This window comes from Felis catus (assembly GCF_018350175.1).
Source record: "Felis catus isolate Fca126 chromosome F1 unlocalized genomic scaffold, F.catus_Fca126_mat1.0 chrF1_random_Un_scaffold_34, whole genome shotgun sequence".
In the NCBI taxonomy this organism is placed as follows: Eukaryota; Metazoa; Chordata; class Mammalia; order Carnivora; family Felidae; genus Felis; species Felis catus.
This window is the reverse complement of record NW_025408522.1, coordinates 578046-711550: the sequence shown is the minus strand read 5'-3', so window position 1 is coordinate 711550 and position 133505 is coordinate 578046. Positions and strand designations below refer to the sequence as shown.

General features: G+C 45.7%; 3 long non-coding RNA genes across 5 annotated transcripts; 2 read left to right on the top strand and 1 right to left on the bottom strand.

The window, feature by feature from the left end:
- The first annotated feature begins 61342 nt into the window (after window positions 1–61342).
- Window positions 61343–63725, top strand: LOC123383652. Its single transcript, XR_006593584.1, has 2 exons — window positions 61343–63194; window positions 63417–63725. It is a non-coding gene; the product is annotated as an uncharacterized LOC123383652 (long non-coding RNA).
- An 18578-nt stretch (window positions 63726–82303) lies between these two features.
- LOC123383650 lies at window positions 82304–119681 on the top strand. 3 transcript variants are annotated; one of them, XR_006593580.1, is made up of 6 exons: window positions 82304–82320; window positions 82741–82796; window positions 87499–87535; window positions 95744–95804; window positions 95917–96117; window positions 118370–119681. It is a non-coding gene; the product is annotated as an uncharacterized LOC123383650 (long non-coding RNA). The 3 variants fall into 3 exon arrangements; XR_006593578.1 differs by lacking the exon at window positions 82304–82320 and adding an exon at window positions 92794–92866 and having other exon boundaries at window positions 82354–82796; XR_006593579.1 differs by lacking the exon at window positions 82304–82320 and having other exon boundaries at window positions 82354–82796.
- Window positions 103623–118384, bottom strand: LOC111559251. Its single transcript, XR_006593591.1, has 4 exons — window positions 117614–118384; window positions 116048–116103; window positions 111736–111924; window positions 103623–105247 (listed from the first exon to the last, which is right to left on the bottom strand). It is a non-coding gene; the product is annotated as an uncharacterized LOC111559251 (long non-coding RNA).
- Window positions 119682–133505: the final 13824 nt, after the last annotated feature.

Genomic DNA, 133505 nt, shown 5'->3' with positions numbered 1-133505 from the left:
GGAGGAGTGTGTGAGAATGTAGACATGAATCATTGTGCAGTGTCAGTGACACCTATTCTCTGGGCAAACCCACATGTATCTTTCTCTCTCTGTCTCTCTTGCAGTGAGTCTGTCTCATTTTGTGTGGCTTAGTCTGTGTGTCTCCCGAGAAAACACTCTCAACACACATTCAGAGTCACGATCACGTGACACACACACACACACACACACACACACACACACACACACAGAACCACCCCAGTTCTCATGCCCACAAAAACACACCACACTGGAGGAATACATTATCTTTCTCCTACTGTGGAAGTATCACATAGTTTTTTCACCTGGGACGTAGGTCCTTCCCCCCACTCACAAGCACCAGTCCCCCCAGGCCTCTGGAATTAGGGTCGCTCTCCAGACTGAAGTCAACAACAATGTCCCACCTGCATCACCATCTAAACATTTTTCTCAGCAAGAGACAGTTTCCAGGATACATACCTGTGTCCTGTGCTCCTACGGCCACCTGAATGTTAGGAAAGAAAACACCATCAGGGTGAGATCATGACATACACTATTGGCACAACTCTTCAGTTCCCTTTGCGTCTTTACGATACAAGATGGGACACAGCGGTTGAGTCACAGGCCACAAAAGCAAATGAATAGGATGCCTGTCAGAAGTTGTTTCTCCTGGGGATGTGTCTCTCAGGACCACTGAGGATGCCTACTACAAAATTCTTCACCCAAGCAGGACAGATGGCTGCTGACGGTAAAGATCCTAGGACACTGTTTGTTACCAGGTTTGGCACTGCCAGTGGTCAGTGTCCCCCTGACCAAGGTGACCGTTGGCAAGAGGCAACCACTCACCACTGTCCCCATCCGGGAAAGTAACAGTATCCTCGAAAATGTAGACTGTCATATGTACAACAGAGATTGATTGGAAAGCCTCTAAGAAAGCAATTGTGCTCCTCAGGGAAAGACAGGCAAGCTCACCTCAGCACCATCCTGCTGCCTCGTGTCAGGAAGGGGCCGCCGCTTTTTCAGCTTCGCGACACCTAGGAGGACACAGAATACAAGTCACTGTCTTCTGGGTGCTGCTCAAGAACACCTTCGGGACTGTTCCTTATATGAACATGGGCGAGAGCGTACGGAGGCTTTTGTCAACTGCATGGACGGAATGTTACTGCTGCGCCACGCTCAGCAGTATTCCTGGAAGTGTGCAGTATGCAGAGATTTTTGAGAATGTAGACTTTGGTCATTTTTCAGTGTCAGTGGCACATATCTCGTGGGCAAGCCCACCTCTGTCTCTCTCTCTGTCGCTCGCTCTCTCTCCCCCTCTCTTGAAATGTGTCTGTGTCTTTCTCTATGAGGCTTTTTCTCTGTGTCTCTCAAGAAAACACACACACACGCAGACATACACTGTCACGATCCCGCGACATACACCCACATACAGAACAACCCCCAGACACAACACACACAATTACACCGCACAAAAGATATACAGCATCTTTCTTATACTGTAGAAACATCACCTAGTTTGTCACCTGGGACGTCGGTCTTTGGTCCCCACCCTCGAGCACCAGTCCTCCCAGGACTCTGCATTGTAGACATCGGTCATTGTCCAATGTCAGTGGCCCATATCTCTGGGCAAACCCACATCTCTGTCTCTCTCTCTCCCTCTCTTCCACTGTATCTGTCTCTTTCTGTGTGTGGCTCTGTCTCTCTGTCTCTGAGTCTCTCAAGAAAACACACGCACGCACCCACGCACGCACGCATACACACTCACAATCATGCGACATACAGAGATACAGAACAACCCCAAGACTCATGCACACACAATCACACCGCACAGAAGGAATCCATTGTCTTTCTCATACTATAGAAACATGGACATAGATTTCACCGGGGATGTCGGTCTTTCCCCCCCACACTCCAGCACCAGTCCCCCCAGGACCCTGATATCCGGGTACTCTCCAAACTAAAGACGGCAAGAAAGCCCCACCTACACCTCATCCGAAACATTTTCCTCAACAAGAAACAGTTTCCAGGACACATACCTTCTTCTCGTGCTCCTACGGCTACCTGAATGTTAGAAAAGAAAACACCATCAGGGTGAGATCATGATGTACAGTACGTGTACCATTCTTCGGTTCGCTTGGTGACTTTGGGGTTCAGGATGGGACACAGTGTTTGAGTCAAAGGCCACAAAAGCAAAGATAATATGCCTGTCAGAAGTCGTTTTTCCTGGAGATGTGTCTCTCAAGAACACTGAGGGTGCAGACTACAAAATGGTTCACCCAGAAGGAAAAAGTGCGGCTGCCGAGAAAGATCCTAGGACGCTGTTTATTACCTGGTTTGGCACTGCCAGTGGAAAATGTCCCCCTGACCAAGGGGACAGTTGGCAAGAAACAACCATGGAAATGGACAACATGTTTCTCCCCACAGGGAAAATAACATTATCATCTCAACGGTACATTGTCACAGTTACAACAGATGTTGATTGCAAAGACTCTAAGAAAGCACTTGTGTTCGTCAAGGAAAGACAGGAAGCTCACCTCAGCAACAGCCTGGTGACTCCGGACAGGATGGTGCCGCCGTCTTTCCTCCTCGGGGACACCTAGAAAGACCACAATCCCTGTCAGTACCATGTTGGTGCTGCTCCAGTATACCTCAGGGACTGTTCCTTGATATGAACATGGGCCAGAGGATATTGAGGATTTGGTGACCTGCATGGACTACATGATACTGCTGAGCCGTGCACAGCAGTATACCTTGAGGTGTGCAGTAGGAGGAGTGTGTGAGAATGTAGACATGAATCATTGTGCAGTGTCAGTGACACCTATTCTCTGGGCAAACCCACATGTATCTTTCTCTCTCTGTCTCTCTTGCAGTGAGTCTGTCTCATTTTGTGTGGCTTAGTCTGTGTGTCTCCCGAGAAAACACTCTCAACACACATTCAGAGTCACGATCACGTGACACACACACACACACACACACACACACACACACACACACAGAACCACCCCAGTTCTCATGCCCACAAAAACACACCACACTGGAGGAATACATTATCTTTCTCCTACTGTGGAAGTATCACATAGTTTTTTCACCTGGGACGTAGGTCCTTCCCCCCACTCACAAGCACCAGTCCCCCCAGGCCTCTGGAATTAGGGTCGCTCTCCAGACTGAAGTCAACAACAATGTCCCACCTGCATCACCATCTAAACATTTTTCTCAGCAAGAGACAGTTTCCAGGATACATACCTGTGTCCTGTGCTCCTACGGCCACCTGAATGTTAGGAAAGAAAACACCATCAGGGTGAGATCATGACATACACTATTGGCACAACTCTTCAGTTCCCTTTGCGTCTTTACGATACAAGATGGGACACAGCGGTTGAGTCACAGGCCACAAAAGCAAATGAATAGGATGCCTGTCAGAAGTTGTTTCTCCTGGGGATGTGTCTCTCAGGACCACTGAGGATGCCTACTACAAAATTCTTCACCCAAGCAGGACAGATGGCTGCTGACGGTAAAGATCCTAGGACACTGTTTGTTACCAGGTTTGGCACTGCCAGTGGTCAGTGTCCCCCTGACCAAGGTGACCGTTGGCAAGAGGCAACCACTCACCACTGTCCCCATCCGGGAAAGTAACAGTATCCTCGAAAATGTAGACTGTCATATGTACAACAGAGATTGATTGGAAAGCCTCTAAGAAAGCAATTGTGCTCCTCAGGGAAAGACAGGCAAGCTCACCTCAGCACCATCCTGCTGCCTCGTGTCAGGAAGGGGCCGCCGCTTTTTCAGCTTCGCGACACCTAGGAGGACACAGAATACAAGTCACTGTCTTCTGGGTGCTGCTCAAGAACACCTTCGGGACTGTTCCTTATATGAACATGGGCGAGAGCGTACGGAGGCTTTTGTCAACTGCATGGACGGAATGTTACTGCTGCGCCACGCTCAGCAGTATTCCTGGAAGTGTGCAGTATGCAGAGATTTTTGAGAATGTAGACTTTGGTCATTTTTCAGTGTCAGTGGCACATATCTCGTGGGCAAGCCCACCTCTGTCTCTCTCTCTGTCGCTCGCTCTCTCTCCCCCTCTCTTGAAATGTGTCTGTGTCTTTCTCTATGAGGCTTTTTCTCTGTGTCTCTCAAGAAAACACACACACACGCAGACATACACTGTCACGATCCCGCGACATACACCCACATACAGAACAACCCCCAGACACAACACACACAATTACACCGCACAAAAGATATACAGCATCTTTCTTATACTGTAGAAACATCACCTAGTTTGTCACCTGGGACGTCGGTCTTTGGTCCCCACCCTCGAGCACCAGTCCTCCCAGGACTCTGCATTGTAGACATCGGTCATTGTCCAATGTCAGTGGCCCATATCTCTGGGCAAACCCACATCTCTGTCTCTCTCTCTCCCTCTCTTCCACTGTATCTGTCTCTTTCTGTGTGTGGCTCTGTCTCTCTGTCTCTGAGTCTCTCAAGAAAACACACGCACGCACCCACGCACGCACGCATACACACTCACAATCATGCGACATACAGAGATACAGAACAACCCCAAGACTCATGCACACACAATCACACCGCACAGAAGGAATCCATTGTCTTTCTCATACTATAGAAACATGGACATAGATTTCACCGGGGATGTCGGTCTTTCCCCCCCACACTCCAGCACCAGTCCCCCCAGGACCCTGATATCCGGGTACTCTCCAAACTAAAGACGGCAAGAAAGCCCCACCTACACCTCATCCGAAACATTTTCCTCAACAAGAAACAGTTTCCAGGACACATACCTTCTTCTCGTGCTCCTACGGCTACCTGAATGTTAGAAAAGAAAACACCATCAGGGTGAGATCATGATGTACAGTACGTGTACCATTCTTCGGTTCGCTTGGTGACTTTGGGGTTCAGGATGGGACACAGTGTTTGAGTCAAAGGCCACAAAAGCAAAGATAATATGCCTGTCAGAAGTCGTTTTTCCTGGAGATGTGTCTCTCAAGAACACTGAGGGTGCAGACTACAAAATGGTTCACCCAGAAGGAAAAAGTGCGGCTGCCGAGAAAGATCCTAGGACGCTGTTTATTACCTGGTTTGGCACTGCCAGTGGAAAATGTCCCCCTGACCAAGGGGACAGTTGGCAAGAAACAACCATGGAAATGGACAACATGTTTCTCCCCACAGGGAAAATAACATTATCATCTCAACGGTACATTGTCACAGTTACAACAGATGTTGATTGCAAAGACTCTAAGAAAGCACTTGTGTTCGTCAAGGAAAGACAGGAAGCTCACCTCAGCAACAGCCTGGTGACTCCGGACAGGATGGTGCCGCCGTCTTTCCTCCTCGGGGACACCTAGAAAGACCACAATCCCTGTCAGTACCATGTTGGTGCTGCTCCAGTATACCTCAGGGACTGTTCCTTGATATGAACATGGGCCAGAGGATATTGAGGATTTGGTGACCTGCATGGACTACATGATACTGCTGAGCCGTGCACAGCAGTATACCTTGAGGTGTGCAGTAGGAGGAGTGTGTGAGAATGTAGACATGAATCATTGTGCAGTGTCAGTGACACCTATTCTCTGGGCAAACCCACATGTATCTTTCTCTCTCTGTCTCTCTTGCAGTGAGTCTGTCTCATTTTGTGTGGCTTAGTCTGTGTGTCTCCCGAGAAAACACTCTCAACACACATTCAGAGTCACGATCACGTGACACACACACACACACACACACACACACACACACACACACAGAACCACCCCAGTTCTCATGCCCACAAAAACACACCACACTGGAGGAATACATTATCTTTCTCCTACTGTGGAAGTATCACATAGTTTTTTCACCTGGGACGTAGGTCCTTCCCCCCACTCACAAGCACCAGTCCCCCCAGGCCTCTGGAATTAGGGTCGCTCTCCAGACTGAAGTCAACAACAATGTCCCACCTGCATCACCATCTAAACATTTTTCTCAGCAAGAGACAGTTTCCAGGATACATACCTGTGTCCTGTGCTCCTACGGCCACCTGAATGTTAGGAAAGAAAACACCATCAGGGTGAGATCATGACATACACTATTGGCACAACTCTTCAGTTCCCTTTGCGTCTTTACGATACAAGATGGGACACAGCGGTTGAGTCACAGGCCACAAAAGCAAATGAATAGGATGCCTGTCAGAAGTTGTTTCTCCTGGGGATGTGTCTCTCAGGACCACTGAGGATGCCTACTACAAAATTCTTCACCCAAGCAGGACAGATGGCTGCTGACGGTAAAGATCCTAGGACACTGTTTGTTACCAGGTTTGGCACTGCCAGTGGTCAGTGTCCCCCTGACCAAGGTGACCGTTGGCAAGAGGCAACCACTCACCACTGTCCCCATCCGGGAAAGTAACAGTATCCTCGAAAATGTAGACTGTCATATGTACAACAGAGATTGATTGGAAAGCCTCTAAGAAAGCAATTGTGCTCCTCAGGGAAAGACAGGCAAGCTCACCTCAGCACCATCCTGCTGCCTCGTGTCAGGAAGGGGCCGCCGCTTTTTCAGCTTCGCGACACCTAGGAGGACACAGAATACAAGTCACTGTCTTCTGGGTGCTGCTCAAGAACACCTTCGGGACTGTTCCTTATATGAACATGGGCGAGAGCGTACGGAGGCTTTTGTCAACTGCATGGACGGAATGTTACTGCTGCGCCACGCTCAGCAGTATTCCTGGAAGTGTGCAGTATGCAGAGATTTTTGAGAATGTAGACTTTGGTCATTTTTCAGTGTCAGTGGCACATATCTCGTGGGCAAGCCCACCTCTGTCTCTCTCTCTGTCGCTCGCTCTCTCTCCCCCTCTCTTGAAATGTGTCTGTGTCTTTCTCTATGAGGCTTTTTCTCTGTGTCTCTCAAGAAAACACACACACACGCAGACATACACTGTCACGATCCCGCGACATACACCCACATACAGAACAACCCCCAGACACAACACACACAATTACACCGCACAAAAGATATACAGCATCTTTCTTATACTGTAGAAACATCACCTAGTTTGTCACCTGGGACGTCGGTCTTTGGTCCCCACCCTCGAGCACCAGTCCTCCCAGGACTCTGCATTGTAGACATCGGTCATTGTCCAATGTCAGTGGCCCATATCTCTGGGCAAACCCACATCTCTGTCTCTCTCTCTCCCTCTCTTCCACTGTATCTGTCTCTTTCTGTGTGTGGCTCTGTCTCTCTGTCTCTGAGTCTCTCAAGAAAACACACGCACGCACCCACGCACGCACGCATACACACTCACAATCATGCGACATACAGAGATACAGAACAACCCCAAGACTCATGCACACACAATCACACCGCACAGAAGGAATCCATTGTCTTTCTCATACTATAGAAACATGGACATAGATTTCACCGGGGATGTCGGTCTTTCCCCCCCACACTCCAGCACCAGTCCCCCCAGGACCCTGATATCCGGGTACTCTCCAAACTAAAGACGGCAAGAAAGCCCCACCTACACCTCATCCGAAACATTTTCCTCAACAAGAAACAGTTTCCAGGACACATACCTTCTTCTCGTGCTCCTACGGCTACCTGAATGTTAGAAAAGAAAACACCATCAGGGTGAGATCATGATGTACAGTACGTGTACCATTCTTCGGTTCGCTTGGTGACTTTGGGGTTCAGGATGGGACACAGTGTTTGAGTCAAAGGCCACAAAAGCAAAGATAATATGCCTGTCAGAAGTCGTTTTTCCTGGAGATGTGTCTCTCAAGAACACTGAGGGTGCAGACTACAAAATGGTTCACCCAGAAGGAAAAAGTGCGGCTGCCGAGAAAGATCCTAGGACGCTGTTTATTACCTGGTTTGGCACTGCCAGTGGAAAATGTCCCCCTGACCAAGGGGACAGTTGGCAAGAAACAACCATGGAAATGGACAACATGTTTCTCCCCACAGGGAAAATAACATTATCATCTCAACGGTACATTGTCACAGTTACAACAGATGTTGATTGCAAAGACTCTAAGAAAGCACTTGTGTTCGTCAAGGAAAGACAGGAAGCTCACCTCAGCAACAGCCTGGTGACTCCGGACAGGATGGTGCCGCCGTCTTTCCTCCTCGGGGACACCTAGAAAGACCACAATCCCTGTCAGTACCATGTTGGTGCTGCTCCAGTATACCTCAGGGACTGTTCCTTGATATGAACATGGGCCAGAGGATATTGAGGATTTGGTGACCTGCATGGACTACATGATACTGCTGAGCCGTGCACAGCAGTATACCTTGAGGTGTGCAGTAGGAGGAGTGTGTGAGAATGTAGACATGAATCATTGTGCAGTGTCAGTGACACCTATTCTCTGGGCAAACCCACATGTATCTTTCTCTCTCTGTCTCTCTTGCAGTGAGTCTGTCTCATTTTGTGTGGCTTAGTCTGTGTGTCTCCCGAGAAAACACTCTCAACACACATTCAGAGTCACGATCACGTGACACACACACACACACACACACACACACACACACACACAGAACCACCCCAGTTCTCATGCCCACAAAAACACACCACACTGGAGGAATACATTATCTTTCTCCTACTGTGGAAGTATCACATAGTTTTTTCACCTGGGACGTAGGTCCTTCCCCCCACTCACAAGCACCAGTCCCCCCAGGCCTCTGGAATTAGGGTCGCTCTCCAGACTGAAGTCAACAACAATGTCCCACCTGCATCACCATCTAAACATTTTTCTCAGCAAGAGACAGTTTCCAGGATACATACCTGTGTCCTGTGCTCCTACGGCCACCTGAATGTTAGGAAAGAAAACACCATCAGGGTGAGATCATGACATACACTATTGGCACAACTCTTCAGTTCCCTTTGCGTCTTTACGATACAAGATGGGACACAGCGGTTGAGTCACAGGCCACAAAAGCAAATGAATAGGATGCCTGTCAGAAGTTGTTTCTCCTGGGGATGTGTCTCTCAGGACCACTGAGGATGCCTACTACAAAATTCTTCACCCAAGCAGGACAGATGGCTGCTGACGGTAAAGATCCTAGGACACTGTTTGTTACCAGGTTTGGCACTGCCAGTGGTCAGTGTCCCCCTGACCAAGGTGACCGTTGGCAAGAGGCAACCACTCACCACTGTCCCCATCCGGGAAAGTAACAGTATCCTCGAAAATGTAGACTGTCATATGTACAACAGAGATTGATTGGAAAGCCTCTAAGAAAGCAATTGTGCTCCTCAGGGAAAGACAGGCAAGCTCACCTCAGCACCATCCTGCTGCCTCGTGTCAGGAAGGGGCCGCCGCTTTTTCAGCTTCGCGACACCTAGGAGGACACAGAATACAAGTCACTGTCTTCTGGGTGCTGCTCAAGAACACCTTCGGGACTGTTCCTTATATGAACATGGGCGAGAGCGTACGGAGGCTTTTGTCAACTGCATGGACGGAATGTTACTGCTGCGCCACGCTCAGCAGTATTCCTGGAAGTGTGCAGTATGCAGAGATTTTTGAGAATGTAGACTTTGGTCATTTTTCAGTGTCAGTGGCACATATCTCGTGGGCAAGCCCACCTCTGTCTCTCTCTCTGTCGCTCGCTCTCTCTCCCCCTCTCTTGAAATGTGTCTGTGTCTTTCTCTATGAGGCTTTTTCTCTGTGTCTCTCAAGAAAACACACACACACGCAGACATACACTGTCACGATCCCGCGACATACACCCACATACAGAACAACCCCCAGACACAACACACACAATTACACCGCACAAAAGATATACAGCATCTTTCTTATACTGTAGAAACATCACCTAGTTTGTCACCTGGGACGTCGGTCTTTGGTCCCCACCCTCGAGCACCAGTCCTCCCAGGACTCTGCATTGTAGACATCGGTCATTGTCCAATGTCAGTGGCCCATATCTCTGGGCAAACCCACATCTCTGTCTCTCTCTCTCCCTCTCTTCCACTGTATCTGTCTCTTTCTGTGTGTGGCTCTGTCTCTCTGTCTCTGAGTCTCTCAAGAAAACACACGCACGCACCCACGCACGCACGCATACACACTCACAATCATGCGACATACAGAGATACAGAACAACCCCAAGACTCATGCACACACAATCACACCGCACAGAAGGAATCCATTGTCTTTCTCATACTATAGAAACATGGACATAGATTTCACCGGGGATGTCGGTCTTTCCCCCCCACACTCCAGCACCAGTCCCCCCAGGACCCTGATATCCGGGTACTCTCCAAACTAAAGACGGCAAGAAAGCCCCACCTACACCTCATCCGAAACATTTTCCTCAACAAGAAACAGTTTCCAGGACACATACCTTCTTCTCGTGCTCCTACGGCTACCTGAATGTTAGAAAAGAAAACACCATCAGGGTGAGATCATGATGTACAGTACGTGTACCATTCTTCGGTTCGCTTGGTGACTTTGGGGTTCAGGATGGGACACAGTGTTTGAGTCAAAGGCCACAAAAGCAAAGATAATATGCCTGTCAGAAGTCGTTTTTCCTGGAGATGTGTCTCTCAAGAACACTGAGGGTGCAGACTACAAAATGGTTCACCCAGAAGGAAAAAGTGCGGCTGCCGAGAAAGATCCTAGGACGCTGTTTATTACCTGGTTTGGCACTGCCAGTGGAAAATGTCCCCCTGACCAAGGGGACAGTTGGCAAGAAACAACCATGGAAATGGACAACATGTTTCTCCCCACAGGGAAAATAACATTATCATCTCAACGGTACATTGTCACAGTTACAACAGATGTTGATTGCAAAGACTCTAAGAAAGCACTTGTGTTCGTCAAGGAAAGACAGGAAGCTCACCTCAGCAACAGCCTGGTGACTCCGGACAGGATGGTGCCGCCGTCTTTCCTCCTCGGGGACACCTAGAAAGACCACAATCCCTGTCAGTACCATGTTGGTGCTGCTCCAGTATACCTCAGGGACTGTTCCTTGATATGAACATGGGCCAGAGGATATTGAGGATTTGGTGACCTGCATGGACTACATGATACTGCTGAGCCGTGCACAGCAGTATACCTTGAGGTGTGCAGTAGGAGGAGTGTGTGAGAATGTAGACATGAATCATTGTGCAGTGTCAGTGACACCTATTCTCTGGGCAAACCCACATGTATCTTTCTCTCTCTGTCTCTCTTGCAGTGAGTCTGTCTCATTTTGTGTGGCTTAGTCTGTGTGTCTCCCGAGAAAACACTCTCAACACACATTCAGAGTCACGATCACGTGACACACACACACACACACACACACACACACACACACACACAGAACCACCCCAGTTCTCATGCCCACAAAAACACACCACACTGGAGGAATACATTATCTTTCTCCTACTGTGGAAGTATCACATAGTTTTTTCACCTGGGACGTAGGTCCTTCCCCCCACTCACAAGCACCAGTCCCCCCAGGCCTCTGGAATTAGGGTCGCTCTCCAGACTGAAGTCAACAACAATGTCCCACCTGCATCACCATCTAAACATTTTTCTCAGCAAGAGACAGTTTCCAGGATACATACCTGTGTCCTGTGCTCCTACGGCCACCTGAATGTTAGGAAAGAAAACACCATCAGGGTGAGATCATGACATACACTATTGGCACAACTCTTCAGTTCCCTTTGCGTCTTTACGATACAAGATGGGACACAGCGGTTGAGTCACAGGCCACAAAAGCAAATGAATAGGATGCCTGTCAGAAGTTGTTTCTCCTGGGGATGTGTCTCTCAGGACCACTGAGGATGCCTACTACAAAATTCTTCACCCAAGCAGGACAGATGGCTGCTGACGGTAAAGATCCTAGGACACTGTTTGTTACCAGGTTTGGCACTGCCAGTGGTCAGTGTCCCCCTGACCAAGGTGACCGTTGGCAAGAGGCAACCACTCACCACTGTCCCCATCCGGGAAAGTAACAGTATCCTCGAAAATGTAGACTGTCATATGTACAACAGAGATTGATTGGAAAGCCTCTAAGAAAGCAATTGTGCTCCTCAGGGAAAGACAGGCAAGCTCACCTCAGCACCATCCTGCTGCCTCGTGTCAGGAAGGGGCCGCCGCTTTTTCAGCTTCGCGACACCTAGGAGGACACAGAATACAAGTCACTGTCTTCTGGGTGCTGCTCAAGAACACCTTCGGGACTGTTCCTTATATGAACATGGGCGAGAGCGTACGGAGGCTTTTGTCAACTGCATGGACGGAATGTTACTGCTGCGCCACGCTCAGCAGTATTCCTGGAAGTGTGCAGTATGCAGAGATTTTTGAGAATGTAGACTTTGGTCATTTTTCAGTGTCAGTGGCACATATCTCGTGGGCAAGCCCACCTCTGTCTCTCTCTCTGTCGCTCGCTCTCTCTCCCCCTCTCTTGAAATGTGTCTGTGTCTTTCTCTATGAGGCTTTTTCTCTGTGTCTCTCAAGAAAACACACACACACGCAGACATACACTGTCACGATCCCGCGACATACACCCACATACAGAACAACCCCCAGACACAACACACACAATTACACCGCACAAAAGATATACAGCATCTTTCTTATACTGTAGAAACATCACCTAGTTTGTCACCTGGGACGTCGGTCTTTGGTCCCCACCCTCGAGCACCAGTCCTCCCAGGACTCTGCATTGTAGACATCGGTCATTGTCCAATGTCAGTGGCCCATATCTCTGGGCAAACCCACATCTCTGTCTCTCTCTCTCCCTCTCTTCCACTGTATCTGTCTCTTTCTGTGTGTGGCTCTGTCTCTCTGTCTCTGAGTCTCTCAAGAAAACACACGCACGCACCCACGCACGCACGCATACACACTCACAATCATGCGACATACAGAGATACAGAACAACCCCAAGACTCATGCACACACAATCACACCGCACAGAAGGAATCCATTGTCTTTCTCATACTATAGAAACATGGACATAGATTTCACCGGGGATGTCGGTCTTTCCCCCCCACACTCCAGCACCAGTCCCCCCAGGACCCTGATATCCGGGTACTCTCCAAACTAAAGACGGCAAGAAAGCCCCACCTACACCTCATCCGAAACATTTTCCTCAACAAGAAACAGTTTCCAGGACACATACCTTCTTCTCGTGCTCCTACGGCTACCTGAATGTTAGAAAAGAAAACACCATCAGGGTGAGATCATGATGTACAGTACGTGTACCATTCTTCGGTTCGCTTGGTGACTTTGGGGTTCAGGATGGGACACAGTGTTTGAGTCAAAGGCCACAAAAGCAAAGATAATATGCCTGTCAGAAGTCGTTTTTCCTGGAGATGTGTCTCTCAAGAACACTGAGGGTGCAGACTACAAAATGGTTCACCCAGAAGGAAAAAGTGCGGCTGCCGAGAAAGATCCTAGGACGCTGTTTATTACCTGGTTTGGCACTGCCAGTGGAAAATGTCCCCCTGACCAAGGGGACAGTTGGCAAGAAACAACCATGGAAATGGACAACATGTTTCTCCCCACAGGGAAAATAACATTATCATCTCAACGGTACATTGTCACAGTTACAACAGATGTTGATTGCAAAGACTCTAAGAAAGCACTTGTGTTCGTCAAGGAAAGACAGGAAGCTCACCTCAGCAACAGCCTGGTGACTCCGGACAGGATGGTGCCGCCGTCTTTCCTCCTCGGGGACACCTAGAAAGACCACAATCCCTGTCAGTACCATGTTGGTGCTGCTCCAGTATACCTCAGGGACTGTTCCTTGATATGAACATGGGCCAGAGGATATTGAGGATTTGGTGACCTGCATGGACTACATGATACTGCTGAGCCGTGCACAGCAGTATACCTTGAGGTGTGCAGTAGGAGGAGTGTGTGAGAATGTAGACATGAATCATTGTGCAGTGTCAGTGACACCTATTCTCTGGGCAAACCCACATGTATCTTTCTCTCTCTGTCTCTCTTGCAGTGAGTCTGTCTCATTTTGTGTGGCTTAGTCTGTGTGTCTCCCGAGAAAACACTCTCAACACACATTCAGAGTCACGATCACGTGACACACACACACACACACACACACACACACACACACACAGAACCACCCCAGTTCTCATGCCCACAAAAACACACCACACTGGAGGAATACATTATCTTTCTCCTACTGTGGAAGTATCACATAGTTTTTTCACCTGGGACGTAGGTCCTTCCCCCCACTCACAAGCACCAGTCCCCCCAGGCCTCTGGAATTAGGGTCGCTCTCCAGACTGAAGTCAACAACAATGTCCCACCTGCATCACCATCTAAACATTTTTCTCAGCAAGAGACAGTTTCCAGGATACATACCTGTGTCCTGTGCTCCTACGGCCACCTGAATGTTAGGAAAGAAAACACCATCAGGGTGAGATCATGACATACACTATTGGCACAACTCTTCAGTTCCCTTTGCGTCTTTACGATACAAGATGGGACACAGCGGTTGAGTCACAGGCCACAAAAGCAAATGAATAGGATGCCTGTCAGAAGTTGTTTCTCCTGGGGATGTGTCTCTCAGGACCACTGAGGATGCCTACTACAAAATTCTTCACCCAAGCAGGACAGATGGCTGCTGACGGTAAAGATCCTAGGACACTGTTTGTTACCAGGTTTGGCACTGCCAGTGGTCAGTGTCCCCCTGACCAAGGTGACCGTTGGCAAGAGGCAACCACTCACCACTGTCCCCATCCGGGAAAGTAACAGTATCCTCGAAAATGTAGACTGTCATATGTACAACAGAGATTGATTGGAAAGCCTCTAAGAAAGCAATTGTGCTCCTCAGGGAAAGACAGGCAAGCTCACCTCAGCACCATCCTGCTGCCTCGTGTCAGGAAGGGGCCGCCGCTTTTTCAGCTTCGCGACACCTAGGAGGACACAGAATACAAGTCACTGTCTTCTGGGTGCTGCTCAAGAACACCTTCGGGACTGTTCCTTATATGAACATGGGCGAGAGCGTACGGAGGCTTTTGTCAACTGCATGGACGGAATGTTACTGCTGCGCCACGCTCAGCAGTATTCCTGGAAGTGTGCAGTATGCAGAGATTTTTGAGAATGTAGACTTTGGTCATTTTTCAGTGTCAGTGGCACATATCTCGTGGGCAAGCCCACCTCTGTCTCTCTCTCTGTCGCTCGCTCTCTCTCCCCCTCTCTTGAAATGTGTCTGTGTCTTTCTCTATGAGGCTTTTTCTCTGTGTCTCTCAAGAAAACACACACACACGCAGACATACACTGTCACGATCCCGCGACATACACCCACATACAGAACAACCCCCAGACACAACACACACAATTACACCGCACAAAAGATATACAGCATCTTTCTTATACTGTAGAAACATCACCTAGTTTGTCACCTGGGACGTCGGTCTTTGGTCCCCACCCTCGAGCACCAGTCCTCCCAGGACTCTGCATTGTAGACATCGGTCATTGTCCAATGTCAGTGGCCCATATCTCTGGGCAAACCCACATCTCTGTCTCTCTCTCTCCCTCTCTTCCACTGTATCTGTCTCTTTCTGTGTGTGGCTCTGTCTCTCTGTCTCTGAGTCTCTCAAGAAAACACACGCACGCACCCACGCACGCACGCATACACACTCACAATCATGCGACATACAGAGATACAGAACAACCCCAAGACTCATGCACACACAATCACACCGCACAGAAGGAATCCATTGTCTTTCTCATACTATAGAAACATGGACATAGATTTCACCGGGGATGTCGGTCTTTCCCCCCCACACTCCAGCACCAGTCCCCCCAGGACCCTGATATCCGGGTACTCTCCAAACTAAAGACGGCAAGAAAGCCCCACCTACACCTCATCCGAAACATTTTCCTCAACAAGAAACAGTTTCCAGGACACATACCTTCTTCTCGTGCTCCTACGGCTACCTGAATGTTAGAAAAGAAAACACCATCAGGGTGAGATCATGATGTACAGTACGTGTACCATTCTTCGGTTCGCTTGGTGACTTTGGGGTTCAGGATGGGACACAGTGTTTGAGTCAAAGGCCACAAAAGCAAAGATAATATGCCTGTCAGAAGTCGTTTTTCCTGGAGATGTGTCTCTCAAGAACACTGAGGGTGCAGACTACAAAATGGTTCACCCAGAAGGAAAAAGTGCGGCTGCCGAGAAAGATCCTAGGACGCTGTTTATTACCTGGTTTGGCACTGCCAGTGGAAAATGTCCCCCTGACCAAGGGGACAGTTGGCAAGAAACAACCATGGAAATGGACAACATGTTTCTCCCCACAGGGAAAATAACATTATCATCTCAACGGTACATTGTCACAGTTACAACAGATGTTGATTGCAAAGACTCTAAGAAAGCACTTGTGTTCGTCAAGGAAAGACAGGAAGCTCACCTCAGCAACAGCCTGGTGACTCCGGACAGGATGGTGCCGCCGTCTTTCCTCCTCGGGGACACCTAGAAAGACCACAATCCCTGTCAGTACCATGTTGGTGCTGCTCCAGTATACCTCAGGGACTGTTCCTTGATATGAACATGGGCCAGAGGATATTGAGGATTTGGTGACCTGCATGGACTACATGATACTGCTGAGCCGTGCACAGCAGTATACCTTGAGGTGTGCAGTAGGAGGAGTGTGTGAGAATGTAGACATGAATCATTGTGCAGTGTCAGTGACACCTATTCTCTGGGCAAACCCACATGTATCTTTCTCTCTCTGTCTCTCTTGCAGTGAGTCTGTCTCATTTTGTGTGGCTTAGTCTGTGTGTCTCCCGAGAAAACACTCTCAACACACATTCAGAGTCACGATCACGTGACACACACACACACACACACACACACACACACACACACACAGAACCACCCCAGTTCTCATGCCCACAAAAACACACCACACTGGAGGAATACATTATCTTTCTCCTACTGTGGAAGTATCACATAGTTTTTTCACCTGGGACGTAGGTCCTTCCCCCCACTCACAAGCACCAGTCCCCCCAGGCCTCTGGAATTAGGGTCGCTCTCCAGACTGAAGTCAACAACAATGTCCCACCTGCATCACCATCTAAACATTTTTCTCAGCAAGAGACAGTTTCCAGGATACATACCTGTGTCCTGTGCTCCTACGGCCACCTGAATGTTAGGAAAGAAAACACCATCAGGGTGAGATCATGACATACACTATTGGCACAACTCTTCAGTTCCCTTTGCGTCTTTACGATACAAGATGGGACACAGCGGTTGAGTCACAGGCCACAAAAGCAAATGAATAGGATGCCTGTCAGAAGTTGTTTCTCCTGGGGATGTGTCTCTCAGGACCACTGAGGATGCCTACTACAAAATTCTTCACCCAAGCAGGACAGATGGCTGCTGACGGTAAAGATCCTAGGACACTGTTTGTTACCAGGTTTGGCACTGCCAGTGGTCAGTGTCCCCCTGACCAAGGTGACCGTTGGCAAGAGGCAACCACTCACCACTGTCCCCATCCGGGAAAGTAACAGTATCCTCGAAAATGTAGACTGTCATATGTACAACAGAGATTGATTGGAAAGCCTCTAAGAAAGCAATTGTGCTCCTCAGGGAAAGACAGGCAAGCTCACCTCAGCACCATCCTGCTGCCTCGTGTCAGGAAGGGGCCGCCGCTTTTTCAGCTTCGCGACACCTAGGAGGACACAGAATACAAGTCACTGTCTTCTGGGTGCTGCTCAAGAACACCTTCGGGACTGTTCCTTATATGAACATGGGCGAGAGCGTACGGAGGCTTTTGTCAACTGCATGGACGGAATGTTACTGCTGCGCCACGCTCAGCAGTATTCCTGGAAGTGTGCAGTATGCAGAGATTTTTGAGAATGTAGACTTTGGTCATTTTTCAGTGTCAGTGGCACATATCTCGTGGGCAAGCCCACCTCTGTCTCTCTCTCTGTCGCTCGCTCTCTCTCCCCCTCTCTTGAAATGTGTCTGTGTCTTTCTCTATGAGGCTTTTTCTCTGTGTCTCTCAAGAAAACACACACACACGCAGACATACACTGTCACGATCCCGCGACATACACCCACATACAGAACAACCCCCAGACACAACACACACAATTACACCGCACAAAAGATATACAGCATCTTTCTTATACTGTAGAAACATCACCTAGTTTGTCACCTGGGACGTCGGTCTTTGGTCCCCACCCTCGAGCACCAGTCCTCCCAGGACTCTGCATTGTAGACATCGGTCATTGTCCAATGTCAGTGGCCCATATCTCTGGGCAAACCCACATCTCTGTCTCTCTCTCTCCCTCTCTTCCACTGTATCTGTCTCTTTCTGTGTGTGGCTCTGTCTCTCTGTCTCTGAGTCTCTCAAGAAAACACACGCACGCACCCACGCACGCACGCATACACACTCACAATCATGCGACATACAGAGATACAGAACAACCCCAAGACTCATGCACACACAATCACACCGCACAGAAGGAATCCATTGTCTTTCTCATACTATAGAAACATGGACATAGATTTCACCGGGGATGTCGGTCTTTCCCCCCCACACTCCAGCACCAGTCCCCCCAGGACCCTGATATCCGGGTACTCTCCAAACTAAAGACGGCAAGAAAGCCCCACCTACACCTCATCCGAAACATTTTCCTCAACAAGAAACAGTTTCCAGGACACATACCTTCTTCTCGTGCTCCTACGGCTACCTGAATGTTAGAAAAGAAAACACCATCAGGGTGAGATCATGATGTACAGTACGTGTACCATTCTTCGGTTCGCTTGGTGACTTTGGGGTTCAGGATGGGACACAGTGTTTGAGTCAAAGGCCACAAAAGCAAAGATAATATGCCTGTCAGAAGTCGTTTTTCCTGGAGATGTGTCTCTCAAGAACACTGAGGGTGCAGACTACAAAATGGTTCACCCAGAAGGAAAAAGTGCGGCTGCCGAGAAAGATCCTAGGACGCTGTTTATTACCTGGTTTGGCACTGCCAGTGGAAAATGTCCCCCTGACCAAGGGGACAGTTGGCAAGAAACAACCATGGAAATGGACAACATGTTTCTCCCCACAGGGAAAATAACATTATCATCTCAACGGTACATTGTCACAGTTACAACAGATGTTGATTGCAAAGACTCTAAGAAAGCACTTGTGTTCGTCAAGGAAAGACAGGAAGCTCACCTCAGCAACAGCCTGGTGACTCCGGACAGGATGGTGCCGCCGTCTTTCCTCCTCGGGGACACCTAGAAAGACCACAATCCCTGTCAGTACCATGTTGGTGCTGCTCCAGTATACCTCAGGGACTGTTCCTTGATATGAACATGGGCCAGAGGATATTGAGGATTTGGTGACCTGCATGGACTACATGATACTGCTGAGCCGTGCACAGCAGTATACCTTGAGGTGTGCAGTAGGAGGAGTGTGTGAGAATGTAGACATGAATCATTGTGCAGTGTCAGTGACACCTATTCTCTGGGCAAACCCACATGTATCTTTCTCTCTCTGTCTCTCTTGCAGTGAGTCTGTCTCATTTTGTGTGGCTTAGTCTGTGTGTCTCCCGAGAAAACACTCTCAACACACATTCAGAGTCACGATCACGTGACACACACACACACACACACACACACACACACACACACACAGAACCACCCCAGTTCTCATGCCCACAAAAACACACCACACTGGAGGAATACATTATCTTTCTCCTACTGTGGAAGTATCACATAGTTTTTTCACCTGGGACGTAGGTCCTTCCCCCCACTCACAAGCACCAGTCCCCCCAGGCCTCTGGAATTAGGGTCGCTCTCCAGACTGAAGTCAACAACAATGTCCCACCTGCATCACCATCTAAACATTTTTCTCAGCAAGAGACAGTTTCCAGGATACATACCTGTGTCCTGTGCTCCTACGGCCACCTGAATGTTAGGAAAGAAAACACCATCAGGGTGAGATCATGACATACACTATTGGCACAACTCTTCAGTTCCCTTTGCGTCTTTACGATACAAGATGGGACACAGCGGTTGAGTCACAGGCCACAAAAGCAAATGAATAGGATGCCTGTCAGAAGTTGTTTCTCCTGGGGATGTGTCTCTCAGGACCACTGAGGATGCCTACTACAAAATTCTTCACCCAAGCAGGACAGATGGCTGCTGACGGTAAAGATCCTAGGACACTGTTTGTTACCAGGTTTGGCACTGCCAGTGGTCAGTGTCCCCCTGACCAAGGTGACCGTTGGCAAGAGGCAACCACTCACCACTGTCCCCATCCGGGAAAGTAACAGTATCCTCGAAAATGTAGACTGTCATATGTACAACAGAGATTGATTGGAAAGCCTCTAAGAAAGCAATTGTGCTCCTCAGGGAAAGACAGGCAAGCTCACCTCAGCACCATCCTGCTGCCTCGTGTCAGGAAGGGGCCGCCGCTTTTTCAGCTTCGCGACACCTAGGAGGACACAGAATACAAGTCACTGTCTTCTGGGTGCTGCTCAAGAACACCTTCGGGACTGTTCCTTATATGAACATGGGCGAGAGCGTACGGAGGCTTTTGTCAACTGCATGGACGGAATGTTACTGCTGCGCCACGCTCAGCAGTATTCCTGGAAGTGTGCAGTATGCAGAGATTTTTGAGAATGTAGACTTTGGTCATTTTTCAGTGTCAGTGGCACATATCTCGTGGGCAAGCCCACCTCTGTCTCTCTCTCTGTCGCTCGCTCTCTCTCCCCCTCTCTTGAAATGTGTCTGTGTCTTTCTCTATGAGGCTTTTTCTCTGTGTCTCTCAAGAAAACACACACACACGCAGACATACACTGTCACGATCCCGCGACATACACCCACATACAGAACAACCCCCAGACACAACACACACAATTACACCGCACAAAAGATATACAGCATCTTTCTTATACTGTAGAAACATCACCTAGTTTGTCACCTGGGACGTCGGTCTTTGGTCCCCACCCTCGAGCACCAGTCCTCCCAGGACTCTGCATTGTAGACATCGGTCATTGTCCAATGTCAGTGGCCCATATCTCTGGGCAAACCCACATCTCTGTCTCTCTCTCTCCCTCTCTTCCACTGTATCTGTCTCTTTCTGTGTGTGGCTCTGTCTCTCTGTCTCTGAGTCTCTCAAGAAAACACACGCACGCACCCACGCACGCACGCATACACACTCACAATCATGCGACATACAGAGATACAGAACAACCCCAAGACTCATGCACACACAATCACACCGCACAGAAGGAATCCATTGTCTTTCTCATACTATAGAAACATGGACATAGATTTCACCGGGGATGTCGGTCTTTCCCCCCCACACTCCAGCACCAGTCCCCCCAGGACCCTGATATCCGGGTACTCTCCAAACTAAAGACGGCAAGAAAGCCCCACCTACACCTCATCCGAAACATTTTCCTCAACAAGAAACAGTTTCCAGGACACATACCTTCTTCTCGTGCTCCTACGGCTACCTGAATGTTAGAAAAGAAAACACCATCAGGGTGAGATCATGATGTACAGTACGTGTACCATTCTTCGGTTCGCTTGGTGACTTTGGGGTTCAGGATGGGACACAGTGTTTGAGTCAAAGGCCACAAAAGCAAAGATAATATGCCTGTCAGAAGTCGTTTTTCCTGGAGATGTGTCTCTCAAGAACACTGAGGGTGCAGACTACAAAATGGTTCACCCAGAAGGAAAAAGTGCGGCTGCCGAGAAAGATCCTAGGACGCTGTTTATTACCTGGTTTGGCACTGCCAGTGGAAAATGTCCCCCTGACCAAGGGGACAGTTGGCAAGAAACAACCATGGAAATGGACAACATGTTTCTCCCCACAGGGAAAATAACATTATCATCTCAACGGTACATTGTCACAGTTACAACAGATGTTGATTGCAAAGACTCTAAGAAAGCACTTGTGTTCGTCAAGGAAAGACAGGAAGCTCACCTCAGCAACAGCCTGGTGACTCCGGACAGGATGGTGCCGCCGTCTTTCCTCCTCGGGGACACCTAGAAAGACCACAATCCCTGTCAGTACCATGTTGGTGCTGCTCCAGTATACCTCAGGGACTGTTCCTTGATATGAACATGGGCCAGAGGATATTGAGGATTTGGTGACCTGCATGGACTACATGATACTGCTGAGCCGTGCACAGCAGTATACCTTGAGGTGTGCAGTAGGAGGAGTGTGTGAGAATGTAGACATGAATCATTGTGCAGTGTCAGTGACACCTATTCTCTGGGCAAACCCACATGTATCTTTCTCTCTCTGTCTCTCTTGCAGTGAGTCTGTCTCATTTTGTGTGGCTTAGTCTGTGTGTCTCCCGAGAAAACACTCTCAACACACATTCAGAGTCACGATCACGTGACACACACACACACACACACACACACACACACACACACACAGAACCACCCCAGTTCTCATGCCCACAAAAACACACCACACTGGAGGAATACATTATCTTTCTCCTACTGTGGAAGTATCACATAGTTTTTTCACCTGGGACGTAGGTCCTTCCCCCCACTCACAAGCACCAGTCCCCCCAGGCCTCTGGAATTAGGGTCGCTCTCCAGACTGAAGTCAACAACAATGTCCCACCTGCATCACCATCTAAACATTTTTCTCAGCAAGAGACAGTTTCCAGGATACATACCTGTGTCCTGTGCTCCTACGGCCACCTGAATGTTAGGAAAGAAAACACCATCAGGGTGAGATCATGACATACACTATTGGCACAACTCTTCAGTTCCCTTTGCGTCTTTACGATACAAGATGGGACACAGCGGTTGAGTCACAGGCCACAAAAGCAAATGAATAGGATGCCTGTCAGAAGTTGTTTCTCCTGGGGATGTGTCTCTCAGGACCACTGAGGATGCCTACTACAAAATTCTTCACCCAAGCAGGACAGATGGCTGCTGACGGTAAAGATCCTAGGACACTGTTTGTTACCAGGTTTGGCACTGCCAGTGGTCAGTGTCCCCCTGACCAAGGTGACCGTTGGCAAGAGGCAACCACTCACCACTGTCCCCATCCGGGAAAGTAACAGTATCCTCGAAAATGTAGACTGTCATATGTACAACAGAGATTGATTGGAAAGCCTCTAAGAAAGCAATTGTGCTCCTCAGGGAAAGACAGGCAAGCTCACCTCAGCACCATCCTGCTGCCTCGTGTCAGGAAGGGGCCGCCGCTTTTTCAGCTTCGCGACACCTAGGAGGACACAGAATACAAGTCACTGTCTTCTGGGTGCTGCTCAAGAACACCTTCGGGACTGTTCCTTATATGAACATGGGCGAGAGCGTACGGAGGCTTTTGTCAACTGCATGGACGGAATGTTACTGCTGCGCCACGCTCAGCAGTATTCCTGGAAGTGTGCAGTATGCAGAGATTTTTGAGAATGTAGACTTTGGTCATTTTTCAGTGTCAGTGGCACATATCTCGTGGGCAAGCCCACCTCTGTCTCTCTCTCTGTCGCTCGCTCTCTCTCCCCCTCTCTTGAAATGTGTCTGTGTCTTTCTCTATGAGGCTTTTTCTCTGTGTCTCTCAAGAAAACACACACACACGCAGACATACACTGTCACGATCCCGCGACATACACCCACATACAGAACAACCCCCAGACACAACACACACAATTACACCGCACAAAAGATATACAGCATCTTTCTTATACTGTAGAAACATCACCTAGTTTGTCACCTGGGACGTCGGTCTTTGGTCCCCACCCTCGAGCACCAGTCCTCCCAGGACTCTGCATTGTAGACATCGGTCATTGTCCAATGTCAGTGGCCCATATCTCTGGGCAAACCCACATCTCTGTCTCTCTCTCTCCCTCTCTTCCACTGTATCTGTCTCTTTCTGTGTGTGGCTCTGTCTCTCTGTCTCTGAGTCTCTCAAGAAAACACACGCACGCACCCACGCACGCACGCATACACACTCACAATCATGCGACATACAGAGATACAGAACAACCCCAAGACTCATGCACACACAATCACACCGCACAGAAGGGATCCATTGTCTTTCTCATACTATAGAAACATGGACATAGATTTCACCGGGGATGTCGGTCTTTCCCCCCCACACTCCAGCACCAGTCCCCCCAGGACCCTGATATCCGGGTACTCTCCAAACTAAAGACGGCAAGAAAGCCCCACCTACACCTCATCCGAAACATTTTCCTCAACAAGAAACAGTTTCCAGGACACATACCTTCTTCTCGTGCTCCTACGGCTACCTGAATGTTAGAAAAGAAAACACCATCAGGGTGAGATCATGATGTACAGTACGTGTACCATTCTTCGGTTCGCTTGGTGACTTTGGGGTTCAGGATGGGACACAGTGTTTGAGTCAAAGGCCACAAAAGCAAAGATAATATGCCTGTCAGAAGTCGTTTTTCCTGGAGATGTGTCTCTCAAGAACACTGAGGGTGCAGACTACAAAATGGTTCACCCAGAAGGAAAAAGTGCGGCTGCCGAGAAAGATCCTAGGACGCTGTTTATTACCTGGTTTGGCACTGCCAGTGGAAAATGTCCCCCTGACCAAGGGGACAGTTGGCAAGAAACAACCATGGAAATGGACAACATGTTTCTCCCCACAGGGAAAATAACATTATCATCTCAACGGTACATTGTCACAGTTACAACAGATGTTGATTGCAAAGACTCTAAGAAAGCACTTGTGTTCGTCAAGGAAAGACAGGAAGCTCACCTCAGCAACAGCCTGGTGACTCCGGACAGGATGGTGCCGCCGTCTTTCCTCCTCGGGGACACCTAGAAAGACCACAATCCCTGTCAGTACCATGTTGGTGCTGCTCCAGTATACCTCAGGGACTGTTCCTTGATATGAACATGGGCCAGAGGATATTGAGGATTTGGTGACCTGCATGGACTACATGATACTGCTGAGCCGTGCACAGCAGTATACCTTGAGGTGTGCAGTAGGAGGAGTGTGTGAGAATGTAGACATGAATCATTGTGCAGTGTCAGTGACACCTATTCTCTGGGCAAACCCACATGTATCTTTCTCTCTCTGTCTCTCTTGCAGTGAGTCTGTCTCATTTTGTGTGGCTTAGTCTGTGTGTCTCCCGAGAAAACACTCTCAACACACATTCAGAGTCACGATCACGTGACACACACACACACACACACACACACACACACACACACAGAACCACCCCAGTTCTCATGCCCACAAAAACACACCACACTGGAGGAATACATTATCTTTCTCCTACTGTGGAAGTATCACATAGTTTTTTCACCTGGGACGTAGGTCCTTCCCCCCACTCACAAGCACCAGTCCCCCCAGGCCTCTGGAATTAGGGTCGCTCTCCAGACTGAAGTCAACAACAATGTCCCACCTGCATCACCATCTAAACATTTTTCTCAGCAAGAGACAGTTTCCAGGATACATACCTGTGTCCTGTGCTCCTACGGCCACCTGAATGTTAGGAAAGAAAACACCATCAGGGTGAGATCATGACATACACTATTGGCACAACTCTTCAGTTCCCTTTGCGTCTTTACGATACAAGATGGGACACAGCGGTTGAGTCACAGGCCACAAAAGCAAATGAATAGGATGCCTGTCAGAAGTTGTTTCTCCTGGGGATGTGTCTCTCAGGACCACTGAGGATGCCTACTACAAAATTCTTCACCCAAGCAGGACAGATGGCTGCTGACGGTAAAGATCCTAGGACACTGTTTGTTACCAGGTTTGGCACTGCCAGTGGTCAGTGTCCCCCTGACCAAGGTGACCGTTGGCAAGAGGCAACCACTCACCACTGTCCCCATCCGGGAAAGTAACAGTATCCTCGAAAATGTAGACTGTCATATGTACAACAGAGATTGATTGGAAAGCCTCTAAGAAAGCAATTGTGCTCCTCAGGGAAAGACAGGCAAGCTCACCTCAGCACCATCCTGCTGCCTCGTGTCAGGAAGGGGCCGCCGCTTTTTCAGCTTCGCGACACCTAGGAGGACACAGAATACAAGTCACTGTCTTCTGGGTGCTGCTCAAGAACACCTTCGGGACTGTTCCTTATATGAACATGGGCGAGAGCGTACGGAGGCTTTTGTCAACTGCATGGACGGAATGTTACTGCTGCGCCACGCTCAGCAGTATTCCTGGAAGTGTGCAGTATGCAGAGATTTTTGAGAATGTAGACTTTGGTCATTTTTCAGTGTCAGTGGCACATATCTCGTGGGCAAGCCCACCTCTGTCTCTCTCTCTGTCGCTCGCTCTCTCTCCCCCTCTCTTGAAATGTGTCTGTGTCTTTCTCTATGAGGCTTTTTCTCTGTGTCTCTCAAGAAAACACACACACACGCAGACATACACTGTCACGATCCCGCGACATACACCCACATACAGAACAACCCCCAGACACAACACACACAATTACACCGCACAAAAGATATACAGCATCTTTCTTATACTGTAGAAACATCACCTAGTTTGTCACCTGGGACGTCGGTCTTTGGTCCCCACCCTCGAGCACCAGTCCTCCCAGGACTCTGCATTGTAGACATCGGTCATTGTCCAATGTCAGTGGCCCATATCTCTGGGCAAACCCACATCTCTGTCTCTCTCTCTCCCTCTCTTCCACTGTATCTGTCTCTTTCTGTGTGTGGCTCTGTCTCTCTGTCTCTGAGTCTCTCAAGAAAACACACGCACGCACCCACGCACGCACGCATACACACTCACAATCATGCGACATACAGAGATACAGAACAACCCCAAGACTCATGCACACACAATCACACCGCACAGAAGGAATCCATTGTCTTTCTCATACTATAGAAACATGGACATAGATTTCACCGGGGATGTCGGTCTTTCCCCCCCACACTCCAGCACCAGTCCCCCCAGGACCCTGATATCCGGGTACTCTCCAAACTAAAGACGGCAAGAAAGCCCCACCTACACCTCATCCGAAACATTTTCCTCAACAAGAAACAGTTTCCAGGACACATACCTTCTTCTCGTGCTCCTACGGCTACCTGAATGTTAGAAAAGAAAACACCATCAGGGTGAGATCATGATGTACAGTACGTGTACCATTCTTCGGTTCGCTTGGTGACTTTGGGGTTCAGGATGGGACACAGTGTTTGAGTCAAAGGCCACAAAAGCAAAGATAATATGCCTGTCAGAAGTCGTTTTTCCTGGAGATGTGTCTCTCAAGAACACTGAGGGTGCAGACTACAAAATGGTTCACCCAGAAGGAAAAAGTGCGGCTGCCGAGAAAGATCCTAGGACGCTGTTTATTACCTGGTTTGGCACTGCCAGTGGAAAATGTCCCCCTGACCAAGGGGACAGTTGGCAAGAAACAACCATGGAAATGGACAACATGTTTCTCCCCACAGGGAAAATAACATTATCATCTCAACGGTACATTGTCACAGTTACAACAGATGTTGATTGCAAAGACTCTAAGAAAGCACTTGTGTTCGTCAAGGAAAGACAGGAAGCTCACCTCAGCAACAGCCTGGTGACTCCGGACAGGATGGTGCCGCCGTCTTTCCTCCTCGGGGACACCTAGAAAGACCACAATCCCTGTCAGTACCATGTTGGTGCTGCTCCAGTATACCTCAGGGACTGTTCCTTGATATGAACATGGGCCAGAGGATATTGAGGATTTGGTGACCTGCATGGACTACATGATACTGCTGAGCCGTGCACAGCAGTATACCTTGAGGTGTGCAGTAGGAGGAGTGTGTGAGAATGTAGACATGAATCATTGTGCAGTGTCAGTGACACCTATTCTCTGGGCAAACCCACATGTATCTTTCTCTCTCTGTCTCTCTTGCAGTGAGTCTGTCTCATTTTGTGTGGCTTAGTCTGTGTGTCTCCCGAGAAAACACTCTCAACACACATTCAGAGTCACGATCACGTGACACACACACACACACACACACACACACACACACACACACAGAACCACCCCAGTTCTCATGCCCACAAAAACACACCACACTGGAGGAATACATTATCTTTCTCCTACTGTGGAAGTATCACATAGTTTTTTCACCTGGGACGTAGGTCCTTCCCCCCACTCACAAGCACCAGTCCCCCCAGGCCTCTGGAATTAGGGTCGCTCTCCAGACTGAAGTCAACAACAATGTCCCACCTGCATCACCATCTAAACATTTTTCTCAGCAAGAGACAGTTTCCAGGATACATACCTGTGTCCTGTGCTCCTACGGCCACCTGAATGTTAGGAAAGAAAACACCATCAGGGTGAGATCATGACATACACTATTGGCACAACTCTTCAGTTCCCTTTGCGTCTTTACGATACAAGATGGGACACAGCGGTTGAGTCACAGGCCACAAAAGCAAATGAATAGGATGCCTGTCAGAAGTTGTTTCTCCTGGGGATGTGTCTCTCAGGACCACTGAGGATGCCTACTACAAAATTCTTCACCCAAGCAGGACAGATGGCTGCTGACGGTAAAGATCCTAGGACACTGTTTGTTACCAGGTTTGGCACTGCCAGTGGTCAGTGTCCCCCTGACCAAGGTGACCGTTGGCAAGAGGCAACCACTCACCACTGTCCCCATCCGGGAAAGTAACAGTATCCTCGAAAATGTAGACTGTCATATGTACAACAGAGATTGATTGGAAAGCCTCTAAGAAAGCAATTGTGCTCCTCAGGGAAAGACAGGCAAGCTCACCTCAGCACCATCCTGCTGCCTCGTGTCAGGAAGGGGCCGCCGCTTTTTCAGCTTCGCGACACCTAGGAGGACACAGAATACAAGTCACTGTCTTCTGGGTGCTGCTCAAGAACACCTTCGGGACTGTTCCTTATATGAACATGGGCGAGAGCGTACGGAGGCTTTTGTCAACTGCATGGACGGAATGTTACTGCTGCGCCACGCTCAGCAGTATTCCTGGAAGTGTGCAGTATGCAGAGATTTTTGAGAATGTAGACTTTGGTCATTTTTCAGTGTCAGTGGCACATATCTCGTGGGCAAGCCCACCTCTGTCTCTCTCTCTGTCGCTCGCTCTCTCTCCCCCTCTCTTGAAATGTGTCTGTGTCTTTCTCTATGAGGCTTTTTCTCTGTGTCTCTCAAGAAAACACACACACACGCAGACATACACTGTCACGATCCCGCGACATACACCCACATACAGAACAACCCCCAGACACAACACACACAATTACACCGCACAAAAGATATACAGCATCTTTCTTATACTGTAGAAACATCACCTAGTTTGTCACCTGGGACGTCGGTCTTTGGTCCCCACCCTCGAGCACCAGTCCTCCCAGGACTCTGCATTGTAGACATCGGTCATTGTCCAATGTCAGTGGCCCATATCTCTGGGCAAACCCACATCTCTGTCTCTCTCTCTCCCTCTCTTCCACTGTATCTGTCTCTTTCTGTGTGTGGCTCTGTCTCTCTGTCTCTGAGTCTCTCAAGAAAACACACGCACGCACCCACGCACGCACGCATACACACTCACAATCATGCGACATACAGAGATACAGAACAACCCCAAGACTCATGCACACACAATCACACCGCACAGAAGGAATCCATTGTCTTTCTCATACTATAGAAACATGGACATAGATTTCACCGGGGATGTCGGTCTTTCCCCCCCACACTCCAGCACCAGTCCCCCCAGGACCCTGATATCCGGGTACTCTCCAAACTAAAGACGGCAAGAAAGCCCCACCTACACCTCATCCGAAACATTTTCCTCAACAAGAAACAGTTTCCAGGACACATACCTTCTTCTCGTGCTCCTACGGCTACCTGAATGTTAGAAAAGAAAACACCATCAGGGTGAGATCATGATGTACAGTACGTGTACCATTCTTCGGTTCGCTTGGTGACTTTGGGGTTCAGGATGGGACACAGTGTTTGAGTCAAAGGCCACAAAAGCAAAGATAATATGCCTGTCAGAAGTCGTTTTTCCTGGAGATGTGTCTCTCAAGAACACTGAGGGTGCAGACTACAAAATGGTTCACCCAGAAGGAAAAAGTGCGGCTGCCGAGAAAGATCCTAGGACGCTGTTTATTACCTGGTTTGGCACTGCCAGTGGAAAATGTCCCCCTGACCAAGGGGACAGTTGGCAAGAAACAACCATGGAAATGGACAACATGTTTCTCCCCACAGGGAAAATAACATTATCATCTCAACGGTACATTGTCACAGTTACAACAGATGTTGATTGCAAAGACTCTAAGAAAGCACTTGTGTTCGTCAAGGAAAGACAGGAAGCTCACCTCAGCAACAGCCTGGTGACTCCGGACAGGATGGTGCCGCCGTCTTTCCTCCTCGGGGACACCTAGAAAGACCACAATCCCTGTCAGTACCATGTTGGTGCTGCTCCAGTATACCTCAGGGACTGTTCCTTGATATGAACATGGGCCAGAGGATATTGAGGATTTGGTGACCTGCATGGACTACATGATACTGCTGAGCCGTGCACAGCAGTATACCTTGAGGTGTGCAGTAGGAGGAGTGTGTGAGAATGTAGACATGAATCATTGTGCAGTGTCAGTGACACCTATTCTCTGGGCAAACCCACATGTATCTTTCTCTCTCTGTCTCTCTTGCAGTGAGTCTGTCTCATTTTGTGTGGCTTAGTCTGTGTGTCTCCCGAGAAAACACTCTCAACACACATTCAGAGTCACGATCACGTGACACACACACACACACACACACACACACACACACACACACAGAACCACCCCAGTTCTCATGCCCACAAAAACACACCACACTGGAGGAATACATTATCTTTCTCCTACTGTGGAAGTATCACATAGTTTTTTCACCTGGGACGTAGGTCCTTCCCCCCACTCACAAGCACCAGTCCCCCCAGGCCTCTGGAATTAGGGTCGCTCTCCAGACTGAAGTCAACAACAATGTCCCACCTGCATCACCATCTAAACATTTTTCTCAGCAAGAGACAGTTTCCAGGATACATACCTGTGTCCTGTGCTCCTACGGCCACCTGAATGTTAGGAAAGAAAACACCATCAGGGTGAGATCATGACATACACTATTGGCACAACTCTTCAGTTCCCTTTGCGTCTTTACGATACAAGATGGGACACAGCGGTTGAGTCACAGGCCACAAAAGCAAATGAATAGGATGCCTGTCAGAAGTTGTTTCTCCTGGGGATGTGTCTCTCAGGACCACTGAGGATGCCTACTACAAAATTCTTCACCCAAGCAGGACAGATGGCTGCTGACGGTAAAGATCCTAGGACACTGTTTGTTACCAGGTTTGGCACTGCCAGTGGTCAGTGTCCCCCTGACCAAGGTGACCGTTGGCAAGAGGCAACCACTCACCACTGTCCCCATCCGGGAAAGTAACAGTATCCTCGAAAATGTAGACTGTCATATGTACAACAGAGATTGATTGGAAAGCCTCTAAGAAAGCAATTGTGCTCCTCAGGGAAAGACAGGCAAGCTCACCTCAGCACCATCCTGCTGCCTCGTGTCAGGAAGGGGCCGCCGCTTTTTCAGCTTCGCGACACCTAGGAGGACACAGAATACAAGTCACTGTCTTCTGGGTGCTGCTCAAGAACACCTTCGGGACTGTTCCTTATATGAACATGGGCGAGAGCGTACGGAGGCTTTTGTCAACCGCATGGACGGAATGTTACTGCTGCGCCACGCTCAGCAGTATTCCTGGAAGTGTGCAGTATGCAGAGATTTTTGAGAATGTAGACTTTGGTCATTTTTCAGTGTCAGTGGCACATATCTCGTGGGCAAGCCCACCTCTGTCTCTCTCTCTGTCGCTCGCTCTCTCTCCCCCTCTCTTGAAATGTGTCTGTGTCTTTCTCTATGAGGCTTTTTCTCTGTGTCTCTCAAGAAAACACACACACACGCAGACATACACTGTCACGATCCCGCGACATACACCCACATACAGAACAACCCCCAGACACAACACACACAATTACACCGCACAAAAGATATACAGCATCTTTCTTATACTGTAGAAACATCACCTAGTTTGTCACCTGGGACGTCGGTCTTTGGTCCCCACCCTCGAGCACCAGTCCTCCCAGGACTCTGCATTGTAGACATCGGTCATTGTCCAATGTCAGTGGCCCATATCTCTGGGCAAACCCACATCTCTGTCTCTCTCTCTCCCTCTCTTCCACTGTATCTGTCTCTTTCTGTGTGTGGCTCTGTCTCTCTGTCTCTGAGTCTCTCAAGAAAACACACGCACGCACCCACGCACGCACGCATACACACTCACAATCATGCGACATACAGAGATACAGAACAACCCCAAGACTCATGCACACACAATCACACCGCACAGAAGGGATCCATTGTCTTTCTCATACTATAGAAACATGGACATAGATTTCACCGGGGATGTCGGTCTTTCCCCCCCACACTCCAGCACCAGTCCCCCCAGGACCCTGATATCCGGGTACTCTCCAAACTAAAGACGGCAAGAAAGCCCCACCTACACCTCATCCGAAACATTTTCCTCAACAAGAAACAGTTTCCAGGACACATACCTTCTTCTCGTGCTCCTACGGCTACCTGAATGTTAGAAAAGAAAACACCATCAGGGTGAGATCATGATGTACAGTACGTGTACCATTCTTCGGTTCGCTTGGTGACTTTGGGGTTCAGGATGGGACACAGTGTTTGAGTCAAAGGCCACAAAAGCAAAGATAATATGCCTGTCAGAAGTCGTTTTTCCTGGAGATGTGTCTCTCAAGAACACTGAGGGTGCAGACTACAAAATGGTTCACCCAGAAGGAAAAAGTGCGGCTGCCGAGAAAGATCCTAGGACGCTGTTTATTACCTGGTTTGGCACTGCCAGTGGAAAATGTCCCCCTGACCAAGGGGACAGTTGGCAAGAAACAACCATGGAAATGGACAACATGTTTCTCCCCACAGGGAAAATAACATTATCATCTCAACGGTACATTGTCACAGTTACAACAGATGTTGATTGCAAAGACTCTAAGAAAGCACTTGTGTTCGTCAAGGAAAGACAGGAAGCTCACCTCAGCAACAGCCTGGTGACTCCGGACAGGATGGTGCCGCCGTCTTTCCTCCTCGGGGACACCTAGAAAGACCACAATCCCTGTCAGTACCATGTTGGTGCTGCTCCAGTATACCTCAGGGACTGTTCCTTGATATGAACATGGGCCAGAGGATATTGAGGATTTGGTGACCTGCATGGACTACATGATACTGCTGAGCCGTGCACAGCAGTATACCTTGAGGTGTGCAGTAGGAGGAGTGTGTGAGAATGTAGACATGAATCATTGTGCAGTGTCAGTGACACCTATTCTCTGGGCAAACCCACATGTATCTTTCTCTCTCTGTCTCTCTTGCAGTGAGTCTGTCTCATTTTGTGTGGCTTAGTCTGTGTGTCTCCCGAGAAAACACTCTCAACACACATTCAGAGTCACGATCACGTGACACACACACACACACACACACACACACACACACACACAGAACCACCCCAGTTCTCATGCCCACAAAAACACACCACACTGGAGGAATACATTATCTTTCTCCTACTGTGGAAGTATCACATAGTTTTTTCACCTGGGACGTAGGTCCTTCCCCCCACTCACAAGCACCAGTCCCCCCAGGCCTCTGGAATTAGGGTCGCTCTCCAGACTGAAGTCAACAACAATGTCCCACCTGCATCACCATCTAAACATTTTTCTCAGCAAGAGACAGTTTCCAGGATACATACCTGTGTCCTGTGCTCCTACGGCCACCTGAATGTTAGGAAAGAAAACACCATCAGGGTGAGATCATGACATACACTATTGGCACAACTCTTCAGTTCCCTTTGCGTCTTTACGATACAAGATGGGACACAGCGGTTGAGTCACAGGCCACAAAAGCAAATGAATAGGATGCCTGTCAGAAGTTGTTTCTCCTGGGGATGTGTCTCTCAGGACCACTGAGGATGCCTACTACAAAATTCTTCACCCAAGCAGGACAGATGGCTGCTGACGGTAAAGATCCTAGGACACTGTTTGTTACCAGGTTTGGCACTGCCAGTGGTCAGTGTCCCCCTGACCAAGGTGACCGTTGGCAAGAGGCAACCACTCACCACTGTCCCCATCCGGGAAAGTAACAGTATCCTCGAAAATGTAGACTGTCATATGTACAACAGAGATTGATTGGAAAGCCTCTAAGAAAGCAATTGTGCTCCTCAGGGAAAGACAGGCAAGCTCACCTCAGCACCATCCTGCTGCCTCGTGTCAGGAAGGGGCCGCCGCTTTTTCAGCTTCGCGACACCTAGGAGGACACAGAATACAAGTCACTGTCTTCTGGGTGCTGCTCAAGAACACCTTCGGGACTGTTCCTTATATGAACATGGGCGAGAGCGTACGGAGGCTTTTGTCAACCGCATGGACGGAATGTTACTGCTGCGCCACGCTCAGCAGTATTCCTGGAAGTGTGCAGTATGCAGAGATTTTTGAGAATGTAGACTTTGGTCATTTTTCAGTGTCAGTGGCACATATCTCGTGGGCAAGCCCACCTCTGTCTCTCTCTCTGTCGCTCGCTCTCTCTCCCCCTCTCTTGAAATGTGTCTGTGTCTTTCTCTATGAGGCTTTTTCTCTGTGTCTCTCAAGAAAACACACACACACGCAGACATACACTGTCACGATCCCGCGACATACACCCACATACAGAACAACCCCCAGACACAACACACACAATTACACCGCACAAAAGATATACAGCATCTTTCTTATACTGTAGAAACATCACCTAGTTTGTCACCTGGGACGTCGGTCTTTGGTCCCCACCCTCGAGCACCAGTCCTCCCAGGACTCTGCATTGTAGACATCGGTCATTGTCCAATGTCAGTGGCCCATATCTCTGGGCAAACCCACATCTCTGTCTCTCTCTCTCCCTCTCTTCCACTGTATCTGTCTCTTTCTGTGTGTGGCTCTGTCTCTCTGTCTCTGAGTCTCTCAAGAAAACACACGCACGCACCCACGCACGCACGCATACACACTCACAATCATGCGACATACAGAGATACAGAACAACCCCAAGACTCATGCACACACAATCACACCGCACAGAAGGGATCCATTGTCTTTCTCATACTATAGAAACATGGACATAGATTTCACCGGGGATGTCGGTCTTTCCCCCCCACACTCCAGCACCAGTCCCCCCAGGACCCTGATATCCGGGTACTCTCCAAACTAAAGACGGCAAGAAAGCCCCACCTACACCTCATCCGAAACATTTTCCTCAACAAGAAACAGTTTCCAGGACACATACCTTCTTCTCGTGCTCCTACGGCTACCTGAATGTTAGAAAAGAAAACACCATCAGGGTGAGATCATGATGTACAGTACGTGTACCATTCTTCGGTTCGCTTGGTGACTTTGGGGTTCAGGATGGGACACAGTGTTTGAGTCAAAGGCCACAAAAGCAAAGATAATATGCCTGTCAGAAGTCGTTTTTCCTGGAGATGTGTCTCTCAAGAACACTGAGGGTGCAGACTACAAAATGGTTCACCCAGAAGGAAAAAGTGCGGCTGCCGAGAAAGATCCTAGGACGCTGTTTATTACCTGGTTTGGCACTGCCAGTGGAAAATGTCCCCCTGACCAAGGGGACAGTTGGCAAGAAACAACCATGGAAATGGACAACATGTTTCTCCCCACAGGGAAAATAACATTATCATCTCAACGGTACATTGTCACAGTTACAACAGATGTTGATTGCAAAGACTCTAAGAAAGCACTTGTGTTCGTCAAGGAAAGACAGGAAGCTCACCTCAGCAACAGCCTGGTGACTCCGGACAGGATGGTGCCGCCGTCTTTCCTCCTCGGGGACACCTAGAAAGACCACAATCCCTGTCAGTACCATGTTGGTGCTGCTCCAGTATACCTCAGGGACTGTTCCTTGATATGAACATGGGCCAGAGGATATTGAGGATTTGGTGACCTGCATGGACTACATGATACTGCTGAGCCGTGCACAGCAGTATACCTTGAGGTGTGCAGTAGGAGGAGTGTGTGAGAATGTAGACATGAATCATTGTGCAGTGTCAGTGACACCTATTCTCTGGGCAAACCCACATGTATCTTTCTCTCTCTGTCTCTCTTGCAGTGAGTCTGTCTCATTTTGTGTGGCTTAGTCTGTGTGTCTCCCGAGAAAACACTCTCAACACACATTCAGAGTCACGATCACGTGACACACACACACACACACACACACACACACACACACACAGAACCACCCCAGTTCTCATGCCCACAAAAACACACCACACTGGAGGAATACATTATCTTTCTCCTACTGTGGAAGTATCACATAGTTTTTTCACCTGGGACGTAGGTCCTTCCCCCCACTCACAAGCACCAGTCCCCCCAGGCCTCTGGAATTAGGGTCGCTCTCCAGACTGAAGTCAACAACAATGTCCCACCTGCATCACCATCTAAACATTTTTCTCAGCAAGAGACAGTTTCCAGGATACATACCTGTGTCCTGTGCTCCTACGGCCACCTGAATGTTAGGAAAGAAAACACCATCAGGGTGAGATCATGACATACACTATTGGCACAACTCTTCAGTTCCCTTTGCGTCTTTACGATACAAGATGGGACACAGCGGTTGAGTCACAGGCCACAAAAGCAAATGAATAGGATGCCTGTCAGAAGTTGTTTCTCCTGGGGATGTGTCTCTCAGGACCACTGAGGATGCCTACTACAAAATTCTTCACCCAAGCAGGACAGATGGCTGCTGACGGTAAAGATCCTAGGACACTGTTTGTTACCAGGTTTGGCACTGCCAGTGGTCAGTGTCCCCCTGACCAAGGTGACCGTTGGCAAGAGGCAACCACTCACCACTGTCCCCATCCGGGAAAGTAACAGTATCCTCGAAAATGTAGACTGTCATATGTACAACAGAGATTGATTGGAAAGCCTCTAAGAAAGCAATTGTGCTCCTCAGGGAAAGACAGGCAAGCTCACCTCAGCACCATCCTGCTGCCTCGTGTCAGGAAGGGGCCGCCGCTTTTTCAGCTTCGCGACACCTAGGAGGACACAGAATACAAGTCACTGTCTTCTGGGTGCTGCTCAAGAACACCTTCGGGACTGTTCCTTATATGAACATGGGCGAGAGCGTACGGAGGCTTTTGTCAACCGCATGGACGGAATGTTACTGCTGCGCCACGCTCAGCAGTATTCCTGGAAGTGTGCAGTATGCAGAGATTTTTGAGAATGTAGACTTTGGTCATTTTTCAGTGTCAGTGGCACATATCTCGTGGGCAAGCCCACCTCTGTCTCTCTCTCTGTCGCTCGCTCTCTCTCCCCCTCTCTTGAAATGTGTCTGTGTCTTTCTCTATGAGGCTTTTTCTCTGTGTCTCTCAAGAAAACACACACACACGCAGACATACACTGTCACGATCCCGCGACATACACCCACATACAGAACAACCCCCAGACACAACACACACAATTACACCGCACAAAAGATATACAGCATCTTTCTTATACTGTAGAAACATCACCTAGTTTGTCACCTGGGACGTCGGTCTTTGGTCCCCACCCTCGAGCACCAGTCCTCCCAGGACTCTGCATTGTAGACATCGGTCATTGTCCAATGTCAGTGGCCCATATCTCTGGGCAAACCCACATCTCTGTCTCTCTCTCTCCCTCTCTTCCACTGTATCTGTCTCTTTCTGTGTGTGGCTCTGTCTCTCTGTCTCTGAGTCTCTCAAGAAAACACACGCACGCACCCACGCACGCACGCATACACACTCACAATCATGCGACATACAGAGATACAGAACAACCCCAAGACTCATGCACACACAATCACACCGCACAGAAGGGATCCATTGTCTTTCTCATACTATAGAAACATGGACATAGATTTCACCGGGGATGTCGGTCTTTCCCCCCCACACTCCAGCACCAGTCCCCCCAGGACCCTGATATCCGGGTACTCTCCAAACTAAAGACGGCAAGAAAGCCCCACCTACACCTCATCCGAAACATTTTCCTCAACAAGAAACAGTTTCCAGGACACATACCTTCTTCTCGTGCTCCTACGGCTACCTGAATGTTAGAAAAGAAAACACCATCAGGGTGAGATCATGATGTACAGTACGTGTACCATTCTTCGGTTCGCTTGGTGACTTTGGGGTTCAGGATGGGACACAGTGTTTGAGTCAAAGGCCACAAAAGCAAAGATAATATGCCTGTCAGAAGTCGTTTTTCCTGGAGATGTGTCTCTCAAGAACACTGAGGGTGCAGACTACAAAATGGTTCACCCAGAAGGAAAAAGTGCGGCTGCCGAGAAAGATCCTAGGACGCTGTTTATTACCTGGTTTGGCACTGCCAGTGGAAAATGTCCCCCTGACCAAGGGGACAGTTGGCAAGAAACAACCATGGAAATGGACAACATGTTTCTCCCCACAGGGAAAATAACATTATCATCTCAACGGTACATTGTCACAGTTACAACAGATGTTGATTGCAAAGACTCTAAGAAAGCACTTGTGTTCGTCAAGGAAAGACAGGAAGCTCACCTCAGCAACAGCCTGGTGACTCCGGACAGGATGGTGCCGCCGTCTTTCCTCCTCGGGGACACCTAGAAAGACCACAATCCCTGTCAGTACCATGTTGGTGCTGCTCCAGTATACCTCAGGGACTGTTCCTTGATATGAACATGGGCCAGAGGATATTGAGGATTTGGTGACCTGCATGGACTACATGATACTGCTGAGCCGTGCACAGCAGTATACCTTGAGGTGTGCAGTAGGAGGAGTGTGTGAGAATGTAGACATGAATCATTGTGCAGTGTCAGTGACACCTATTCTCTGGGCAAACCCACATGTATCTTTCTCTCTCTGTCTCTCTTGCAGTGAGTCTGTCTCATTTTGTGTGGCTTAGTCTGTGTGTCTCCCGAGAAAACACTCTCAACACACATTCAGAGTCACGATCACGTGACACACACACACACACACACACACACACACACACACACAGAACCACCCCAGTTCTCATGCCCACAAAAACACACCACACTGGAGGAATACATTATCTTTCTCCTACTGTGGAAGTATCACATAGTTTTTTCACCTGGGACGTAGGTCCTTCCCCCCACTCACAAGCACCAGTCCCCCCAGGCCTCTGGAATTAGGGTCGCTCTCCAGACTGAAGTCAACAACAATGTCCCACCTGCATCACCATCTAAACATTTTTCTCAGCAAGAGACAGTTTCCAGGATACATACCTGTGTCCTGTGCTCCTACGGCCACCTGAATGTTAGGAAAGAAAACACCATCAGGGTGAGATCATGACATACACTATTGGCACAACTCTTCAGTTCCCTTTGCGTCTTTACGATACAAGATGGGACACAGCGGTTGAGTCACAGGCCACAAAAGCAAATGAATAGGATGCCTGTCAGAAGTTGTTTCTCCTGGGGATGTGTCTCTCAGGACCACTGAGGATGCCTACTACAAAATTCTTCACCCAAGCAGGACAGATGGCTGCTGACGGTAAAGATCCTAGGACACTGTTTGTTACCAGGTTTGGCACTGCCAGTGGTCAGTGTCCCCCTGACCAAGGTGACCGTTGGCAAGAGGCAACCACTCACCACTGTCCCCATCCGGGAAAGTAACAGTATCCTCGAAAATGTAGACTGTCATATGTACAACAGAGATTGATTGGAAAGCCTCTAAGAAAGCAATTGTGCTCCTCAGGGAAAGACAGGCAAGCTCACCTCAGCACCATCCTGCTGCCTCGTGTCAGGAAGGGGCCGCCGCTTTTTCAGCTTCGCGACACCTAGGAGGACACAGAATACAAGTCACTGTCTTCTGGGTGCTGCTCAAGAACACCTTCGGGACTGTTCCTTATATGAACATGGGCGAGAGCGTACGGAGGCTTTTGTCAACCGCATGGACGGAATGTTACTGCTGCGCCACGCTCAGCAGTATTCCTGGAAGTGTGCAGTATGCAGAGATTTTTGAGAATGTAGACTTTGGTCATTTTTCAGTGTCAGTGGCACATATCTCGTGGGCAAGCCCACCTCTGTCTCTCTCTCTGTCGCTCGCTCTCTCTCCCCCTCTCTTGAAATGTGTCTGTGTCTTTCTCTATGAGGCTTTTTCTCTGTGTCTCTCAAGAAAACACACACACACGCAGACATACACTGTCACGATCCCGCGACATACACCCACATACAGAACAACCCCCAGACACAACACACACAATTACACCGCACAAAAGATATACAGCATCTTTCTTATACTGTAGAAACATCACCTAGTTTGTCACCTGGGACGTCGGTCTTTGGTCCCCACCCTCGAGCACCAGTCCTCCCAGGACTCTGCATTGTAGACATCGGTCATTGTCCAATGTCAGTGGCCCATATCTCTGGGCAAACCCACATCTCTGTCTCTCTCTCTCCCTCTCTTCCACTGTATCTGTCTCTTTCTGTGTGTGGCTCTGTCTCTCTGTCTCTGAGTCTCTCAAGAAAACACACGCACGCACCCACGCACGCACGCATACACACTCACAATCATGCGACATACAGAGATACAGAACAACCCCAAGACTCATGCACACACAATCACACCGCACAGAAGGGATCCATTGTCTTTCTCATACTATAGAAACATGGACATAGATTTCACCGGGGATGTCGGTCTTTCCCCCCCACACTCCAGCACCAGTCCCCCCAGGACCCTGATATCCGGGTACTCTCCAAACTAAAGACGGCAAGAAAGCCCCACCTACACCTCATCCGAAACATTTTCCTCAACAAGAAACAGTTTCCAGGACACATACCTTCTTCTCGTGCTCCTACGGCTACCTGAATGTTAGAAAAGAAAACACCATCAGGGTGAGATCATGATGTACAGTACGTGTACCATTCTTCGGTTCGCTTGGTGACTTTGGGGTTCAGGATGGGACACAGTGTTTGAGTCAAAGGCCACAAAAGCAAAGATAATATGCCTGTCAGAAGTCGTTTTTCCTGGAGATGTGTCTCTCAAGAACACTGAGGGTGCAGACTACAAAATGGTTCACCCAGAAGGAAAAAGTGCGGCTGCCGAGAAAGATCCTAGGACGCTGTTTATTACCTGGTTTGGCACTGCCAGTGGAAAATGTCCCCCTGACCAAGGGGACAGTTGGCAAGAAACAACCATGGAAATGGACAACATGTTTCTCCCCACAGGGAAAATAACATTATCATCTCAACGGTACATTGTCACAGTTACAACAGATGTTGATTGCAAAGACTCTAAGAAAGCACTTGTGTTCGTCAAGGAAAGACAGGAAGCTCACCTCAGCAACAGCCTGGTGACTCCGGACAGGATGGTGCCGCCGTCTTTCCTCCTCGGGGACACCTAGAAAGACCACAATCCCTGTCAGTACCATGTTGGTGCTGCTCCAGTATACCTCAGGGACTGTTCCTTGATATGAACATGGGCCAGAGGATATTGAGGATTTGGTGACCTGCATGGACTACATGATACTGCTGAGCCGTGCACAGCAGTATACCTTGAGGTGTGCAGTAGGAGGAGTGTGTGAGAATGTAGACATGAATCATTGTGCAGTGTCAGTGACACCTATTCTCTGGGCAAACCCACATGTATCTTTCTCTCTCTGTCTCTCTTGCAGTGAGTCTGTCTCATTTTGTGTGGCTTAGTCTGTGTGTCTCCCGAGAAAACACTCTCAACACACATTCAGAGTCACGATCACGTGACACACACACACACACACACACACACACACACACACACACAGAACCACCCCAGTTCTCATGCCCACAAAAACACACCACACTGGAGGAATACATTATCTTTCTCCTACTGTGGAAGTATCACATAGTTTTTTCACCTGGGACGTAGGTCCTTCCCCCCACTCACAAGCACCAGTCCCCCCAGGCCTCTGGAATTAGGGTCGCTCTCCAGACTGAAGTCAACAACAATGTCCCACCTGCATCACCATCTAAACATTTTTCTCAGCAAGAGACAGTTTCCAGGATACATACCTGTGTCCTGTGCTCCTACGGCCACCTGAATGTTAGGAAAGAAAACACCATCAGGGTGAGATCATGACATACACTATTGGCACAACTCTTCAGTTCCCTTTGCGTCTTTACGATACAAGATGGGACACAGCGGTTGAGTCACAGGCCACAAAAGCAAATGAATAGGATGCCTGTCAGAAGTTGTTTCTCCTGGGGATGTGTCTCTCAGGACCACTGAGGATGCCTACTACAAAATTCTTCACCCAAGCAGGACAGATGGCTGCTGACGGTAAAGATCCTAGGACACTGTTTGTTACCAGGTTTGGCACTGCCAGTGGTCAGTGTCCCCCTGACCAAGGTGACCGTTGGCAAGAGGCAACCACTCACCACTGTCCCCATCCGGGAAAGTAACAGTATCCTCGAAAATGTAGACTGTCATATGTACAACAGAGATTGATTGGAAAGCCTCTAAGAAAGCAATTGTGCTCCTCAGGGAAAGACAGGCAAGCTCACCTCAGCACCATCCTGCTGCCTCGTGTCAGGAAGGGGCCGCCGCTTTTTCAGCTTCGCGACACCTAGGAGGACACAGAATACAAGTCACTGTCTTCTGGGTGCTGCTCAAGAACACCTTCGGGACTGTTCCTTATATGAACATGGGCGAGAGCGTACGGAGGCTTTTGTCAACCGCATGGACGGAATGTTACTGCTGCGCCACGCTCAGCAGTATTCCTGGAAGTGTGCAGTATGCAGAGATTTTTGAGAATGTAGACTTTGGTCATTTTTCAGTGTCAGTGGCACATATCTCGTGGGCAAGCCCACCTCTGTCTCTCTCTCTGTCGCTCGCTCTCTCTCCCCCTCTCTTGAAATGTGTCTGTGTCTTTCTCTATGAGGCTTTTTCTCTGTGTCTCTCAAGAAAACACACACACACGCAGACATACACTGTCACGATCCCGCGACATACACCCACATACAGAACAACCCCCAGACACAACACACACAATTACACCGCACAAAAGATATACAGCATCTTTCTTATACTGTAGAAACATCACCTAGTTTGTCACCTGGGACGTCGGTCTTTGGTCCCCACCCTCGAGCACCAGTCCTCCCAGGACTCTGCATTGTAGACATCGGTCATTGTCCAATGTCAGTGGCCCATATCTCTGGGCAAACCCACATCTCTGTCTCTCTCTCTCCCTCTCTTCCACTGTATCTGTCTCTTTCTGTGTGTGGCTCTGTCTCTCTGTCTCTGAGTCTCTCAAGAAAACACACGCACGCACCCACGCACGCACGCATACACACTCACAATCATGCGACATACAGAGATACAGAACAACCCCAAGACTCATGCACACACAATCACACCGCACAGAAGGGATCCATTGTCTTTCTCATACTATAGAAACATGGACATAGATTTCACCGGGGATGTCGGTCTTTCCCCCCCACACTCCAGCACCAGTCCCCCCAGGACCCTGATATCCGGGTACTCTCCAAACTAAAGACGGCAAGAAAGCCCCACCTACACCTCATCCGAAACATTTTCCTCAACAAGAAACAGTTTCCAGGACACATACCTTCTTCTCGTGCTCCTACGGCTACCTGAATGTTAGAAAAGAAAACACCATCAGGGTGAGATCATGATGTACAGTACGTGTACCATTCTTCGGTTCGCTTGGTGACTTTGGGGTTCAGGATGGGACACAGTGTTTGAGTCAAAGGCCACAAAAGCAAAGATAATATGCCTGTCAGAAGTCGTTTTTCCTGGAGATGTGTCTCTCAAGAACACTGAGGGTGCAGACTACAAAATGGTTCACCCAGAAGGAAAAAGTGCGGCTGCCGAGAAAGATCCTAGGACGCTGTTTATTACCTGGTTTGGCACTGCCAGTGGAAAATGTCCCCCTGACCAAGGGGACAGTTGGCAAGAAACAACCATGGAAATGGACAACATGTTTCTCCCCACAGGGAAAATAACATTATCATCTCAACGGTACATTGTCACAGTTACAACAGATGTTGATTGCAAAGACTCTAAGAAAGCACTTGTGTTCGTCAAGGAAAGACAGGAAGCTCACCTCAGCAACAGCCTGGTGACTCCGGACAGGATGGTGCCGCCGTCTTTCCTCCTCGGGGACACCTAGAAAGACCACAATCCCTGTCAGTACCATGTTGGTGCTGCTCCAGTATACCTCAGGGACTGTTCCTTGATATGAACATGGGCCAGAGGATATTGAGGATTTGGTGACCTGCATGGACTACATGATACTGCTGAGCCGTGCACAGCAGTATACCTTGAGGTGTGCAGTAGGAGGAGTGTGTGAGAATGTAGACATGAATCATTGTGCAGTGTCAGTGACACCTATTCTCTGGGCAAACCCACATGTATCTTTCTCTCTCTGTCTCTCTTGCAGTGAGTCTGTCTCATTTTGTGTGGCTTAGTCTGTGTGTCTCCCGAGAAAACACTCTCAACACACATTCAGAGTCACGATCACGTGACACACACACACACACACACACACACACACACACACACACAGAACCACCCCAGTTCTCATGCCCACAAAAACACACCACACTGGAGGAATACATTATCTTTCTCCTACTGTGGAAGTATCACATAGTTTTTTCACCTGGGACGTAGGTCCTTCCCCCCACTCACAAGCACCAGTCCCCCCAGGCCTCTGGAATTAGGGTCGCTCTCCAGACTGAAGTCAACAACAATGTCCCACCTGCATCACCATCTAAACATTTTTCTCAGCAAGAGACAGTTTCCAGGATACATACCTGTGTCCTGTGCTCCTACGGCCACCTGAATGTTAGGAAAGAAAACACCATCAGGGTGAGATCATGACATACACTATTGGCACAACTCTTCAGTTCCCTTTGCGTCTTTACGATACAAGATGGGACACAGCGGTTGAGTCACAGGCCACAAAAGCAAATGAATAGGATGCCTGTCAGAAGTTGTTTCTCCTGGGGATGTGTCTCTCAGGACCACTGAGGATGCCTACTACAAAATTCTTCACCCAAGCAGGACAGATGGCTGCTGACGGTAAAGATCCTAGGACACTGTTTGTTACCAGGTTTGGCACTGCCAGTGGTCAGTGTCCCCCTGACCAAGGTGACCGTTGGCAAGAGGCAACCACTCACCACTGTCCCCATCCGGGAAAGTAACAGTATCCTCGAAAATGTAGACTGTCATATGTACAACAGAGATTGATTGGAAAGCCTCTAAGAAAGCAATTGTGCTCCTCAGGGAAAGACAGGCAAGCTCACCTCAGCACCATCCTGCTGCCTCGTGTCAGGAAGGGGCCGCCGCTTTTTCAGCTTCGCGACACCTAGGAGGACACAGAATACAAGTCACTGTCTTCTGGGTGCTGCTCAAGAACACCTTCGGGACTGTTCCTTATATGAACATGGGCGAGAGCGTACGGAGGCTTTTGTCAACCGCATGGACGGAATGTTACTGCTGCGCCACGCTCAGCAGTATTCCTGGAAGTGTGCAGTATGCAGAGATTTTTGAGAATGTAGACTTTGGTCATTTTTCAGTGTCAGTGGCACATATCTCGTGGGCAAGCCCACCTCTGTCTCTCTCTCTGTCGCTCGCTCTCTCTCCCCCTCTCTTGAAATGTGTCTGTGTCTTTCTCTATGAGGCTTTTTCTCTGTGTCTCTCAAGAAAACACACACACACGCAGACATACACTGTCACGATCCCGCGACATACACCCACATACAGAACAACCCCCAGACACAACACACACAATTACACCGCACAAAAGATATACAGCATCTTTCTTATACTGTAGAAACATCACCTAGTTTGTCACCTGGGACGTCGGTCTTTGGTCCCCACCCTCGAGCACCAGTCCTCCCAGGACTCTGCATTGTAGACATCGGTCATTGTCCAATGTCAGTGGCCCATATCTCTGGGCAAACCCACATCTCTGTCTCTCTCTCTCCCTCTCTTCCACTGTATCTGTCTCTTTCTGTGTGTGGCTCTGTCTCTCTGTCTCTGAGTCTCTCAAGAAAACACACGCACGCACCCACGCACGCACGCATACACACTCACAATCATGCGACATACAGAGATACAGAACAACCCCAAGACTCATGCACACACAATCACACCGCACAGAAGGAATCCATTGTCTTTCTCATACTATAGAAACATGGACATAGATTTCACCGGGGATGTCGGTCTTTCCCCCCCACACTCCAGCACCAGTCCCCCCAGGACCCTGATATCCGGGTACTCTCCAAACTAAAGACGGCAAGAAAGCCCCACCTACACCTCATCCGAAACATTTTCCTCAACAAGAAACAGTTTCCAGGACACATACCTTCTTCTCGTGCTCCTACGGCTACCTGAATGTTAGAAAAGAAAACACCATCAGGGTGAGATCATGATGTACAGTACGTGTACCATTCTTCGGTTCGCTTGGTGACTTTGGGGTTCAGGATGGGACACAGTGTTTGAGTCAAAGGCCACAAAAGCAAAGATAATATGCCTGTCAGAAGTCGTTTTTCCTGGAGATGTGTCTCTCAAGAACACTGAGGGTGCAGACTACAAAATGGTTCACCCAGAAGGAAAAAGTGCGGCTGCCGAGAAAGATCCTAGGACGCTGTTTATTACCTGGTTTGGCACTGCCAGTGGAAAATGTCCCCCTGACCAAGGGGACAGTTGGCAAGAAACAACCATGGAAATGGACAACATGTTTCTCCCCACAGGGAAAATAACATTATCATCTCAACGGTACATTGTCACAGTTACAACAGATGTTGATTGCAAAGACTCTAAGAAAGCACTTGTGTTCGTCAAGGAAAGACAGGAAGCTCACCTCAGCAACAGCCTGGTGACTCCGGACAGGATGGTGCCGCCGTCTTTCCTCCTCGGGGACACCTAGAAAGACCACAATCCCTGTCAGTACCATGTTGGTGCTGCTCCAGTATACCTCAGGGACTGTTCCTTGATATGAACATGGGCCAGAGGATATTGAGGATTTGGTGACCTGCATGGACTACATGATACTGCTGAGCCGTGCACAGCAGTATACCTTGAGGTGTGCAGTAGGAGGAGTGTGTGAGAATGTAGACATGAATCATTGTGCAGTGTCAGTGACACCTATTCTCTGGGCAAACCCACATGTATCTTTCTCTCTCTGTCTCTCTTGCAGTGAGTCTGTCTCATTTTGTGTGGCTTAGTCTGTGTGTCTCCCGAGAAAACACTCTCAACACACATTCAGAGTCACGATCACGTGACACACACACACACACACACACACACACACACACACACACAGAACCACCCCAGTTCTCATGCCCACAAAAACACACCACACTGGAGGAATACATTATCTTTCTCCTACTGTGGAAGTATCACATAGTTTTTTCACCTGGGACGTAGGTCCTTCCCCCCACTCACAAGCACCAGTCCCCCCAGGCCTCTGGAATTAGGGTCGCTCTCCAGACTGAAGTCAACAACAATGTCCCACCTGCATCACCATCTAAACATTTTTCTCAGCAAGAGACAGTTTCCAGGATACATACCTGTGTCCTGTGCTCCTACGGCCACCTGAATGTTAGGAAAGAAAACACCATCAGGGTGAGATCATGACATACACTATTGGCACAACTCTTCAGTTCCCTTTGCGTCTTTACGATACAAGATGGGACACAGCGGTTGAGTCACAGGCCACAAAAGCAAATGAATAGGATGCCTGTCAGAAGTTGTTTCTCCTGGGGATGTGTCTCTCAGGACCACTGAGGATGCCTACTACAAAATTCTTCACCCAAGCAGGACAGATGGCTGCTGACGGTAAAGATCCTAGGACACTGTTTGTTACCAGGTTTGGCACTGCCAGTGGTCAATGTCCCCCTGACCAAGGTGACCGTTGGCAAGAGGCAACCACTCACCACTGTCCCCATCCGGGAAAGTAACAGTATCCTCGAAAATGTAGACTGTCATATGTACAACAGAGATTGATTGGAAAGCCTCTAAGAAAGCAATTGTGCTCCTCAGGGAAAGACAGGCAAGCTCACCTCAGCACCATCCTGCTGCCTCGTGTCAGGAAGGGGCCGCCGCTTTTTCAGCTTCGCGACACCTAGGAGGACACAGAATACAAGTCACTGTCTTCTGGGTGCTGCTCAAGAACACCTTCGGGACTGTTCCTTATATGAACATGGGCGAGAGCGTACGGAGGCTTTTGTCAACCGCATGGACGGAATGTTACTGCTGCGCCACGCTCAGCAGTATTCCTGGAAGTGTGCAGTATGCAGAGATTTTTGAGAATGTAGACTTTGGTCATTTTTCAGTGTCAGTGGCACATATCTCGTGGGCAAGCCCACCTCTGTCTCTCTCTCTGTCGCTCGCTCTCTCTCCCCCTCTCTTGAAATGTGTCTGTGTCTTTCTCTATGAGGCTTTTTCTCTGTGTCTCTCAAGAAAACACACACACACGCAGACATACACTGTCACGATCCCGCGACATACACCCACATACAGAACAACCCCCAGACACAACACACACAATTACACCGCACAAAAGATATACAGCATCTTTCTTATACTGTAGAAACATCACCTAGTTTGTCACCTGGGACGTCGGTCTTTGGTCCCCACCCTCGAGCACCAGTCCTCCCAGGACTCTGCATTGTAGACATCGGTCATTGTCCAATGTCAGTGGCCCATATCTCTGGGCAAACCCACATCTCTGTCTCTCTCTCTCCCTCTCTTCCACTGTATCTGTCTCTTTCTGTGTGTGGCTCTGTCTCTCTGTCTCTGAGTCTCTCAAGAAAACACACGCACGCACCCACGCACGCACGCATACACACTCACAATCATGCGACATACAGAGATACAGAACAACCCCAAGACTCATGCACACACAATCACACCGCACAGAAGGAATCCATTGTCTTTCTCATACTATAGAAACATGGACATAGATTTCACCGGGGATGTCGGTCTTTCCCCCCCACACTCCAGCACCAGTCCCCCCAGGACCCTGATATCCGGGTACTCTCCAAACTAAAGACGGCAAGAAAGCCCCACCTACACCTCATCCGAAACATTTTCCTCAACAAGAAACAGTTTCCAGGACACATACCTTCTTCTCGTGCTCCTACGGCTACCTGAATGTTAGAAAAGAAAACACCATCAGGGTGAGATCATGATGTACAGTACGTGTACCATTCTTCGGTTCGCTTGGTGACTTTGGGGTTCAGGATGGGACACAGTGTTTGAGTCAAAGGCCACAAAAGCAAAGATAATATGCCTGTCAGAAGTCGTTTTTCCTGGAGATGTGTCTCTCAAGAACACTGAGGGTGCAGACTACAAAATGGTTCACCCAGAAGGAAAAAGTGCGGCTGCCGAGAAAGATCCTAGGACGCTGTTTATTACCTGGTTTGGCACTGCCAGTGGAAAATGTCCCCCTGACCAAGGGGACAGTTGGCAAGAAACAACCATGGAAATGGACAACATGTTTCTCCCCACAGGGAAAATAACATTATCATCTCAACGGTACATTGTCACAGTTACAACAGATGTTGATTGCAAAGACTCTAAGAAAGCACTTGTGTTCGTCAAGGAAAGACAGGAAGCTCACCTCAGCAACAGCCTGGTGACTCCGGACAGGATGGTGCCGCCGTCTTTCCTCCTCGGGGACACCTAGAAAGACCACAATCCCTGTCAGTACCATGTTGGTGCTGCTCCAGTATACCTCAGGGACTGTTCCTTGATATGAACATGGGCCAGAGGATATTGAGGATTTGGTGACCTGCATGGACTACATGATACTGCTGAGCCGTGCACAGCAGTATACCTTGAGGTGTGCAGTAGGAGGAGTGTGTGAGAATGTAGACATGAATCATTGTGCAGTGTCAGTGACACCTATTCTCTGGGCAAACCCACATGTATCTTTCTCTCTCTGTCTCTCTTGCAGTGAGTCTGTCTCATTTTGTGTGGCTTAGTCTGTGTGTCTCCCGAGAAAACACTCTCAACACACATTCAGAGTCACGATCACGTGACACACACACACACACACACACACACACACACACACACACAGAACCACCCCAGTTCTCATGCCCACAAAAACACACCACACTGGAGGAATACATTATCTTTCTCCTACTGTGGAAGTATCACATAGTTTTTTCACCTGGGACGTAGGTCCTTCCCCCCACTCACAAGCACCAGTCCCCCCAGGCCTCTGGAATTAGGGTCGCTCTCCAGACTGAAGTCAACAACAATGCCCCACCTGCATCACCATCTAAACATTTTTCTCAGCAAGAGACAGTTTCCAGGATACATACCTGTGTCCTGTGCTCCTACGGCCACCTGAATGTTAGGAAAGAAAACACCATCAGGGTGAGATCATGACATACACTATTGGCACAACTCTTCAGTTCCCTTTGCGTCTTTACGATACAAGATGGGACACAGCGGTTGAGTCACAGGCCACAAAAGCAAATGAATAGGATGCCTGTCAGAAGTTGTTTCTCCTGGGGATGTGTCTCTCAGGACCACTGAGGATGCCTACTACAAAATTCTTCACCCAAGCAGGACAGATGGCTGCTGACGGTAAAGATCCTAGGACACTGTTTGTTACCAGGTTTGGCACTGCCAGTGGTCAATGTCCCCCTGACCAAGGTGACCGTTGGCAAGAGGCAACCACTCACCACTGTCCCCATCCGGGAAAGTAACAGTATCCTCGAAAATGTAGACTGTCATATGTACAACAGAGATTGATTGGAAAGCCTCTAAGAAAGCAGTTGTGCTCCTCAGGGAAAGACAGGCAAGCTCACCTCAGCACCAGCCTGCTGCCTCGTTTCAGGAAGGGGCCGCCGCTTTTTCAGCTTCGCGACACCTAGGAGGACACAGAATACAAGTCACTGTCTTCTGGGTGCTGCTCAAGAACACCTCCGGGACTGTTCCTTATATGAACATGGGCGAGAGCGTACGGAGGCTTTTGTCCCCTGCATGGACGGAATGTTACTGCTGCGCCACGCTCAGCAGTATTCCTGGAAGTGTGCAGTATGCAGAGATTTTTGAGAATGTAGACTTTGGTCATTTTTCAGTGTCAGTGGCACATATCTCGTGGGCAAGCCCACCTCTGTCTCTCTCTCTGTCGCTCGCTCTCTCTCCCCCTCTCTTGAAATGTGTCTGTGTCTTTCTCTATGAGGCTTTTTCTCTGTGTCTCTCAAGAAAACACACACACACGCAGACATACACTGTCACGATCCCGCGACATACACCCACATACAGAACAACCCCCAGACACAACACACACAATTACACCGCACAAAAGATATACAGCATCTTTCTTATACTGTAGAAACATCACCTAGTTTGTCACCTGGGACGTCGGTCTTTGGTCCCCACCCTCGAGCACCAGTCCTCCCAGGACTCTGCATTGTAGACATCGGTCATTGTCCAATGTCAGTGGCCCATATCTCTGGGCAAACCCACATCTCTGTCTCTCTCTCTCCCTCTCTTCCACTGTATCTGTCTCTTTCTGTGTGTGGCTCTGTCTCTCTGTCTCTGAGTCTCTCAAGAAAACACACGCACGCACCCACGCACGCACGCACGCATACACACTCACAATCATGCGACATACAGAGATACAGAACAACCCCAAGACTCATGCACACACAATCACACCGCACAGAAGGAATCCATTGTCTTTCTCATACTATAGAAACATGGACATAGATTTCACCGGGGATGTCGGTCTTTCCCCCCCACACTCCAGCACCAGTCCCCCCAGGACCCTGATATCCGGGTACTCTCCAGACTGAAGACAGCAAGAATGCCCCACCTACACCTCATCGGAAACATTTTCCTCATCAAGAAACAGTTTCCAGGACACATACCTTCTTCTCGTGCTCCTACGGCCACCTGAATGTTAGAAAAGAAAACACCATCAGGGTGAGATCATGATGTACAGTACGTGTACCATTCTTCGGTTCGCTTGGTGACTTTGGGGTTCAGGATGGGACACAGTGTTTGAGTCAAAGGCCACAAAAGCAAAGATAATATGCCTGTCAGAAGTCGTTTTTCCTGGAGATGTGTCTCTCAAGAACACTGAGGATGCAGACTACAAAATGGTTCACCCAGAAGGAAAAAGTGCGGCTGCCGAGAAAGATCCTAGGACGCTGTTTATTACCAGGTTTTGCACTGCCAGTGGAAAATGTCCCCCTGACCAAGGGGACAGTTGGCAAGAAGCAACCACTCACCCCTCTCCCCATCAGGGATAGTAACAGTATCATCGAATATATACATTGTCATATTTACCACAGAAGCTGATTGAATCATAGCACTTTCGTTTCTCAGGGAAAGACTGGCAAGCTCACCTCAGCAGCAACCTCGTACCTCCTTGCATGATTGGCGCGCAGTGTTTCCTCCTGTCGGACACCTAGAAGGACATAGAATATACCTCAGTATATTGTTGGTGGTGCTCAAGAATAACTCAGGGACTGTTCCTCATATGAACGTTGGCCAGAGCATACAGTTGCTTTGGTTACCTTCATGGACTGAATGGTACTGCTGAGCCACGTCAAGTGTATTTCTTGAAGTGTGCAATATGAGTAGTTTTTTGAGAGTGTAGACATTCGTGTTGTGTAGTGTCAGTGGTACGTGTCTCCTGGGTCAACATACATCTCTCCTCTCTTTCTCACCTGTCTCTCTCTCTCTTATGAGTGTGTCTCATTCTCTTTGTGTGTTTCCCTGTCCCTCAGTTTTTGCTTGTGACACACACACACACACACACACACACACACACACACAGAACAGCACCGTGAATCCATTGTCTTCTCTCACTGTAAACATAGACACAGGCTTTCCCCTCAGAAATCTGTGTTTTCTCCACACCCTCAAGCCTCTGTCCTGCAAGGAACCTGGGTTCAGGGTAGCTTCCACACTGATTCCAGCAGGAATGCCCGATCTTCCTGACCATATTGATTATTTCATCAGTTGGTTAAGTGTCCCTCTCTTGATTTCGACTCAGGTCATGATCTCAAGGTGTCTGGGATCAAATCCCTGACTGGGATTCCACCCCGCTCCCTCAATCAATCAATCAATCAATCAATGACCTTTTAAAAGTTGCGCAACAGAGTATGTAAACTGATGCAGTCAATATGAAAAAACAATATGAAAGTGCTTCAAGACATTTAAAAAAGAAGTACCATTTGATCCAGCAATCCCACTTTGGGCTAACACATCCAAAAGTATTGAAATCTGGTCTTCTGAATGATACCTACACTCCCGTGTTCTGCATTCACAAAAGCTAATATAGCGAAACAACTGAGGGTCCATTGATGAACAAATGCACAAAGACAATGTGGTGTGTCCATACAATGGGTGACTATTCAGCCTTAAAAAGGAAGGAAATCCTGTCATTTGTGACAACATGGATGGCCCTGGGGGACTTGGTGTTAAGCGAAATAAGCCAGACACAGAAAGACAAATACTGCAGGATGACACTTACATGTGGAACCTAAAATAGTCAAATGCATAGGAACAGAGAATAGAATAGGGGCTGGAGGGAGGGGAAAGGGAGGAAATGTTGGTGTTCGGGGCACCAAGTTTCATTTATACAAAAGAAGTCAGTTCTGGAAACCTACCTTGCCACATCGGGCCTGTGATGAACTGCTTGAAAATCAGTAAGAGTGAGTTTGTAGGTTGAGTACCCTTACCACGAAAGAAAAAGAAGAAAAGCTCCAACAGAGATTGTGTGGGCAAATACCTTTTTCTGGGTGAGACAGTATAGAAATCAGAACAATCCAGTCATTGAGAGCATGGGGTTGGTGCCTGTTGGGCTGTGCCTAAGTTCCCTGTACTGCACAATGAAAACTTTCTTAGGGGCTGCTTATTAGTGCTATGGTATGAAGTTGAAAGTGATGGGGCGCCTGGGTGGTGCAGTCGGTTAACCGTCCGACTTCAGCCAGGTCACGATCTCGCGGTCCGGGAGTTCGAGCCCCGCGTCGGGCTCTGGGCTGATGGCTCAGAGCCTGGAGCCTGTTTCCGATTCTGTGTCTCCCTCTCTCTCTGCCCCTCCCCCGTTCATGCTCTGTCTCTCTCTGTCCCAAAAATAAATAAACGTTGAAAAAAAAAAAAAAAAGAAAGTGACTAAATGCAGGAAAAGTCTTCGGAAAAAAATGACCAGTGGTTCAGAAGCAGTGTGTAAGTGTTCAGTCACTAAATGTCTGGAACATTAACCTAAACACTTGGTAGTGGTTGAATCTAGAGTGGGGACTTGGATGTCTACAGGACAAAGGAGGATGGAAGCTTCCTTTTCATCCTGTCCATGGCTAGGATGCTTTACAGCTCATGGGGAAGTCCTGTTACCACCTCCTGGGATCCCCATATCAACCCCGTGGGGCAGAGAGGGCAGGGCCTGTGACCCATATTTTCTGTGAGAGATTAAGTGACTCACCAAGATTCGCTATTCTGAAGAGTGGGAGGTCCAGGATAGGAATGTAGATGTTGCCCGGGGACAGAGATCCCTGAAAATCTGGGACCTTCCCAGGGCACCTGAGATCATGCCTTGAACCCCTGAGCCAGGGGCTCCCCCAGTCTCTTTATCAAGTCTTCCTCCCCAAGGTCTCTGTGGAAGACAGTTGATGCCCTGGAGGAGGTGCCTAAGCTAGGAGAAAAGTACAAATCCTAACTCAGCCTCCCAACACTAGGTTTCAACCCCTGACCCAAGGCACAATGCAGTTACCACGAAGTGAAGCCCTTCTGAAGGAGCAGGGGAAGCCCAACAGTGGCCATCCTCACCCGGCCTCCACACTACCAGGGCTCTCACAAGGAGCCTTCCCCAGTGGCCAGTGGTCTGCTCAGCTCCCAAGCTGACTCCGAAGCCACGACATTCCAAACCAACTGTCATGTGACGGCTCTGCCCAGAATTAGCTTCCCTTCAGTTGACTAAGCCTGGCTGAGCAGCTACTGTGAATTAACTGCGAAATTGGCCCATCGGGCTGGTGCTTTGATGGTGTATTGAGTGTAGGCTGGGACACCTAACGTGGCACTGACTATTGGTCTGTGGAACCATCTGAGCAGCCAGGACTAAGGCCTGGCTGGTGGAGGGCAGGGGCTGTACTGGCTCTGAGTGGGCCCCTTCCCAGTTCCTCCTCCTTCCCCAAAATCTGATCTGTACGGACTCCTCATCCTTCTTGAGACCCTGCAGTGGCAGGGGCCCATGTCCCATCTCCTTTTAGATGGACCCCTCCATACCCACGGCCTGGAGAAGGCTCCTCCCCCTCCACCGCCATGACTCTCCCTAAGGATCACCCGGACCTGCATTGATCTTTCATCTGCTGTTTACTGTTTTGCAGGTGATTATAACCAACCCTTTACTGAGAGACTAGATTCAAATCTAGGCACAGCAGTCTGTGTTGTTTAATCATAAATCCTTTGTTATGAAGCTCATCAAAGATTAACAAATTGTACATAAGGAAAGCCCACCATTGAAAACCAAACAGTATTATTAATTATGTGCTATTTTTCTTCTAGTCTTGCCTTGCGATGCTACCCGGATATATATTCATTAAGCATGTCAGCTATTGGCTTTCATTTACTAGCAAGCAATGGGATAGTTCATTAAGGAGCAAAGGCCCCACTGGAGCATGGGTGAGAGTGTCAAAACAAGGAGGATGGACACCGGGCTAGTAATCAAATGTTTGAGTTCTTATTGGTCACGGCCCCTACAGTGTGTAGTTCTTGGGAATCAAGCTGTTTTTAGGGCTCATGCTGATAATGTTACCGAATATACTACATTATGTCCCTGGATCTTTTTTCCTGAATGAGTCTTCACACACCACATGCAATGGGGCCTGAACTCATCACCCAGGGAGCAAGAGATGCATGCTCCAGCAGCTGAGTAAGGCACCAGCCCGTCATGTTCCCGATTCTTAATCAGATTTGTGCCATGTCCTGAAGAATGACCACACCAGGAAACTGACTGAGCAGGCGCCGACCAGCTCTCTAACTCAGCTGTACAAGGGAGCAGCGATGAGGGTGATGGCACAAGGTTCATTGTGAATTGGTACTTCGAGGCTTCTTTTTCGTTGTCTCACGGGTAGGCTCACAGAACTTCAGCATTACTAGGGCTCACTCCTATTGACAATGCCATCCAACACCTCTAAAGGATCTCCTCAGTCCTTACTGGACTCAGGCCAAGTGCTGAGGAGTAGCTCAGCACTGGCAGAGTTTGACCAGGTTTTCCTAACTTGTGCCTCCAAACTTTCAGAATCTTTGAACTGACCAGAACCATGTAAGATTTCTAGATCTTTTTCATATTAGTGACTACGGCAAGTTCTATCATAATCTGGCTTGAGAGTTTCCCTGGGCTGTGGGACCACAGGGACTACCTCATAATAGTAGATAGCATGTGGGATTTTCCTTGGTCCAGGTGATTCCTGACATACACACACATGCTGGAATTGCTTTGCACAGCCAGTGATCCCATGGCTAAGTAGAAGTTAAAGCATGAGCATTGGGACTACAGGCCTGGGTTCACATCCTGACTCTTAGGAGTTCATGCTCCTGGACACAAGAATCTCTGTGCCTCAGTTTCTCCTCCTGAGAAGTAGGAAGAGTAACAAACCATCACATATGTCTGTGATGGCATTGAATGAATTATTGCATGTAAAGTGTGCGGTGTATGACAAGTGGTCAGAAAGATTCATTAGAGGGTACAGATATTAAGTGAGACCTTACAATTTTGCAAGTTCAGAGGTGGATTCAAACCTGGGACTCTGAGTTCCCAGACCATTGTTCTATGACACACAGCTGCTTTGCTTTGCCTAAAAACTATCATTTTACCTCAACATAATTTAGTTTTGACAGAATCAGAGGCATTAAAAAAAAGGAACACAAAAGAAAAGAAAAAAGAAAAAAAAAGCTGTTGGTGACCCCTGGATCCCACTCTCTGTGGCCTTTGACCAGAAATATTCATGATTGTTCTCCAGAGTGATCCAATGTATACAGTGTAATTCTGGATAACACCCAAAGGATAAAAGTAAATGTGTGTTTGGGGGCCACAAATTGTTGAAACTCTCATATTGTTAGGGTCTCTTTGGACAACTCTTTATGTGAATGAAGGAACACATCTCCCCAAATACTGGACCCACTGCCCCTTTTTGGTATAAAGAGTATAGGGAAAGCATGTTAAAAACAATGATGGATACCTTCCATATCAACCATTCTGGATTCACTCTACATTTCTGTAATGAATAATTTGAATACACACTTTTGGAGTTTTAAAAGATCCTACATTACAATAGACATTGCCGTATGTTTTCTCCTAGGAATACCTAGTGGTGACAAGAAAGGGGTGCAGGATATAGTCCATTTTTCTCAATGGAGAAAAAATATCAAGGGAGCTATCTTGATAGAATAACCTAAACCCAAGAGATAAAACAAAACTATAAAACATATTCATAACTCCGTACGACCAGATAGAGAGAGGAGATTTCAAACCATGGAAAAATATTTTGAGCAACGGCTAACTGTCCAGTTAGTAGCAGACAGTGTTAAGAAGATCTTTATGAACATACCACCGCAGCAACAAATCAGATTGCCCATCTTCGAAGACACTAGGTACAGATCTGAGAACTCACTCACTATCAGAGTTGAACTGCTCAGCTCAGAGACTGGCAGTTGGAAAAAACGGGCATCTGACATCATTTCATCGCCGTGGCAACAGAGCTTTCATGGGGAATGCACGTGCACACCGTCCAACTTCTGCTGTGTGGACAGGTGCATCTCTACAGAGACAGGGGCACCATTGGAGATTAAGTGCTTGTGTTTCAAAAGCTGAATCCTGGTCTCACACGTTGTCATTCTCTGTTTTGAAAATAAATTACATGAAGGGAAATGACCTGACCCCTCCAACACCAATTACAATCACTAGTCAAAATTTCAGGGTGAAGAGGGAAAAAGAGAATATTTTGAGAATAGAGAGAGGTCCTATTTTTTTATTTAAAACACAATCCATACCCATTTCTACCAACCTCAGTCCAAGGACACCTCTAGAATGACGTTCAAATTTTGTTCCAGATGAAATACTAGAAGTAATCGTTATATCTTAAAGTAATTTAGTCAGGTTATAGACCCATTAATTATAAACACAATTTGATGTAGAGTAATTACATAGAAGGCATATTTATTTTCTTAGCAAAGGTGTGGGACAAGGAGTTTACCTTTAGCTCTTCACTGAAACACACATGCCTGTGTTTTTGATAAAAAACTAACAGCTACATTAATTACATGTTTTTTCTCTACCAAATTAGTCTAGAAGTTTAGAATCCGGGATGGTACATATAGAAAAAGTCATAAAATGAAAAATAGTAATTAAAATAATATTTACATTAAGAAAATATAATAAAAAGAAAAATTTCAACTAAAACTAAGGTAAAATTTTCTTGTGTCAATATGGGAAAGGTGAACAGAAATGTTATCGTGTTCTTTTTGAATGGTGGAATCAGACTTCTATTAATTTTATATGTCCTAAATCTTAAGATTTTCTACTCTGCCGTTGTATGTATGTTTTACTCAGAAAAACAATAGGAAAGGTATTAAATTAATATAAATGTTATAAAGGTATACAATTAAGTAATAAAGATATGTATTTACATTGCAAAAAAAAGAAAAAAAAATGTCCAGGGCTTTGAGCTGAGATGCAAGGAGGACCCAGACTTAGCAGGATCCCCCGTTCTGTCTGCATGTACTACCAGGCCTAGACATGAACCCAGGACAAGGGTGACTTTCAGGATTCCAACAGGGCACAATTCTCCACCTTCTAGGTCACTGTTCTCTGATAAAAATTATGCAAAGCACATACATAGTTTTGGCTTTGCCAGTAAACACACTGGAAAAAGGAAAATCAAAAACAGTGAAGCTAATGTGAGTAATATATTTTTGATCCGATACATCCAAAATGTTAAGATTTCCACTGTGACACATGAAACGAGACCACATTTCAAGGGCTCGAGAGCCACTCAGAGCTGGTTGCTACCATAGAGGAGAGTGGAGATAGAGATCATTCACAGCACAGCAATAGAGTGGACGGTACGTTCAGGATCTCCTAGGCTATACTTTAGGAACATAATGAAATAATCCACTTTGTCAGACTGAGTCCTGAGAATCACATCTCCGCCTGGAATCTCCAGACCCAGAGTCAGTGTGTGACAAAACCACATCCGTGTTGCCAGGCATGGATTGGATGGTAGGCACTCAGTAATGGTTTAATCATCTAAATTCTCCATCTTGCTATCTCCTTGGCCATCTCCTTTAAAATGTGAGAAACCAATTAATTTAATGACCGTATAGGAATCCTTGAAACTAACTAAAAGAATTCAGCGCTCCCCTCACCTCCCCTTGAATCCTGGCCTCCAGACTTACATTGGAGTTTCCCTCTCTCACTCACTGTATTCACACCCTCTCAATGCCCCATTAGTCCAATATTACTGTTACTTAATTCAGGTACATACTAGATTATTGTACCTGGAGAGAGTACCTTCCCAGTTCTCTGGGACACATGATATTGGCTTCTGGTGGTCCCCGATCAGGGAGAAATTGGGCCCCCAGGGGACATCTGGCAAATTCTGGATACATTTAAGGTGTCAACAGTGGGGAAGGCACGGCTGGCATTTGGCAGGCTGAGGCCAGGGATGCAGCTAAACATTTTGTAAGGCATCCTGCAGCTCCTCACAAGACTTACCTTGCGCAAAATGTCAACAGAGCCCAGTTTAAGAAACCCTGTCTTAAGCCATGTCTATTAAGTCTCTCTAAGAAAAAGGAGGATTCCTCCCAATCTCTTTGAATCCAATGTTAAAGGGTCGCTATCTATCTATAAGGAATTAGGCACAGACCCCACTGGTGTGAATGCAATAAATATATTCTCATAGTTAGATTTTGTAAAAAGTAATGAGGGCTCGCCTGGCTGGCTCGATCCATGGAGTGTGTGACTCTTGATCTGGGAGTCGTGAAGTTGAGCCCCAAATGGGTGCAGAGATTACTTAAAAGGAAAATTAAAAAAAAATTTTAAGGTTTATTTATTTTTGGGAGACAGAGAGACAGAGTAGGGGAGGGGCAGAGAGAGAGAGGGAGACACAAAATCCAAAGCAGGCTCCAGGCTCTGAGCCAGTCAGCACAGAGCCCAACACACGGCTCAAACTCACGAGGCGCGGGATCATGAGCTGGGCCGAAGTCGGATGCTCAACTGACTGAGCCACCCAGGCGCCCCAAACATAAATTTTTTTTTTTAATTTTTTTTTTCAACGTTTATTTTTGGGACAGAGAGAGACAGAGCATGAACGGGGGAGGGGCAGAGAGAGAGGGAGACACGGAATCGGAAACAGGCTCCAGGCTCTGAGCCATCAACCCAGAGCCTGACGCGGGGCTCGAACTCACAGACCGTGAGATCGTGACCTGGCTGAAGTCAGACGCTCAACCGACTGCGCCACCCAGGCGCCCCGAATTTTTTTAATGTTTACTTGTTTTTGAGAGGCAGACAGACAGACAGAGTGTGAGTGGGGGAGGGGCAGAGAGAGAGGGAGAACACAGAATCCTAAGCAGGCTCCAGGCTCTGAGCTGTCAGCACAGAGCTGATGTGGGGCTTGAACGTGTAAAACAACAAATCATGACCTGAGCCAAAGTCGGATGCTTAACTGACTGAGCTACCCAGGGGCCCTGTTAAAACCTAAAATGTTTTAATGGAATGTAGCAATCATTGTCTCGAGAAGTGTACTCTAAAAGCTCACTCCGTGGACACCATCATTTCTCCCCAGATATTTCTCTCTGTGATTGCAAATATGTATTTTCAAGGATTTGTGAAGCAAACTGGAGTGTGTGCAAAATCACAGGAAATTGGACAACAACGTTTCTGTTTTGAAACTTCTGCTACCGACTGTAACAGAAACGAGACTACTAATGTTACAATAAATCCTATCCTGCATCTTCTATCTAAACCAACATTCACATCAAAACTATTATTGATTAGCCATCTCACAGCATTTCCACCCCTTGGTAATCCTAGTAAAGTGTATGAGGTTTAAATCTGTTGGTGGCTGACAAAGGTGTGAACTCAGAGCATTTATAGTCCATTTAGAACAATGTCTCTCAAAGTCAAAAACAACCACCGCTTCTCAATATTGGCATTGTATGAGTTTCATGTTTGCTTTCCTTTGTTCAGCTCAAGTTTGGAAATGTGTGAAAATGTACAAGAAGCACGAGAATTGAGAAGCACTTGACTTCTGAGGTAGGAAATTAGAAATAATTCTTAGATAATCTTAATATTTCCCCTTCTTGATGTCGTGCCACAATTCAGGTAAGTTTCCTTTGCTTTATTCTTTCTTTTTTTTTTTTTTTTTCAACGTTTATTTATTTTTGGGACAGAGAGAGACAGAGCATGAACGGGGGAGGGGCAGAGAGAGAGGGAGACACAGAATCGGAAACAGGCTCCAGGCTCTGAGCCATCAGCCCAGAGCCTGACGCGGGGCTCGAACTCCCGGACCGCGAGATCGTGACCTGGCTGAAGTCGGACGCTTAACCGACTGCGCCACCCAGGCACCCCAGCTTTATTCTTTACATAGTGTGCACTCGAGTTTTCTCCCTTCCATTATGTTCTGTTGTTTGTATTACTCCTAGATAACCAGGAAAGTGTAGGGAGACATATATTGTCAGGAGACAATATATGGGAAATCTGATGGATTTCAAAGTATTAAGTCATAGATCAATCCAAGAGTCATTATTTGTTGTCTACTTTTCTCCTTGTATTTGATATCCAAAATCAAGACCACAGGCCCAGCTCTCTTCTAAATTTGTGTCATTAAAGAAAATTTAAGACCACACCCTCTATCAGAAGCCCCCGCAAGTTGTCCTGGGAGTGCAAAGTACAAACATCATTTGTCTTGGGACAAAAGGAAAGGTTTCTACAGGTAGGAACAATTGAGGGGACATTGGGTGTAGCGGAGTTTGGCCACACAGTAAGGATGGATCAAAGTTCCCCGGAAAATGGGAAGGCTGAACACGTACCTACGAATTGAAACGGCTACAGTTTTTAATCGTCCTGCGAAGAAGCATGGGGTGAGGCTACCCCTGGTTATCAGGAGACAGAAATGTTTACTGAACGGAGCAACTGCAGGATCAGGTGGGTGTTTGCCTTCCAGTGGGCATTTCAGAAGGTAAGAGTGGATGCCTTAAGCCTGCATGAGGCCAGGGAACAGGGAAGTGCTGCCATCGTCTTTGACATAGCTCCACCTAGCGGCCAGCCGTGTTTACTACCACTCGGTTCACCCAACCTTCTTCGGGTGTCTGCCAAAGTCCCTCAAGAACTACAATCCCTCCGCTTTTCTACAGTTGAAGAATAAAGACCCAAATAAGTGAGACACAACAAAAACTCCTCAAATTTCATCGACAGATCACTAATAAAGATATTTAAAATGCGTGTAATTTACCAATTGTTGTTATGACCTTCCCATATTTTGAAGCTCAAATCTGTTTAAAATATGCTTCGTGGGCTTTGATACACCGATAATCTTATATGTTACTGTGCAGGAAAACGTGATGGCAGTAAGAGATTTCTACTTTCTAGTCACTGAGCGGCAACAAAATCAAAGTGAAGAATTTATCTCCCAGGATTGGAACCAAGCACAGCCAATTTCCATCTCCTCCTCAGCTTGGTACCCCACGGTTCCTCAAAACTAGGTTCTGGGCCCACATGTTTCAAATCGCTGAGCTAACGTGAGTGAGAATTCATATCCTATAGAAGCTAAGTGTATTAAGTAGTAAACCAGAAGGTTTTAATTTTAAACAGTGAGTCAAATTGAAATGGGAATTTTATGACACATTATGTGCTTGACAGATGAAGCATATTTGTGTAAGCAACATAACTATGGAGTATTGTATAGAGAGAGTTCATGTTCATGTCTGGTTTTGTCCACAAGACAAGGAAAACATGGTATTTATTGACCACAGATAATTCTTCACATTTATCAATCCTCACACTCAAAATGTCTGAAACTGCTGTTTCTTTTGAAAGTTCGGTTCCATGTGGAATAAAAACACACGTGGCACCATTTCTGTCATCAGGATATCTCAGTCCTCCCAGAATTAAATTAAAACATAATCGGATGATGAAATAGGTGAGTCCTGGTATGGTAGGGTGGCAAGAGGACCCTTTAACATAAGGAGCCCCTTCTGAATCAATCTCATTTCAGAACTGAGCCCCCTTTGAAAGGAGTTGGAAACCAGAGAAGAATCTCCTAGAGGAGGACTCCACTCTTCTGCAACCTCCTTTTTGCTGGTCAGTGTTCTACAAAAGGCACATGTGAGACAGCAAAGTGCAGGGGACGAATCCTTCTATGAATACAGCAAGTGTTATTGAGGTCACCTCCATCACAAACACAGTGTGTGCCCCTAGGGATACTGTATACGCCTGGGCTCTCTGTTCTAGGAGCTGTGGGTAGGAGTAGATTTTCAGTACCCAGGCTTGAGAGATGACATATTCTTTCTTTTCCCTGAACAGATCATGACTTGGACTGTTGTACGAGATGTTGAATTGAGTTTCTCCCATTGATTGGTTCAACCTCTCAGCTGCTGCTGTGGGTCTGAGCCACGGCCAGGTTGGAGTGGTTCTGCGAGTTGGGAGGATCTCTCAGCCTAGACTGGCAATCGCAGGCAGAAATAGAATGGGACCCACCCATGTCAACTACAGATTGTCTAGTAGCTCTATGGTAAAAAGAAACAAGTCAAAAATCAAATCATTGTAATGGGCAAAATGGTACCACTTCAACGTGTATTTGATTTCAAAAATACATTGTTTTTAAAACCTCAACAAGAAAGTTTCTTCTTCTTTTTTTTTTTTTTTTCTTATTCTGTCCTCAGAATCAGTGTGCATGTCACACTCAGAGCACGGCTCAATTCAGAGGAGCTGAATTCCAGGGGCTCGATTTCCACAGGTGGTTGGTGGCTACAATATTGGACACCCCAGGTCTGGTCTATTTTACCAGCTCAGGTCAAAGATGAATGACCAACTGAGACTTTAATTCTACCTGGCATCTCAAATATGAGAAGATATCAGAAGAGCAGCACCAAGAGTCACTTATGTTTATATTTGTAGTGCGTGGCATTTCCTAGTAGAGGGAGGACACATAGTAGGTACGTGACATGTCTATGCAAGCAAAGAGGATAAAAACCCCACGCAGTCCTGTTCCTTTAGGTCCTTAGGAAACTCTACTATCATGCTCATTTTCCCACAGAGAGTGGGTATGGCTGAAAATTTTAAATAAGGAAGGAGATGTCTCATCTGCCTCAGTTATCTTGAAAAACCCATGCTCCTGGCACAAAAACAGACACATAGACCAATGGAATAGAATAGAAACCCCAGAACTAGACCCACAAACGTATGGCCAACTCATCTTTGACAAAGCAGGAAAGAACATCCAATGGAAAAAAGACAGTCTCTTTAACAAATGGTGCTGGGAGAACTGGACAGCAACATGCAGAAGGTTGAAACTAGACCACTTTCTCACACCATTCACAAAAACAAACTCAAAATGGATAAAGGACCTGAATGTGAGACAGGAAACCATCAAAAGCCTAGAGGAGAAAGCAGGAAAAGACCTCTCTGACCTCAGCCGTAGCAATCTCTTACTCGGCACATCCCCAAAGGCAAGGGAATTAAAAGCAAAAATGAATTACTGGGACCTTAGGAAGATAAAAAGCTTCTGCACTGCAAAAGAAACAACCAACAAAACTAAAAGGCAACCAACGGAATGGGAAAAGATATTTGCAAATGACATATCGGACAAAGGGCTAGTATCCAAAATCTATAAAGAGCTCACCAAACTCCACACCCGAAAAACAAATAACCCAGTGAAGAAATCGGCAGAAAACATGAATAGACACTTGTCTAAAGAGGACATCCGGATGGCCAAGAGGCACATGAAAAGATGCTCAACGTCGCTCCTTATCAGGGAAATACAAATCAAAACCATACACAGATATCACCTCACGCCAGTCGGAGTCGCCAAAATGAACAAATCAGGAGACTATAGATGCTGGAGAGGATGTGGAGAAATGGGAACCCTCTTGCACTGTTGGTGGGAATGCAAATTGGTGCAGCCGCTCTGGAAAACAGTGTGGAGGTTCCTCAGAAAATTAAAAATAGACCTACCCTATGACCCAGCAATAGCACTGCTAGGAATTTACTCAAGGGATACAGGAGTACTGATGCATAGGGGCACTTGTACCCCAATGTTTATAGCAGCACTCTCAACAATAGCCAAATTATGGAAAGAGCCTAAATGTCCATCAACTGATGAATGGGTAAAGAAATTGTGGTTTATATACACAATGGAGTACTACAGGGCAATGAGAAAGAAAGAAATATGGCCCTTTGTAGCAACGTGGATGGAACTGGAGAGTGTGATGCTAAGTGAAATAAGCCATACAGAGAAAGACAGATACCATATGTTTTCACTCTTATGTGGATCCTGAGACTTAACAGAAACCCATGGGGGAGGGGAAGGAAGAAAACAAAAAGAGGTTAGAGTGGGAGAGAGAGCCAAAGCATAAGAGACTCTTAAAAACTGAGAACAAACTGAGGGTTGATGGGGGGTGGGAGGGAGGGAAGGGTGGGTGATGGGTATTGAGGAGGGCACCTTTTGGGCTGAGCACTGGGTGTTGTATGGAAACCATTTTGACAATAAATTTCATATATTGAAAAAATAAATAAATAAATAAATAAATAAAACAAAAAAATAATATTAAATAAATAAATACCATGCAAATTAAAAAGGAAAGAAAGAAAGAAAGAAAAACCCATGTTCCTAAAATGTGGTGATGTCCGCTGCCTCCAGTGTGTCAATTCATGCCAGAAGGAGCCCTGTGAGGATGGTTTGTTGTGCCCATTTTGTCTGTGCTCATTCAGAAAGATAAGATCAAGACAGGTGGTCAGCTGGGGAAGCTGGTGTCCGAGATCGAGGAACTGGAGTGGCCTTGGAGACCTATTCTCATCCTTTTCACAGAAGGATGCTGAAACACCAAGGTGAGGCAACTGTCCTGTCCCAGGTCCTCTGACTCACGTCTGGGGACAGGAGGTAGGAATTGGCCTTGGCTAAGTTAGATGTTGAAACACAAGGTCCAAGCAAGCATAGGTGGCCCTTATAGACCGGATCCTTTCCCATGGGCAAGGAAAGCTTTACTACTCTCCCAGGGGGAAACAGACCAGCTCCTCTCTACACAAAGCTCCAATTGGGGAAGCTAACGAAAAGAATTACAAGAGGAAAAGCCCAAGTCCCACCCTCTGGGCCCTGTGCGGAACAAGAGGTCTAATGATACAGGGTGGTGAGAGTGGTGACCCTGCTCCCCACCCCACATGCAATACAGACTATCATGACCCCTGCACAGTCACAATGGACTGTGAAACTCTCCCCTCTTTTCCTCACTCATAATCCTTCTTCCTAACACCCCATCAAACTTTGCCTACAGCTTTCAATTAAACCACAATCAGTACGCGTCCTATTGAAATCATGAATTATATGTCTTTAGCATATTCCAGCAAGGTAAGGTCACAGAAGACACTGATTTTTAAAATATAATACAAGTTCTATTTCTTATATTTATTTACAAAATTGGAAAGAGACATGTAAGTAACTGGAAAACCTTACTCCTTAACATATTCCAAGCTAGCACTGCATTGAATTTGCTTCAAAATTGTCTGCTCTCTTTGGTTTTTCTGCATATATGACAAATCTGTAGAATCCCAGTCTGAGAAATGGTGCCACAAGGTGACCCAGGGCGTCCAGAGGACTCTGAAGGGTTTGAGGGGATGACTGGCCTTGGGAAACTCCCAGCCCGGACTGGAGGCTGCTGTGGCCCCTATCTAAAGACAGGCTGCTCTATGCCCATGAGGATGCGGAGCTGAGCCCTGGGAACCACCTTACTTGATTCACAGGGAGACCCCCGGCCTCTGTCCTCCTCCCTCTTTGCCTGGGAGCCTGAACTGGGAAAAACCCAGCCTACCCTGCACTATCTCACCTTGTTGAGTGGCTGATGTGCTCGCTGTTTCCCTTGAGAGGGTTGGGCAGCATAGGGTCCTGCAGGACTGAGATGTTGAACCCTCCAGGGACACGTTTCCCAAAGAACACAATGTGACCTGCTCCATGTGGCCCCGCAGGGGCCTCCAGCCCTGTCGTCCAAATGCAGGAGTCAGTGGAGGCAGGAGTCAGTGGCCCAACAAAGTTAGGGCTGGGCAGGGCATGGCTATCTGCGCCCTGGGCTATGTTGTCAGTACACCCTTCACTTGTGGAACGTGGCCATAACCTTCATGTCCTGCTGCAAGGTCACGTGCATTGTGGGCTGCCCCAGCGAGCTCCTGGGCATTCCGGTTCCCTGAAGGGCACTTGTTTGCCTTCTGCACTTCCTCCTGCCTCTCTGCACTCCATTTCCTCCTCCTGTTCCACTCCATGCCCCTTCTTTCCTGACACATTCTCTTTCATCCACGACAGGAGGATTTCTGGAATCAGATTCCTGATGGAATCATTCTTGTTTTAAAATTGTGTGATCTTGGTAGCTGTAAGGCAGAAGACAGTCATGTGATTGCAGAGGCCCCCATCCCCATCTCTGGGGCAGGAGAGCACCAAGACGGGCTCGGCCAGGGCAGACACAGGCTCCCGGGGGGCCCTCCGGCAGAGCGATCCCAGCCCTCCTCATTCCAGCCTGGTGCCCAAGCCACCACACAGGGCTGCTCAGCCCTGGGAACAGGGTGCTGCTGGGAAAGCTGGTGACGGGATGCTGGGGAGATTATATAGACACTGGAGATGCTAGGCCCTCCTGGGCCTGGATGGGACTGGGTCCTTCAGGATGGGAATCATCCAAAGAGGGAGCAGGGAAGAGTCACACAGGAGACTTAAGCGCCAGAAATAGATAGAAAAGAGCCAGAAGTAGGAAGTAAATTATATGCAGATGGCTAGTGTCTGAATCCTAACCCTCCGGATCTGTAAAACAGACTTCTGCGTGCACAAGGGCAGCGACAGTGATGGGGTGGCCGTGGGAAAGAGAGGATGAGGTCAGGGGAGGTGAGAACTCAGGCTGCTGCTTCTGGGATTACATCCCTGACCCCAGATGGCAACTGTGCCCTCACACTACAATCCCCCTGGGGCCCTCTTCCCACCTTTCTCCAATGTGATGAGGAGCAGGTCCAGGGACTCCAGGCCCTTCCTAGTCCTCAGATCCCATGCCTGGGACCAGGAAGCAGCACCTGAGCCACCCCGTCCCTCCAAGAGGCAGTCACTGTCCCTAGGACTTTGTGTGCAATACACTGCCCGCCTCCCAACTTCCCTCTCCAATGACCACCTGGACTCCTTCCTCCCTCCAGATTCCTGTCCATTTCCCGTCTCCTGGTCAGCCTCCACCTTTGTATTTTCCTCCAATATGGGGAGAGTGGAACCCAAGTGTGCATGCCATGGCTATACTGCCACCTTCCCTAACCAATCAATCCATCAACTAATCAATCCAGCCAAATCCAGGGGCACCTTCATGGTTGTGCTGGGCCATTGGAGAAGACAATCCATTCCCCATACCGTGTGGCTGGCCTGTGCCTGCTCTGACCTTAGGTACCTGGGGGACACTGGGCGTTCCCACAGCCCTTTCCTCCACATTAGTCCCAGCCCCTTAGGGACAGTGACCGTGACATTAGAGGTAACATAACTTGCCCAAAGTCCCCCAGTCTATAGGTGAAGCGAGGGGAAAACATCAACAGGTGCAGCCGTAGAAACCCCTGTGCCTGCCAGCCTCTGCCCTGAGCACTGGAAGGAGTGGGCGAGGACCCAGACAGGCACAAGAAAGATCACACGGAGGGCTATAACCGTGGTGTGGGGAGCAGGCCCATTGCTGTGTGGCTGGAGGAGTGGGATCTGACAGGGGCAGGAACCCCAGCCCCACTGCCAAGAGCCTCTTTCCTGGGGCTGTTCACTCCCAGGAGACAGCTCAGCGGGGCCTGGAGACCCAGTGTGTGTGAGGGCCCAGTGGCATTCACACAGGCCTCTAGAAATCCTGCCAACCAGGGAGGGTATCAGCGTGTGTGTGTGGGGGGGGGGGGGGGAGCTGCACAGAGGTCCCTTCCACGTGGAGGCAAGTACAGGATTTATTCGGCTCCAGGGACCCTGGATTTGGGTGAGGAGAGGAGGAGAGAACTTGCTCCAGGGAGCACCTCCCACCTCACTTCTTCAGACGGTCCCAGGAGCACTTGCAGGAGCTGGAGAGGAAACGTTCTCTGCGATGCCCACCCAGGGAGCACCCTTTCACCCAGGGGCAAAGCTGAAGGTAGCCCATACAGGTGCCGCTCCGTGACCTGAAGGTGCAGAGGGAGAGGGTCCCCGGGTCCCCAGCACCCAGCTCACATGGAAGCACTTTGTCTCCGTTTCAAGTGTGCATGCCAGAATATGCCTCATCAGACCACCTCTGTCACAGATCACACCAAATCCGACCCAGTAAACTGCCCCTGCTCAAGTCCCAAGACGTGGGAACCTACCGTAACCAAGGCTTTGATGCTTGGCAGAGGCAGAGCAGAAGAGAGCAGGTCTTAGCGGAAAGAGAGACTTTAAATAACAAAGCAAGAAAAGATTGCGAACAGTACACCCTAAGCCAACAGACATAACAGCTCTTATTCCTACAGCGTTAAAATATGAGAAGGACGCACATTTCCTTTTCTCTCTGATTTCATACCCACCTCCCTCAGTCTCCAAAGCTGCAGGTATAACCTGACAGCTCCCAGAAACCATTTCCTGATACACTTGAGGGCTGTTCCCTACCTAGGGGTTCTTCAACCTTGCTGCTCGAATCATATCTTCAGTGGACAATCCAACCTTTACAGACACAAGCATGAGCAAGCAGCGTACTAGAGAGAGGGTCTCCCCTGTTCCTGCTGCCCCAGCTGAGGCCATGCTGGCCCACCCGGCATCAGCTGTCCTTCCTCTGGGTCCTCAGACCTTCCCTGGGCTCGGTGGAGTCAGCGTCCTTCAAGGAGACATTGACCACCCTTGCAAACCTGCAAATGAGAGAAAGGATCCGCCTTCACCTGGCACTTCCCCAGCTGCACTGGATCGTGATAGCTCTCACCTGGGCACGAACCAACCTGACCTTCCCACTGTGACGGACACATGTTGGGTTAGGTGGGTTCCATGAGCACACCCTGGGCCAGGCTCCGAGCAGCTGCCCAGGAGAGCCGTCTGTCGGGATGGAAATGCTCTGTGTTGTAAACATGCACCTGCTGGGTACCTGAACTGTGGCTAGTGTGATGAGGGATGGAATGTTTAACTTCATTTGCTTTAATTAATTTAAACATGAGCCCGCACGTCTGGCTAGTGGCTTCCCCCCTGGAGAGTGCAGCTGTCGGATCCAAAGATGCAGAAGACGTGACGTGCCTGCCCTGGGGGTGCCTGCAGAGGATTTGCTGGCCTGACACGATCTTCCATTAATAGGTTCTTAGGGCTCATACACATGTGCCAGGCACTCCATGAGTCCCTGGGAACACTCAGAGAGGACGGCCACCCCCCAAGCCCTCGAGGAATCCCAGCCGGGGCCCACTTGTAAGCAGAGTGAAGAGCATCACCCCCCACACCTGTGCTGGATGTAATCAGCGCAGCAGGGTGGGGGGGGGCACCTCACTGTCCTCAGGAAGCCACCCCCCTCTCTCGGATCTGGACCAGAGCCGGGGCAGATACCCAACTTAGTGTGGGGCCCGACAGGCTGGGACAAACTGAGGAGGGACCTTTCCACCCCTGAACTAGATCCCAGCCCAGAGGTTTTACAAGAGGCGCTTCCCAGTGCTGAGCACTGTGTGAGACAAGAGTGAGGGAGATGCTGTCAGTGCCTTTGTAGTGACCACCCAGGGCTAGGGCTCCTGTGCCCACGAGTGGAAGGAAGGGTTAGAACGGATAGGGTTTAGAACCGAGAATTCCAATACCTGTCAGACAAATTCTCCAACTGATGTCCTCAGAGCCAGGGAAAGGTACAGCGAGGACTACCTTAACCCTGGGATCAGCCCCCACCACTTTGCTCAACTCCCTGTGCACTGGAGCCTGGGCCCCTCTCACCTCCTCTGCAACTAGAATGTTCTACAGCTGCCCTGGTCACGTGGGGTGAGATCCCTTTTGTATGAATGTGTTTCCAGCCAAATAACTCTTGGCCAACAGTGTGTAGACAAGGACTGGTTGTCAGGTGACCCCCAGAAGCAGGGGAAGAGTACAAGCTGGTCCCCCCCCCCCCGGCCCCCAGTGGATCAGGCCTGGGAACCTCCTTGTGTCTGGCCTGGCTCTGGTTCCATCCCTGTGATATGTCCTGGGTGGGAGAACAGGAGACCTGACTCCACTGTCTGCCCCTCCCCAGTGTCAATGAAGGAAAGAGTCTGGTAGATGGAGAAGAGGCTGGGACAGGAAGGAAGGCCCTCTCCCCGGGCTTTTAGGACGATGTCCATGTGGTGCTCTCACCCGGCACCCCGGCTCCTCCTGCCTCATCCCTGCTCATAAGTGGTCCCCAGGCAGGGGATGCGTGAGAGACAGTCCATGGGGCTTAGGGCCGAGGGCCTCGTCGCAGTGCCTGGCTCCCCATCCACAGGCTGTGCTATTCCCCGTAATCCATCACCCTCTCTGGCCTCCCTTGTCCCAGAGGCCAATTAGATACCATTAGGGCTCCTTCTCTTAAATTAGGATTGATCCATCTGCCATGGGGTTAAGGAAACAGCCTGCTCAGAGGTGAGATCTATCATTAAATGAAGTGGTTATTGACCCAATAATGGTGATTCTGAAACAGTTTTGTCCACTTAGAATGCTGGGAACCCTTCCTAGCTGGCAGTGGGATTTCCCCCCAAGTTTATTAGCATACAACGAACTGTATACACTCAAAGTGCAGAATTTGATCAAATTTGAAGTACATACAATTGCATGAAACAATGGTGATGGGAGTTTTCACTTAGAAGCTGACATTGTCAGCTGCGTTTTTGGAGGGGACACCAGTCTAGGGAGACACACACACACTCACACCACACTCAGAGCCACACCACCTAGATTCACACAGGGAAGAGCCCACCACCATACACACAAACCCTCACCACCCAAAGGGAGCAAAAGTGCTTGTGAAGAAATGGCCACGGTTCTTTCCCTGTAGTGTCAGCCTCGTTCCCCACATCCCCAGCCCCCGTTCCCAGCAGGCACCCAGAATCGGGGTGGTGCTCCCAATGAAAGCCAGCAGGAAAGCCCCGGGTCTCTCACCACCTAGATCTTTCCCCAGCAAGTGTGGGACTCCATGGAACTTACTATTTTCACTGACTCCCGAGACCACCTGCAATGACAGACAAGCATGAGGATCAGATCGCTCCCATGTGTCCTCTGGGTGACTTTAGAGACCTAGCCGGGAGACCATCCAGTAGAAGCCCCAAAGGCCAGAGTAGAGAACGCTGCTGAAAATTCCTGGATCACGTCCTCTCAAGTCCATGTCGGTTGCCAGTCATGAGATTCTTAGTCCGATGAGGGGGGATTTCTGCTAAGGAAAGCCCTGCCCCCCTCTACCCCCACCCCCTCCCCCCACACACACACAGTCTACGAGCTGGTGCAACCCTTCGCAAACAGCCGCATGAACCAGATGTCACTGGTAGGACTCGACACCCATCCCCAACAAGGAACTGATCAATATCGTCTCTGATGAGCATGCCCACATTTTCACACATGAATTCAACTGAAAGAAAGAAACCTAGAAAGCAGGGTTTGTGTCTCAGACACAGGCAGGTCAGCTCACCGTGGCACTGGACGGGGCCTTGGCCTCGGCCCTGTCCCAGGATGCTGCTCCGCCAGGCCCTCGGGGGGCAGCCAGGAGGACACAGGGTAACTATCACTCAATGGTGGTGCTGCTGTGCTGACGTTGGGGGTTCTGCTTGACATGACACGGGCCCAGCCTGCCTGGCAGCAACGGGTCAACAAGCAAGAACTGAGCTGTTCTGGGCCACCCGTCTCGGTGAAGGAAGGAGGCAAAGGAGAGGGGCGGGAAGGGAGAGAGAGGCAGAGTCCGGGCTGATAACAAAGCGCATATTGAGTTCCTGTTTGTCACTGTCCCCGGCCATTAGGCTCACACAACCCAACGCTTCCAGGGCTTGTGGTGATCCTGTTATTAAATGCCCTAAAGTATCTCCCTGAGTCTTATCTGCTTCGGGCCAGAGGCTGAGGAGTGACCCCAGCACTGACAGGTGTTGACCTACATTGTCCGAGGTGGCCTCACACTTCTCAGAAACTGTGGGCCGACCGGGAGCACAGGGCTTCCTACGTGCATTTCACACTAATGGCCGTGCCAAAGTCAGCTGAATGCACTTGTGGCTGCGGGGGGGCTGCGTGACCGATGAGGCCACCTTGTAAGGCTGGCAGGATCTGGGACCTGGGTGGACTCTGGCGCTCCAGGCATGTTCCCAGATGCCGTAACTCCCTCGCCCCACGTCGAGTGCGCGTGAGGAGTGCAGGTCAGAGTTCAGAGCTGCAGCCACGTGCCTGGGGGCCACCTGGTAGCTCCAGAGCTTGGGCCCTTCATCTCTGCACCTCTGCCCCTCTCTCTGAGGGGCGGGGAGAGAAAGCCAACGCCAGCACAGCTGTGACGAGGGGTGAACAAGACAATGTATGCAAAGCGTGTGGGGCGATGGGGTTCTTTCTGAGAAAAAGGACCCAGCATTGGGACGTGTACATGGGGCATATATCTCCTGGGGAAACACATGCTCTTACCCACAGGCACTGCCCACACCACACGTTCACACCACGCAGACGCACACAGAGACCCTGCCCCTAAAGCCCATACACACAGACCCGCACCGTATAAGGGAGCGTGGCTGTTCCCAGGGACTGGAGCACTGGCCATGGTTCTTATCTGGAAAATCGGTCCTTCCAGAAATGTCCCCTTTCCCAACAGGAAGCTGGAAATAGGGCAACCTTCCAGACTGAAACCAGCAAGAAAGCCCCACCTTTCTTTTCTTGAGGATTTTTCCTCCATAGGTAAATGATTCTAAAACACGTACCATTTTCACGGGGCCTTGAGTCCCCCTGCAATCGCAGAAATGAAAACACAGTGAGAGTCAGGTCATACTGTATTCTGCTTGCATGGGGCTTTTGTTCTCTTGGTGAGTCTAGAAAACCAGATGGGAAAAGGCAGTCGACTCAAGGGAACCCAAAAGCAAGAGTAGAGCAAGTGTACTTATGCCAAAAGGCACCAACTTTTCCTGGACAGTAGGTCTCAGGTCCATTTTGATTGGCAATTATAAAATTCTTTTCCAAGGAAGACAAATGCCAGGATGTTCACTGCTGTCCAGTTTGGAATGGATGCTGTCATTTTTGAGTGCCCTCTTGACTCAGGTATCTGTTGGTAAGAAACTCCCAACTGACACTCTCCCCACCGTGGAAACTGCATATGCCATCCATAATATACACTGTCAGATCATCCTGCGTGAAATCCATCAAACCTGAAATAAACCGCCAAAGCAACATATCAATCTCAGACAAAGACAGGAGACCTTACCCTGGCATTAGATGGAGCCTCTTCGTCTGCTGTGTCATGAGGAATTTCCTCGGTAGGCCCTGGGGGAGATCTAGAACGACGTGCCAGTCACGAGTGGTGCTACTTGGCACTTAGGCAGCTTTGGTCGCCTGGGCACGGAAGGAGGCACGGAAGGAGCCGGTTAGTTAATAACCACGACCAGGGTTTTCCTTGGTGCAAAAGGAAGGCAATGGGAAGAAGCAGAAGAGAAATGAGAAACAGAGCCTTTAGACTTTCCAGTAAAGGCCATCTGAGTCACCGTGAAATGTTCATGATTGCAACGGTATGACATTTTGGAAAGGGCAGATCTGGAGAGACACTAAAAAGACCAGGGGTTTCAAGGAAAGAGGAAGGGGTGAACAGGTGAAACCAGAGGCTCATTAGAGCAGTGAGACTCTTCTGGTTGGTTGGTACCAGATATTCAATATTTTTTCCAAAAAAAGGACATAGAAATTGGGGCACCTGGGTGGCTTAGTTGATTATGAAGCACCCGACTCTTGATTTCGGCTCAGGTCATGACCTCACAGTGCGTGGGTTGGAGCCCTGCGGCAGGCTCTGCACTGACAGCTTGGGATTCTCTCTCCCCCTCTCTCTCTGCCCCTCCCCCACTTGCACGTGTGCACGCTCTCTTTCCAAAATAAATCTTTAAAAAACATAGAAATTTACAACACAAGGAGTGAACATCAATGTCAAGTATACATCAATATTGGTTCACTAATAGTGACAAGTATAGCACAAAACGATTAGGGGTGAGTAACAGAAGAAATAGGATGGGGGGAGAGGATAGGGCATAGGAGAACTTTCTCTGTTATCTGCTCCATTTTTATGTTAATCTGAAGAGCTTTAGTAGTTACAGAATAATTTAATTAATTACATAATTTATTTTTATTAATTAAGAATTACTTTGAAAACACCTGGTTTATTAATTTGAAAATAATCTGCCAGCCCTGTTTCAAGGAGAGATCTAGCTCCACTCATGTTCAGCAGCCAGTGAACGTGCAAACATTAGCTTGAGACATTGTTTCCCATGAAATGTCAACAAGGCTGAGTTGTTAACCCACGTTTACTTCCATGGTCATAGCCTTAAGGTCTGTCTGTTGCAGTCAATGAGAACTTTTCACAGGTGGAATAAAAAAGCAGATGGCGCAGCACCTTACCCTTTTCCATTATACGGGTACACTGAATAAACTTCCATCAGTATTGAATTTGCTTAATGATTGAATTTCCACAGCACCTTCCATTGGTTTGTTTGCGGGGTGCACCCTGGGGTGCGGCAGGATGCTGTTTTTGTTACCCGCTGCTGGGGGTGAGGTGTGTGTCTTCTTAGATGAGGAACACATTGTCTTTCCATATCCATCTCATACCACTCTGGGAAATGCATTCACACAATAAGAGCTAGCGGGCACCTGGCCGGCAGAAGATCACAGCGAAAGTAGTAATGACTTAGTCACAGTTCAAACTTTCCATCTCCTGTGCACCAGCTGATCGTGCGCTCCAGGATCTTGCAGTGTGCACTTAAAAAACCCAGCAGATATGGGTGCCTGGGTGGCTCAGTCGGTCAAGTGTCCTGACTTCAGCTCAGGTCGTGATCTCACAATGCCTAGGTTTGAGCCCCGCGTCAGGCTCTGGGCTGACAGCTCAGAGCCTGGAGCCTGCTTCAGATTCTGTGTCTCCCTCTCTCTCTACCCCTACCCCACTCGTGCCCTGTCTCTCTCTCTCAAAAATAAACCAACATTAAACAAAATTTAATCGATTTTCTCAGAGGCTGAATTTAGTGACATTGAAAGACACACCCCAAGCCAGGCACACAGAGTCCCTACATGAAAACCAATTGTGAACCGGATAGTATTTTCTTCAGGACCATCATCAGCTTCTTCCTGTCTTTTCTCTTCTGCATCTATATTGATTTCTTCCTCTGAACGGTTCTGCAGAGCCCATCCGGCATGGGCGATACAGCTGCCCAGAGACCACAGTCAAGTACGTGAGTGATGGGCAAATGTTTACAGTTCTATAATGTGACCTCCTAAAAAGTCATTCTGAAATTTCCTGATCATCACGAGTGAGGTCACATGCATGATGAAAACGCTGCCATTCCTGTCCCCCCCACCCCCACCAAAGAAGATGTCCTAGCCTGCGACCTCACCCTCCTCCTTTCCTTAGGAAAACTTCCCATTTTGTACAACTCCTCGGAGCATCTCTCTGCTTGCTAGCTGCGATGCTGCCGGATTTGTGGACTGCTTAATACAGTGAATTAGATCTCCTGACGTACTCCATTGGATTTTGTTTTGTTGTTATTTTTTTTAAATTGAGGTAGAGTCGGCATACAGCGTTGTATTAGTTTCAGGTATACGACATAAAGATTCAGCAATCCCGTACATCACACCGTGCTACCCATGAATTTGATTTTGAACATCACCAATCAAGATGCCTACAGATCTTGTGGTCACATGATCTCATGGGAAGGAGGATCCCACGGTGCTGCCTTTGCCAGTGTTTATGTGCAGTGCAGCTGGTTTGAGATGAAGGATACCCCCCAGGACACACACTTCCTCCCAGCATGAGACAGATTCAGAGTCTGAGGCTGTGGGTGAAAGTCATTGCCAGTGAGGAGGGGTGGCCTTGACAAGTACATTACAACCTGGTTGTGTTTCACGAGCCATGGTGTAGCATCTGGAGCCACGTCATGCAAGTCCCGCTATGTGAGAACTCCCTCCGAGAGCTAAGCCTCTTGCTTTAGTTCAGCGGAGTGGGGGGATACAAAGTCCAGAACATTTGGCTCTACGATGGGGGCGGGTGCTCAGGTTGCCCTACTACCAGTCCTCGAGGCGGAGACTTGATCTGCTTGCATCCTGGCAGAAATACCCCCCACTCCTAGCATATGTCATTTTATGGATGTGTTCCGTCTCACACATGTTTCTAGGATGACCTTTCAATAGCACTCGAGACCTAAGAATGTCTTTATGCCGCAATATAATGTGAGGTCCTTTACGCCAATAGCATGCATGCCTAAGGGGTTGCCTCCGTCCTTGGAATCAGGAAGTATTCTAATCCAAAAACGCAGCTGTCATCTGAGAGAGCTGCTCAGAATTCTCTCAGGAACTCCAGCCTGGTGGTGTCTGGGTGGCTCAGTCAGTTAAACATCTGACCGCAGCTCAGGTCATGATCTCATGGTTTGTGGGTTCGAGCCCCGCATCAGGCTCTGTGATGACAGTTTGGAGAGCTCCCTCTCTCTCTCTCAAAATAAATAAATAAACTTAAAAAAAAAAAAGAAACTCGAGTCTGGTGTGGGGGCTTAGTTGCTTACACTAGCATTTGAATCAGAGGGGAGATTTTCCACTGTCCTCTTGGAATGCAAAACTCTTTTTTCCTTATATTTAATTTTGGGAGAGTGCAAGTGGGGGAGGGGCAGAGAGAGATCCTTAGAGGATCTGAGGCAGGCTCCTCGCTGACAGCAGTGAGCTCCATGTGGCGCTTGAACTCAGGAACCACGAGATCATGACCTGAGCCGAAGTCGGACGCTCAACCAACTGAGCCACCCAGGCACCCCCATAACTCTTGAACATTTACTGCATAGGTGGGCTCAGGCAAAGCAACGGGCTCCCAGTTATTATGGGCAATTCAACTGGGCAGAGGATGGGCTTGCCAGTGTTCATCTACGAGCTGGTGGTCGGACGCTCAACTGACTGAGCCACCCAGGCGCCCCTGACTTATAACTCTTATAAACAACCCCAACTGCCACAGAGTTGATCTGATTACATTACCTTTCTGATGACATGCAGGAATCTGCCAGCGTTCTTTCTGGGCAAAAAAAAAAAAAAAACAAAAAGAGAAAAAAGAAAAAAGGAGTGGAGGGCAGTGGGAGAGAAGGTGGTATTTAAGTTGGAAAACTGGGGACACACAGTCAAAAAGCGGTAGACGACTAAATGCAATTTGGATATACAGTTTGTACATATACTGGATCTACACACACATTCGTGCATGAACTTATGTATGTATGGATTTATTTACACCTGAAATGAGAAAACACAATCACACACCAAAATAAACCTAATGGAAGAGGCTGGCAAAATGGAGGGTGAAAAAACTAAGGTGGTTCTTTAAGAAATCAAGAGAGCAGCTAAGCGGCTAAACCACCAAGAAGCCTAATTAAGACAAAAAGAAAGCGCCGAGAATCTGTGCAAAGATAATGAAGAAAGGATCACAGGGAGGGAAAGGATGAGAAGAGGAATAATTAGCAGGCCTCTGCAAAGTGATGGGGAAACCTGGGTAAAAGGGACGGCTGTCTACACCACCTTGCATAAAATCACATCAAGTGCTCCCTCTCTGCTTCCTTCATGTTCCCCTCCCACACCTTGTTCCCACGCCTCTGCTTCTAGGAGAAAGATCACATGCTACACGTTCCTACCCAAATAAACAAAGAGCCACGAAAGAACACACACCCATTTCTGGAGGTGATGAGTATGTTTGGTACCTTCGTTACAGTGATGGTATCACAGGGAGTGCATAGGAGAAAATTCATCAAGATGTATACAATCAATGTGTGCAATTTGTTGTAAAAAGAGGGAGACAGAGAACATAAAGTTAACGCAGCAAATGTTAACAGTTGATGAATCGCAGTTAACAACTGATGAATTCAGTTGATCAATATATCAAGATGCTTTGTGCTGTGCTTGAATTCCTCCGCCCACCACCCCCACAGGTTTCAAATTGTATCAAAATTAAGAGGCCTAGAAGCTGTGGAGAAAGCATTTGTGCATTCCTACTTAGCAAATGCAGGATGTAATCTGTCAACTGAGAGAAGAGGCAGCGCTGAAATAAAAACAAAGTTATTTATTTGGGGTCTCCGAATTGCAGTTTGGGAAAGACACATGTGGGCAGCAACCAAAAGAGTGCCTCTACCCTCCCCACCCCCATCCAGGGAATAAAAGTCAGAGGTTTTTGAAGACAAAAGGGAATGCTTGTATATGTCATTTACTAAGAATTCTGATGACCAAGATTGGTGTTGGTGGCAGGAGAGTAAACTTGGTGACCGTACCTGGTTTCTAAGGCTATCACTAAGCGGGTCTCTCACTATAGCAAGCTGCAGGTGTTTGGGCCGAGTCCCTGGAAGAGATGCAGTTTGGCCCGGTTCCAACATTTGTGGTTCTCCTACCGGTGAGGATGTGCATAAGGCCCATCTCCTTACTGGCCTCTGGCTCCATTGGAAAACCTGCTGACATAAGTGACTATTTCATTTCACCTTTCACAATGTAATAAATATATTGAAGAAGATAATATTGAGAGGCCAAAAGTGAAGCTTGGGCTCATGTCCGTGTTGTGGTGAAAGCAGGCAACCCAAACCCTAAAGCCCTTAATGCAGTGGCTGGCACACAGTAGGTCCTCAATATACGGTTCTAGTATATGGGGGGGGTGTTGGTTACCAAGCAACCATTTCCCATTCTCTGGGCTCCCCGGGGACTCTCACTGGAGATAGTGGGGTGGTGGGATTGTGGCTGAGACTCCCCTTGCCCAGCAAGAAGCAGGCGTAGGTCTCAGGCCAGGCCAGTAGGATGCTCCGTCCTTGGAACGGGAACCTCCAACAGCTGGAGCTCCTTCCGCCTGAGTGGTGGCACCCTAACCACTCTGTCCTTGCCAGGCGACTATTCCCAAGGGTCTGTCTTTCTGGAGCTGCCTTGCTTTCAGCCCAGTCCTCCAGGCCCCCCTTGGACTCGGGGAATGCCCATTATCCTTCCAGCTTTTCTTTTCCCTAGGCTAGTCAAAATCATCTTCTCTGGCTTATGACACCGACACATGGAGACAAGGGACTCTGAATCTCCTCAGCAAGAGGGCTGCTCTGAGCTGTCCCCAGTCCTAGTGACCGGAGGGCTGAAACCCGGGGGGCTCTTGAGGGCAGGATGCAAGTCCTTTAAGCGGACTTCAAAGCCTTAACGGGACCTTGGAAGACTGCCAATCCTTCTTGTTCATGCCACTCCAGCCCCACTGGCCTCCTAGCTCTTTGTCCCACCCAGTGGCACCCTGCTACCTCAGGGCCTTTGCACTTGCTGTTCCCTTTGCCTGGAATGCTCTTCCTCCAGAAATCCCCCAATCTACTCTTCTCTTCTTTGCTCAATGGCATCTCCTCATGGGGCCTCCCTCAAGCACCCTACTTCAAAAATACACCTGTCTCCTTTGCCTACTTCAGTTTTCTCCAGAAACTTCCAACATACCACATCATCTGCCTATTTATTTTTCTGTCTACTCCTACGCCCTGTGAGGGCAGGCTTTTGCCCAACTTGCTCACTTCCGTATCCTCAGTACAGTAACCTGGCCTGCGGCAGGTGTCAATAAACGTTTGTAAACCCGAGTTGCCGTCTGGGTGGACGCGGTCAGGAACCTGCTGGAACGAGCGTTGGTCGCAAAGGGTCTTGGCTGACTCAGTCCTGGCAGACAAGTGCCCTCTTGGGGTCCTGGAAGGATCCCTCTCTGCCACGCTCCCAGTGACCTGCGTGCGGGGGAGGGAGCCACGCAAGGCCTGGCCAATCTGGGTGGAGAGCCACTGTGTCTTGGAAGACTCAATAATAATAATACTGATGATGAGGATGATGGCAGCTTTTATGGTTGCGGGTGTTTTTTCCTAGGTCTCTGTTAAGTGCTTTATATTCACTATCTCGTTAATGTCTGGTATCGTTCCGAAGAGGTGGTCCTATTACATCCATTTGATACATACACATATATTTTAATGTTTGTTTATTTTAGAGACAGACAAAGCACAAGCGGAGTCGGGGTAGAGACAGAGGGAGACAGAACCGGAAACAGGTTCCAGGCTCTCAGCAGTCAGCACAGAGCCCGACGCGGGGCTCGAACCCGCGAACCGTGAGATCATGCCCTGAGCCGAAGTCGGACACTCAACCGACGGAGCCCCCCAGGCGCCCCTATTACATCCATTTTAAAGATGGGAACCCTGAGGCTTGGAGCGTGTCAGTAACAGGCTGCACCGCCTCACGCCACTTCCCTGCAGCCCGGCCAGGAGCTGCTCTGGGAATGAACGCTACATTGCCGCCCTGCCCAAAGGAGGGGGAGTGCGAGCTGGGCCACCGGGGGTGGGAGGCGGGGCTTCCCGCGGAGGCGGGGCTGCCGGTGGTAGGGGCCCAGAGCGTGCGTCGCCCCGAGGACCTTCCCGCCAGGGGCCAGGCTGCGCGGCGGCGGCGGCGGCGGCGGCGGCGGCGGCGGCGGCGGCGGCTCCTCACCGGAAGCGCGGCGGCGGCGGCGGCGGCGGGACTCCTCACCGGAAGCGCGGCGGCGGCGGCGGCGGCGGCACTCCTCACCGGAAGCGCGGCGGCGGCGGCGGTGGCGGCTCCTCACCGGAAGCGCGGCGGCGGCGGCGGCGGCGGCGGCGACGGCGACGGCGGCTCCTCACCGGAAGCGCGGCGGCGGCGGCGGCGGCGGGACTCCTCACCGGAAGCGCGGCGGCAGCGGCGGCGGCGGGACTCCTCACCGGAAGCGCGGCGGCGGCGGCGGCGGCGGCGGCGGCGGCGACGGCGGCTCCTCACCGGAAGCGCGGCGGCGGCGGCGGCGGCGGCGGCTCCTCACCGGAAGCGCGGCTCACCGGAGGCGCGGCCTGACGTAACCGGGCGCTCGGCCCGCCCAACGCGGCTGACGCTGCGCAGCCAGAGAGCAGGCACCGCCGCCGCCTGGGCTTGGAACGCAGCGCGCGCGGCCATGGCCTCCGGCGCCGCAGCTAAGCGGGCGCAGGGCGAGCGGGCGGCGGGACGGCAGCCCCGGCCCCGGCCCCGGCCCCAGCGCTGGGCTGACCGTGTGCCCCCTCGTCTCGTCCCACAGAGGCGGACCCTCGACAGAGGCTGCTGCGCACCGTCAAGAAGGAGGTGGGTGCCGGAGGCGGGGGCGGGGGTCGGGCGCGATCCTGGGGGAGGGGGCTTCCAAAGATCGATCCAAAATCGAGCAGACAGCGTTTGGATCATTAAGGTGCTCATAACAGAATAGAGCTGTCCCTGCGGTTTTTGAAACAGAAAAGTTTCTGTGGTTTTTAAAAATAATTTTCCAAGGAATTCATCTTTATTCATGTCCATTTGTTCACTTCACAAGTAATTCTTAAGTGCCTGTTGGCTACTAAGTGTTATCCTGTTGCTGTAGAATACAAACGTTCCAAAACCAGGCTCTGCACCCCGGGAGTTTGTTGTTACCACTGTCCTTTGTATTATTTACTCTATTTAGTGCTTACCAGGTGCCAGAGTCTCGTAGAGCTTATAATGATCATTGTTATTTTGTATTGGCATTTGTTCCAGTCACCGTAAGTTCCCGGTGAGGAATCCGAGTTTTCAAAGACTGGGTAGAATCTACGGTAAGTGTGCAGAGTGAGTAGTTCGTTTTCCAGGTAGAGAGGCAGAAGGACCAACATTTGTGTGTTTGACAGTGTTTGTAAACTGTCACGATTGCGTGCTTGGCGGAGTACACAGCAGTGCAGAGGCGAAGGTGTCCGCGCGACCTTAGCAGGATTTCTGAGCAGCTGGGTTTTGCTGGTGGAAAACGTGTGCTATGACAGTGGTTGGGAATGGGGTGAGTACCTAGGTAAGACAAGCTTATGGAAGTTTCTTAGTGCTATAGAAAGGAGTAGATCTTACCCGATTGGCCTTGGGAAATTTCTCCGGTAGAATGCTTTTAGCGGCAAAGAATAGGTGACGTCTATCAGTGACTAAAACTGCAGGAACCAGAAATGTTTTGATGGTTCAGTGATGTCATCAGGATGCCAGTCGTCTCTTGTTCAGTTTTGGAGCTGGTGGTATTTTTATTTCTCCTTTCCGGGGTGGCTAATTAGCAAGGGCTCCAGGTATCATATTCTCGCATGGCAACATCCAGTGGGTGGGCAGGACTGCTTTTCTGTAGGTGTTTCTTTTCACGAGGAAGAGGCTTGCAGCAGACTTCCTCTGACATCTTAAAGACTAGGTTAGGTCACACACTCACTGCGCAACGGGTCCCTGGTAAATCAGGTACTGTGATTAGCTTAGAATAATCCTTTCTCTTTTTGAAGCCAGGGTGAGGCCACCTTCTCGGTGTATGGAGACAATAAATATCCAAATAAAGTTGTGATTCTCTAGCAAGAATGAAGACTATGGAATGGCTCTTAGGGAGGGAGCCAGCAGTATTTGATGCAGGGATTTTGGAGAATTTGAAGCAGAAGGCTAATAAGATTAGATTTGAGTTAGGACACTCTGGCTGATGCATAAAATACAGATCACCAAGCCTTTTTCCTAAAGAGCCAGTGAATATTTTAGGTGATGTGGTCTCTCAGCTCTGCCCTTGCAGTGTGAAAGCAGCCATAGCAGTATGTAAGTGAAGACATGGGACTGTGCCCCAAGAAAGCACTGTTTACAGAACCAGATGGCAGGTAGGATTTGGCCTGTGGCCGTAGTTTGCTGAAGCCTCATATGGAGGCTAGGTTATAGGAAACCACATAAAGAGACTGGGAGGCAAAGGAAGCTCCTGTTTTCGTAGCCTAGTATTAGGCCATTGTGAAACTTTCAGCTGTGTAGATTGAAAACGTCAGGGGGTTCAATTTACTCCATTAATTTTTCTTTCTGGGCCTTGTGTCTTTCTCATTTGTTTTGGTTAACTTTTTTTAATCATTTAAGAAATAAGAATAATATTTGGTGCCTTTTTTTTTTCCCTGCGAAAATCATCAGTTAAGAACTCATGTTTGACTAGGGCAGTGGCAGGGGAAAGATAAAGCAGAGACCGAAACAGTATACTTAATACGAATTTGTGATTCCTGAATATAAAAAGTGAGGGGGTGAGAGAGAACTCCCAGAAGATGCAGAGGTTTCCAGGTTGTGTGCAGGCATTTAAATTGGACATGAAGAATGAGTAGGACTTTATCAGATGAACAGAGGAGAGCAGCAGGAATGAGGACACAGTAATTATGACTTTCGATTATCTTGGCAATAACTGCCTTTAATAGGTGAACTATTTTTTAATTTTCTAAGAAATGAAGGAAAGGAAACAAACAAAAAACTATAATCAGTAGTATGTTTTCATACTGGGTCTGATAGTTCTGTTTTTTCTAGAACAATCCCTGTTACTTCTCTTGATTCCTATCTGCCAGAAAAAATGAACAAAGTCCTAGTGTGTGGGAGAAAGTTAACTGATTTTTCATATTTGAGAGGAACTTGTATGTGGTAGAACATAGTGGCAACCACCAGGATTCTCTTTTTTTTGTTTTTTTCTGAGTAAAATAGGATTGTTGCTTGTTTCACGCTTTCTGACATCATGATTTCATCCATTCCTTTTAAACCTTTCTTCAGATGGGTATATAGGAATGTAGGACTTTTCAAGGCAAATACCAAGAAAAAGAGTTTCCAGGAAAGGTATTCTGTGACATAACCTTCTGACTCTAACCACGTGTAAGGCATCAACCCAAATAATAAAAATTTCGTATAACTCAGTTGTGTTGGAGGCACCCTAACGACACCCAGGTTTGATTATTGACTAGAAGAGCTCACAGACCTCAGCATATACTTGTACTCGTGCCTGTGGTTTGGTATGGGGACAGGCTGGAAAGGCCAATCTGCACCGAGCAATATCGTGCATGGGGTGAAGTCCAGAGGAGACCAAGCGCAGGCTTCCAGGAATCCTTTCTCTGTGGAGTTAGCAGGATGTGCTAAATTCCTCCAGCATGAAATTAGGACAGCACAAGTGAAATGTTGTCGGCCAGTACGAGGCTTATGGATACTCAGTGCCCGAGGTTTCATCAAATGCTAACCACATAGCCATCTTCTCCTTAGCATGTCCCCAAATTCCAGGTTTCCAGAAGGAAATCAAGTGTGCGGCCTGAAGCACATTGATTGTACCAGCACTTAGGCAGAGTGAGCGACTCTCAACCAGCTAGGGAATGGTGGGAACCCTCCTGAAATCCAAGATCCAAGGGAACCACCAAGGGCCAGTCATTCAAGTAGGATGTTCTGAAGGTAGCCCTCTTTGGCCCGCTGGATGAAACCTGTTCTGCATAGGAATTATAGCCCTGACTTAATTTTTGGTGCTGTCTTAAGATTTTATTTTACTAGCGAGTAATATGATGGTTACCACGGTACTGGTTTCAGTTTCATCATCCATATGAAGTAGGTATTTGCACAAAAATTACTAGGGCAATATTAGGTCATTATAATCTTTTTTTATGTGGCTAACCTTTCATTATGATTCTTACATATGGTAAATATAATGATTTTCGACTTAAAATTAGAATAAAATCTCTTAATTATATGGAAAACCCAGGTTTGATTCATATAGTGCTGAATCCCCGTTTATAGTTATAACATTTGATCATATTCACCAATTGTTTTCTTGCCTAAGTATACAAATAACTTTTGTATTTTTGCATTTTGCTTTATGTATTTTCATATACTTCCATATGGGAGACAGTCCCCCTACTGTGTTACTTTGATCTCTACCTTAATTTTCAAGGTGACTGTATCATGCGTTAATATACGCTAAGAGAAGCTTCAATGGATACCATGTTTTGTTGTTGGTGTTGTTTTATACGTTTAATAAGCCTTATTTTTACAGAAGTTTTAAGTTCACAGCAAAATATAATAGAAAGTACAGAGAGTCTCCATATACCATAGCCCCGTACACGCATAGCCTCTCCTGTTGTCAACCCCTTGCACGACAGTGGTCTGTTTGTAGTAGTGTATTTTTTTGAGTTCCTTGGTTTAGTTTTGAGCGAGAGAGCATGCATGCGTGTGAGCAGCCAAGGGGCAGAGGGAGAGGGGGGAAAGAATCCTGTGCTGTCAGCACAGAGCCTGATGCAGGACTTGATCCCATGAACTGTGAGATCATGACCTGAGCTCAGATCCAGACTTGGACGCTGAACCAACTGAGCCACCCAGGCACCCTGACAACAGTGGTGCATTTTCTATGGACACGAACTCTTCATTTGGAGGCCAAGTCTCTAATGTGCATTAGTGTTCATCCTTGGTGTTCTACATTCTATGAGTTTTCACAAATGTGTAATGATGTGAATCCACCTTTGTGGTATCGTGTGAAAGAGTTTCACTGCCTTAAAAGTCCTCTGTGCTGTGCCCCTTTATCCCTACACTCACCCCAACCCTTACCTCCATAGCCTTGCTCTTTCCAGAGTGTCATATAGTTAGAATCATACAGTGGATATCTTTGAATGTTTAGAAAGTTAAAATGCCCTGGTAATTGAAGGTCGGCATTCAAGACATTCTTTGCCCTTTGTTTTGTTTTGTTGCTCTTCAGTAGAGGATCTGATGACCTATGCCTTCCATGAAAAAAAGCATGATTTCTCTAGATGTGTGCCACCTAATGGGGAGGGTTGAGAAAAATGACATCATGAACCACTACATAGCACTCACATTGGGAGCATCCTCCTCTGTGATGTGTGGTGGGTGTAGATAGACTCTCTAGCAATGGAAGGAGACAGTCCCAAGAGGTTAGAACTTTATCAAAGTGGAATGCCAAATCCTTCTTACTTACCTTGCCATTGGAAATAAGGTCAGGGAGAGAGTGTTTGCTATGGTGTGGCCATGCTGCAAAGGACAATAGCTATAGAGCACAGTTTGTGAGGGGGTGTTTCGTCCTAAAACTGAACAATCTCTACTGAGGGGCTGGGGAAGTTCTGCCATGTTACAGCAAAATAAACATACTCTCTTTTAACTACTCTAATAGTGGAAGTCCAGAAAAATCGTGCTAGTTTCAGATTGACATTGTCAGCTCTGATAATCATTCTCCTAACGATACCATTTTCCTCCAGTGTCTTAGAGTCGGTCAGTGATGGTCAATGTAAACATCAGTTCACCTGTAGGTGTCAAATTCCGATAAAACCTATTTTTGCTTTTGGTCTTAATAAACAGGAGAAAGTAAGATTTCTTAGTGCTTGAACCCTACCAATCGTATAATTACCATTCAGTGTAGTGTGGTTTCCAGGTGTGGTCCCAAAGGCATACTTTTTAACAAATCATAGCCGTACACTTGTAATTTCCTCTATTTTTCTATTGTTGATTTAACATGTATTTTGCTTTCTTCTCTAGGAGGAGATAAGAATGCTGAGGAAGACTCTATAACCAGGTAGGATTTTTATGGATTTTAAAAATGACATTTGTTGGGGCACCTGGGTGGCTCAGTCGGTTAAGGGTGTGACTCTTGATTTCCACTCAGGTTTGTGAGTTCAAGCCCCATGTCGGGTTTTGCGCTGACAGGCTCCATGGGATATCTTTCCCTCTTTCTGTGTGCACTCACTCTCGAAGTATAAAGGAATGAAATGAAATGAAACGGAAAATGAAAGGACAGGAAATGAAACGAATGAACTGAAAATTATGTGTTTCCTAAGGGAATGCAGAGAGCAAAAGCAGTTGTTGAGTGTTCTACCCTGGACTAGACACTATATCTTATGGGTAACATCTGTTCAGTTATATAGTCATTGCATAGCTTTGCAAAGTAGCTGTGTTATTGTAGCCTACTTTTTATTTCTTTGGCAAATGTGGTTCAGGGAGGTGGATTACTCGCCCCATGATTCCATAGTTAATGGGTAACTGAGGGGTTTTCCCGTCAGCTTGTGTAGTTTCCACATCCATTCTCTGGTTCCTCAGAGCTCTGAGATGAAGATCCGGATCCTAGGGCAGATCAACTCAGAATGTCAAAGGTAAAGATGTCGGAACTCGAATTCAGGGTTTTCTTAAGAACCCAGGTTAGTCCAAGCATTTGCCCTTATATATTTGACCACTAGTGCTAACAAAAGTCATTAGTGCAGTGGTAACTAGTCCCTTGTTTTTGCCATCAGAGATTTTAGGGTGGAAGTCAGCTATGGCCATGGTGTCATGGCTTTTACATAATAAGCAAGATCTTGTCAGGCAGCACCTTAGATGTGGTGATATCTCCTCTTTTGAGCCAAATGATTTTTCTGTAAGGGAAGGATATCTAGTTGTAGACCATGTTACGTTAATTAAATTCAGCCTCTCTTTCGAGGATTTTGCTATATGATTCTCTGTTGCCTAAGTTCCCAGTCTGGTTTCCCTTTGGGCTAGTACCCTTGACTAGTTCTAGGAAGCTTTTTCTTTGTTTGGAGATGTGTTTCCACATGACTTTTATGTACTGTGTTTTTGCCTTTTTACTTTCTTCTCTGGTTTTCTTGGTATTTTTTTTTCCATTAATTTTTCCACTTCAGCTAGCGAAGGAGTCTCCATTTTTCCAGAGGCCAAATCAAAAGCATTTAGAATCTCACGATTTAGGGAACCTCAGAGATTAATTCATCAGAATACCCTCTGGTACTTCAACCTCTGTTTAACCTCCTTGCCCAATGGTTGTTTCCATGGAGAATTTGAAGCTCAAAAGAGATTGAAGTGACCTATTTGGATATGATAAGTGACAGAAATGAGATTTCAATTCGGGTTCTTTTCTTGGTTTCTTTCTTTCCTTTCCTTCTTTGTTTTTTGTCTTCATTGTGCAGGCAAATGTTTTAATAATAGAAAGCTGTAGAGTGGGTCTAATGAATACAATGAAGGAGAGTAAGAATCGAATTAGCAGAGGAGAGCAGGTTTCAAGAAGAACAACACTGAGTTGGATAGGAATAAGAGGTTTAGAAGAGACGTCAGAATATGGGGGTTTATGCCAAGTGAGATAAAGGTGAAAGACAGGAATGAAGGACCCAGGATTTGGGGAGTTGTTTAGAAAGGCATATTCAAGTAGAGTGTTCAAGGGGGTCCTGACCAGGTTTCTGGTTTTGTGTGTGTTGGGTTCATTGAAGGTGCGAGCATACTTCAGATTTTCTGTTGAGAGAGATTAAAAATCATTTGAGCTGCTGGGAAGAGTCTGTTTACAGCAAGTAGAAATATGATATCCCCTACTTCCACCCCAACTGAGGGAGGATGGCTTAGATCCTCTGAAGGAATTGGGGGTGGGGGGTGGAGATTCTGAACAACAGAGATGTATGGCCCAAGGCAAGCTGTCTCCTCACTCCACTCTTTTCCTAAATCTGTGATGCCCTTCCCATGTACCTGTAGGGCTGGGCAGGGGTAGGACTGACTTGTCAAATCAGTTAGGGAGCTTCATCTGGATCGGTGATAACATGCCTGTGTTGAGGTGACTGTGTGGATGACTGAGACTCCCAGTTCGCTTGTTCTCCCATTCTTGTACGAGTCTGTGCCTTCATAGGCTAAAGATTGAAAGGTTGGAGAATGCCACTGAACCATGCCAAAGAGTGATATAGCAGTGGGAGCTCATTGGGAAGAAAATATTCAGGCAGCGTATAGAGAAATAGAGGCACAACTACCAGGACCATTTTGATCACAGTGTCTCTCCCTGAAGGCTTGGAAGGTCTTGCTAGTTATTATGGACCTAAATAAGGCAAGAGCAGTGGAGGAACAAAGTTGGCCTTGGTAAGTTTTTATCTTTTATTCTCTAGTTAGTACTTCCACTCATATCATAGAAACATTTACTTTGGTATATTTACTTAATCGGATGTCTACCTGACACACAATGTAAATGTGATGCAACAACTCTGGATGGTCCACCATGCCCGCCATAAGTGTCGCTTCCATCTGTTAACGTATAATGCTATTACAGTACCACTGACTAGTTTCCCTGTGCTGTACCTTGGAGTCTTGTGATTTATTCATCCTATAACTGGAACCCTGAACTTCCCTCTCCCCATCACTCATTTTGTCCATCCCCCCACCGGCCCTCCCTTCTGCCAACAGTCAATTCTCTGCATTTATGGGTCTGTTTCTGCTTTTTCTCTGTTTGTTCATTTGTTCCCCTTTTTATATTCTACATAGAAGTGAAATCATATAGGATTTGTCTTTCTCTGACTGACTTATTTCACTTAGCCTCCTACGTCAAGGTATATCCATGATGTTGCACATGGCAAGATCTCATTCTGTTTTATAGCTGCATAATATTCCATTTGTGTGTGTGTGTGTGTGTGTGTGTGTGTATGCGTTTGTGTGTGTGTGGTCTGTTCATGTATTGGTAGACACTTGGGTTGCTTCCATATCTTGTCAATTGTAAATAATGCTGTAATAAAGATAGGGGTGCATATATCTTTTCAAATTAGTATTTCCATTTCCCTTGGGTAAATAAATACCCAGTAGTGGAATTCCTGGATCCCATGGTATTTGTATTTTTAATTTGTTGAGGCCCCTCCATACTGGCTTTCACTGTGGCGATACCAATTTACATCCCAACCAGTGCGCAAGGGTTGTTTTTTCTCCACACCCTGAGCAACCCTTGTTGTTTCCTGTGTGTTGAAACTGAGCCATTCTGACAGATGTGAGGTGAGAAGTCATTGTGGTAATGTTTATAGATTTAATTTTCAACCATTTCAGAGAATTCCCTGCCTGTCACCGTTGGTTATGAAAACTCAGACTGGGTCGTTCCTGGAGATTTCACCGGTTAGGAGAGGTCGAGGCAAAATAGAGAACTGAAAGCTTTTGTTAAAACAGGGTCCAAATTTTGAAAGACCTGTACTCTGGAATCCGTAAAATACTGATGAAAGAAATTGAAGGTGACGGAAAGAGAAAGACATCCGATGCTCATAGATGGGAAGAATACATATTTTGAAAGTGCCTACACTACCCAAAGCAATCTACAGATGTCATGCAATCCCTGTCAACGTACCAACAGCATTTGTCACAGAGCTAGACAAACAATCCTAAACATTATATAGAACCACAAAAGACCTTGAATGGCCAAAGCAATATTGCGAAAGAGGAAACCTGGAGGTATCGCAATCTCAGATTTCAAGTTGTATTCCATAGCTGTAGTAATCCAAATAGTATGGTGGGTACTGGCGTGAAAAGTAGCCACATAGCTCAATGGACTAGAACCGAAAACCCAGAAATAAATCCACAACTGTATGGTCAGTTCATCGCCCACAAACAGGAAAGACTATCCAGTGGGGAAAAGACGGTCTCTTCACCAAATGGTGTTGGGAAAAGTGGACAAGCCGCATGCCAAAGAATGAACCTGGACCAATTTCTTTACCATACACACAAATGAACTCAAAAGGAATTAAAGACCTAAGTGTGAGACCTGAAACCATAAAAAATCCTTGAAGAGAGCACAGGCAGTCATTTCTCTGACATTGGCTGTAGCAACATTTTACTAGTTATGTCTCCTGAGCCAGGGGAAATAAAGCAAGAATAAACTATAGGGACTACATCAAGCTACAAAGCTTTTGCACAGGGAAGGAAACCGTCAAAACTAAATGGCAACCTCTGGGATGGGAGGACATATTTGCAAATGTTTTGCAAATCCAGTAAAAGGTTAGTATCCACAATATATAAAAAATTGATACAAGTCAACATCCCCCCCCAAAAAGCCCAATTTAAAAATGAGCAAAAGACATAACCAGACATGTTTCCAAAGACAACATACGGATGGTCAACAGATACATGAAAAGATGCTTCCCCAAAACTACAACGAGATACCACATACCACATCACACCTGTCAGAATGGCTGAACTCCAGGACACAAGAAGCAAGTGTTTGCGAGGATGTAGAGACAAAGGGACCCTCTTGCACTGTTGGTAGAAATGCAAATGGGTGCGGCCCCTGTGGAAAACAGTATGGAGGTTTCTCAAAAAATTAAAACCAGAACTCTCCTATGATCCAGTAATTGCACTACTGGATACTACCCAAAAACTACAAAAACACGAATTCCATGGGACACACGCACCCCTGTGTTTATTGCAGCATTATTTCCAATACCCAGCGCACGGGTCCATTGAGAAATGAGTGAACGAAGAAGAAGTCCTATATGTATGTATGTGTGTGTGTATATGTATACACACACACACACACACACACACACTGGAATATTACTCAACCATGAAACAATGAAATATTGCCATTTGCAATGACCTGGATGGAGCCCAAGAGTAGTATGTTAAGCAAAGTCAGGGAAAGTCAAATACCCTATGATTTTACTCACGTAGCACTTAGGAAACAACAAATGAGCAAAGGGAGAAAAAAAAGTGAGAGACAAACCAAGAAATAGGCTCTTAACTGCATAGAACAAACAGATGGTTCCCAGAGAGGAGCTGAGTGGTGGGAGGGGTGAAAGAGGTGATGGGGATGAAGGAGTGCCTTGTCATGATGAACATGGGGTGAGTATGGAGTTGGTGAATCACTATATTAATAAACTAATATAACATTGGATGTTACTATTACTGGAATGAAAATAAAACTTAATGAAAAAACCAGAGGCCAACTTTTAATTATACCAAGAAACTTCGTTGAATAAACAGATAGCTGACCTTTCACTTAAGTTTTGAAATTTTGTGTTTAAATAAATGAACATGTTTTTGTTGTATATTTTTGCTCGAAAGGCTTTCTGACAAACCTGGTCCTGATGATTCATGGGCTACATCAGCTAGCCAAGACTTAGATTTTGGTACCAAGGTAAAGTACCCTCCTGTGAAACTCACTTTCCTGCTCTGAATTTAGTTTTCTCCCTTGTTTACTCTGAAAATTTAAGAGTAGCTTGTGTATCATCATTTTATGTGTGTCATGGAAAGTTAGCAGGAAAAAAACACTTTACAGATACATGATGCGTTGAATTTTTTGTTTTGTTTTGTTTTACTTTGGTAAATCCTAGAGGTGGAGGCTGAGAAAAGAATGGGCTGGAAAATATATAATGGCCGTCAAATTATATTGGGAAAAGCTTTCCCATCACGGAGGCACTATGACATTTGGTTAAGGATAAGGATTCTTACTGTGATAGTAACTTGACTGATAATACTCATGCCTAAATGAAATCTTATTGGGTCCAAGTATCTATTGTAGGTTGCCCCAACCCCGGGCAAGTTTTATTTTGGTGAGATACAGGATTTTCCTTGGTCTCTATCCTTTGTTCTATATTTAGACTAAAATAATATTAGAAAATGTAGAAATTTAGATGTTTGCATTATTTCTCAACATTTACCTTACAAAGGTGTTCCCCTGTATTTTTAAATAACTCCATGAAGAGTAAGTTAAGATTGTGCATTTCCCTGAAGAATACGTATTTTGCTGAAAAGAGTAGCCCTATGAGCAGAGGCTCTTCATAGCCAAGTTGTCAAATTTCTAATTTCAGAAATCTTTCATATTCTAGCTTTTAAAAATATCCCCTCCTAGTCCTTGTGACAGATTCTAAAATTTAAAGTTTCAGACATCTGATATTTATTTAAATATTCATTTCAAAGCCCGTAAATCATTATAAGCTACTGGAGGTTAGGAAACATACTTGTTTGACTCCTGGAGCTCCTAGAATAAAGTCTTGCTTGGAAGAAGCAATGTCATAGGTTTTTAATGTGAATAAATGAGTAGGGAAATGGAATTCTGTAGAATGGAATTTGAAAAGTAATGAAATAGGCATGATATATCACAATTAAATATGTGAATTTAAAAAGTAAGGCTTCAGCTTATATTCCGTTTTAGTGTTTAATACGTATAAATGCAAATGAATTACATTGAGGAAATCAGGAGTTACATACGAAAGAAGGTTACAGTATATTTTTAGTATCCTCCCATTGTGAGCTTAGAATTGCAGAGAAAAAGTCCTCAGCCTTTGTTTTTTTAACCCCATCCGTGTCCCATTTCATACATCCTTTGAAGGTTCACATTTCTTCCTAGAATTCTCATTCCCAATTCTTTCTCCATAGTGAAAGTTGACGTGTTAGGAACCTTTCTTTTTCTATTCTTTTGTTAGTCTAGTAATAAATTATAGCTTTTAGGAAGTGATAGATGCAAGTAATTGAACAATTTTTTATAGTGAAAAAACTTAAATTCTTTATTACAGTATTTATAACCAGATAACTGTAGAGTGATAAAAGGCAGTATTATCAGGGACATACTGTGAATAGAAGTCTCTGTTTTACGTATAGATTTTATATATATCTTTAAAAGGTTTAAAAGAGACTATTCATAGTATATTCCCAATCCTACTTATGTACCTGTTGAAAAGCGTATGTTGTTTCTACTTACCTTATTTTGCTCACATTTTTCCTTCTCTTCCTTGTCTTAAGCTCATGCTTGATTGATTGGTCATGTCTTAATTTTTTTCCTATTTCCTCTTCTCCCCCCATGCTTTTTAAGGTATTTTTGATGTTTTTGAAGTTTATTTATTTTGGAGCGAGAGAGAGAGACAGAGTGCAAGCAGGGTGGGACAGAGACAGAGGGAGACACAGAATCCAAAGTAGGCTCTAGGCTCCGAGCTGTCAACACAGAGCTCAATGTGGGGCTCAAACCCACAAACTGTGAGATCATGACTCATGAGCTGAAGTTGGACGCTGTACTGACTGAGCTACCTACGTGTTCCCCCCACCATGCTCTTTTTTAATGGTTTACCCCTACCCTAATTTTCCTTGCAGAAAACATTTCTTTAGTGTCTGTTCTTTTAGTGCATCACTTTCTGTCAACTCCATTGTCAACATATTGGTTATGGAATTCTACTGTCTGTGTGTGGTTTTCATCCATGACTCATTGCCCCACAAGGTTTATTATTCTTTTTTCCTCTTTCTTGGAAGGAGCTGAGCTAAATGTTTTTGTAGTGTTTGTATTTCTGTTGGAAAGGGAGGGAAAGAGAGAGAGAAAATGAGCAAGTGCTAGTAGGGAGGGGCAGACAGAGAGGGAAGGAGGGAATCTCAAGCAGGTTCCGCGCTGTCAGCACAGAGCCCTATGTGTGGCTTGAACCCCACTAACCGTGAGTTCATGACTTGAGCTGAAATCAAAAGTTGGTCACTTAACTGACTGAGCCACCCAGGCATCCCAGAAGGAGCTACATTTAAACAGTCATATTTGTCTTTAGTGTTTTGAGAAACAGAAGCCACTTAAACTGTTTGTAATTCCAACTTATCTGCATAAAATACTACTGAAGAGTAAGTTTGTATATTTTCTCTTACAAGAGATAGTTCATGCCAGTCTAAATCATGCAAACATTTCACAATATAACATATTTTAATTTCTTAGTGTTAGTTTTTTCAGCATGCTTTCAATTACCTAGGGTTCAGTGTTTATCTGAGGTTACTCTGGTAAAGTATTTACCCGATATTAATCAGTTACAGGTACGGCGAGTAACATTTTGAGACTACCTATGAGATCTCTTGTAATCCTCACCACATGAGAAAATGGAGACTGGTAATAAATAGTAAACAGCATAAGTGAGATGTGAATCAACATTTGAATGATTCCAAAGCCTGTGTTCCTTGTGTAATGGTGCTCATTTGGTAATGGTGAATATTACAATGATTTTATCGAATTGGATTCTTGTAATCCTTAAAGCTATCAATTCTTTTCTAGAATGTCCCGAAACCACGCGTAGCAAAGCTACTGCATTCTTCTTGGCAATTCGTGAAAAACAGTAAGCTATTGGAAGACTTGTTTTATTCACTAATTCTTGTCCATTCTTGTGTTATTCACTAATTTGAAGTTACAGATGTTTTCATGTCCTCTCTACTTTGTTTTCTACTAAGAGAGCAAAACGTGGCACTGTGAAACCAGAAGGGGGAACGTTATCTGAGGACAACAGTCCTGATTCTGAAAATAAAGATATGGCTGAAACTCTTTCCAAACCACCAGTCAGAGTTTATGGCGTGCCTCTTCCTGTTTTACCATCATCTAAATCTCTTCTGAAACCTTCTCTCAAGATTTTAGCTGTCCTTGGTCTTGCAAAGGTAAGTTGTTTTGTTTTATACTGCCCCCACCCCATACCATCCTCTTGCTCCTTATGATGATGAAAAGAATCTTAGGAAGAAATGGAAGTCCTCAAGATCATAATAGAAATCAGTGTAATGACAACAGAGAGGAAGGTACAGGATTGAAATTTATAAAGTTTGGTGGGAGTAGACACTTCTCGGCTATGCCTTTATGGAAGCAAAGAAGGAGAAGGCAGCTGGAAAGAATAGATAGATGCATATGAAGATGAGGAGGGGCTGAAGGGGAAGAATTCATTTTAGAGGGGCAAGATGAACTTAAAGCATGAAGAGTTGAGAGAAAGTATCATAAAATCACAGCAGCAATAGTGGGATTAAGGCAGAGCAGATGCTCTTTAAATTATAAAATGTGGGAGACAATATTTTAAGTGCAAATTAAGAAAAAAAAAACGGAACCAAAAAAACAAAAAAGTGATTCAACTCTTGTGAATGACGTACAGCTGATTTCTGTGAAGAACTGGAAGAAATTTTTGCCCTTATATTTCAGTTTAATAAAGGTGATATCCTAGATTCGTTTAGCAAAACTTGTGTTTCTAAGGAATGCAAAGTGAAATCTGTTTTAGGCCATACCAGGTTGATTGCGAATTTTCAATTTTTGGCTATTGTCTTTTTTGGGGTTTCTAACGTAACTTACTGTGGTGTGTAATCTTGGTAAATTTTAGGTCTTTTTGAGTAGAAACAGAGGGTAAGCATTCTTTTCATTAAATTAAATTTCTGGTGATGTAAATAAGGTTCTTTATCCGTGAAATGAAAAACTAAATTTGAAGCTGTGACACTGAATTTGTTTTTTGTTTTTTGGCTAATTTATTTATTTTGAGAGAGAGAGCAAACAGGGTAGGGACAGGGAGAGGGGGAGAGACAGAGAGAATCCCAAACAGGCTCTTCATTGTCAGCACAGAGCTCGACGCATAGCTCAGACTCACAAACTGGTTTGCGAGATGATGACCTGAGCCCAAATCAAGATGCTTAACTGCCTGAGCCACCCAGGTGCCACTTATGCTGCCACACTCTGAAAGAAAAAAATATATGTTTTCTGCATTCTGATTTATCTTTTTTTAATTTTCAGTTTTCAACTGTTTATGTATTTTGGGGGAGAGAGAGAGAGAGAGAGAGGTAGAGAGAGAGAGAGAGAGAGAGACAGAGGCAGAGAGAGAGAGAGAGAGAGAGAGAGAGAGGCAGAGAGAGAGAGAGACAGAGACAGAGGCAGAGAGAGAGAGAGAGAGAGAGAGACAGAGGCAGAGAGAGAGAGAGAGAGAGAGAGAGAGAGAGAGAGAGAGAGAGAATCCTAAGCAGGCTCTGTGCTACCAGTGTCAAACCTGACATAGAGCTTGAATAACCTGAGCCAAAATCAAGTTGGACGTTTAACCAGCTGAGTCACCCAGGTGCCACTCTTTTTTTAATAGTATCTGGATAGAATAGACACATACACACATACCAAATGAATGAACTCAACATGTATAAATTTTTGTCTAATATGAACTCTTTGTCATGACAGAATCCTAAGGCAGGAAAGGTTGCCAAGGAGTATGCAAAATTCATTGTAGGAGATGATTTTTACTTTTTTGAAGATTTCTGACAATAGATACATTTTTAAAACAATATTTATTTATTTTTGAGAGAGATGGAGCATGAGCGGGGGAAGGGCAGAGAGAGAGGGAGACACAGAATCTGAAACAGGATTCAGGCTCTGAGCTGTCAGCACAGAGCCTGACAGGCGGGGCTCGAGCTCAGGAACCAGGAGATCATGACCTGAGCCGAAGTCGGATGCTTAGCCGATTGAGTCCCCCAGGCACCCCAAGATATATTTTATATTATTCAGGGGAAACTTTAGTATTCATAGTTGTTCAATTTAGCATGTAAATTCTTTCATGTCTAAAACCGAGAAAACTGAGTTGATTTTTTTTTTTTTAGTCCCTTTCTTCTTTCCTCCTGGGAATGTTTGGTCCTGCTTGATAATCACACATGTATTTGAAGACTTTAAAATCTTCAAATTGGATGATCATAAACATATTAGTTGCTTAATGCTAGATTCCTTCTCGGGTCCTTAACTACCTTCCTATATGGTGTAGGTAGGAAATTAGAGCTCTTCATATGCTGTTCCCAGGGGAATAATAAAACTATATGAAGTTTAAAATCGGTTTTTATATTTTTATTAGACATCGTGGTAGTACTGGAAAATGGCTCAAAATTCTGTAATCCTGTATTTCTCTTCTATACTTTAAATCTTGTCCCTTAAGATTAATTTTTTTATTTGTTTTACAATTGTTTTTAATGTTGATTCTTGAGAGAGAGTGACGGAGCATATGAATTGCAAGCCAACTCCATGCTTCGTGTGGACCTGATGCAGGGCTTGATCCCACGGCCTTGGGATCATGACTCGAGCTGAAACTAAGAGTTGGACGCTCAACTGACTGAGCCACCCAGGCTTCCCAAGAGTAATTTTTAAAATGCAGTATTCTTATAAAATCCTGAATTAGTGTTTCACAGTTAAAACCTTTTATGACTCTTAATGCCATTCATTACAGAAATGAATATTTGTCTATATTAGTAAAAGCATATTTTACATCCTTAAAACTAATGTTGAAATATAGACTTGAAATCTTGAATCTCATGTTTTTTTCCCACTGCTTTTGTGATTGTATTATTTTTACTCCTTAAAAATATTTTTAGTGTTTGTTTATTTTTGAGAGGGAGAAGGGGAGGGGTAGGGAGAGGGGGACAGAGGATCCAAAGCAGGCTCTGTGCTGACAGCAGAGAGGCTGATGTGGGGCTCGAACTCATGAACCAAGAGCTCATGACGTGAGCCAAAGTCGGAGACTTAAGTGACTGAGCCACCCAGGCGCCCCTCCCCTGTTTTCATTATTATTCTTTATTTTTATTATTTGACAATTTAGTGTCCAGTTAGGGAATATATAGTGTGTACAGTGTAGTCTTGGTTTCGGGAGTAGGTTCCCATGATTCATCACTTCTGGATAACCCCAGGGCTCATTCCATCATGTGCCCTCCTCAATGCCCACCATCCCTTTTTTCCACCCCCTTAACTCCCCACCCCCATCAACCCTCAGCTTGTTCTCTGTCTTTTAAGAGTGTCGTATGGTTTGCCTCCCTCTAGGTATTTGTAACTATTTTTTCTTTCCCTTCCCCTATGGTCTTGTGTGAAGTTTTCAAATTCCACACATGAGTGAAAACATACGATATCTTCCTCTTTACCGACTTATTTCACTTAGCATCATACCTTCCAGTTGCTTCCACAGTGTTGCAAAGGCAAGATTCCATTCTTTTTCATGGCCGAGTCGTATTATTCCATTGTAGATAGACCACCACCTCTTCTTTAGCCATTCATCGGTTGATGGACATTTGGGCTCTTTCCATAATTTGGCGATTGTTGATAGAACTGCTATCAACTCTGGGGTACATGTGCCCCTACAAATCAGCACTCCTGTATCCTTTGGATAAATGCCCTCCAGTGCTACTGCTGGGTTGTAGGGTAATTCTATTTTTAATTTTTTGAGGAACCTCCACACTGTTTTCCAGAGTGGCTGCACCAGTTTGCATTGCCACCAACAGTGCAAGACGGTTCCCTTTTCGCCACATCCTCGCCAACGTCTCTTATTTCCGGAGTTGTGAATGTCACCACCACACTCTGACCAATTGAGGTGGTATCCCAGTGGAGTTTGATTTGTATTTCCTGGATGATGCGTGATGTTGAGCATCTTTGCATGTGTCCATTGGCCATCTGGATGTCTCCTTTGGAAAAGTGTCTATTCACGTCCTCTGCCCCTTTCTTTGCTTACTTGGTTTTTGGGTGTTGAGTTTGGCAAGTTCTGTATAGACTTTTTATACTAACCCTTTATGTGATATGCAGTTTGCAAATACATATCTTCTCCCATTCCATCAGTTGCCTTTAAGGTTTGTTGATTGTTGCCTTTGCTGTGTGGCAGCTTTGTATCTTGATGAGGCCCCAAAAGTTCACTTTTTCTTTTATTTCCCTTGCCTTTGGAGACATGTCAAGTAAGTAATTGCTGCAGCCGAGGTCAGAGAGGTGGTTGCCTGTTTTCTCCTCTAGGATTTTGATGGTTTCCCATCTCACGGTTAGCTTTTTCACGCATTGGAGTTTACGTTTGTGTAAGGTGTAAGAAAGTGGTCCAGGTTCACTCTTGTGCATGTTACTGTCCAGTTCTCCCAGCACCATTAGCTAAAGAGACTGTCTTTTTTGCATTGGCTACTCTTTCCTGCTTTGTTGGAGCTTAGTTGGCCACACATGTGTGGGCCCATTTCTGGGTTCTCTGTTCTATTCCATTGGCCTCTGTGTTTGTTTGGAGCTAATACCGTGCGTTTGAGGATTCCAGCTTTGTAGTACAGGCTAAAGTCCGGGATTGTGATGCCTCCCCCACTCTGGTTTTCTTTTTCAACCTTACTTTGGTTGTTCTGGGTCTTTTGTGGTTCTCTCCAAAGTTTAGGATTGTTTGTTCTAGTTCTGTGAAGAATGCTGCTGTTATTTTGATTGGGATTGCATTGAATGTACAGATTGCTTTGGGTAGTATTGACATTTTAACAATGTTTGTTCTTGAAACCCATGAGCATGCAATATTTTCCGGGTTCTTTGTGTCTTCTTCAGTTTCTTTTATAAGTTATCTATAGTTCTCAACATACAGATCTTTTACCTCTTGGTTAGGTTTAATGCTAGGTATTTTATGGTTTGGTGCAATGGTAAATGGGATCCATTCCTTGATATCTCTTTCTAATGCTTCATGATTGGTGTATAGACATGCAACTGGTTTGGGTGCATTGATTTTTTTATCCTGCAGCTTTCCTGAATGCACGTATCAGTTCTAACAGTTTTTTGGTGGAGGCTTTCAGGATGTCCACGTAGAGTATCGTGTCATCTGCAAACTGTGAATGTTTGACCTCTTCTTTGCCAACTTGGATTCCTTTTATTTCATTTTGTTGTGTGATGTCTGATGCTAGGAGTTCCAACATCATGTTAAACAACAGTGGTGAGAGTAGAAATCCCTCCATGTTCCTGATCTCAGGGGAAAAGCTCTCAGTGTTTCTCCATGGAGGAGGCTATTAGCTGTGGGCCGTTCATATGTGGCTTCTAGGGTTTGAAGGTCTATTCCTTCTATCCGACTTTCTTGAGGGTTGTATTAAGAAACGGTGCTGTATTTTGTCAAATGCTTTTTCTGCATCTATTGACAGGATCATATGGTTCTTATCCTTTCTTCTGTTCATGGGATGTGTCATGTTGATTGATTTGTGAATATTGAACCAGCCCTGCTGCCCAGGAATGAATCACACTTGATCCTGGAGAATCATTCTCTTAATATACCGTTGCATTACATTTGCTAGTATCTTGTTGAGAAGAAGAAGAAGGATTAACTCTGCTTTAAATGTCTGGTAGGATTCCCCTGGGAAGCCATCGTGCCCAGGACTCTTATTTGTTGGGAGATTTTTAATAACTGATTGAATGTCTTCACGGGTTATGGGTCTGTTCACGTTTTCTATTTCTTCCTGTTTGGCTTTTGGTAGTGTGTGGGTGTCTAGGAATTTGTCCATGTCTTCCAGGTTGTCCAGGTTGTTGGCATATACTTTTTCATAGTATCTTCGGATTCTTGGTGTATTTCTGTGGTGTTGGTTGTGATCTCTCGTCTTTCATTTGTGATTTTATCTGTTTGGGCCTCTCTTCTTTTTGAGAAGTGTGGCTAGGGGGTTATCAATTTTGTTTATTTAAAAAAAAACATCTCTTAGATTCATTGATGTGTGTAAGCTTGTTTTTGGATTCTATAGGATTTATTTCTGCTATACTCTTTTTTGTTTCTCTTCTTTTGCTGACGTTGGGCTTTCTTTGCTGCTGTGTTTCTAGTTCATTTAGGAGTGAAGTTAGTTTCTGTATTTGGGACCATCCTTGCTTCTGGAGATAGGCCTGGATTGCAATGTATTTTCCTCTAAGGACTGTAATTGCTGCATCCCAAAGGGTTTGGATTGCATGTTTTCATTTTCATTTGCTTCCATATGGTTTTTAATTTCTTCCTTTATCGCCTGATGGACCCATTCTCTCTTGAGTAGGAAGTTCTGTAACCTCCATGCATTTGGAGGCTTTCCAATTTTTTTCTTGTGGTTGATTCCAAGTTTCTGAGCATTGTGATCTGAAAATATGCATGGTATGATCTCAATCCTTTTATATTTGTGGAGGGCTGTTTTGTGACCCTGGATGTGATCTATATTGGAAAATGTTCTATGTGCACTTAAGAAGAATGTGCATTCTACTGCTGTTGGATGAAAAGATCTCAATGTATCGATGTTGATATCCATGTATATAAATGTATATATTAAGGCCAATATATATCTATGTATATCTGAATACATCTGGTCCAATGACACATTGGATCTGTGTTTTCTTACTGATTTTCTGCCTTGACGATCTGCCTGTTGCCATGAGTGGCGTCTTAAAGTCGTCTACAATCGTGGTATTTGTATGTATACATTTATTCATGTTTGTGATTCATCGATCCATATATGTGGGCCTTTCACTTTGGGGACATAAACATTTACAATTGTTAGCTCCTCTTGATGGATAGACCCCTTAATTACGATATAATGCCCTTCTGAATCTGTTACTACAGTGTTTGGTTTAAAATCTAGTCTGTCTGGTGGAAGTATGGTGACTCCAGCTTTCTTTTGACTTCTAGTAGCAGGATAGGTGGTTCCCCATATCTTCACTTTGACTCTGGAGGTGTCCTGGGGTCTAAAATCAGTGTCTTGTTGACAGCATATAGATGGATCTTGTTCTTTGGTTTTGCTTTGTGTTTTATCCATTCAGATTCCCTGTGTCTTTTGATTGGGGCATTGAGTCCATTGACATTCAGAGTGATTAGTTAAAGATAGGGATTCAGTGTCATTGTGTTATCTGAAGGTTTCATGCTTTTGGTGAGGCCTCTGGTCCTTTGTAGTCTCTGCTGCTTTCCACTCACAGAGTCGCCCCTTAGGGTCTCCTGCAGGGCTGGTTTAGTGGTCATGAACTCCATTAGGTTTGTTTGTCTGGGAAAGCCTTTCTCTCTCTTTCTATTCTAAATGACAGCCTTGCTGGGGAAAGGATTCTTCGCTGCATATGTTCCCATTCAGCACATTGACCGTTTCCTACCCCTCCCTTTTGCCCTGCCAAGTTTCATTTGATAGGTCTGCTGCTACCGTTATGTGTCTTCCCTTGTAGATTAAGACCCGTTTGTCCCTAGCTGCTTTCAGAATTTTCTCTTTATCTTTGTATTTTTCCAGTTTCGCTATGACATGTTGTGGTGTTGACCTGGTTTTGTTGATTTGGAAGGGAATTCTCTGTGCTGCCAGGACTTGGATACCTGTTTCCTTCCCCAGATGAGGGAAGTTCTCAGCTATCTTTGTATCTTTTCCTATAACTGGAACCTCACAATAGATATCTTTGTGTCTGCCCACACATTCTAAGATGGGACAGATTAATTTTTGTATTTTCTGTTTATTTGAAACAGAACTTTTCTCATTTGATCTTGAAATTCCCAAAGGATCAAAAGTTGGATGTGAAAAAATTAGACCCCTTTGGTAAAATTGGTCATAACCTTGGGGTAAAGGCCCCTGTTCCTTCTGTGACAGCACAGCCTGATGCCAGAGAAGGCATGGTTGTTGCCCATGTGGTGAAAACATAAAGCAGGAAATGCAGAAAGCTGGACAGTGACACCATATAGGGGGAAAGCGTTACTCACATCCCAACTCTAGAGAAACGTTTCACAGGCCTCTGTTCCCAAAATACTCCAAAGTCCATGTGTTCCTGGGATGAAGAGCAAACACATGCAAGTCCAAGGGGAGGCGACTTCCATGGGGAGCAGTTGTCAGAGATGTGGGACTTTCCTGGAAGGGATTCAGGCAAATTAAACCGTATGGGGCAGTGCTGATCACCCTCAGATGGTGGTTTATGGTCTGGGGAGCAGCAGGTCAGTTGATAACATAAGGAAACCAAGCCCCAGGAGATCCACAGTGAGAAGTCCTGACCTGAAGGGGAGCAGCTGTCCAGTACCAGGAGAGTTCATGGAGCCCAGCTCATCTGGTATCAAGAGAGACCACAGAGCCCAGGTGGTCCTGTACTGGGAGAGCCTACAGAGCCCAGGGTCCTCCCTTTCCCAGCCACCATGTCTGGTCCCAGGCAGATGGCACAGCTCTGCTCCCCTGAGTTCAGAGGGTCCTCATGGCAGGAGGGTGGGGTGCTCCAGGAGGTGGGATCTGAGTTCCAGAATGCTGAGATACAGGCCTGAGGTTAGGACAATCGAAAGTCAAGGGTACAGGGATGCTCACCTAGCTTGTTTTACTAGTGAACCCAGGCTGTGCTATTAGCCTTAGTTTCCACATCTGTGACTGGAGGACATAACTTGGACTTCTTGATGGGTTGTCTGTTGGATTCTCTGAGAGATGAGGTGAAATTATTGCCTGGTGCCTACAAGACATAAAAAGCCACCTGGCAGGTGATTATTAACCTACGTGTGTGAGAGAAAGGAGGTTTTTGTGTTATGTGGTGTTAGGGTTTGGGTCAATATAAAAAAAAAATCCTGGCATCCAGCAGCTGGCTGTTTATGGCAGGCATGAGACACATTGTCTGTTTATCTTAATTTACCTACGGATAAGACAGAGAATGCTACCTCAGAGTTAAGAAGGCAGGTTTCTGTTGCTCGTTAGCTCTGCTCCAGGTGATTTCACCCTGTTGAGGCTGTCTTTAGCCCTCTTTACCTGTATACCTATTCTGGAGCTTCCATCTTCTGAAAGCAGCTTTCTGCTTTTGTACTATGCTGGGGGTGCTTTCGCCCTGTTTACGTAATCTTGGATGCTTTCACTCTGTGTCTTCCTATTCCTGTGTCTTTGTTCTATGCTGGGGTGCTTTTGCCCTGCTTACCTAATCTTGGATGCTTTCATCTTTAGCCTTGTTAACCCATTGGTACAAGCTCAGGGATTCCTATACTCAATTCCCACAGTCCCAGCTTTTTTTTTTTCTTGGTTTTCTCTAGTTTTTTCTTCACAGTCCGTCATGACAAGTTCCTGGTCCTTCTTTTGTTTTTGGGTGGCTTGGCGGGTGACTCTGCAAAGACATAAAAAGAGACACGGTATAAATATTCTGCTTCCCAGAGTTATCCAGAATTTGACATGTGTGCTGGCTGTGAGAAAAGATTTAAGTCATGCCACATTGCCCAAGAATCAGGCCATTCATTTCTAATTTGGTCGTCTGTATATTGTAGCTGTTGGCTCAATGTCACAACCAAATTTCCTGTAATGTTAAAGGAATAGAAAGGAAGAAAAAAACACTGTAAAGGTGTGTCTGGAAAGCATCCCAGGCTTGAGAGTGACTATAAGGAATGTCAGTTATGCAAATATGCTGGTAGTTAGGGTCGCGGGGCAGTTTAGAGTGGAGGAACAAGGCCTTTTTCCAATAAATTCCACTGCAGCTTCAAAAGCTTCAAGGCAGGCCAAAGCTTGTCTATCAATAGAAATTTGGTTTATTAGTTCTTTGGTAGTATTGACCACAAATGTAACGAGGACATGGGCTGTTTGATGCAGGCCGATTCCAGTGACAGTGGCAGAGGTGATAATGCTCACTGCTGCTAAGGTGCCCATGATTAAATGGCCAACAAATCATTTTTGCCTTACAGGTGAATACCAGTGTTTAACAAGCTTGTAAAGTGAGCCTCGTCCTGATGTATGCATATAGGGCTCAGAGCTATTAACAGGAACCCAGGTTGAGACACACTAAGAACTAATAAAGAGGAGAAATTTAATTGGTAGATGTTATATTTATTTACTCAGGACATAAACCCACCCATGGTGGTAGAAATGTTATACTTCTTTTCTTTTTTTTTTTTTTTTTAATTTTTTAACGTTTATTTATTTTTGAGACAGAGAGAGCATGAACGGGGGAGGGTCAGAGAGAGGGAGACACAGAATCAGAAACAGGCTCCAGGCTCCGAGCCATCAGCTCAGAGCCCGACGCGGGGCTCGAACTCACGGACCGCGAGATCGTGACCTGAGCCGAAGTCGGCCGCTCAACCGACTGAGCCACCCAGGCGCCCCAGAAATGTTATACTTATTTTCTGTTGGTTGGGTTTGTAAAGTGGAGGTAAGAAAGAGAATGTAGGGAGAAGGAATGCAAATAGTGGCTCATGCAAGTTGGTCATTGTGCCAGGAGGCCCACGTTTTGTTAATATGTTTATTTATATAAATTTCATCATGGCTAACACTATGAGTGAAGAAGGGAAGACCTAGGTCTCAAAGATTAACAACCAATGTCCTTTATATTTTCTTTATGAGTAGAAATATACAGCCAGACCAACCACTGTCTTTCCAAAAAAATATTATTCTTACTAGATTGGTCGAAGGATATGGTCTTATTCGAATATTTTGTTTCAAGGTGTCCTCTAGAACCTCTGTCATCTAAAGTCCAAGTGACCCAGCGAATATTATGCTCAGTCTTTCCATACCAGGTTGTCAAAGGAATGTTATTCCAGCAGAGATATGAGATATGAGACTTGAGGCTAGAGCAAACTAGCAAATTAGGAGTGTGAGATAAGTTTGTTTTTGAGGTATATCAAAGCTTGTGGCTGAGAAAAATTTTAAATTGTCTGGCCTTGGAGAGGTTTTGGGGTATACATGTAAATGTCAGTTGATTCTTCATTTGAGACAAGCATATAAGTTGCTAAGTTTAGTAACACACCTAAGGAGGTTCTGAAGTAAGCCACCATTGTGGTCTGGGCATATAAATCCAATACCCTTGTTCAGCTTGGAAGGGTGGGTTAAGATTGGATCCTCCCATGATCTCCATGTTATTATTGCTAATAGGTATATCCCCGTCTAGGAGTGTTAAGCTTGTCACATATAGGTGTGTTATGTTGATGAGCATAATCTAAATATTGAGCTTGGCCTGGACAAATGAAGACAAGGAGAAGAATCAGGGTTACCTGTATCGAATTCCTGTCAGTGATTGAGATCATGGTCATCAGATGCAATTCAGAAGTATATCCAATACGATTTTGTTTTAAGAGGATGGTGGCTTGGTTAGACAGACACTTAAGGCTTCCCAATGTTATATCAGGGACAAAGACTTGCATTTGCGAAGTGGCTTCAGGGTGAAGAGTCACTGAAGAGGGTTCTTCCAAAAAGGGGGGCGTGGATGCCCATTGAGACTCATTCTCTGGAAGTCCTGGTCATTTGGAAGATATCATGGTGGTCTCCACCATGCCATGGTACAGCTTTACCAACTAAGAGGGAACCCACAGAAGTCTAAGAAAGAACACAGTCCTAAAAGAACACAAGCATATCCTCAACCCAGGTGGAAGTTTAGTGGGCCCAGTCTGTGTGGGCCCCCCTCCAGGGGTTTTGTATAGCACCATATGATGAGAAGGTTTCTCTGATTTTGAAGAATGTGGCATAGCTGTGGTTAGTCCTTGAGGATTCAGATTTTAAAAGTTAAGAATAATCACAGCCCAAAAAGGAGCTGAGGTGGTTATGCAGACAGCCAAGGTATCCACCCCTTTTCTGACATATATTTGAGCTTATTATGTGCTCATTTTACAATTGCTTCGCCTTATAGATTAAAAGGAATGCATAATTCTAACCAAGCCTTAAGTAAACAACTCAAAAGGGCATGCTATTCTGTTTTTTAAACCCTATTTGTTAAGATCGTGTTTGTTTGTTTATTTATTTATATCTTTAACAAAAATATGTTTTTCATATCTATTTTTACATATCTTACTCTTTTATACATAGAATGACTTTCTTTATTTACATTAGCCTAATTACATTTAGCAGAATTTTAAAGCTTAGAGACCTTAGTCTCTAGTGAAAACTTAGTAGTAACATTTGTGAACTCTGCTATATCAGAAATTTTGTAGGTGGCAGACTTATGAAGCACAAATTATATTTTTAATAGATTTAAGTAACCTTAGTTTTTTTCTTTTTTTTTTTTTTTTGCCATAGAAACCCGTAGCACAAATCTATATTTACTCAGCAATGTTTCAGTATTCTATTTGTTGTAGAAGAGACCTCAATGTCCAATGGATTTAACTTAATTTATCATTTAAATAAAAACTAAAGGGTAAGGATACCAAAGTCCCTGAAGGGCATTTAAACAATTACCCATGAAAAGTATAGATAGACAAAGTTAACCATTGCTTTAAGTTATCCTTTTGCTAACAAATTGGAACACAGATATCATGAGCTAATTTGACCTTCAGTAAACCTTAGTACAATGAATGAATATTTATTATTCAGTTCTGATCATTTAAAACAAATGAGCCCTGGGTGTTGTCTGCAAATCAATTTGTCAATAAATTATATTAAAATAAGTAAAATGCATGTCTATCCTAATTTTATTTCATTTGTGTCCTCTTAAAAGTTTACCATTGTCATTTTTTTCCTGTGAAACCAGTGAGGAAATCTGAAGTGGGTGGTGAAAGTCTAAGGGGGAGATTTTTTGCTCTTTGACAATGTGGAGGTAGTAGGTAATGCTGCCTGAGACACTGAAGAGCCAGATATGCAGACCTCACCCCAGGTGGTGCAGAAATTGTAGGAGGGGGAAGGGAAGGCAGAAAAAGTGAGGTGCCACCAAGTAGCCTGGAGGCAGACAAAGGCACAGAGGGTAGAGAAAGAGTTCTCGTGGTCCCAAAGCCTGTCAGCTCAGATAGATGAGCAGGTACAGATTTTTGTTTTGTTTTCTTTGGTTTTGCACTAGTGGATTAGGCAGTCCATGTCAGGCCAGAGAAGACAGGGACATTCCCCAAAGCAAAAGGAGTTTCAGCGGCTGCTAGGGAATATTCCTTAAAGTCTCCATCCCAAGGTACACTAATCAGAGACAATTGGCTCTATTCATTATAGTCATTGGCCCAGGAAATGAATGAGAGAGAAGCTCCCACATAAAGTTCGATATTGGGAGAAACGGGGAGAGACAGTTAGAGTCCCCTTCAATAGGGATGCCCTGTGTAGAATATGACACACTATTTTAGTGCATTGTTGTTTGACAATTACTCAAAGCTGGGCTAGCTGCCTTAGTTGGGAATAGTGTCCTGGGCCAGAAAGTTGTTCAAAAGACACCAGGATAGCAGCATCAAAGTTATGCATGGCATGAGTCACACAAGCAAGCATATAAAACTCTTGGGCATACACAGCATGGACGGCTGGGGTCAAAATGATTTTCATAAGAGAGCCCCCATCATAGGCAGACATGGAATAAGTGCCACAAATAGGTTCTAAACTGATGATTTTAAAAGGGCTGTGGAGACCATTCAACTGAACTGATTTCTGCAATTCTTTTACTATTTGGCAGAGCAGGACTTCATGGACATATTGCCCATTTTGCCTGACAGTGTGAAATGGCTGGAAGTCACCGGCCTTGTGGGCATCCTTAATGTACTTTTGCATTGGGGTGAGGACTTTATCAGAACTAGTCGGTGAGGTTTCTGGACACTCACTATCTTCTAACCCTTTTGAGTCGGGGGAGGAGTATCTTTTGGCTGTAAAGGCACCAAAGGCACAGGCTGACTATAAAAGCTTAGTTTATTTCCCCTCTCTATTGGGTAATTCTACATCTTCATATACATCGTCTGAACTCAAGGGGACAAGGGCAGAATGGACAAGGGACTGAGTGAGGATTACCTCGGGGTTGAGGGCATTAGCCCCCTCAGAATGTTGAGCTTTTAATGTTTTCTGTACTCTTTCCCAGATATCCAGATCATAAGTTCCTTGTTTGGGGAACCAAGTGCATTGTTGCTTGTTAATCATTTATAACTTAAGGAGTGCTTTCTGATTGAGTACATTGGTGAACCTATCCCAAAGATTGTAAAATATGAATGTTATTATTTCTACTCTGGGGATAGGAAGTCTCCCATAAAAATTCTCTCAAAAGTCCCATGGCAGCAAATCCTAATATAGTTTCACTTTTCTCTGACCTCGTCAGGGAAAGATTGAGGTCTGATGCATTTTTTTGTAGAGATCTTTAGTCCTTCTGCAGAGTTCTGCTGTCCTTGAGTTGTGTCAGCTTCTTCCATGTTCACTTCTAGTCACGTTGACTTCTAGTCACGTCAGGGTCACCGTCTGTCACAGACTTTGAGTTTTCTCTTATTCTAAATTTCCCCTTCTCAGTTTTCTTTCTTTTTTTACTTTCTTTATTTATTTTGAAGAGAGAGAGAGAACCAGTGGGGGTGGGGCAGAGAGAGAGGCAGATAAAGGACACTACGTGGGCTCTGTTTTGACAGCAGAGAGCCCAATGCGAGGCTCAAACCTATAAACCACAAGATCATGATCTGAGGTGAAGTCGAATGCCCAATGCAGTGAGCGCCCCAGACAACCCTAAGTTTTCTCTCACTAAATAATCAGCATTACTTTAGGATACAATTACTTCTTTTTTCCTCAAGAAAAAGTGCATCTTCTTTTCTTTTACTGAAAGCAAAGGTTGGGCCCTGGTGATAAAATGACAATTCAACACTTCAGGACATTTTGTTGCTGTGGCCAAGATTGTTTACATTAATAACTCCTTTTTTCTGGAAAACTCAATGGAAGCCACAGGCACAAAATCAGTAATTTGCAGAGACAACAGTGGGGAAGGAAAGCAGGAACAAAAAATCAAGCTAATTCTGACTTAGCAACAAGCCACCTGCTCCCTCTGCCCACTGTGCCTGCACCATAACCCCAGGTGACGTGTTTTTGCTCTTCAAGGTGTCAGGAGAAAGGGACTGGGTTTTCATTTAACAGTTAATTCTGGGGACCTCAGTCCAAGGACACCTTGTGCATTGTGCCAGTAGTGCACGTTTGAGTGTGAGGAAGAGACAAGGCTTAAAGCTAAGGTCCTAAATTCATGATGCTCCTCCATGATCCTTCTCCTCATGTGTGCTTGGCCGTGTTGGGGTTATAGTTCTGAAAGCTCAGAACTGTTAGAGCCCTGAGGAAGCCATGGGTTCCCTAGAGCCCTGGTCATGGCCAAATATCTTTCATCCTGAGGATGGAGTCTCCATGCTGGTGGACAGGTCGATAGCTGTCACCATACCCCATCTCCAAATCCTATTTCCTGAGATTTCCTTTGGTTCCTTCACTGACTGCACTGAGGGCAAGGAGTCCAGGTCCTGGTGCTGATGCTGACTGTGCTGTAAATTCCCCAAGGACTGTTCTGTGTGTATTAGGGGGTGCTGTAGGTGGAGGAGTGATGAGGGGCAAAGGACAAACCTGGTTCTAGGCGTGTGAGCCTCTTATTTTGGCTCAGTGCTGCCACAATCCCTTTCTTCCAAAAGAGGACAGCAGGAGCCAGAGGCTACAGTGCAGATCTTAGTATGTGAGCAGGCTGCCCCGCCTCAGAAACCCCTCACTTACAGCTGCACAGTTGCCTGGTCTCAGCCCCACTGAGGCTGCAGAGCCACAGGGCATCCAAGACATTTCTTAAATGATCACTTGGTTGAAGAGATGTAGGAGCAGATATGGTGACAGGGAGGGGAAATTCAACTTGTATAAAAAAAAGGCACTGGAGTAGTTAAAATAGGTACCTGTTGATTTCAAAAGGTGAGAAGCCAGTTAACCTACCGTTCCACCCACCTTTATCCCAAGCTCTTTTTATGCTCAGTGGCTTGTGTTGAGGGAAGCTGAATGCCTGTGGCATGGGGACATGCCTGCTCCTGGGCTGTCTTGTCTGGAGACAGAGACTTCTCCAACCTCATGCTGTGTCTTCAGTATTCTCACAGCCATCCTGGCTGGAACAACTTCCCTTACTGCCTCCAAATCCACCTGCAAAGCAAAGAGGCTGTGTCCTGTATGGTCACCACCTGTTCCTGCAGAATTTTGGGCAAAAGTAATTCCTGCGTCCTCCAAGTCCAGCCACACAGAGGTTCAGGGTGCCCTGGGGGTGACCTACCTGGCAAGCACTTCTGCCCCTGAACCAGTGGCCTAAGTGAGCCATTATGCAGAGCAGTCCATACAGAAGGCTGAAGTCGCTCAGGATGCAGAAGCTGAAGGTTGGGCACAGAGCCCAAAGTGGGACATGAGGAAAGCAGTGACCACCACACCTCACCTGTTGCCCTAAGGAGCATGGGCTGGTAGGTGCCCATGGACAGTGCCTACTTGATGTCTGTGTGAGGAACCCGGAGTCTGAAATGTGCCCCATATATGTGGTCCTGGGCCTTTCAGAGTTGTGGCTTTACTCCCCACCCCCTACCATGGTCCTGTCCTGAGGCTCCATCTGCCCTGAGTCTCATATCCATTTGGATTTAATGCATGGTTTACCCAACAACAAATCAAGCCCACTCTGGGTTCAGGGTAGTTCTCTATCCTGTTCACAATGACAGTGCGTGAAGGCATTTAATAAAGATTGTGGGGTTAGTGGAGCCCTTGGATGAAGAGCTACTGTTCAGATATTACTCCATATTGCATAGAACTAGATTTTATTAGACTGTATCTTTCAATGATAGCTTAGGGGCTGGATGTAGAGTGCTGAGTGATGGATTAGTTTGTGGAGGGAGACCTACCCTGAGCGGTTTACAAGGGAATGTGAATGCCCCAAGCACATGGATGTGGTGAGGAGCACTCCAGGGGAAATAGATAGTGACAGAGTGGGTGACTGCAGGATTGGGGGACCCTGTTGGGTAGGGTCAAACAAGTAACATGTGTCTTGGAATCCACATGGCCACGGTTCAGGGCCAGGGTGGAATACATGGGATTTTCTCAGCTTTCACTCAGGCTACCACAGGGAGAACAGCTGCACAGGCAGAGAGAAACAAAGCCAGGGAGATGAGTGTGTGCAGGAAGGTTGTCTATGAAGACACATTGGTTGTGGGCATGAGCAGGCAGAATGGGGCCATTTGATGAATTGGAGTTGGGATGACCATCACCATGAATTTGTATAGCAATTCCCCACAGTGCTTTCTTCATTTTCACAGCAGAAAACAGGGGTCTACAAAGCCTTATACAAGTTGAGGTGCAGCCATGCTCTGCTTCAACTTGACTGTCTTGTGATATTCTCACAACCCTGTTTCTGGTGAGTCTACCTGGAGCAGCCCTGCACCTGTGCCTGGATCAGCCCCTCCATCCCTCCACCCTGCAGTACAGACTTCCCACTGCTGCTACACTCAGGAGTACAGCATGAACAAGCTGAAGTACTCTTCAGTTTTCCCGTGTGGAATTGAAGTGTCTGACTTTGAAAAGTGGTTAAGGACCTCACTTCAACATTGGTGAGCATATGCCCCATCATAACAGCTTTTTGGTATCATTTGAATAAATCCCTAGTAGTGTAATTGATGGGCCATAGGGTAGTTCTGTTTTTAATTGTCTAAGGAAACTGTATACGGTTTATCAGAGTACTGCATCAGTTTCCCTTCCCACCAACAGTGCAAAAAGATTCCCCTTTCTCTCCCACCTTGACACCATCTGTTGTTTTTCTGAGTTGTTAATTTAAGACTTTTGTTTAGGTGTGACATGATATCTCATTGTGGTTTCGATTTGTATTTCCTTGATGATGAATGATGTTGAGCTTCTTTTCATGTGAGCATTAGCTCTCTGGATGTCTTCTTTGGAAAAGTGTTTATCTATGTCTTCTACCCATTTGTTCAGTGGATTGTTGTGTTTTATTGTTTTTGTTTGTTTGTTTGTTTTTAATTTAGGTGGGTGTCTGATAAGTTCTTTATAGATTTTTGGATACAAACTCTATCAGATGTGTTATTTGCAAAGATCTTGTCCCATTTCCTCTGTTTACTTTTAGTTTTGCTGATTGTTTCCTTTGTTGTGCAGAAGATTTTAATCTTGATGAAGTCCCAATAGCTCATTTTTGCTTTTATTTTCCTTGCTTCCAGTGACGTGTCTAGTAAGAAGTTGCTGTAGCAGAGGTCAAAGACATTGCTGCATGTGTTCTCCTCTAGGATTTTGGTGGTTTCCTGTCTCAAATTTTGTTTTTTCATCCATTTTGAATTTATTTTTGTGCATGGTGTAAGAAAGTGATCCAGTTTCATTTTTCTGCATTTCACTGTACAGTTTTCTCAAAAACATTTGTTGAAGAGATTTTTTTAATCTTTATTTATTTTTGAGAGAGAGAGAGACAGAGCACAAGTGGGGGAGGGACACAGAGACATAGAGACAGAATCTGAAGCAGGCTCAGGGCTCTGATCTGTCAGCACAGAGCCCAATAGGGGGCTGGAACTCACGAAAGGTGAGTTCATGACTTGAGCCAGTGTCAGATTCATAAATGATTGAGTCACCAAGGCACCCGACTGTTTTTTTTTCTTCCATTAGACAATCTTTCCTGCTTTCTTGAAGATGAGCTTATTATATAGTTGAGGGTCCATATCTGAGTATTGTATTCAGTTTCAGTAATCAGTCTGTGTTTATTTTTGTTCGAGTACCATACTGTTTTCATGACCTCAGCTTTGGAATATAGCTTGAAATCCAGAATTGTGATGCCTCCAGTGTTCTTTTTCTTTTTCAGGATTGCTTTGGCTATTCAGGGTCTTTTGTGGTTCCATACAAACTAGGATTGTGTGATCTAGCTCTGCATAGAATGCTGGTGGTATTTTGTTAAGGATAGCATGAATGTGTAGGATGATTTGGGTAGTCGTTTTCAAATTGATTTGGGTGGTAGTGTTCAGAGTATATACCTCTTTAGTTAGGTGTATTCCTAAGAATAATATGTTTTCTGGTGCAATTGTAAATGGGATTGATTCCTAGATTTATTTTTCTGTTGTTTTGTTACATTGTATAGAATTGCAACAAATTTCTGCACATTGATTTTATTTCTTGCAACTTTGCTGAATTTATGGATTTGTTCTAGAAATTTTTTGGTGGAGATCTTTTGTGTTTTGAACATAGAGTAGCATGTCATTCACACATAATGGAGTTTTGACTTCTTCCTTGCCAATTTGTATGACCCTTATTTCTTCTTGTTGTCTGATTGCTGAGGTTAAGACTTCTACTACATATTAATTAGGAATGGTGAGAGTGGGCATCCTTATCTTGTTCCTGACCATAGGGGAAAAGCTCTGGGTTTTTCCTCAATGAAAGTGAAATTAGCTGAGGGTCTTTCATTTATGGTCTTTGTGATGTTGAGGGATTTTTCATCTACCCCTACTTTGTTGTTGTTGTTGTTGTTGTTGTTGTTGTTTTTAATCAGGAATGGATGCCGTACTTTGTCAAATGCTTTTTCTGCATCTATTGACAGGATAATATCATTTTATTCTTTCTTTTATTACTGTGGTTCTATCACCTTCATTGATTTGCAAATATTGAACCAGCCCTGCAGTCCAGGAATAAATCCCTGATCATCGTGAATAATTCTTTTAATGTACTCTTGAATTCAATTTTCTAGTATCTTGTTGAGAATATTTCCATACATGTTTATCAGGGATATTGGCCTGTAATTCTTTTTAATGGGGCCTTTGTCTGCCTTAGTAATCAAGATCATATTGGATTTATAGAATGAGTTTGAAAGTTTTCTTTCTGTTTCTATTTTTTATGAAAACCTTTTTTTTAATATAAAATTTATTGTTAAATTGGTTTCTATACAACAGCCAGTGCTCATCCCAAAAGGTGCCCTCCTCAATACCCATCAATTACGTTTCTATTTTTATGGAATAGTTTGAGAAGGATAAGATTCTTTAAATATATGGCAGAGTTCCCCTGGGAATTGATCGGGCCCAGGACTCTTGTTTGTTGAGAAGTTTTTGATACTGATTCAATTTCCTTGCTGGTTGTGGGTTTAGTTAAATTTTTGATTCCTTACTGTTTCAGTTTGGAAGTTGGTAAGTATCTAGGAATTTGTTCATTTCTTCCACATTGCCCAGTTTTTTGGCATATTCTTTTTCAGAGCATACCCTTACGATTATAACAATTTTTTAAAAATTAACTTTAAACTTTATCCTTGTCATACCTGCATGTATGTTTCTGTGTCATACACCATCTGTTACTTCAGTGGTGACTTCTTTCCTGTAAACAACCAAAGAGGCTGCATATGCATGACTTGTACTCTAAGACATTCTGTAAATATCAAAATTGCAGAGAAAACTAAAAGATCAGGGGCACCTGGGTGGCGCAGTCGGTTAAGCGTCCGACTTCAGCCAGGTCACGATCTTGCGGTCCGTGAGTTCGAGCCCCGCGTCAGGCTCTGGGCTGATGGCTCGGAGCCTGGAGCCTGTTTCCGATTCTGTGTCTCCCTCTCTCTCTGCCCCTCCCCCATTCATGCTCTGTCTCTCTCTGTCCCAAAAATAAATAAACACTGAAAAAAAAATTAAAAAAAAAAACTAAAAGATCAATGATTGCCCCATTTACAAGAAGAAACAGTGTTGAATATTTGGAATACAGGGGACTTTTAGGACAATGTGGACACTGTGTATGATTCCAAAATGGTGCATAAAAACAACTATCCATTTCTCCAAATCCACACAATGTGCAACACCAGAAGGGAACAATAATGTAAACTCTGGAATTTCGGTGATTATGATGTGCCAAAGTATGTTCATCAATTGTAACAGATTGTACTACTCCAGTAGAGGATGGGTACATGGAGGAGGCCATGCATGTGTGGAAACAGAGTATATCTGTAGCTTTATCTCAAATTTTCTGCAAAAAAAATAATTTGAAAATTTGAAATGTTTACAAAACTTAAAATTTACTACATAATCAAAGTGAAGAAAAGTCTGTTTGCACCACTTGCCACCTAATCATAAACAGTGCCACCAATGACAGTCTCAGAATTTTCTGGTTGCAAAGTTTAAAAAAAATCCACCATCTACAAAGGTAAGCGTAAGCTAAGAAAAAAAAAATAGAACTATTAATGAATTCAAGAGCAGGTTCTTTAAAAAGATTTTCAAAAATGATGAGTCAATTGGAAAATAGATAAAACTCAGAAATTGTGCTAGACTTCTCAAAAAAAAGAGAAGACAAATAAATGAAACCATAAATGAATGAGGAGAAATAAGAACCAACAACATATAACAAATGGAGAGAATTATAAGATGATATTATTAAAAATTATATGCAAACACATTGAACAATACGGAATAAACTGATAAATTATGAGAGACATACAATCTTCCAAACTGAATCAGGAAAAAATAGAACATTTGAACAGACCAATAATTTGTAATAAAATTGAATCATTAAACAAAAAAAATCTCCCGAAAAGCAAACTCAAGGGATTTCACTAGCTATAACGTCCATCACGTTTGCAAGCCTTCTGGTCCTAATAAATACAGAGCGAGGACCCTTACTCGGGTTCTTTTCTCCTCCTGGACATTAGATACTCTTGTATTCAATTGTGGGTCCGCTCTCTTGATTGACAGAAAACAATCTCCAGAATCCAAATCTGTGAAAAAGTAAGACCTCCCTATTCCTTGTTTACAACCCTGTCACACAGAAGGTGGCCCCCGACCCAAGTCAGGACAGATGATGATCAAATGCAAACAGAGCAGGTTACAAGCAGCACAGTGACACTTACGGGGACTGTCACTTTGACCGCACAACGGTGTGCGTCAGGTTCTGTTAGAATCTTTGTCTTGGATGTGCGAAACTGAAGCCAACAATGTGCTGCATTCTTGCTGATGACTCTTCATGGCCCCGCAGTCCAACTACCTAAGCAGAAGAATAGCATCTGTGACCCTGCGGTCAGCCAGATGGCTCAGGCCTTCCCCACAGTAGCAACCTCTCCTGGCAGCCTGGGAGCACGGATACCCCAAGGACCTCGAGCCCTGGGAACACAGTTGGTCTGGGGGACATAGTCACCCTGCAGACCTGAGCCTTGTCAGAGGGGAAACAGCACAGGAATGTACAGACTCTGCAAAGGAAGATGATACATGTGGGGATCCTGTTGGGTCACTGATGGAGTCACCTTGCAGGGCACATGACAGGGACCACAGGTCACCAGCTGAATTAGGAGAGGGGTGAGTGAATGAGGGAGTGAATGGGAGAGGCAGTGAGGAAGTGAATGTGGGAGGGTCAGGTCCACACAGCAGGAGACTTTATGTGTGTAATTCCCGGGCCCTGGAAATTGGCACAGGATGTGTCCTGCTCTCCTCCCATGGCTGACCCTCCTTCACATGGGAACTGCTGACATCCTGGATCATCTCCATCTCCTCAGGCAATGCTGAATGTTCCCAGAATCTGGGTACTAGGCAGAGGCCTGAACAGGGTCTTCAGGAGCCTGTTCCTTGGATAATCCAGTGACATCCTGCCATATGGCTTTTTTGTCCTCCAGGAACCAGGCAATGATATCACCTCATCTCTCAGAGATTCCAACAAGCAATCCATCAAGAAGACCAAGTTATGTCCTCTGGTCACAGATGGGTAAACTGAGGCTTAATAGCACAGCCTGGGGTCACTAGTAAGACAAGCTAGGTGAGGCTCCCCACTGCCTTGACTTTGGATTGTCCTAACCTCAGGCCTGCACCTCATCATTCTGGAACTCAGGTCCCTCCTCCTTGGGCACCCCATCCTCCTGCCATAAGGTCCCTCTGAACACAGGGGAGCAGAGCTAACCCATCTGCCTGGGACCTGACATGGTGGCTGGGGAAGGGAGGACCCTGGGCTCTGTAGGCTATCCGTGTACTGGACCACCTGGGCTCTGTGGTCTCTCCCAGCAACAGACCGGCTGGGGTCCATGGACTCTCCTGGTACTGGACAGCTGCTCCCTCAGGTCAGGACTTCTCACTGTGGATCTCCTGGGGCTTGGTTTCCTTATTTTGTCACCTGGGCTGCTGTCCCCAGACCATAAACCTGGCCATCTGAGGGTGACCAGCACTGCCCCCTTAGGGTTTCATTTTCCGGAAGTCCTGCCAGGAACATCCCACATCTCTGACAACTGCTCTCCATGGAGGTCGCCTCCCCTTGGACTTGCATGTATTTGCTCTTCATCCCAGGAACACCATGACTTTGGAGCATTTTGGGAACAGAGGCCTGTGAAACCTGTCTCTGGACTTGGGCTGTGAGGAATGATTTCCCCCCTGTGGTGTCCCTGCCCAGCTTCCTGCATTCCTCTCTTTCTGTTTTTGCCACAGGAGGAACAGCCATGTTCTGTCTGGCATCAGGCTGTGGTGTCACAGAAGGAACATGGGTCTCTACCCCAAGGTTATGACCATTTATACCAAAGGAGTCTCATTTTTTCACGTTTTTCCAATTTTTAATCCATTGTGGATTTCAATATCAAATGAGAAAAAATCTATTTCAAATATACACAAAATACAAAAGTTAATCTGTTCCATCTTAGAATGTGTGGGCAGAGACAAAGACATCTATTGCGAGGTTCCAGGTATAGGAAACATCCAGAGTAGGTAAGGAAAAGAGAGAGAATGGAGATTAGTGGTTCCCAGAGGCTGGGGGTGGGGGTGGGGGGCAATGGGGAATGAGGGCTCTGGGTACATGGTGTCCCTTGGGGACTGAGATATTCTGCAACAATATTGTGTGCTGTGGTTGCAGAGGGTTGTGAGTGTACTCAATGCCCAGGAATTGTACAATTTCAATCATGTAAACAACTTTTTAAATTAATAATAAAGACTATACAAAACACAAAATGATAAAATAATAGTTGAATTATAGCAGAAAGAAAGCACAAATGGGGAGTGGAAGAAGCATTCTGCTGGGGTGTTGGGCAGGGGCAAGGCAAGAACAGGACCAAGGGCAGGGGCAGGGGTAATGACACAAACGGGCAGGAGCAAGGCCAGGGGCAGGGACTGTGGGAGGGCTGGGGACAGGAACAGGGACAGGGGCAGAACAATGGCAGGGGTAGGAACAGGAAGAGGGGCAGAGGCAGTGGCAGGGGCAGGAGCTGGAATAGGAGCAGGAACAGTGGAAGCAGCAGAGGCAGGAGCAGGAAGAGTGTCAGGAGCAAAAACACTCTTCAGCAGCAGGGGCAGGATCAGGAACAGTGTCAGGAGCAGGAGCAGGAATAGGGGCAGGAGCAGAGGCAGGAGCAGAGGCAAAATATGGAGCACGAGCTGGTTCACTCTGCACGGTTGCTGGCTGTCCCTGCACAGGTGCCAGGTCATCTTCTGCCTCCTGGACTCCTGCAGGAGTCCCTCCAAAGAGCGCCCCTCCCTACAGAGCTGCTGATGCCAGAGATGGTGTTGCCTCAAGCTCTGGAGACACAGTGGCTTCTGCTCCTGCAGCTGACCCTTCAGAATAAAACAGAGTGACATTTGGAGAAAGTCCAAGTCCCCAGGTGAGAGATGAGAAAAATCATCCCCATGCCTGCCTCTCCAGGTCCCTTTGCAGGCACAGAACACACCCCTAAGCCTCCCAGAGAAGCTACAGCCAGGAACCCGCACCAGGACCTCTTTCCTCCTGCAATCCACAGCTGGGTACTCTGAGGTCAGTTTTTGCTCGTATCCCCCACCACGACCTGGGGGCTCTTCCCTGGGTGACCAATCTCTGACTGGCCCCATATACCACCATCACCCACCCTCAGCCTTCTCACCCTCTGGCTCTGCCTACGTGGACTCTAGCTCCTGGACCAGCATCTGGTGGACCATTGTCCTCTGCAGTGGTCTAGAAAGTGACCACTCCAGGCAATCTCCAGGCCCTGTTTCTGGAGACTTCCCATTGGTCACTTTCTCCGTGTGTCCAGGGTGGCCCTCCTGGTTGGACACATGGGCACCTCAACAGGTTAGACTGAGCGTGGGTCTGCCAGCCGCTTCCTCATCTCATCTCTAGTCTTCTGTAAAGGCTTTGAATAGCAGCTGGCCCAGAGGTATCACAGACCTGCTCGAACATCTTCAGGGTCCTTCTGCCTTCTCCCACTGCTGCTCCCAGATTGAACACTGACCTCTGCACAGCCCTGCACCCAGGATGCAGTGACCTACAACTTCAGGGCTCAGGATGAACTTTGGGGACAAGAGAAGGCCCTAGAACACCCTGTCCCTCTCAGCCAGCTTTGACCTGGGTTGTGAGCATGATGGCCCACTGGGCATCTGACCCCTCTTCAGACTGCACCTGCTCTGGTGGGCCCTCCACACATGACTCTTCCTTCCACACATACACATACACATGGGGAGGGGAAGTGGGGCCACACAGATCAGTAAAAGAGGTAACAGGTTTGCCTGGTCAGATCTGGGACTCCCTATGTTACCTTTGGGTCTTTCCAAGCTAGAATCCAGAGGCGCCCAGTGTGAGACATGACACACTGTCTCCAGGATCGGGAAACAGTGTCACTGTTGGCTCTCCTGAGCCAATAGCCTCGCATCATGGGCACACGGCAGGAGAGCATGTTGCTTATGTGCAGGTTTCCAAACAAATAAGCCCAGCAGGATACTGTCTCCAGAATGTGGGTGGCTGGTTACTGGGTTCTGAATTCTGTTGTGCTCTGCTCTCAGGGAAGTGAGGTCACTGCCTGGAGTCCCCTTGCTGGGCTTCCTCCTCATACAAGAGCCACTCACTCATGCTGCAGAAGGGCTCCACTCCACCCCATGCCCTGTCCATACAGTGACACCAACACACCTCGCTCAAAGCCCCCACTAGGCCTGGGTGCAGCCAGTACACCAGCTTTGAGGATACAGTGCTGGCTTGAGGCCAGGCTCCTTCCCCCAAGCAGAAGTGTGACCCTGCACAAATTCCGTCCTCATGGCCTCCCCAGTCTCACTATCTCCACTGTGGGGTCATTCTGGCATCTACTTCTAGGGACACCATCAGGGGATCTGCCTATAGAGATGCCCCGTACCTGCTATCACATGAGGCACATGCCCACACTTAGCCATGGAAAGGTGAGAAAGAGGTGAACACAGCATGGAACACACTCAAAAGGGCCTGGGTCTGCTCTGGGGCCCAGATACAGCCATCCTTTCCTGCCTGGTTTCCAGGCCCGGTTGGAAAGTTGAAATGAACTCATTCAGGTCTTGTCCCCACCAGACACACACTTACAGGGTCTCTCCCACGATATTTGGGCTCAAGTCCCAGTGCCTCCTCTGGGCCAATGTTATGGGCAGTCCCTATAGTGTCTCCCAGCATTCCTGAATCCTGGTCACACATTCCTGTCATGCCCTCCCCTCCTGGGTGGGTGGCCCATGTGACTTTGTTCTAAGGGATAGAAGAGAATGGTGGGGTGTCATTTCCAAATTGCTTTATGCGGGTCTGTGGTTTTTCCTGGTTTCCTCTCTCCTGGGTCCATGCTTTATCTCTGCCTCAGACTGTCTCTGCGTCTCCACATGAACAGGGCTTGTGGGATTCAGGTTCCATGTGAGAATTCTCAGAATCCTCCCTGGTGCCCTGTCTCCCACCCCTGTCCTGGTGTTTAGGTTACTCATGAGGTATACTCCTGCATTCAGCACTGCCTTGGAAACACTTCCTAAGGAGGAGGTGAGACTCCAGCAAGGAGGCTCGTGACCTTGGTCCCCACACTGACATCTTCTGCTCTGCCACAATCTGCAAACCAAGGTCCTCAGTCCTCCAAGTCCCAGGTTGTCCTCTGCTCATGACTTTTAGGGAGTAGAAAGCATTTTCATAGGATGGGATATATGCACTATATTCTCTAGATCCATCCTGTTATTGCAAATGGCAAGATTTCCTTCTTCTTTAAACAGTATAATGCTAAGAAAAATAACCCACAAAAGGCAAATTCCGTTTTATTTCACTCATATGCAGAATTTAAGAAACAAGCAAATTAATAAAAGGAGGAAAGGAGAAACAGTCCAACAAACAGGCTTTTAACTCTCGGAAACAAACTGTTGGGACACCAGAAAAGAGGTGGGTGGGAGATTGGATAAAATCGGTGATGGGGATTAAGATTATATATATTTTGAACACTTTGGAATCTGAAATATTTTGTAATTAATGTTGAAAATGTAAAAATGAAATGTATATTTCCTTCACTTCTAATTGCTTAGAGGAAAAAATTCTCTAGAAACAGCAAGTAAAGGATGATGGAAGTTTAATGTCAGAGAGCAGATATTTACAAACATGGCTACTGAAAGAGTATACTTATACTTATTTTCAAATGAGAATACCTTCTTATAATCTACGTAAGACTACTTCTTTTTCAGTGTAACTTAAATCTAAAAATCATTCACCATCATGTGTCTTGAACCTGTGAGGGTGTGAGAAGCCCAATTGAAATTTTTAAAGTTGTATTCAGTGAAAATTTCCTTTTATATAGTAACATAATACCATTTAAACAAACAAACAACAAAATAGTGACAAATGACACAAACATATGGGAAGTTATACGATCCTCATGAATGGAAGAATTAATATTGATAAAATATATATATATGACCAGAATAACCTAGAGATATAATGGACTCTGTATCAAAATGCTAATAGCGTTTTTTCACAAAAGTAGAATAAAGAATACTAATATTTGAATGGAACTACAAACAAATCCAAATAGAAAGCAATTTCGGAAAAAAAAAAAGAAGAAAGCTGGCGGCATCGCAATCTCAGATTGCAAGGTACACTACAATGATAAAAAACACAAAACATCATGGTATTGGCACAGTTACATAGATCAATGAAACTGAATAGAGACCCACACTTGTATGGTCAATATATTTACACCATTAGAAAATTGAACAGATACATGCAAAAGAAAAGACCTTCGTTATTTCTTAATTATGTATAAAATAACATCAAAATATACTTAAGACCTAAATGTGAGACCTGAAAACCATTTATATATTTTTTTAATTTTTATTTAAATTCCAGTTAGTTTACATATAGGGAAATATAGTTTCATACATACCATATAGTGACTCAAAATTTCCATACATCACACAGTGATCATTATGAGTTCACTTCTTAATCCCCATCACCTATTCACTCCATTCCCCACTGACCTCCCTCTTGGTAACCATCAGTTTGTTGTCAATACTTAAGGGTCTGTGTTTGGATTTGCCTCTTTCTCTTTTTCGTCATTTTCCTAATTGGTTTTCTTTCTTGAATTCCACATATGAGTGAAATCACATGGTGTTTGTCTTTGGCTTCTTTCGCTTAGCCTCATACCCTCTAGCTCAGTCATATGATCTTGCTAATAGCAAGAATCCATTGTTGTTGTTTGTTTTCTTTTTATGGTGTAGTAATATTCCATTGTATATGATACCCATATATGCATTTCTTTGTCCATGCATTGGTCAATGGACACTTAAGTTATTTGCAAATTTGGCTATTATAGGTAATGCAGCTATAAACATCTGGGTGCCCATATTCCTCTGGAATACTATTTTTGTGTTTCTTGGGTAAATACCTAGTAATGCAATCGCTGAGTCACAGGGTACTTATATTTTTAAATTTTTTTGAAGAAACTCCATACTGTTTCCCAGAGTGGAGGCACCAGTTTGCATTCCCACCAACAGTATAAGAGGGTTCCTCCTTCTCTACATCCACACTAACACATGTCATTTCCTGTGTTGTTGATTTTAGCCTTTCTGACAGGGGTGAGGTGATATCTCATTGTAGTTTGAATTTGGATTTCCCTGATGATCATCATATTGAGAATTTTTTAAAGGGTCTCTTGGCCATCTGTATGTCTTCTTTGAAAAAATGTCTTTCCACACCTTCTGCCCATTTTTAATTATGTTAATCAATTTTTGAGTATTGAGTTTTATAAGTTCTTTATATATGTTGGATATTAACACTTACCAGATATGTTATTTGAAACTATCTTCTCCCATTCTGTAAGTCACCTTTTAGTTTATTTGATCGTTTCCTTCACTGTGCAGAAGCTTTTCCTTTTGATGAAGTCCCAAAAATTTATTTTTTACTTTTGATGCCCTTGCTTCAAGACACATATCAACAAAGAAGTTGCTACAGCTAAACTCAAAGACATTGCCTGTGTTATTTTCTAGGATTTTTATGGTTTCAGGTCTCAGATTTACATTTTTAATCAATTTTGATTTTAATTTTGTGTATGGTGTAAGAAAGTGGTAGTTTCATTCTATCAGATGTCGCTAGCCACTTTCCCAGCAGTATTTTTGTGAAGAGACTGTCTTCTGCATAGGATATTCTTTCCTTTTTTGTCAAGGATTATTTGACTTATGTGTGGGTTCATTCCTGGGTTTTCTATTCTGTTCTACTGGTCTGTGTGTCAATTTTCATACCAGTAGTGTACTGTTTGATTACTCCAGCTTTTATTTATTATTTATTTATTTATTTATTTATTTATTTTAAATTTACTTTTTTCATTCAAGTTAGTTAACATACAGTGGAGTATGGACATCAGAAGTAGAACTCAGTGATTCGTCACTTGCATATAACACCCAGAGATCAACCTATCAAGTGTCCTTCTCAATGCCTACTACTATTTAGCCCATCGTACTATCCCACTATCCACCTCCTATTGGTTCTCTGTATTTAATAGTCTTTTATGGTTTCCTTGTTCTCTGTTTTTATTGTATTTTTCCTTCCCTTCCCCATTTCATCTGTTGTGCTTCTTAAATTCCACATATGAGTGAAATCATATGATACCTGTTCGTCTCTGGCTGACGTATTTGGCTTAGCTTAATACATTCTATTTCCATACACATTCTTCATATAGCAAGATTTCATTCCTTTTCCTTGCCAAGGAATATATGCCACATTTTCTTTATCCATTCATCAGTTGATGGGCATGTAGGCTCTTTCTCTAATTTGTCTGTTTCTAATACTGCTGCTGTAAATATTGTGGGTGCATGTGGCCTTCAAATCAGCATGTTTGCATCCTTTGTATAAATACCTAGTAGTGCAATTGCTAGCTCATAGCATAGTTCTATTTTTAATTACTTCTGAAACCTCTGTACTGTTTTCCAGAGTGGCTGCACCAAGAAGACCTAACAATTATAAATATTTATCATCCCAGCATAGGAACGCCCAAATATATATCAATTAATCACAACCACAAAGAAATTTACTGAAAACAATGTTGTAATAGTAGGTGACTTTAATACCCCACTTACAACATTGGGTCACTCCACCTTTGTAATATAACTTGAAGACTGGTATTGTGATACTTCCAGCTTTGCTTTGCTTTTTCAAGGTTGCTTTGGCTATTCAGTGTCTTTGGTGTTTTCATATTAATTTTAGGATTGTTTAATCTCTCTGTGTCAAAAATGGTGTTGGTATTTTGAGAGGGATTGCATTGAATGTGTAGACTGTTTTGGATAGTATAGCCTTTTTAACAATATATGCTCTTTCATCCACGAACATGGGATATTTTCCCATTTCTCTGTGTCATCTTCCATTACTTTTATCAGAGTTTTATAGTTTTCAGAGTACAGGTCTTTCACCTCTGTCCTTTTTAAATTTTGGTTTATTTTAAAATATCTGGTGCAATTGCAAATGGAATTGATTGCTTATTTTCTCTTCCGGCTGCTTCATTACCATTGTTTAGAAATGTAATGGATTTCTGTACAATTGATTTTGTGTTCTGCAAGGTTAATGAATTGGTGTGTCAGTTCTAGCAGTGTTTTGGAGAGTCTTTTAGGTTTAGTACAGATATTATCCTGTTATTTGCAAAAAGAGTACCCGGTATTTTTCCGTGCAATTTGGATTTTTTTAATTTGTATTTAATTTTAGTTTTTATTTTTTTCTGATTTCTGTGGGTATGACTTCCCATACTACATTAAATAACAGTGGTGAGAACTCACATCCCTACTTCTTCGTGAACACAGAGGAAAAGCTCTCAGTTTTTTCCCATTGAGGATAATATTAGCTGTGGGTTTCTCATAGATGGCTTTTATTATGTTGAGGTATGATCCCTCTACACATGCTTTAATCAGGGCTTTTAAAATAAATGAATGTTTGTCAATTATTTTTTGTGTGTCTATTGAATTGATTAGATTGTTCTTATCATTTTTCTTATTGATAGGATGTATCATGTTGATTGATTTGTAATATTGAACCACCCTTGCAGCCCAGGAGTAAATCTCACTTGATCATGGTGAATCAGTTTTTAAATGTATTGTTAGATTACTACTATTTCCTTGAGAATTTTGCATCTCTTCTCATCAAGAATATTGGTCTGTAGTTCTTCATCTTAGTGGAGTACTGTTCTGGTTTTGATATCTGTGTAATGCTGGACTCATAGAGTGAATTTGCAAATGTTCCTTCCTTTTCTATATTTTAGGAAAATTTTAGAAGGATGGGTATTAATTCTTGCCAAAATGTGTGATAGAATGTTTCCGTGAAGACATCTGGCCCTAGATTTGTGTTTTCGGGAGGTTTTTCATTACTTACTCACTTTCTCTGCTGGGCACGGTCTGTTAACCTTTTCTACTACTTCCTCTTTCAGTTTTTGTAGTGTATATATTTCTAGGAATTTATCCATTTCTCCAGTTGTCCAATTTGTTGGCATATCATTTTTCTTTATATTATCATAAAATTGGTGGCAGTTTTGTGGTGTTGGCTGTTATTCATCCTCTCTTTTTGGTGGTTTTATTTATTTTCGTCATTTCTATATTCTTTGTGATGTTATGACTAGAAGTTTATCAGTATTATTATTATTATTGTTTTTTAATTTTTTTTCAACGTTTATTTATTTTTGGGACAGAGAGAGACAGAGCATGAACGGGGGAGGGGCAGAGAGAGAAGGAGACACAGAATCGGAAACAGGCTCCAGGCTCTGAGCCATCAGCCCAGAGCCCGACGCAGGGCTCGAACTCACCGACCGTGAGATCGTGACCTGGCTGAAGTCAGACGCTTAACCGACTGCGCCACCCAGGCGCCCCAGTATTATTATTTTTTCAACAAAACTAGCTCCAGGTTTCATCGATCTGTTCTCTTTTTTGTTTGCTTGTTTGTTTTTTAGTTTCTATATTGTTTATTTCTGCTCTCCTCTATATAATGTCCTTCCTTTGGCTGGTTTCATTTGTTGTTTGCTTTCTAGCTCTTTTAGGTGTAAAGTGGGGTTGTTTATTTGAGCTTTTTCTAGCTTCTTGAGGTAGATCTGTATTGCTATATGCTTCTCTCTTATGCCCACTCTTCTTGGATACCAAAGGTTTGCACCATTGTATTTTACTTTTAATTTGCTTCCATGCATTTCTAAAATCCCTACTTTGATTTCCTGGTTCACTCATTATTGTTTAGTATCATGTTTTTTACCTCCATGTACTTATAGACTTTAGAATTATTTTCTAGTGATTGACTTCTAGTTTCTTAGTGTTGTTGTCAGAAAGTATGCATAGTACGATTTCCATCTTTTGTATATGTTGAGGCATGTTTTGTTACTAGTATATAATGTATTCTGAAGAATGTTCCATGTGTGCACTTTATAAGAATGTGTAACATGCTTACATGAGCATGCTCATTTAAGATGAAATGTTCTGAATGTATCTGTTATCCAGTGTATCATTCAAATCCATTGTTTCCTTGTTGAGTTTCTGTTCAGATGATCTTTCCATTGAAGTAAGTGGGGTTTTAAAATTCCTAAACTTATTTTAGTACAATGGATTAGTTACTTTATGTTTGCTATTAATAATTTTATATATTTGTGTGTTACCATGTTGGCTGCATAAACATTTACAATTACACTGTCTTCTTCTTGCATTGACACTTTTATTATTTTGTACTGCCATTCTTCATGTCTTGTTTTAATGTCTTTGTTTTAATGTCCAGTTTCTCTATGTAAACTTTGATACTCTAGCTTTCTTTTGACATTCATTTACATGATTCACCCTTCTGTATCCCCTCACTTTCAATATGCAGGTGACTTTAGGTCGAAAATACATCTCTTCTAGGCCTCTTTCAGGTGGATCTTGTATCCTTATCCACTCTGAAACCCTTTACCTTTTGACTGGAGCATTAAACCCATTTTAATTCAAGCAAATTATTGATAGTTATTTGTTGATAGTTTATATTTGTTGATAGATATTTATTGATAGTTATTGTTTCTGGAGTTTTTCGCTGATACTTTCTTGTCATTGTCACTTCGATCTCTTTTGTTGTCTCAAACAGTCCCTTCTATTATGTCTTTCAGGACTGGCGTAGTGGTCAGAAACTCAGTTTTCTTTTGTCTGGGAAACTCTTTATCTCTCCTTCTACTCTGAATGATACCCATTCTGTATAGTGATACTTGGCAGCAGATTTTTCCCAATGAGCACTTTGAATATATCATACCACTCAGTTCTGACTTGTCAAGATTTTTTTGAGAAATCTACAGCTAGCCTATAGACTTTACCTTGTAAGTCAATGACTTCTTTTGTCTTCCTGCTTTTAAGATGTTGTTTTTCTCAGTGTAATTTGTAAATCTATTGACCACACATCTTGATTTGTATCTGCTGTTGTTGATTAAGTTTGGGCCTATCTGTGCCTCTTCCGTCTGGTATCTGTTTACCTTTCCAAATTAGAAATTTTTTCAGCTATCATTTCTTAAGGTAAATTTTCCACTTATTTCCACTTCTCTTCAGTCACTCCTATAATACATGTTATTATGTTGAATGGAGTCACTGAGGTCCCTAAGTCTATTGCCATTTTGCATAATTCTTTTCCCTTTTTGTTCAGCTTGATTACCTTCCAGAACTGTGTCTTCTAGGTCATTAATTCATTCGTCTGTTTCTTCCATCCTACTTTTACTCCTTCAAGCATTTTTCTCATTAAGTTAAGTTTCAAAACTTAAATTTTAGGGATTCTCTCAGAAGAGACTTCTGCTGCTTCTTGGGGGAGGGTCTGGCCATGCTTTTGCTGGACTTTGCAAAACAAACAAATGAATAAACAAAGGAAACCAAACAATTGCATGACTAAGCGGCTGTTCAGTTTCACACATAACAGAGCAGAAAGCAGGCACCCCTGCTTGTAGCTCTCAGCTGGAGCAAGTGCCCTCTCTTATGCCTCGAAATAGCACAGCACATTGGCATGATCTATCTTTCTTGTGACCCAAGGTATCCTCAGACCACACTGTCACTCCTGGGATTCCATCGTGCTTCACCTCTTGAGCCCCTTAACCATGCACTTCCCCCACTGTGACAAACTGCTGAAGGTTGAGATGTTGCACTATGTTCCTTACACTACTTTGCTGTAGATTCTGTAAGCAGGCTCCCTCCTGGTGGCTAGACTCAGAACAATATGTCCCCAGGGGAACTCTCTGCATCTCTTACCTTCCAAATGTTGGTCCCTTTTCTACGTGAAGTCTTGAGTATTTGTTCATTTCAGACTCTGATTGATTTCTTTGTCATTCAGAATTATTTGATAACTATCTAGCTGTGTTCAAAGCATGAGACAAGCTTAAGGTCTCCTACTTCTAAACCATTGTAACTCCTGCCCCCATCGCCATACATAGTTATATTTTCTGTGTGTGTGATGAGAATTGTTAAAAGGTACCTCTAGCAACGTTCAAGTATGCAATACAATATTATTAACTGTATCAAATATCCTTATGACACTATTTTATAACTGGGCATTAGTATCTTTTTTCCCCATTAACCCCTTTTGATCATTTTTATACCCCCACCTCTGGCAACCACCAGTCTATTCTCTGTATTTATGAGCTCTATTTTTTTTTAAGATTCCACATATAAGTATTTCATGTGGTATTTGTATTTCTCTGTCTTATTTATTTCACATAGAATATTGCCCATAAGACCCATCTATGCATGCTGTTCTAAAAGGCAAGATTGCTTTTTGACTGAATAATAGTCCCTTCATACTTACACTACATTTTCTTTGTCCATGTATCTATTTGAGGGACACAAGTTGTTTTCATATTTTGGCTACAGTAAATAATGCTGCAATGCACATGAAGATGTGTGTATATTTATTAGTGTTTATACTATTTCTCAATATATACTCAGAAGTGAAATTGCTGGATCATGTCTTAGTTCTATTTTTAATTTTTTAAAGAAACCTTTATACTGTTTCCCATAGTGGCTGCATGAATTTACATTCCCACCAATAGTACTCAAGTGTTCCCTTTTCTTTTTTCTATAAACACACCAACTCTTTTTTATTTCTTGGTTTTTGACAATAGCCATTCTATTTGGCATAAGGTAATGGCTCCTTATTTTCATTTTCATTTATTGGATAATTCCTGGTCAAAGCCGCAGTCCTTTGGAAGTAAGGGGCTGGGGAAAACAGTTGCATCTGAGACAAAACTCGGCAGAGAGGTACTGCCTGGGGCCTGGTCACGGAGAGTGAAAACATGGGGAGTGGAGGAAAGCTGAAGACAGAGGACAGGTGCATGATTGCTGATCCAGGAGAACAGGCTCGATAGCTGGATGGAGCCATTTTCACTGCTCCCGCACATGCGCATAAGCACCCATGAGCTCTGCAAAACTCCACCCCAGTAGGCTAGCAGCGCCATCTAGTGGACAATGGAGCCCTTACACTGAGCCCCACCCAACTCGGCCAACTTCATTCCCAAGAACACAAGTCTTACTGCCAGCTTAGTGTATGGACTCTAACGCACTACATAGACTGACTTCCAGGGGAGAATCAAGTAATTTCAATCATACTTCAATCTGTTAGCAGGTCCATCAATTCAGTTTTCTTTTTTTCTTGTTTTTCTCATTTACACTTCTTTTCTTTTTCTTGAATACTGAAAGAGGAAAAAAAACTTATTTATATTTTCAATTTTTATTAAAAATAGTTTTCTTTAATTTTTATTACTATATATTTATCTTTACTTTTGAGTAAATTTTTTCAAATTATTTTTTACTTCCATCATTTTATTTTAGTCTACTTCAGTGTATTCACCATTCTAAATTTTCAAACAATTTCCTTTTTATTTCTTTTTCTTTTTTTATTTTTTCATTTGTTATCTTTCTCTTGAATTCAGAAAGAGAAAAATTTTATTTTTACTTTCAATTTGTATTAAATGTTTTCTTTAATTTTTTACTATATTTTTTGCCTTTATGTATTTTTTTTCTATTTACTTCCATCATTTTATTTTGGTCTACTACAGTGTATCCACGTTTTATAATTTTCAAACTATTTCCTTTTTCCTTCTTTCTTTTTAAAATATTTTTAAAATCTTTTTTTCTCTTATTCTTGCCTTTTCTTTTCCTTGAATACAGGAAAAGAAAAGATTCAAATTTATGTTTCATTTTTATTAATTTTCTTTAATTTTTTTTACTTTATTCTTTACATTTGTGTAGATTTTTTCAAATTCGATTTTACTACCATCATCTCATTTTAGTCTACTTCCATGTATTCATTTTTTCCAATTCTCAAATGATTTCCCTTTTTGGTATCCCCCTCTTTTTGCTGTAATCTGTCAAACCACTTTCTTTCTTTTTTTTTTTTTTTTTAATTTTTTTTCAACGTTTATTTATTTTTGGGACAGAGAGAGACAGAGCATGAACGGGGAAGGGGCAGAGAGAGAGGGAGACACAGAATCGGAAACAGGCTCCAGGCTCTGAGCCATCAGCCCAGAGCCTGACGCGGGGCTCGAACTCCCGGACCGCAAGATCGTGACCTGGCTGAAGTCGGACGCTTAACCGACTGTGCCACCCAGGCGCTCCATGTCAAACCGCTTTCAACACCCACACCAAACACACAGAATTTAGCATCATTTATTCAATTTTTGTGTGTGTATGTGTTTTTTTAATTTTAGTATTTTTAAATTTTATTTTTTTCAATCTTAATTTTCTACCTCATTCATTCCTTTCCTTCCTTCAAAATGATGAAACGAAGGAATTCACCCCAAAAGAAAGAGCATGAAGAAACAACAGCCAGGGATTTAACCAACACAGATACAAGCAAGATTTCTGAACCAGAATTTAGAATCGCGACAATAAGAATACTATCTGGAGTCGAAAATAGAGAATCCCTTTCTGCAGAGATAAACGAAGTAAAAAATAGAATGAAATTAAAAATGCTATAAATGAGCTGCCCTCATGATGGATGCAGAGGTGGCAAGGATGGATGAGGCAGAACAGAGAATCAGTGATATATAGGACAAACTTATAGAGAATAACAAAGCAGAAAAAAAAGAGAGATTAAGGCAAAAGAGCAGGATATAAGAATTGGAGAAATCAGTGACTCATTAAAAAGGAACAATGTCAGAATCATAGGGGTCCCAGAAGAGCAAGAGAGAGACGTAGGGGTAGAAGGGTTATGTGAGCAAATCCTAGCAGAAAACTTTCCTCTTCTGTGGAAAGACACAGGCATAAAAATTCAGGAAGCATAGAGGACCTCCATTAAGTTCAACAAAAACCGACCATCAACAAGACATATCACAGTCAAACTCACAAAATACTCAGGCAAGGAGAGAATCATGAAAGCAGCAAGGGAAAAAAAAGTCCCTAACCTACAAGGGAAGACAGATCAGGTTTTCAGCAGACCTATCAACAGAAACTTGGCAGGCCAGAAAAGAGTGGCAAGATATATTCAGTGTGCTGAATCAGAAAACAAAATATGCAGCCAAGAATTCTTTATCCAGCTAGGCTGTCATCCAAAATAGAAGGACAGATAAAAAGTTTCCCAGACACACAAAAATGGAAGGA